We start from the raw sequence: 144179 nt of genomic DNA on the forward strand, positions 1-144179 counted from the left end.
AAAAAACCAAGTTGAAATGACAAAACACTCATAAAATGAGATAAGGGTAGTTTGGGGTTTTGAAATATTAAAACATGCATATTATAGGTGCATTAGAATCTTTTATGAAGTTAGCTGCTAAAATGTTGATAGTGGGGACATAAAGGTAGGAGTTTTGTTGCAAGACAAGGCTTGGGGGCTAAGTGTCACTATCCCCTAGTACAGGGGTGGTTGCCTATCATTTATGCTTCCATTTTTTCAGTCATTTTTGGTAAAAGAATGAAAGGGCTATTTATAGAAGGCAACTTTTACTTTGGGGTAGTGAAACTGAACCCCCAAACTTCAATTTTTTTTTTTTCGTATCCATAGGGGTCGTTATTCTTTTTAAGTGAAGAGTGCAACATCACATCAATAACCTCAACTAATCGTTCAATTCTTTTCTTACTGATAATAGTAAGATTCAAAACCGTACCACTGTTGAGATAATTCATCCAATGCACCAAGTGGCTTACTCCTCAGTTGGTTTTCATGTGAGTGTCATATGCTAACATGAATATTTAAACATTTAGAAGAGTCCAGACTGCCCTTGTATCATTTTATGAACCTATTTTGTAAAAATCTGATATAATACAAACAAAAAGATAAAGGAAAAAAGGAAATTACAGAAAAATACAAGAATTCCATAAAAATGTGAAGAAAAAATAAGGAAATAAACAAAAGACAAAACAAAGAAATTGCAGAAAATACATCAAAGAAAAAGATAGCATAAAAGGAAACAAGAAAATACATAAAAAACACACATAATGCAATAAAAAATAAAAAAGAAATTGAGAAAAAATATAACATATAGAAAAATGAAAATTTGCATTAAAAAATTACTAAAGATATAAACACACAAAAGAATACAAAACTTTGAATGGGCATTTTCATTGATTTATTTTTACCATCAAGCCGATTAACAGGGTGGGTCTTTGTCATAAAAATAGTACTAGGAGGCATTTTGACAAGGTTTGTGTACATAAATGAAAGGCGACTTTCAATCTAAACCTCCATTCATGTCCTTCCAATCAAGGGTGTATTATTGCTCTACAAATGTTTTACTTTTTGCTTTTGGTACTAATGGGAACTTTCTCCTTAGCTTTGTTTGAATTCTAACAAGTCTTAAAAGGAAAGGACAGGCCGGGTGGCCCCAAATGCTACCAACCCTTTTCAAAGTCTGCATCTCACTTTGAAGACAAGGTGTGGTACTGAACTTTGTGGTTGGGGAAAAGGATGAAGCTCTTATAATGCAAGAACTTGGAGTTATGTTTATGTGCATCGAAATTGCCTTGCAGCTAACTCTAAGATGTGAGCAAGCAGAGTGAAGAATTGAAGCCTTTAGGCCATGTTTGGTTTGAAGGAAAAGGTAGGGAAAGGAAGGGAAAGACAGGGAACCTATACAAACCTGTGCAAAGAGATGTTCCCTTCCTTTAACCAAACATAGCCTTAATTAACTGTGCAAAGAGATGTTCCTTTGTTGTTTCACTTGTACTAATACAAATGTATGAGAGTGCAAATGGAAAAAAATAATGCAAATATTGGTTTTCTGTTACTAGGGATTTTAGTTTTATTTGCTCATGGCTTTATTTCATCTTGTCTGCAGTGCAAATAAACAAATTAAAGTGAATATTGAAACAAACAAATCAAAATCTGCAATCAAATCATGTGTGCCCCATATGTTCACAGTGCAAATGAAATAGCACTGCAAACAAACCAAGCCTTGATATTAGGGCTATGTTTGGTTTGAAGGAAAAAGTAGGGAAAGGAAGGAAAAGGTAGGGAAACCTTTACATACTTTTTCCTTCAAACCAAACACAGCCTAGAAGAACGCTAATCTTACAAGCCAATGGATTGTGTAGCCAGTACACAGCTCCTAAATGAGACACATGGTTTCTCCTACTCAACAACATCAAGGGTCATTACATTTTCTCTTGCTGGACAGAACAGGTGTCTCATTCCACCTTGGTACTATGATGGTAACTCAACTAAACTGAGCTTTATCCATTAATGGGGTTGGTTAGATGCATCCTTGTTCAGCCATTCTGCTATATTCAGTGCCCTATCAATTGTTAACATATGATAGCAGAGTTATATATATTTGTCTTCGATTGCTGCAAATATAACTGCAAGTCTGCAATTCATGCCTTCAAATCTTCATTCATTTTTTCAGCCTGAGGAGGATGAATTCAGCTATGTTGCCCTATCAGCCCTCTTGATTGTTCATGCATTGAATCTTTCTGGGACTCTGGGTCACTACTTCAGTTGGTTAAGAAACCCAGCTCTCCACTTCATTGTAGGGAAATTGGTCTAAGCAATCTGGCTATTTAGACCCCACAATTAAGATAGAAAATTATATCAAATCCATGCATCTTCCATCTATTCTTTTGCTTAAGTGGTCATCCACTGACTACTGAGAGAGTTACCTAGAGATGAGTTGTCATGAGAATCAGACTTCTTCTGACACGTCTCAGGCATCGATTTGCTATAAATTGTCGCGGCATAGAGAGCAACTTGGCAAGCTTGTGAAATCCCTCCAGCAATTCCCAATGCTGTCATGCCTCAGATTCTTAACTCATCTCAATCCATTTGCTAGGTCACTCATCTATCAAACCTGTTTCTGGGAGATCTCTATCTGATATTATGGTAGTGACAAATACTAAGAGCAATGTAGAGGCATGGGATTGTAGGTCCCAGTACTGGACAGTGCACATGGCCAGAGCTTCTCCACAGGAGATGAGCTTTATCAGATGTAACTGTAACCACATGTTGTGAGACTTTTTGCTTTTCTCTTGATAATTCTTTACAGGGAAATGGCTAGCTTTCTCAGCATTATAGTGCAATAGATAAAGAGAGTGGTTTTTGGTTCACTTCATGCACATATAGAAGCAACTCTTTTCCCTGGACTACTTCCAAGTATTTAGGTCCTGTCCCTCTATTTCACTTTATTTAGAATCGTTACCATTAATTACATTTCCCTGATGCTAGGAAAGTGGATATAATATATCATACACTGAAAATTTAGGAGTGTGCAAACATATCAACAAATTGATGAATATTTTAATGGAGAGGATAAGGGAAAGGACATGATCATGATACAATTTGTAAACAAAAAACAGGGGAAAATGAAATGTAAAAATATGAGCATATTGGGAATGAAAATGTTGCGGAATTGTGCTCTGCAGCCAGTTGCAATGCCATATTTCCCTTTTTTTTTGGTGATCTGAGATCATTTAGAAGAAAAGAGAAAGAAATGGGATCAAGAGAACAACCCAATAGTGATCACTGAAGTAAATTAGAGAATTATGTTAAATATTCATCAATTTATTTGATTATTGTTTTCTTTTTGTGGGTAGGTTCATTACATGGACAAAAGAATAGTATTCTTAAAGGGGTAACTGAGGTGGCAAATTATAAACCATTACGGATTACCACTTTTATTTTCTTTTTTTTTTTTTTTCTTTTTGGCTAAATGAACCACTGGATCCAAAAAGGATAGGAATAAATTGAAATTATGAAATTGAGATGATTCCTTCCTTTCCTCTTCTAAACACCCAAAAGAATTAATTATATGTGAGTTAATGGAGAATGCAAATAAATGTATTCATATTTTATTTGAAATATGTTGTATGCTACTATGCTGTATTTCTTCAAATATTTAACTAAAAAAAAGCAAATAGCATGGATATAAAAAGTGTATATTTCGAATATTTTCTCTATGAACTGGAATTACAGTTCTCTCTCTTTCTCTACAGGATGTGGATAAGAGAACAACCTTCCTTGAAAATGTGAAAAGGAAGACGGAAATAACATTAGTATTAGTTTGTCTTGTTTTCTAACTTAATTCAGCAAAATTCTAAAAAAGGAAGGAGGGTGGAAGAGAGAGGGAGAGGGGGGGGGGGAGTACAGGTGGCTCTCGTTATTTTCGTTTATTCTGTTGTCAATAAATGATGAACAAGTACTGAATGAGATGCTAAGAATAAACCATCAAAGCTCAGATCAAGCCGAAGAAGCTCAGCAAACTGATTACTACTATTAACAGATCTTAAGCGATTATTCTTTCTCTCTCTCTCTCTCTTTCTCTAACAAAGAAGAGAAAAGGCAGAACAGAGGAAAACTGAGAAGGAAGTAAGAGGAAGAGTTGAGAGGAAATGGCTCAAAATCACTCGGAAAATGGCATCGATGGTGATGATGAGAGAGAAGAGGAAGAAGACGAGCACGAAGAAGAAGCTGAGGATGAAGACGAGGAAGAAGAAGAGCCCAGGCTAAAGTATCAGAGAATGGGAGGGAGTATCCCTTCGCTTCTTTCCAATGATGCCGCCTCCTGTATTGCTGTCTCCGAGCGTATGATCGCTCTTGGCACCCACGACGGTTTCGTTCGCATTCTTGATTTCTTGGGCAATCAGGTAGGTAATTTACCTCTCTCCCCCCCCGCTCTCTGCTATCCAATTCAATTATGTATTTATTTCGATTTCAGAGCTTATATTATTCTTTTTCTAAATCAACCTGGCCGCTTAATTCAGAAAAGTGATTAAAAAACCTCATCTGGGTATTGAAATTGTCAACTTTTTCTGACCACAATCTAGTTGAGTTAAATGTTGTTTTTTATTGGGTTTATATAAGTTAAGGGTAATTTTTGGCTCTAATATTAATAAAAATAACATATTTAATAAATTTGTAAAATTAATATCGAACAAAGTTACTGTTCATCTTCTTCCCAGACCGCCCATCGCCGCCTCCGATACGCCTCCGGCACGTCTCCGACTATCGTCTCCGCCTCCGGCTGTCGTCTCCAACGATCAAGAAAGCCACTTCTCTCTCTCTACCCATTTTTTCTCCTCCTTCCTCACCTACTTTCGACCAGCCCTGTTCACCACCTTCTTCGAGAACACCGAACTTCCAACGGCAGTACTATCCCAGCATTCTCACACAACTCCGGCGTATATCTGATATCTCAACCATCGCTCGATTTCATTTTCTTCCTGTATCATTTCTCCTCTTCACCCCACCGTTCAAGGCTTTTTGTAAACAATCCACGAAAGCTTTGTTCCCGGTCCTCATCACTGGTTAACCCGAAAGCTCTGTTCTCGGTCCTCATCACCGGTTAACCAGAAACATTAGCAAATACGGAAATCTGACCTTTCCATCCTCCCTTTCCATTTCGAAGGAGATTTACAGTTAAGGGGATCATCCTTTCCCATCAAACTTTCGATCGCAAACCGTTTCGTTACCGTTGATTGAGAAACAGTTCGGAGCTGAGCTAACTGAAATCTCCAGTGTACATCGTCCTCAGTCAGGCCAAAATCTGCCCAGGTAAGTCCTGCTTGCGTCATTTTCTTTTTTTTTTTTATATATATTTCCGTTTCTTCTCCTAGTTTCTTGCCATGGAGTAATAGTCATTGGGCTGGCTCTCAGAGCCAGTGAAGAAGCTCCCTGCCGAACCAGCTTCAGTCAAGTTTCTAACACACCCACCTCTACCGCATTTCACATACTTAATCTATGGTTAACTAGTTATTTATCTTCTTTTAGTTGTGCTTATCTTTTGCGATTCTGAATTAATATATTTGTTAGAAGTTTCTTAGAAAGAATCAATCAGTTCTCTGCAACTTTTTTTTATCTGTTTTTGTTTTCCCTTCCGATGATGCTTTTGCTTGCCCATGGTGCGTTAGTTTTCTTTCTTTTTTTTTTTTTCTTCTGTTCAAGGCTTAAACTCTGTTCAGAATAAGAAGTCTGTGAAGTTTCAAATCCTGATGTATCATTCCCTTTCAATCAGTAGTTCTATCGATCTGTTATTCGTTAGGTTTGCTTTACTTAAAATTGATACTGGCATGGAATTTACTCTGATTTCAAGAGTTATATTTCCTGTTCTGTAAGTTAGATTTAATGGTCGTCTGGTTGGATCTTTTGAGACTGAGATGGGAAGCATGAAGTCTATTTAGTTGTTGGATGTCACTGAATTATGATCTCGGAGGCGATTGTTGGTGTGATACTCCCGATTCCCGTTGCTCGTTTCATCTGCCTCCACCCACCTCTGGCAACGTTGCTGGTGAACAGATTGCAAGAAGAAGAAGAACAGTGATTTTATCCTTAATTGATATTATTTTTAAAAAGTTCATCTATTTTTTATTTTTTTTTTAAATATTACTTTTATTGATATTAGGGCCCAAAAGTTGCCCTTATATGCTATTATCCCTTTTTTATTCCACAGTAATATTATAGTTGGCTCTGAACGTTGAAAGGATTTATGGGCATTGACTTGGATTCCAGTAATAATTATTTTAAAACTTGTTAGGAAGTTATGTGCATTGGATTATCAGTTTTATTGACATAGTATGTAGTGTAGTGAATTGCCACCATTGATTAGGCAATAGAGAAGCTTATTGCTTGAAAATGTAATGTTTAGGAGTATAGAGTAGAGCAAGGACATGAGACATATGACAAGAACCTTGCTAAATGGTTATAGTTGTAGTCAAAATCGTCATTGCCCATGAAGGTGCAGTGCTCAGTTGAAAAGAAATTGGCTAATAAAGCAGAGGAAAAGGAGAGCATATTGCTTAAGAAGTTTTATGGAGCATTTAAACAGATTGTCCTATGTTCATGTCCTAAAATCTGAAACTGTTGAATGTGAACTTCAGGGTATAGAAAGGTAGATAACCTAAATCAGATTTGCATCAAATGAAACTGAAACTTTCTAATCATTATGAGAAGTAAAGCCACATTTCACCTTGAGAGGTGATGCTGATGTTTTTAATGCTTTATGAATATCAATGCCAATTCTATGGACGGTGATGCACTGGAGTCACAAAGAGCATAAAAGTTTCACTTGGTAAGGTGGGATAAGGTATGCAGGATGAAGGAGAGAGGGGGTTGGGGGTTTTGAAGAGTGAGATCTTTTAATAAGGCATTACTTGGGAAGTGGCTTTGGAGGTTTAGGCAGGTGAAGGAGAGACATTCACTTTGGAGAGTGGTGGTGGGGAAGTATGGGCTGGTGTGGTTTGGGTGGGAATCAAGGGAGGCTAGTTCATCTTATGGGGTTAGTGTTTGGAAGGGAATTATGAGGTTCAGTAAGGATTTCAAGATTCTAATCAAGTTCTTATTGTGGGTGGTGTTAGGATAAGGTTATGGGAAGATGATTGGTAAGCTGAATGAGTTGTGTCCAAGGCTGTATAGATTGTCTGAGCACGAGATAACTATCAGTAAATGCTATGAGAGGCATGGGGAGCAGATGGTTTGGTGCCCAAAGTTTAGGAGACCTTTGCTTGATCTGGAGTTTGGAGAATGTATTGCTTTGCTGGAGAAGATGGAGAAAATTAAGGTTTCAGACCAATCAATGGGTGACCTGTAATGGGAAGAATCTTCTAATGGGAAAATTTCTGTTAAATCCTTCTAGTTAGATCTATGTTGGAATCAATTTGGAGTCTGACCAGGTTAGAGGAATTTGGGGCAATCCTGTTCCCCCGAGAGTGGAGGCTTTGGCTTGGTTTATTGCCATGAACAGTGTTTTAACTGCTGACCATAGAGCAGAGGTTTCGTGATGGTTAGTATTTGTTATTTATGCAAAGAGCAAGAGGAGTCTGTTAGCCATTTGTTTATTCTGTGTAAAGTGGCTGGTTTGATATGGAAATTGTTCTCAGCTTTATTTGGGGTGAGATATATTCATCCCAGTTCTCCTTCAGAAATTTTCTCTTCTTGGCCAAAAACCAGAGGTAGCAAGTGCATCCCATTTTCTGTTTGCTGGTGCATTTGGAAGGAAAGAAATAGAAGATGTTTTGAAGGCAAGAGCTGGAGTGTGAGAAAATTAGTAGCAGTCATGGTAAAGTTTCTTTTGTTGATGTATCTTGTTTGTTTGTTTTGTCTGTGGGTGTTTCCTTAACACCCTAGCTGGATTGTACATTTTTTCTTTTAATGAAAAATTTTCATTTATTATCAAAAAAAGGGTTGTCTGATGGAAGAGAGAGTGCAGGGGGATGAGACAGTAAATTTTTTAAGTTGACAAATGCCTTTACATATAAACAAGTAATGAGAGGTAATTGAGGGTGATAGATGTTTCAGTTGTTTAAGTCTGGGGACTTGAACCCCTGAGCTGGGACTAAATCTTACCCTCGTTGTTACTAACTATTAACCAGTAAACCACCTATATTATTTTGGCTAATTTTGGAACAATGCATTGCATAAAGGGAACGCCTTGGATGTCCAGGTAAAGGTCATAGTTATGGCTTCAAATTGTCTGAAATCTGAACTTCTCTTTAGCACTTCAACGAAGTGAATGGCTAAGGGATTTTGATTCCACATGGAATGACATCATTTCTTTTTGGTTTTTCTTAGGATTTTGATACATATGTTCATTCTCATTATCCATCACTTTAATATTGCCAAAGATAGGATAGGATTGAATCTACTCCTTGAAATCTAAGTGATACTCTCTCTTTTTTCATTGTTTTAATTTTCCCATTCCACACTTATGTGGCTTCATTTTAGAAGATGAGTTTGAGTGTTGAAATGTTGGAGAAACCAGAATGAAATGATTTTTTTTCCCATGTTGTTCTGGGAGGCCCCATTACCAGCTTTATTAATGGTAAAAATCATCTGCTTGAGATTTGTAATTATTTCTGTGTTTTATTTGCACAGGTCAAGGAATTCCGTGCTCATACTGCTATGGTCAATGATCTAAGCTTTGACACAGAAGGTGAATATGTAGGAAGCTGCTCGGATGATGGATATGTTGTAATAAACAACCTTTTTACAGATGACCGGATGAAATTTGAGTATCTTCGTCCAATGAAGGCTATTTCTCTGGATCCTTATTATTCAAGAAAATCATCACAGAGGTTTGTTGCTGGTGGTTTAGCAGGTCATCTATACCTAAATACAAAGAAATGGATAGGCTACCGTGACCAGGTTTGTATTGCTAAAAGTTAGTTTCTGGAGGTAGATGAATACGACATTCTAAGTAATCTGTTAAAATATCTGATTCTGTAATGTGCCTCTTTTTGTAGGTTCTACACTCTGGTGAAGGCCCAATACATGCAGTGAAGTGGAGGACAACTCTTATTGCTTGGGCCAATGATGTCGGTGTGAAAATTTATGACACAGCCAATAATCAGAGAATCACTTTTATTGAGAGGCCACATGGAAGCCCACGTCCTGAGCTGTTGCTCCACCATTTAGTTTGGCAGGTGAGTGAAAGTTTTTCACATTTCGTATTTGCTAAAATCCTTGCTAATTGTATTTTAACATTATTTAGGATGATACTCTCTTGGTTATTGGCTGGGGAACATCAATAAAAATTGCTGCAATTAGGACAAATCAATATGCAGGAACCAATGGGATACAAAGGCATGGGCCAGTATCTCATATGAAGCATGTGGATATCATGGCATCTTTCCAAACTAGCTATTTTATTTCAGGAATTGCTCCCTATGGTGATGCTTTGGTCGTTCTAGCTTATATTCCTCAGAAAGATGATGGAGAGAAAAACTTTAGCAGCACAATTCCATCACGCCAGGTATTTTCTCCTTCATTTGTATTTTATGAATTATGATTGCAAATTTGTATTTCTGTTGTTTTATCTACTAACTAACAAACCTGTTTTCACAACCAGCCTCCATCCAACTTGCAACTTTCTTTGGAAAATGAAGATCCAACACATACTTTTTTTGGGAAATGAAGATCCCATGTTTGGATCTTGCCACTTCAATACCCAGAAAATATCTTAACTCCCCAAGGTCCTTAAATCTCATACTCTTGACATTTAGGTTCTTTGTGGAATTAATCTCACTCAAGTCATTCCCTGTGACCACAATGTCATCCACATATACCATTAGCATTGACACCAGTGATCCCCTTCTCTTCACAAATAAGGTATGATCCGATTAGGTTTGAGTATATCCAAAACGAGTCAATGCTCTCCTAAACCGGTCAAACCAAGCTCTGGGTGATTGCTTCAATCCATATAAAAGCTTCTTTAATTTACATAATTTTCCCTTGCCTACATCACCATAAAAACCATTTAGAATGTCCATGTACACCTTTTCCTACAAATCTCCATTGAGAAAAGTATTCTTCACATAAGTTGAAAAAGGGGCCAAGAATAGGTGGTTGCTAGAGACAAGAAAATCCAAATTGAACTCACTTTTGCCACCGGTGTAAAAGTCTCCAAGTATTCTTCACGTTAGTATCAAGAGGAACTGAAACATTAATGGAAGCAAAGGGCATGCCTGAGTCCGTGTTAGTCAAACCTAGAATCTCATATGAGCTAATGGAAAGTGATGTGGGTTCCTTTGCTAGGGAATCAACCCCCCCTGTGTTGTTGTATACGTTGAGATGTAAAAAATTGAGAAGTAGGATGTAATAGAGAATGCAAAGTAGGTGGAACAACTGGGTTAGATACTGGAGGTAAAGGAGCTGGAACAAGAGTACCTTAAAAGAAAGGTGTGGACTCAAAGAAAGTGATATACCAACTTCCTAACATCGGATCAAAACAACAATACCCTTTTTGATTTCTTGCATACCTAAGGAATATACACTTCTTTGCTTTAGGGTCCAATTTTGAGCGGTGAGGACCAAGGATATGGATAAAACATACACACCCAAAAACGTTCTAAGGAATATGAAACATCTCACCCTCAGGAAAAAGGAGGCTATTTGGTACAGTGTATCCAAGAACACAAGAGGGTACTTGATTAATCAAGAAGATTACTGCAAGAACTGCATCACCCCAAAAACAAACTGGAACTATGGAGTTCAACATAATTCTTCATGCTACTTCCACAATATGTTTGTTCTTTCTTTCTGCTACACCATGTTGTTGTGGAGTATACGAACAACTGCTTTGATGAATCACTTTGTGCTCTAATAAATAAGATGCCGGGTCTTTTTCAAAGTATCCCCTAGCATTATTTGACCTAAACACCTTGACCTACACTCCGAACTACGTAAGAACCATATGATGAAATTGTCATACCAAAGCGGGCACCTCATAATGAGATCTCATCAAGTATACCCATGAATATCTAGAATGGTCATCCACAAATAAGAGAAAATACCAATAACCATTCATAGAAGGAACATGATATGGTTCCCAAACATTAGTGTGAACAGTATAAAAAGTTGAAGAACTTTTTTTATTTGACTGAAAAGAATGTCTACAATGTTTTTTAAGTTGACATCCCTCACACTGGATTTTTAGGGTTTTCTCTTAAAACCCTAAAAAATGATAAAAAAGTGAATTTTTTATAGCCGCGCCTCTTAGATTAAACTAACCTTGCTGCTGGCCTCAAGAAAGAATAAAAGATTACCCAGAAAATTCTGAAAAACTGATCTTGATCCAAAAAACTCTGGAAATTCTGATCACCACCTTTAGTCTTGATAAAAAAACTGATCTTGATCTAAAAATCCTCTGGAAATTCTGATCGCCACCTTCAGTCTTGATAAAAAAAACTGTTCTTGGACTCTTTATCTTTCTTTGATTCTTCCTTATTATCAAGAACACAATCCAATCTTTGGACAGCTGCTACAACTTCTGATAACCTCCAAGAATCAGCCGAAAAAAGAAGGATCTTTCTAATCTTCCAGCCCTAGGCAATTCTCATGTGGTCGGCTGGATCAGACTAACATGAGAAGCCCTAGATCTTGCTCTGATACCAAGTAGTCGTACAAGAATACAACCAGTCTTAGTTTTGAACAGAAAATAAATAAGAATAAAAGGAGAAGAGGAGAAGAGAAGAGGAGAAGAGAGAAGGAGAGGGAGAACACGAAGGGAGATTTCTGAGAAAAAGAGAGATGGGTTATTATCAAAATAGCCACCCCACTCTTAAATTTATATTCATATTCTCATAATTGTAAAAGGATTGTAAAAATGGTTGAATTACCTTTATTGCTTACATGGCAAAATACTAAGATAAGACTAATATAAAACTGAAATAAACTACCAACTACTAACAACTGAAAACTAACATAACTAACTGCCTACTACTGTCACACGAACACAGCGGGGTCTACACCAGTGGGGTCCACATCAGTGTTCTCTACACTGAACAATTCAAATTTTTAGTCAAATTGCTCACAGATAAAAGATTAGCATGTAGTCTAGGAACTTACAGTATAGAAGGCAGGGTAATGGTATCAATTACTTTGACCAACCCCTTCATGGCAATGGAAACATGGGAACCATCATTTATAGAGACAATCTCTATTAGAGCATAGGTGGTATGAAGAAAAAAGTGTGAAAATGTTGGTCATATGTTCTGAGATTGTTGAATCTATAATCTAGGGAGGTCCCCCCTTACCTGTAGTGGAGACATAATTTGTAGTAGCATATGAACTACGTGTATGAGAATATGAAGTAGTAGACTAGTCTCGGAGCTAGTTGCACCTTGCTATCCACCCAATGAAGAATTGGAACCAACTATATCTCTTTGACTCAAATACTACCCATATCTTTGCATCTCAACCCTGACTACGACTACTACAACTAACTCTAAGGAGGCTGGCGTAAGAGTCCAGATGAGTCTCTAGTCACTGCCATATTAGCATTCCCCTTCTTATTTCTAAGTAGAACTGGTATGATATGTGGATAATGGCATAATGCTTCCAACAAGTGTCTTTGGTATGTTTAGGCTTCTTACAATAGTCATAGCCCAAATCCTTCTTGTCCTCCTTCTTACTTTCACTACCACCCTTATCTCCACTAGGCTTAGGTTTTACTGTGCTAACCATAGCCGGCTACTTAATGCTTAGATTCCTCAACATAACATTCCTCTTACTCTCTTCTCTAGGCACAAAAGCATATGCCTGAGAAAGAGTTACACTATTATGGGAAAGAACATGTTGTCGTGCAATGTCATATTCAGGATCAAGTCTTGCTAGGAACTCAAACACCTTGTTCTTCTCTACTAGCTTCTAGTAAGTAGCAACATCTTTAGTACTCTCCTATACCATAGTCTCCAAATGGTCTATCTCTTGCCACAAGGTTTTAAGAACTAAAAAAAAAGACTGCAATAGGTTTATCTCCTTGCCTTGTGCCAATCACTTGATTCCCTAACTAGTAAACCCTAGTAACATTCTCACTTCTGCAACTCTGTCCCAAATTTCCTTATCTGTGTTAGCCCATAAAAAATTCTTGCTTATATGGGGTGACATAGAATTACAAATCCAGGTCATCACCAAGTAATTCTCCTGCACCCACGGGGAAGAGTTGGTATTGGGTTTCTTCTCTTTACCAGTTACATACCCCAATTTTCCATGAGCACTAATAGCCATCTTAGCTAATTGTGACCACTCCAAATAATTTGTACCATCCAACTTAACTGTAGTGATGGTACCTGCCCCAAAAGGATCACTAGCACTTCCTACACCTAGTTCCATGTCACTAGTAGATTTGTGTTCTACTCTACTACCCTCCATAGTTCCCAGAACAGCCTAAAACCTCAATTGTAAAAAAGGAAACACCACTAGAAGCAGATCGATCCCCTTTGGAAACCTCAAGGAATGTCAAAAAACTTGAGCAGCACTTCTTAGGTCAAAAATAAAGAATCCTATTGCAATTAGGATTCTTCCTTCTTCTTCAGTTCATCCTGATTTCAATGATCAATCCAAGATCAGACACATATGGTTCTAGATCCACCAAAAAATCCAATAATTGGACCCTTTTTAATTCTTCGATTAGCTCTCTATCTCGCCATGCAGTCAGCTGATCTAGGGCTCCATGGGGCAATCCCAGAAGTCCTTAGTAAATGCTCTGATACCAAGTAGGAAAATCAGAAAATAAAAACAGATTTATAACAGCAATAAAAGAAAAGAAGAAGAAGAGTTTCTTGGAGAGAAGAGAAGAAGGGAGTGAGAAGAAGAGTTGGGAGAAGCCAATAATAGATCTGGCTGCCCCACTCATTAATTAGATGCTCATTGATTAAAAGGAAATACAATGACTAATATGCCCTTAATAGGGTGGCTTTTGTCAATAACATAAAGCATAGCTACCAAAACCTTAACGCATGTCTCAAGGAGGCATTTTTGATGCTTGTACCTTTTTATCAGAAGAAAAACAACCTTTTAAGAAGAAAGGACTGTTTAGAAAGTTGCAAAAATTCAAAAGAAAGTAACAGAAATCAGAGTTCAAGAGGAGAGAAGAAGAAGAAGGTGGCGACAACTTGGGTTCAGAGAGAGAGATTTTCTAACATAATCCCTTCTCTTACTCCCTTAATTCTGTTTCATTAAGTTAAACTTTAGTAATTTACAGAGAAGCCCCTAGTTGGGCAGAAAATTAAAAAGACATAACATAAGAAAGAATAAAGCCTAGATTAAGGCCCATTACAGCAAAGAACATAAAAGATAAAAAGGATAAATAGCCTATGGGCCATTTGGCCCATCTTCTCTACACTCCCCCTCAAGCTGAGCATAGATGTCAATCATGCCAAGCTTGCCAGTATCATGCTGAAGTTTAGCCTTGGGAATGCCCTTGGTGAGGAAATCAGCTAACTGTCCTTCAGAGGTGATGAAAGGTAGACACACTTCTCTAGAAGCCACTCTTTCTCGAATGAAGTGTCTATCAACTTCAATATGCTTAGTTCTGTCATGTTGCACTGGGTTGTGAGCTATTAGAATGCTCGAGTCAGGGGTATTTTGGTCATTCTGGTGTATCTTATTGAAAGTGAAAGGTCTATTGTATCTGAGTTTAAGTTATGTGTCCCATCTTCTATGAGGGACAAAATTGTCTTTCTTGTAACTAAAGTTTTATGAATAAAAGTCAAGTGGGTCGGCTAGGAGAGTGATTTTTGAACATCCTCTCTTCTAGTCTGGCCGAACACTCTTCTCCTCTCCTTCTTCTTCTTTCTCTTTTCTTTCTTCATTCTTCTTCTCTACTTTGACCTAGAATCAACTAGGGTTCATTCACATGGTATCAGAGCATTAAGGTCTCGTGTTTTTCTTGCTACTGTCTTCTTCCTGGGTTCGCCGCTAGCTTCACAGTAGGTTTCATCATCTTACAGCTGACCTGATTGAAGACTCGATAAAGGGCTGAAAAGAAGTTGCCGTTTTGAGGGCCTGGAGGTGAGAATGCCTCTGGCCGGTGCTGTGGTGGTCGTTGAAGTGGTATACTAGACCCTCTATTCAGTGTACGAAGAGGGCTGGACGTATACAGGTATGGACATTGCTGTCGTGTGTTCAGAAATGGACTGTGAATGCTGATTTTTTTTTTTTTTTTTTGTGCTTCAAAAGTTAGCTGTTGTGGTGCTGGGTGAAACTGATACACATATCAGTCATGCTTTTTTTTTGTTTTCTTGCTCGCATGTGTGCTGAAAGAAGAGTGGTAGACTGCTGATGTCCACGACAGTAGTGGTGTGGTGTTGATTGTGTTGTGGTGGCTGACATATCTATGATTCTAAATGCTAAAAGTGAACCCCTAGACCTTGTGTGTAATCAGTTCTGCAGTATGAAGAACAAGTGTTCGATGAAATGACTGAGTAATTTCAGTAGTGGTGTGTTGATGGTAAATGGTCCTGTAGTGTGCAGTCCAAGTGTTTGATGTGTTGACTGAATGATTTCAGCTTTAGATGTAGTGTGTAATGTGCAGTTGAAGAAAGTGAGTTGGTGGTATCATAAGTGAGATAAGTCTTGTGACGAGTGTGAGATTGTGGTGTAAATTCAAAGGTGAAATAATTGAGATGGCTTCAACTGTAGTTGGGAATGACATCAAAACAGGCATCATGCTTTCTTCAGATTATCTAAGTGTTCAAATGACATCCATCAAGTTGAATGGTGAGAACTATGTACCATGGGCAAAATCTGTGGAGGTGTTCTTGAAGGCCAAGAGGAAAGTAAAACATGTGAGGGAGGAGAAACCTTCCTCTGATTCTCCTGGGTTCAGTGATTGGGAACAAGATGATGCACAGATAATGACATGGCTTTGGAACAACATGGAACCAAAGATTAGTGTGAACTTCATGTTCCTAGATACAGCCAAAGAGATCTGGAATCATGCTAAAAAGTTGTACTCTGGACAAGACAACACAACTAGGGTATATCAGTTATACCAAGAGTACTTCAATTTGAAGCAAGGAAGTTAAAGCTTAGAAGAGTATTATGCAAGTTTGAGGAACATCCGCAATGAGCTAAACGTGTATCACCCTCTAACATCAAATGTCCAGATCCAATAACAACAACGTGAACAGCTTGATGTGACTAGGTTTCTTGTGGGCTTGAAGGCTGAGTATGAGCCTGTCAGAGCACAGATATTGGGGGGATCAGCTCTCCCCTCACTTGAAGAAGTTTTTGCCCGTCTTAAGAGGACATCCATTGAGCTGGTGGAACATTCTTCCTTCTCTGATAGATCTGGTTTGGTAGTGACTAAAGGGAGTGGCCGTGGAAGTAGAAGTGGTGGTGGCAGCAGTGGCCCTCTAAGCAACCGTGGTGGACACATGTTTAATCGGGCTAGTGGCCGGACTGGAGGCCGAGAGTCAGGGGGAGGCCGTGGAAAAGGAAGGGGTAATGCTTAGAGAAAATGTACACATTGTGGCTTAGAGGGGCACACAGTTAATTTCTGCTATGATTTGCGTGGTCCACCCAACACTTGGGCTAACCATGTTACATCTAAGAGTAGTAGCACAATTACTGAAAGCCAGCAAACTACCCCAACCCCCTCCACACCCACTTGTGCTTCCGGGCAGGAAATGGTGAGTGTACCACGGGCAATATATGAGCAGTTCCTTCAAATATCTCAGCAGAACACAGCTACACTTGCCCATTCAGGTATGACTTGTTTAGCTTCCAAAGTCTCACCCTGGATCATTGATTCTGGAGCCTCGGACCATATGTCTGGGACTCTTGATGTATTTTCTTCCCTTTCTCGCTCCTCCACATCTCAGACAGTTACACTTGCTAATGGTTCTACATCTCCTATTTGTGGTGTTGGTGATGTTGATCTCTTCTCATTATCTTTAGCATCTGTTTTATATGTTCCTAAGTTCCCTTTTAACCTTATGTCTGTTAGCAGATTAACCAAGTCCCTTAATTGTTCTGTAACCTTCTATCCTTTTTCTTGTGTGTTTCAGGATCTCAAGACGGGGAGGAAGATTGGTGGAGGGCATGAAGTAGGTGGTATGTATTACCTTGATGGTGGTAGCCCCCCAATGGCTTTTCAGTCGTCTCTTACTCCTCTTCAATGGCACTGCAGACTTGGTCATCCCTCTCTCAAGGCTTTGAAGCTGTTAGTTCCTTCCTTGAGTCATCTTTCATCATTAGATTGTGAGTCATGCCAGTTGGGAAAACATCATCGAGTCTCATTTAGTCCAAGAATTGATAGTCGTGTCTCAAGTCCTTTTGCTTTAGTTCATTCTGATGTATGGGGGTCCAGTTAAAGTGGTGTCATACAATGGGTTTAAGTATTTTGTTATCTTTGTTGATGACTTTTCAAGGATGACATGGATCTATCTTATGAAAGACCGTAGTGAATTGTTCTCTATTTTTTAGAAATTTCATGCTGAAATACGCACTCAATTCGGTGTTCATATGAAAATACTTCGCTCCGATAATGCCAAAGAATACATCTCCTCACCATTTCAGCAATACCTAGAACATCATGGAATAATTCATCAAACTTCTTGTGCCTACACCCTGCAACAAAACGGTGTAGCTGAACGAAAAAATAGACATCTTTTTGAAACTGCTCAGTCCTTGATGATCAATATGCATGTCCCAAAGCATTTTTGGAGTGGTGCTGTTCTTACATCCTGTTTTCTGATAAATCGGATGCCCATGTCAATCCTTGGAAGTCAATCCCCTTTCTCCGTGTTGTTTCCCACTTTGTCTCCCTTTCCTCTCACCCCAAGAGTCTTTGGCTGTGTTTGTTTTGTTCAACACTTGGGGCCTGGAGTAGACAAGGTAGATGCTTGAGCTACGAAGTGTATTTTTCTTGGCTACTCGAGGACTCAGAAAGGGTACAAGTTTTATAACCCTAAGTTTCATAAATCGTTTGTGTGCCCTGATGTCACCTTCTTTGAATCAGTTCCTTTTTTCTCAGATGCCGGGGTCTCTTCTTCTCCCTCTGTGTTTCCTCTTCCTGTTCCGGTTGTGGACCCCCTTCCCGTAGCTCCCATTCCTACTGCAGATGCACATCATATGCCTGTTACTATAGAGAAGCCTCCAATTACTCAAGTGTATACCCGCAAAAGTGCTTCGGCTCCTCCTCCACTTCAACACCTGTTGACAGATCTTGCTACTGCTCCTTCTCCCTCAGATCTTCATCTCCCTTTTGCTTTGCGGAAAGGTAAACGTACTTGTACTTCTCATCTTATTTCAGACTATGTTTCCATTGCTCACCTTTCTGCTTCTCATTGCAAGTTTATATCATTACTCTCATCGGTTCCCATTCCCAAGACTGTACAGGAAACCCTTACCTCCCCAGGGTGGCGGCAAGCCATGGAAGAAGAACTCTCTGCACTACAACATAATCATACGTGGGAACTCACCACCCTTCTTCCTTGTAAGCACACTGTTGGGTGTAAATGGGTCTATACAGTGAAGCATCTTCCTGATGGCAGTGCGGAACGATTGAAGGCACGGTTAGTAGCCAAGGGCTATTCTCAGTTATATGGTGTGGACTATATGGAGACATTCTCTCCTGTGGCTAAAATTGGTTCAGTTCGGGTGTTGATCTCGTTGGCTGCTATGTATGATTGGCCTCTCCTACAACTTGACATAAAAAATTCCTTCCTACATGGTGATCTTGTTGAGGAGGTGTATATGGAGCAACCACCAGGGTTTGTTGCTCAGGGGGAGGTTAGTAAGGTGTGCAGGCTCAAAAAGGCAATCTATGGACTGAAACAATCTCCTCGTGCATGGTTCGGCAGGTTTAGTGAAGTGGTGAAGGCCTTTGGGATGAAACAGCGTCAGGTTGATCATTCTGTGTTCAGCTATAACTCAAAAGATGGAAAAATCTTGCTAGTCGTGTATGTGGATGATATTGTCATAACTGGAAGTGACAACAATGAAATTGACAGGCTGAAAAAATTCTTACAGGATCACTTCAATACGAAAGATCTGGGGAAGCTAAAGTATTTCTTAGGAATAGAAGTTGCGAGGTCAAAATAGGGGATCAACCTATGTCAGAGGAAATATGTTCTTGATCTACTTGAAGAAACATGGTTGTTAGGTGCTAAACCAGCAGAGACTCCTATGGAACTCAATGCCAAGTTAAGTGTGGATGCAGGTGAAGAGTTTGATGATCCTGGAAGATACAGAAGGTTGGTGGGAAAGTTGAACTACTTAACCATTACCCGACCAGATATATCATTTGCTGTGAGTGTGCTGAGTCAATTTATGCAACATCCCCGGGTTCCTCACTGGGAAGCTATTCTGAGAATTGTTAGGTACCTAAAGGGTGCCCCAGGTCGTGGTTTGTTATACCAAAAGGGAGGAACTCTTGAGATAGTAGGGTACACAGATGCTGATTGGGCTGGCTCTATATCAGACAGGAGGTCAACCACAGGGTATTGTACCTTCTTGGGTGGCAATCTTGTAACTTGGAAGAGCAAGAAGCAAACAGTGGTGGCAAGAAGTAGTGCGGAAGCAGAGTACAGGGCTATGGCCCATACCACATGTGAACTAGTATGGCTGAAGAACCTACTACAGGAGATGGGTTTCTCAATTGACAAACCCATGAAACTATACTGTGATAACCAAGCTGCTGTTCACATCTCATCCAATCCCGTCTTCCATGAAATAACTAAACATATTGAGGTGGATTGTTACTTTTTGAGAGAGAAAGTGATAAGTGGGGTAATAACTACATCTCATGTGAGCTCAGGAAATCAGTGGGTAGATCTTTCACAAAAGGATTGTCTCGGGGAAGAATTGATTACATTTGTAACAAGCTGGGACTATATGATATATACTCTCCAGCTTGAGGGGGAGTGTTAGAATGCTCGAGTCAGGGGTATTTTGGTCATTCTGGTGTATCTTATTGAAAGTGAAAGGTCTATTGTATCTGAGTTTAAGTTATGTGTCCCATCTTCTATGAGGGACAAAATTGTCTTTCTTGTAACTCAAGTTTTATGAATAAAAGTCAAGTGGGTCGGCTAGGAGAGTGATTTTTGAACATCCTCTCTTCTAGTCTGGCCGAACACTCTTCTCCTCTCTTTCTTCTTCTTTCTCTTTTCTCTTTTCTTTCTTCTTTCTTCTTCTCTACTTTGACCTAGAATCAACTAGGGTTTATTCACATGATCAATGTTGATGGCGGCCTGATTATCACAGTATAACATCATTGGCTTATCATGCTCAATACCTAGTTCCTCCATCAAGGATCTAAGCCACAATAGTTCAGAAACTCCATGAGCCAATGCTCTGTATTATGCTTCGGCTGAAGATCGAGCAATAACTGATTGTTTCTTGCTTCTCCAAGAGACAATATTACCTGCCACCAAGCTACAATACCCAGAGGTAGATCTTCGGTCATCAATGTTTCCGGCCCAGTTAGCATTTGTGTAGGTTTCAAGTTTCTTATGGCCATGCTTAGCAAATAGAATTCTCTTTCCAGGGGAGCCCTTCAAATAACATAGAATACGCTCTGCTGCTGCCATGCGAGTATCCCTGGGAGCATGCATGAACTGACTGATGCAACTGACGGCATATGCAATGTCTGGCTGAGTCATGCATAGATAAAGAAGTTTTCCAAGTAGTCTCTGGAAGGCTCCCTTATCTTCTAACAATATTGCATCTAAAGCAGAGAGTTTATGGCTCATATCGATAAGAGTAACAATTGGTCTAGCACCCATCTTCCCTGTTTCAAAGAGCAAATCAAGAACATACTTTCTTTGAGAGATAAGGATCTCATCCTTGGATCTAGCAACTTCTATGCCAAGAAAGTATCTCAATTCCCCCAGATCTTTGATCTCAAACTCTGTATGAAGGAAAGATTTGAGATCATTAATCCTTGAGACATCATTACCAGTCACAACAATATCATCAACATACACAATCAGGTAAACGACCAAGGATCCTCTCTTCTTCACAAAGAGGGTATGATCAGACTGTGTTTGTACATTGCCAAAGCTAACAAGGGCAGCCCTAAACCTTTCAAACCATGCTCTAGGGGATTGTTTGAGTTCATAAAGAGATTTCTTCGGCCTACAGACCTTTCCTTTCATATCTGTTCCATACATTCCTGGAGGAAGAGACATATAGACCTCCTCATGTAACTCTCCATTCAGAAATGCATTCTTTACATCCAGTTGATAAAGTGGCCAATCTGAGTGTGGAACCAAAGATAGCAGAACTCTCACAGAAGTCATCTTGGCAACAGGGGCAAAGGTCTCCAGATAATCAATCCCATGTCTGTGTATAGCCTTTTGCAACCAGCCTAGCCTTGTACCTTTCAATGGTGCCATCAGCATGATATTTGATAGTAAAAACCCACTTACAGCCTACTGGATCCTTCCCTTCAGGCAAATCAACCACTTCCCAAGTGTCATTCTTGTGCAGGGCATCAATTTTTGTTCACATAGCATCCCTTCATTCTGGAATAGTAAGAGCTTCTGACACGGACCTAGGAATTGGGTTAGAAGCAACAGAACAAAGGTAGGCAAAATATGAAGGAGAGAGCAAAATATAAGAAAGGTGTTTGGAAATGCAATGTGCAGTACACTTCCTTTTTCTTTTCCTAATAGCAATGGGGATATCAAGGTCTGGGAAGGATGGCTCCAAAGGGGTTGTAACAGTACCTGTTGTCTCATCTGTAACTGGAAGTGCATGAGGCTCATGTGTTGGAGGGGAAGCAATCTGCTCATTTCTGGTTCTCTGCCGTTGGTACAACCTGGGATTAAAAAGAGGGCGAGGAGATAAAGGAGGAGGAATAGGAACACTGGAATGAGAGTGAAGTGACTGATCCTCCCTTGACTCATTTGAAGGAGGAAGAGACTCAGCAAAAGACTCAACTGGGACAGGAAGAGGAAGAGCAAACACCTGTGAGAAATCCTCCCCCTTTGGACAATGTCTCTTCAGAGAAGAACCATAAAAGGAAGAAAGCTCATCAAAGGTGACATCCATTGAGACATACCGAGTGCCAGTCTTTGGATCAAAACAACAGTAACCCTTCTGTGTGGGGGAATAACCAAGAAAGATACACTTGTGGGCTTTTGGTTCAAATTTATGTCTTTGGACATTTGGGATATGTACATAACAAGTGCGGCCAAAGACACGAAGAGGAATAGGAAAAAGATCCTTGTCCGGATGAAGAAGACTGAAGGGAGACTTAAACCCTAAAACCCTGGATGGCATACGGTTTATAAGGTAGGTAGTAGTGAGAACAACATCACCCCAAAATTTTGTAGGGACATGTGAGGCAAATAGAATACTTCTTGCAACTTCAACAATATGTCTAGTTTTTCTTTCAGCAACTCCATTCTGTTCTGGGGTCCTAACACAGGAGCTTTGATGAATAACCCCTAAATCAGTGAGATAGCAGGTCAGGATTTTCTCAAAATATTCTTTTGCATTGTCGGATCTGAAAATTTTAATTCTGGTATCAAACTGGGTTAGGACAAATTCATGGAATTGCCTCACAAGTCTGGGAACTTCATCACGGGACTTCATGAAAAATATCCAAGTGAATCGAGAAAATTCATCAATGAACAAGATAAAATATTTGTAGCCACCCATAGAAGGTAAGTGGTAAGGCCCCCACACATCAGAGTGCACGATATTAAAAGGAGAAGAAGATCTTTTATTACTCAGAGGATAACTGTTTGTACAATGTTTTGACAGTTCACAAGACTCACAATGAAGACTGGACAAACTAATTCCCTTAAACAGTTATGGGAATAAATGACTTAATGTAGAAAAATAAAGATGACCCAAACGAAAATGACATAACATGACTCGAATGATGAACTCTGTAGATGTAGACCCAAAAGCAGTTTTTCCAGGTTGTTCATGGCACTGTCCAGGAGTATCCAGCAGATATACTCCATTCGCCTCATGGACACTTCCAATCACCTTCTGAGACTCTAGATCCTGAAAAACACAGTAGGAAGGGAAGAAGGTTACACAACAGTTTAATGACTTAGTTAGGCTACTTACAGATACCAAGTTTGTATTTAGTTTGGGTACATGAAGAGCAGAAGGAAGAACCGAGGAGTCTGTAGCCTTGATGGTTCCCTTGCCGGAGATAGGGGCAAGAGAGCCATCGGCTTGGGTGATTTTGTTACATCCAAGAAGTAAATCATATGAAACAAACAAAGTAGAAAGGCTGGTCATATGATCAGAAGCACCAGAATCAATAATCCAAGGGATCCTACGATTACCTGAAATGGTTGCATGATTGGCAGAAGCCCGTATACCTGAATGAGCAAATGCAGAAGAGGTTGAATTTCCTGGAGGGTTGGAAGAAGAGGTCACACCCTCTAGATGACTGATCATCCTCCCAAACTTCTCTTATTCTGCCTTCATAGCTGTTAACTGCTCACTAACCGTCATCTCTTCAGTTTGGTATTTGTCACTATCTGGACCAACAACAACATTGGCACTCCCTGCCTTTATATTATCAGACTTCTTCTGAAACCGAAGTGGTAGGAGCTCAGGATGCAATTTCCAACACTTGTCTTTAGTGTGTTTTGGCTTTTTACAGTACTCATAGATAATCTCTTTCTTCCCTGAGCTACTTGGAGTCCCTACACCCCCTTGGGTTTCACTCCCATATTAGCAAAGTGATCATTTAGACCAGCCCCTTGGACCTGGACAAGTCTTCTGCTTTCTTCACTACTTACCAAGGCATATGCTTGAGACAGTGAGACACTATCCTTGGATAAAATATTTTGCTTTGTAATGTATTACTCTGGATTTAGCCCTGTCAAGAACTCAAACACCCTGTTTCTCTCAACTAGTTTTCTATAGGTCTTAGCATCCTTAGTGGTGTCCCAGGCTACAGCTTCTATCAAATCTATTTCTTGCCATAAAGACTTCAGTATTGAGAAGTATACAACTAATGGTTTCTCCCCCTGTCTCAAATTCTTCACATCACTTCTCAACTTGTAAACACTGGCCACATTTAATTTTTGGGAATATGTTTTAGCAACACTATCCCAAATTTCCTTTGCTGAATTCATCCACAAATAGTGCTGACTAATCAGTGGTTGCATTGAGTTCACAAGCCATCCAATACCAGTATAATTTTCTTGCATCCACTTTTCATATGATGGATCATCTTCCGGATGAGCCTTTTTGCTCCTAGAGATAAAACCCCATTTGCTTCTACTACAAATATGAATTTTTACTGATTGTGACCAAGCCAGGTAATTAGTTCCATCCAGCTTGACTGTGGTCACAGCCAGTAAAGAGTCTACAGAGGCTCCCGGAACTTGTTCGGATTCAGCAACATGCTCGTTTTCAAAGTCTGAGGAGTTCATCTTCTTAAATACTTCAAAAAATGACTTCAAACAACTTTGAATAACAACAAATGAAGACAGAACAAAAACTGTGTTGTGAGCCAACCTCTATGCAGCAGTACCAATAACCTGTGTCACACCCGGAAGCTGGGAGAAACAGAGAAAACTCAGCCGCTCCTTGTAGTTTTCACAGAACACCAATCCACTTGATTCGATCTTCAAGAAGAAGAATGAGAAGGTCTTCAGTCAATGAGCGCCCAGGTCAAACTCCCTGTGGGGCCCGCAATCAGATTTCTCCAGAAAATTAGGGTTTTGGGCAACACACTTGAATCTGCCAAGAGGACGGCAAAACCAGTCCCCTTCTCTCCAGAAACCACTAACAACTGGGCTGAAATAGGTTTCTTTAACCATTCATACGATTCAGTTCTCCATACACACTTTGTATGGGAAAAAAGGTGAAAAAAAAGGGAAAAGCGAGCCTGCTCTGATACCAAGAAGAAAAACAGCCTTTTGAGAAGAAAGGACTGTTTAGAAAGTTGCAAAAATTCAAAAGAAAGTAGCAGAAATCAGAGTTCAAGAGGAGAGAAGAAGAAGAAGGTGGCGGCAACTTTGGTTCAGAGAGAGAGATTTTCTAACATAATCCCTTCTCTTACTCCCTTAATTCTATTTCATTAAGTTAAACTTTAGTAATTTACAGAGAAGCCTCTAGTTGGGCAGAAAATTAAAAAGACATAACATAAGAAAGAATAAAGCCCAGATTAAGGCCCATTACAGCAAAGAACATAAAAGATAAAAAGGATAAATAGCCTATGGGCCATTCGGCCCATCTTCTCTACATTATCATGTCTAACTGTTTTGGGCAGGGAAATGCACAGAGACCTGAAGTACGTATAGTCACGTGGAGAAATGAAGAACTTGCAACAGATGCTCTATCTGTGAATGGCTTTGAGCACTATAAGGCAGAGGATTATTCCCTTGCTCATGCTCCTTTTTCAGGTGCAAACATTTTTGATTTTGTACCATCACTGAAGTGTTATGTTTTGATCCTTACGTGAATCCTGATTTCATTACTGAGAAGTCATTTTTATAACAGACCCAAAAAGTCCTAATGTTTATGCTTTTATAATGCAGGTAGCAGTGGTGCAGGTGGTCAGTGGGCTGCTGGAGATGAACCACTGTACTACATTGTTTCCCCAAAAGATGTAGTTATTGCAAAGCCTAGGTTAGTGTTTTATTTATTTCTTTCTTTACTTTTTCTGTAGGTTTTACCTAAATAGAACTTCAGCAATTGAACAAATATATGGCCTTAACATAGAATGGAGGAACATGATTTTTGCTGCTGATCCCATTTAGGTGGGATAGGGCAAGATCACAATAATGACAATGGATGAACAAAATGGTTGAAGTCAGCCAATTTGAAAAAGGGATGATATCCTTTTTCTTAAAGAAAGAGAAAAAAATATTAAAATAAAATAAAAAGTGATTACATCCTGTTTCATGTTGAGATCTAACTCAGCCAACCTCATGATTACATATATACCTATAAACTTACAAACAGAGTAGTTTACAATTATAATGGCACTCCATTACCCATTTCCATCATAGACCAAAAATCAGATCCAAAAGAGGATTGAGATGTATCTCTAAATTCAGGATGAGCGAGTAACCAATCCACTGTGATCAATCCAATATCAGACACAATCCTTTTGATGTCTCTAGGTTTGTCTTCAAAAGTTCTACTTCTTTCTCTCGAGACTGCAAATGGAATTGCACTCCAAATGTGACCTTCCTTCCTGAATAAACTTGTCATATTGCAAAAATGTATTTCAGGTTGGGCTGTCTCATTAAAAAGTGATGAAATCCTTGATTGCACTTATATGTTTGTTGATGTGTATGCATTCTTTGCTCTTTTATATCTAAACTTTTTAATTCTGTGCCATTGCAGGATTTTGAGCCTGCACTGACATGGCAGATATAGACTGTGCATGCTATGGGGGGACCCTTCTGGATTTGTCATGTGTAGTTTGTCCAATGCAGACTCAAATCTCTTCATTCTTTGATTTTTTCTGCACTAAATCATAACTCTTAGGTTTTTATTCTTTTTATTTTTACCAAAAAAGGGAATGATATAATGAAATGATTCCTTAACCACATGGTAGAGGATTGGTGGTCCCAACTATATGGGATTTTGGGAGGAGAGATTGGGGGATGGGGTGGGGGAGAGGGAGTATCCATGGACAAAGTACATTGACCTTTTGGTCCCAGACATCTGGGGTCTTCAGAGGGGTGAACTGGATATTGGCATGTTTTTTTCAGACTGAAACTTATGTATGCAGTCTGTGCTTTTACCATTTTCTGACCTTTTGATCCACGTATAAGAAACTTCCCTTCCCCTTGTCAACCATTTAAACTCTTTAATGACAGGTCAATGTTGCCACATCATTTTTGCTGTTATTGTGAAGCTAACTGATTGCCACTTTGGGGTCTCCCTCAATCACTAGTTTTCTGATATTCATAGACTTTGTCATTTTCATTCCTTGCAGAATAGCCAGTAGTTCTGCCCTCAATGAGTTCCCTACTCCAATTGGTCCTGAGAACATTGCTCTGATTCTCCAATTATCATCCCTAAATACCTTTTTTTTGAGAGAGAGAAAGTAAAATGTAGAATTTCATTAATCCAGAAACCAGGTACAACTAATGGCTGTATATTGGAGTATATAAAAAGGCCACTATACCACCCACCCTATACAGATATCCCCTTTTTACAAAAAGATTATCAAAATCATAAAAAAGAGATGTGGTTTCTTCTTCTGAAAAGTTTATGAACTGCCAGCCAAGAATGTAACTTTCCCACTATCTTATGCACTACTGAATCTATTGAGCTTCTTTTACTATGGAAGATCCTCTCATTCCTTTCTTGCCACCCACCAGCACAATTGTCCCTAAATACCTCTCAGTCACTAGTTTTATTTTAGGCGGATGAGTTTAAGAGTGTTTGCATTAGGGTCAATCACACTGACCTTATTGCCCCTTGTTTTTAGGTTTATATGTTATTGATTAAGATTTTTTTATATATTTTAAGATTTTAATTATAGAAAAAGAATTCCAACCAATCAGAGAGCCAATGACATTTTAACCACTCCCTCAAAGTAATATCCTTATTTATGATATAGATATTTCTGCCACAGCCTCACAACCCCAGATATTTATGTTATGTTGAGGGATATTGTGGCTGATCCAGACCATCTATTAGATTGGAGAACTACAAAATTGGTCATATGTTCAACCCCAATCCATATCAGCCCTATAACCAACCTTTGAGTTTTTTCTGATCAATAATGCCATCCTTTCTTTTATTTTTTATAATACACAATTTGTCCATTAAACAAAATCTATTTTAAGCACATGGAAAGATATTTTTGGGTTTATTTTTTTTTCCATGAATAAAGAGTGATGATAGACTGGCAGTTTTGTGTAAAAATGGTCTATTATCACAAGGGAATGGATTCCGCCATTCAATCAATTCAAGCTAAACTTTGATGGGTCTAATCTTGGCAATTTGGTCATATCAGGTATTGGAGGAGTTTATAGAGAAAACTATGCGGGCATTGATTGCCTTATTTTCAGGACCTATTGGCATTGGGGACTCCGCAATAGTTTAGTGGATGGCAGTTTTGTATGGCAGAAGGATGGATTTTGGAAATTTAGTAGCAGAGGTGATTCAAGGACAGTAGTTGGCTGGATTCTAAACTCAGTGTATCTGGATCAATCTAGTCTTGATTGTAGAATTTGGATAGATTCATCTTCAGGTTGCTTTTCTTGTTCCTCATTTTTCAATGCCCTTTTGCAATCTACTAGCTTGCCTTTCTTTTCCTGTTAAAGAAGTTTGGTGTGCTCTTGTACCTCAAAAAATTAGGGATTTTTGTTAGGAAGTGGTTCTCTAAAGAATTAATACTTTGGATGTGCTTCAAAGAAAGAGATGGTGTGCTCTTGTACCCACATGTCTGTAGCCTGTGCTTGAATAGTGGTGAGATGGTGAATCATCCATTAATCCCCTACCCCTTTTTTATTCATATTTGGGATTGGTTCTCTTCTCTCTTTGATTGCATGTGGATTCCTCCCTCGAGCATGGTGGACCTTTTTGACTCTAGCTTCTTCCAACAACCAAAGAAGAGGGGAAGAGTGATGTGGAGGACAATGAGAGCAGCCATTATTTGGGTGATTTGGGAAGAAAGGAATAACAAGATCTTCCAAGGGCAAGAAAAATCAAAAGATGCACTGATTGAAGGGATTACCATCAAGGTCATACATTGTTGAGAACTTTGGATCTCTTCAAGGTTTTTATGTTGACGGTTTGTTTAGAGGTTGGAGTGCAGTAGCAGATTCCTCCTCATTTTCTCCTACCATTCAAGAGATTTGGTCCCCTTCTTTACAGCATAGGGTGAAATTGAACTTTGATGGTAGCTCTGTAGGTAACTCTGACCCCTTTAGAGTAGGAGGTGTTTTTAGAGATGTGGAAGGAAGAATCTTGGCCCTTTTCTCTGGCCCAATTGGGATGGGTGACTCACCTAGAGAAGAAGTATTGGTGCTACTTAAAGGGCTCAGATTGGCTAAACAGCTGGGATCTTGGAGATAACTCAGGAAGGGGATTCAAAGTTGGTCATAGAATGGATGAAAACAAACAGATTGGGCATTTGGTCTTGTAGATAACCTGTAAGGGAATTAATGAACCTAACAAGGGATCTTGGAGCATAATTTAAATGGACTAGGAGGTCAGCAAATGGTTTGGTTGATGCTTTAGCAAACAAGGAGTTAATAGGGAGACTTTGTTTTGGGCATGTTTATAAGTTGTTTGTGATATGAGGGGTCACCTTACTTTTGGAGGTGACTGTTGTAATTTTCTTCTTTAAAGTTAATGAAATTTACTGTTTCCTATCAAAAAAAAAAAAGGAAAAAGAAACAGAGGACAATAGTTGGTTGGTAACAAGATAGAAGTCAAGGAACATAAGGAACATGGTAGTAGGGCTGTTATTGGACTGGGTTTTGGTTCAATTTGACCCGATCCAATATGAGTCCATTACTAGCAACCTGGATCCAATCCGATATGAACCCAAAGAGTACAAGAGGCTTCAGGCAAGGAGATTCCCTATCTCCTCTGCTATTTCTCATAGTCATGGAAGGTTTTGAAGTGTAGAACAGTGGGCTTAAAACTGCATTACTCCAGTATGCCGATGATAACACTGTTTTTTTTTTGGTGATGCATCATCAGTGCAATTGTTCAATTTGAAGAATCTGCTGGTTTGGTTTGAAGTGATCTCAGGATTGAAGACCAACCTAGCCCAAAGTGAGATAATGGCAGTACGGGAGGTAGAAAATCTTCCCAAGTTAGCAGAAGTTTCTTGGCTGCAACATGGGTTCATTACCCTTGAACTACTTGCGTATCCCCTTGGGAGCTAAATATAACTCCAAAGCTATATGGAATTTGGTTTTTGAAAATATAGAAAGAAAGCTTGCAACCTGGAAATCAAGATGCCTGTCTAAGGAAGGTAAGTTGACATTAATTAAAAGTGTGTTGGCCAGTATTTCAGCTACTTTCAACCTTTATCAAGTGGTGGATTGGGTGTAAGGAAGGTCAAAGGGTTCAACATGGCTTTATTAGGAGCATGGTTCTGGCGTTTCAATTCAGAACCTAATGGGCTACGGAGAAGATTAATTATAGAAAAGTATGGTTCTCATGAAAATGGCTGGAACACAAACACCCCCATGCAGCCTTATGGATGCAGTGTTTGGAGAGGGATTTATAAGGTATTTCCTTTTTATGAAAGGTATCAGATACAAGCTTGGAAATGAAAACAGTCTCAAGTTCTGGATGAACCCATGGGGCAGAGATAGACCTCTATGTGAATTGTTCCCTGAACTCTACATGTTGGCTAGTAACAAAAAAATGCACTGGTGGTAGATTCTTATGTGTTGGAAGGTGACTGGATTAGACCTGGGAATTCAGAAGGGATTTTAATGATTAGGAACTTCACCAGGTTTCAGAATTATTGGCTTGGATACAGCAGCTATTTCCTATTTTCCCAGTAAAGCCATCTGGAGGTCTGCTGCCCCCTCAAATGTCAAGTTCTTCACATGGATAGTAGCTTGGGAGATATCTCTAACCAAACAGATGTTATTAAGGGGTTTAATGTACCAGATCCCCTTTGTTCCTTGTGCAGGAAGGAGGAAGAGCCTTCCATTCACATGTTTCTCCAGGATGTTTTTCTTCAAGGCCATATTATACCAAGGATGCATGCCAGGATCTGTTCAGGCTGTCATAGGGGTGGGAGGTTGCTGAAATGGGCAGGAAAAGAAGATATTTTTGGTCAACCATTCCTTTAGAAGTCTTGTGGATGGTGTGGCTGGAAAGAAATTCTAAGAGTTTTTAATCAGAAGAGCAACATGGAAAGAGTGGTAAATGGCATAATTGAGGCTCTTAGGAAATGGCTGTCAACCTCAGTTTATTTCAAGGAGAATGATTTCCTCTTCTTTTTTGGCTGTCAACTATTTTGAGGATACTTGAATACTTGTGGTTGTACAGGATCTCATTGTACAGACACTTATTATTTTCCTATGCTATTAATACAATCTTACGTTCTTCAAAATAAAAGTTTGGATAAGACTAGGATGATGATGCATGATGGTGATTTATAGTAAATAATGACTTACTATTTTTAGTAATTCCTGGTTTCTTATGTTTTGTTTTAGTAGAATTAGAAAGTTGTAGAAGTGTCCTATTTTGAAAAGAAAGTTCCTTTTTCTTTTTATGAACAGAGGAGTTAGGCTCCACGAACAAATCAAAAGTTGTTTTTTTAGGTATATAAAAGAGTGTTAATAGGTCTTATAGAGGACAACCTATTCTATTTTATTGTTTTTTCCCTACTAAGAACTGAATAAAAAGATTTTTTGTTTTGTTTTGTTTTGTTTCTACCATAGCAAGCAGCTATAGTGGAAGTTATTCTTGCTCCCTCTTCTATTTTCTCTTCTTTATGTGCTTGTTGATACTTGATACTTCTAAGTGAAGTCTACTCCATGTTGGGAGTTTTCTGCCTTACATGCTAAAAGTGGTTATACTATTCCTTTGTTATCAACCAGCTTCTCGATCAGGTCCATTAGAAAAGTTTGCTAGTAGGGGTACAACTTGGATTGGCCTGAACTAGCATTTTACACTGCTTCCAGCTCAGGCCTTTGGGCTGGGCCCATTCAAATTTTGTCAAAGGCCCACCCATGTTGCACCCTTACTTGCTAGACCAACCCACCCATTTCTACCACATGGAGAATTCTTGGTCAAATTGGTGAAAAAAAAAGAATTCTTGGCCAATTTAGACCTTTCTTCAGTTAGGGACATTTGGACATTTTATCACTCCTACAGTGCCTAAGCCCTATGAACCTCGTATTTTTCCTGAGTGATAAATGATAAGAATGATCTAAGTTTTTAATTCTAACTTTTAGTTTAGAAAATGCCCAAAAGAAGGAAGATTAAATATATGATGGATATGTCCTATGAGAACCTTTATTTGCTCATTGTTTCTGCACTAATTTCCTCAACCGTGACTAGTTTGGTATTCTGGTTTTTACTGAAGGTGGTGTTATTTAATAATGTTAAGATCTTGTTGTTGCTTTTATATCTGTGGAATCATTTATCCTGAAATATGCAAATGGTGCCTGACTTTGAAACCTCATGTATTATGTAAATATGTTTTATCATTAGGGATGCTGAAGACCATATTACTTGGCTTCTTCAACATGGATGTCATGAGAAAGCATTAGCTGCAGTTGAAGCAGGAAAGGGCCGAACAGAGCTTCTTGATGAGGTGTCTTGAATTCTTTTGTTCTGTTTAGTTCTTGTTACATTCTGAACTTGCAATAACATTCTTCTTTATATATTTTTCCACTTATATCATTTTATTGGATAAAAACTTTTTTATTTAAAAGGCAAGAACAGGAAACTCCACTTACATGCATACTTTGATACAGTGAAATAAAAAATTCTGCATATCTAACTTATTGTGTTTTGATTTTGTTGAAGTATAAAGGGAACCCATCCAAAAATCCCCATATCTAATTGACAATAAAATGATTATTTTTATTAAATTTATTTAAGTACTGGTTGAATGCTTAAAATACTTATTTATCACAAAGAATTTGGTCTTATTTGATTTGGGCACATCCAATTTTGATTAACTGGACATCTCCCTACCAAACAGGAAAAAAAGTGCGTTTTTTCATGTTAATCTTTATCATTATAAATATTTCACCAAAAAATATCATTATAAATATGTGAATCTTTTGTCTTTTTATAGGGTTATGTCAGTTTACCAAAAACTGGATGTGCCCAAATCAGGCCCCATTTATGGTAACAGGTAATCATCTTATGTTGTCTTGCACAGAACCAGGAGGAATTATTGTTACTTAAGTACTTAGAAATGTTTTGTCTTTCATCTCAATTATTATCTGTCCTTGTTCCACATATAGGTGTGGCAAAACAATTAGGAAAGGATGAGGAGCTTTCTATTGGCTGGATGGAAAGACCCGTTTAAGTTTCAATTAGTAAATTGGAACAAAGTTTGCTCCCTAAAAAGATCCAGTGGTCTAGGTGTGAGGAGATTAAAAAGGTAAACATAGCACTTTTAGGGAAATGGTTCTGGAGATTCAATAAAGCTTGTGGAGGAAAGTTACTACAGGCAAATATGGGTTGAATAATTGAGGATGGGATCCAGGGATAGCCCTTAACCTGATGGAGCATGCAGTTTGAAATGGCATTTGTAGAGATGATGGGCCGAATGGGCCTTAGTTTCTTTATGTTTCTTAGGTTATGTGATGATGGGCTGAATTGGCCTTAGTTTCTTTTTCTCTTTAAGTTATGTTTATGACTGATGTTTGTTAGTAGTGGGCCTATTTTCCTTCTTGTATTATTGTCTTTAGTGCTGGCTGTCCTACTAAGGGTAACCATGTTATTGTCCTCATCTTTACAATTAGAGAATAAAAGATATTGTTGGGGGGCTGAAGAGAGGATTGAACTACTCTCTCTTCTCCTTCCCTTTCTTCCATCTTCTTCCTCCATCATTTCTCTATCCTCCATATCCTTCAATCTTCTTCTTCTCTTTTGTTTTTCTTTTCTTTTATTTCAGATTATTGCAGGTGGGATTTTCAACTTGGTATCAGTGCGGAGGTCCTACCTTCTCTTCTCTTCTCCTTAATCCCATACATAGGTCGTATAGAGAGTTGATTTGTTAATTGATAGAAAGTGTTCAATCCAGTTAGAGGAGGTTTTTAGAGAGATTGCAGTGCTGGTTTGAGGCCCAAGGCAAGTTCTTGGAGAGTTGAGGGGGGGGGGGATAAATATAAATTGACCCATAGGGGGGGGGGGGGCATTGGGTTAAGGAGTGGGGGTGGAGGGAAAATTAAATGGAAAACTGTATTACTAGTAGGGGGGTTTCTGGACCATAGGGGGGCCATGTCTCCCCTGGGTTCCCTGGCTCCTGTAAAGGAACTCCTTGATGTACCATATTACTGTAGTTCTTATTGTATTGTATCTCTTCCTTATTCATGGAAGCAGAGGATTCTCCCTTGGCAATAAAGGTATCAAACACTTACCCCTTAGATGCCTGATAAGCTTGTGGCTGATTCTTCTTCATGGGACCCTTGGGTGGATGAATTGGGCAGTCTGGAATTATATGTCCGTGTTGTTTGCAATAGGTGCAAAAATTCTTCTTTTTTCAATGAGAAACTATATGCCCATATCCCTTACATTCATAGCATTGAGTTTTAAAAGGGTCTTTTCCACTAGATTTCTTATTCCCTCGTGCAAGAAAAACAGTATCAGTCCCTAAATCAAGATGTTTCCCTTCTATTTTTGCAGCAGGTAGGAGTCTAGTTTCTTCCCTCAACAACTCTTCCATCATAGAATCTAAGTCTGGAAGAGTTCCTCTACTCAAAATACTTGACCCGATTATTTCATACTCAGGTCTTAGCCTCATGAGAAACTGGTTCACTTTTCTATTTTAAAATGCTTCTGCAAATACTTGACACACTCAACGGGATCAAAAGGTTCAGTATGAACTAGTTCATATTCAGCCCAGAGATCAATATATCCTGCATAGTATTCTTTTATCTTTTTGGACTGATGATAAACCTTTTTCAAATAGGAATACATCTCATAGGCAGTCCTCAGTCTTCTCATGGGAACATTAATGTGAGGCACAATGGAGCTCAAAATCGAGGAGACTAACTTTCCGTTGTCTAGCTTCCATTGTGTATAGGCTTTGCTATCAGCTTCATTAGGTTTACATACAGTCCCATTCAAGTAACCTTCAAATCCCTTTCCTACAACATAGAAATCGAAAAGGAACTTCCACATATTGTAGTTAGTTTCATCAAATTTTACAGGGAGAAAGTCAATCTTTTCAGCCATCATAAATGAGCAAAATCAACCCAGGGAAAAGGATAGCAGCACTGATGTTTGCAATGTTAATCAGTGCACTTAAATCAGCAATGAACAAGGCAGTGAATTACTTCAGCCAAACACAGTATTTCTCAAAAACAAAAAAAATAATATCAGGGCTGAAGCATGAAATACAGACAACACCAATCCAGAGCAACTTCAGCAAGAAACTTTATAGAGGAATCAAAATCCTCCAATAAACAACCCAGAACAACACAAAATTAGGGCAACACAAACTAGGGTTCCAAGGACTGATAACCAAGAGAAGAAAATACCCTAGGGCAGCACAAAACTAGGGTTTCAAGGACTGATAATAGTCGATTAAGACAATAGTGAGATACACCAACCTGAAATGAGAATTTTTCCAGATCAACTTGAAGAGAGGACCTTATGTTTGTTGAAGTTCCTCAGTCTGAAGCATAAGAAACCAGAAAAAAAGTTCAAAACTGCTGCTGTTGAAGGAGAAAGAAGCTAGACTTTTGATATTTCTTAGTCTGCTACTGTTCAAAACTGAACTATAAGAAGCCAGGTTGCTGCCGCCCTGGAGGAACCAGTTCACAGTAGGAGAAAGAAGGCTTCTGCCACTCAAGAGAGAAGGTCAGAACTCCCTCAAGACTTTTCTGATCCCACAGATTTTCTGAGTGAGAAAAAAAAAAGATCTGGGAACAGCCCTAACATTGGACAGAAACCTCCACAGAGAACTAGGATTGGAGTTGAAGAGCACAGCCCTAACAGTAGTTGGAACACCCAGAAAACAGTACCCCTGATATGGCCAATGAGAAAGCAAAGAAAGAACAGGAATTACAGAGCAACCTGCTCTGATACCATGTCAACAAACCCAGAGAAGAATACAGAATTCTGGGGTGAAGAAAATGGAAGATACGACCCTGCCCCAAGGGTCCTTTATATAGATAATGAAATTAAAGAATTTATAGAGAGGCCCTTGTAGGGCAACAGATATTAGAGAATTTACAGAGAGGCCCTTGTAGGGCTGAAGAGAAAATAATGAAATAAGAAATGCAATACAATAAGAGCTACAGTAATATGGTACATCAGGGAGTTTCTTCACAGCTCCGCTCCTGGATTATAGGGTATAGAGACAGTTTGAAAGTGGCGCTTGGGGATAGAACCGAAGATTTTTGGTAATCATTGAGATCGATCCAAGTTGGTTTGGTTTTTGTGGCTTCTGGTAGGAGTGGCTAGACTTCCTCCCATTTTGTTGGGTCTGGTGAAAACCCTGATTTGGCTATTTGAAGAGCAGTTCTGGACTTAAGACATTAAGTCTTGACTAATAATACCCTATTTTCATTTTTATTTGTCTTCGTTTGGTCAATGTAGCTAACTGAAGGTGAGATGCAACTCTCCATAGATTCCGGATTTGGTCTGGAAGGGTTTGTGGAGACTCTATTAGGGGAAGTAATATTAGTAAAGTTGGACGGAACTAATTTCTTGGCTTGGTCTCAGTTTATAAAGATTCATATTTGTTAGAGTTAGCCGAATAAGGGTAGATTAGTCAACTCACCTTTGTTAAGTTATGTGCTTATGTGGCAGTCTTATTAGAGACTCTTTGTTTAGTCTTTGTACAATTAGAGCCTAATCACTATTAAGAGGTCGACAGATAGGGTTTAGTTTATCAGGTTCGACAGTTCTTTCATCTTCTTCTTCTTCTCTTCTTCTTCTCCTTACTGGTTCGGACTACTGTAGCATCAGTCGAAACATGGTATCAGAGCGGGGTTCGTGACCTGCTTCAGTTCGTGCTTCAGTTCTCTCCTTTTCTTTTCTGGGCTGTCAATGGAGAAAACTGGTTCGTCCTAGGCCTGAAACATCTCAGCTCTTCTTTCTCTCTGGTGCGCAGAACCTCCTTCCTTAAGAAAACGACTTCAGCAGTGAATGGTTGGCTGAAGCTCTCAAAAGAAGGTTGGTTATTGTTTTGAAATGGTAAAACTGATCTTATCATTCCATTGCCAACCGGCATATTTATACAGTAAGCTGCTGCAATAAATAGAAAACATCTTCCTAAATCAATCCCTATAATTAAGGGACTAACTATTTTAATCCCCATATTTAAGGGATTATACTCTTCCACAATCCTAGGAATACATATTCACACATTCCTATTTTTACACAATTACCAAATATAGATGCTAACTACCAAATATGCATCTACACCAGTAACCCATGTTTTCCAACAGTTATCTCTTCTCTTTGTGCTGTTGGTATTTCTGAGTTGAAAATCTTCAAGAACCTGCAAGGACTGATCAGAACCTAGAGAACTAGGTTGGTTGTTGTCCTGGTTCTTGGAAAAAATTCCAAGAACAGGCTGTGTTTACAGTGACAGAATGGTGTAAGGGCTGCTGCAGGTGGCCAAATGGTGTAGGGGATACTGTAGGTGGCCGAATGGTGCAAGGTGTAATGCAGTGGCACTAGTTGAGTTCTCTTTGGTCTTGTAGTGCCCTCTTAAAAGTGTTAGACAGGTCTGTACCATGTGTGACAGCTATGGCTGTGTGGTGGTGCTTGTGATGCACAATCTCTTGAGTAGTTGTAAGAGGGCTTGCATGTGGTTAGTAAGTGCTGAATTAATGTCGGTGTGGTTCGTGGTTTTGTGAAATCAGTAGTGGTGTGGACAAGAACAAAGGCTTGTGTATCTATCATTGTGTTTAGGGGCTGCTGTAGGTTCTGGAACATCAAATTCCTGACAGCAGCATTTAGTTGGTGACTGGGAATTCAGATTAGAGGCAGCATTGAAAGAGTATCATGGCAGCAATGGGAGATGGCTGTAGTGATCAGAAACCTAGTGTGGTGGTTTCCTTTGACTATCTAGGTGTACAAATGACCTCAATTAAACTGAATGGTGAGAACTATGTTCCATGGGTCAAGTTAGTGGAAGTTTTTATCAAGACAAAGAGGAAAGTGAAGCATGTGAAAGAAGATAAACCACCGGCTGACTCTCCAGGGTTTGATGATTGGGAACAGGAAGATGCTCAAATCATGACATGGCTATGGAATAGTATGGAACCCAAAATAAGTGCCAACTTCATGTTCTTAGATACGGCTAAGGACATATGGGAACATGCCAAGAAGCTGTATTCTGGGCAAGATAATACTACAAGGGTATATCAGCTCTATCAGGAGTACTTTGATCTGCAACAAGGAAATAAAACCCTAGAAGAGTACTATGCCAGTATGAGGAACCTCAGAAATGAACTCAATGTCTATCATCCTCTCACTCTAGATGTTAAGGTTCAGCAACAACAGAGGGAACAACTAGATGCCACAAGGTTCTTAGTGGGGTTGAAATCAGAGTATGAACCAGTTAGGGCCCAAATATTGGGGGGCTCTACCCTTCCTACACTTGAGGAAGTGTTTGCACAGCTTCGTAGGATTTCTTTGGGACAGACAGAGAATCCCACACAGTCTGATAGATTAGCATTTGTGACAGCCAGAGGAGGTGGACGTGTTACAAAAGGGGGAGGACATGCCTCCCGAGGAGGTCGTGGTGGTTCCATATTTGGCCGTGGTGGTGGTCGTGACTCAGGGGGAGGCCGTGGCAAAGGAAAAAGCAACTCTACAAGGAAGTGTACCCACTGTGGTAGGGAAGGACATTCGGTAAATTTCTGTTATGATCTCCATGGCCCTCCCTCTACATGGGCCAATCATGTTGTAGCTGGTGGGGTTGACGTCAGTGATAATTAATAGGCAGACCTAACTCCTTCCACATCTACATATGTTTCTGGGAGGGAGATGGTGAGTGTACCGTGTGATGAGTATGAGCGGTTCCTTCAGTCTACTCCACAGCACACTACTGCTACTCTTGCCCACTCAGGTATAGCTTGCCTGTCATCTAAAACCTCTCCCTGGATTATTGACTCTGGAGCCTCTGATCACATGACCAGGACTCCAGGTGTTTTCTCTTCTCTCTCTGAAACTTCCACATCTCAAACTATTACTCTTGCCAATGGTTCCTCCTCTCCCATCTGTGGTGTTGGCAATGTTGACATGGCTTCTCTTTCTTTATCATCTGTTCTATATGTCCCTAAGTTTCCATTCAATCTTATGTCTGTTAGTAAATTAACCAAGACTCTTAACTGTTCTGTTACTTTTTTCCCTTCCTCTTGTGTTTTTTAGGATCTCAAGACGGGGAAGAAGATTGGTGGGGGGCATGAAGCTGGTGGATTGTATTATCTTGACGGTGGTGGATCGTCAGTTGCACTTCAGACTTCACTCACTTCTCTACAGTGGCATTGTCGATTGGGACATCCTTCTCTCAAGGCACTCAAGATACTAGTTCCGTCTTTGAGTCATTTGGTGGTGTTACAGTGTGAGTCGTGTCAGTTTGGGAAACATCGTCGTGTTTCCTTCAGTCCTAGAGTTGAAAGTCGTATGTTGAGTCCTTTTGCTTTGGTTCATTAAGATGTTTGGGGCCCGATCAAAATAGTTTTATAATGGTTACAAGTATTTTGTCACTTTTATTGATGATTGTTCAAGGATGACATGAATTTACTTAATGAAAGAAAGAAATGAATTATTTTCCATTTTTCAAAAATTCCATGCTGAAATACGTACACAATTTGGTGTTCCAATCAAAGTTCTTCGTTCAGATAATGGTCGGGAATACTTTCTTACTTCGTTTCAACAGTATTTAGAACAGTATGGCATCATTCATCAAATCTCATGTGCATCCACTCCTCAACAAAATGGGGTGGCTGAATGAAAGAACCGTCAATTCCTTGAAACTGCTCGGTCCATTCTTCATCATATGAGTGTTCCTAAACGGTTTTGGAGTGATGCTGCACTTACAGCGTGTTTCCTCATTAATCGGATGCCCTCCTTCATTCTTCATGGTCGGTCTCCCTTCTCTATCTTGTTCCCTACTTTGTCTCCATTTCTATTAACACCTCGTATCTTTGGCTGTGTGTGCTTTGTTCACAATCTAAGTCCTGGAATAGCCAAGCTAGATGCACGCTCCATTAAATGTGTCTTTCTTGGCTACTCTCGGACTCAAAAAGGGTACAAGTGTTATAATCCCATTACTCGGAAGTGCTATGTTTGTCCTGATGTCACATTTTTTGAGTCTGTCCCCTTCTTCTCGGGAACTGAAGCATCTTCGTCTCCACCTTTACTTCCACTTCCTCTTCCGGTCAGTGATCCCGTTCCGGGTGTTCCTGTTGGAGTTGACTCGTCACCTCATCCAGTGCAGATCCCTACTGAACGACCACCGATTCGGCAAGTGTATACATGTCGAACGACACCGGCCCCTCTTCCAGCTTCTACCTTGTCCGCGGATCCTGTCGTTGCTCTTGTTGCTGAACCCTCAGATCTTGATCTACCCATTGGCTTATGGAAAGGTAAACGTAGTTCTACTCTCCATCCCATTTTCAATTTTGTTTCAGTATCTCGTCTTTCCGCCTCACATCGCCAGTTTGTTTCACTATTGTCATCTATTTCCATACCTAACAATGTCCAAGAGGCTCTTAGTTCACCTGGGTGGAGGCAGGCAATGGAGGAGGAACTCTGCTCTTCAGCATACTCACACGTGGGAGCTCACTACTCTTCCACCTGGTAAGCATGTTGTGGGTTGTAAATGGGTGTATACTGCTAAATACTTGCTAGATGGTAGTGTGGAGCATCTAAAGGCCCGACTTGTTGCTAAAGGTTATTCACAGTTGTATGGAGTGGATTATATGGAGACCTTCTCTCCAGTGGCTAAGATTGGCTCTGTCCGTGTGTTAATTTCCCTAGCAGTTATGTATGATTGGCCCCTATTTCAAATTGACATAAAAAATGCCTTCCTTCATGGTGACCTTATGGAGGAGGTATATATGGAGCAACCACCTAGGTTTGTTGCTCAGGGGGAGGATGGTAAGGTGTGCAGACTGAAAAAGACAATTTATGGGTTGAAACGATCGCCTCGTGCTTGGTTCGGGAAGTTTAGTGAAGTGGTGAAGAATTTTGGAATGAAACAATGCCAGGTTGATCACTCAGTGTTCAACTATGACTCAGAAGTCAGAAAGATTTTATTAGTAGTCTATGTGGATGATATTGTCATAACTGGCAGTGACAAATTGGGGATCGACAAACTAAAGGTCTTTCTGCAAAATCATTTTCAAACAAAAGACCTTGGGACATTGAAGTATTTCTTGGGTATAGAAGTTGAAAGATCAAGACAAGGTGTAAACCTGTGCCAAAGAAAATATGTTCTCGATCTTCTGGACGAAACAGGACTGTTAGGTGCAAAACCGACTGAGACTCCTATGGAACCAAATGTTAAGTTGAGCAGTGATACATGGGAAATATTTGATGATCCTGGAAGGTATAGACGACTAGTGGGGAAGTTGAACTATATGACTATCACGAGACCAGACATCTCCTTTGCAATCAGTGTGGTGAGCCAATTTATGCAGAACCCTCGTATATCTCACTGGGATGCAGTTCTTAGAATTGTAAGATATCTGAAGGGAGCTCTGGGCCGTGGGCTATTGTATAAACCAGGAGGAAAACTTGAAGTAGTTGGGTACACAGATGCAGATTGAGCAGGCTCTGTGTCTGATAGAAGATCTACTACAGGTTACTGCACTTTTCTTGGAGGAAATCTTGTGACGTGGAAGAGTAAAAAGCAAACGATTGTGGCTAGAAGAAGTGCTGAAGCCGAGTACAGAGCCATGGCACACACTACATGTGAATTAGTATGGTTGAGGAATCTCCAAGAAATCGGGTTCCACATGGATAAACCTATGAAATTGTACTGTGACAATCAAGCTGCGCTCCATATCTCATCCAACCCTGTTTTTCATGAGAGAACAAAGCACATAGAGATTGATTGCCACTTTGTGAGGGAGATGGTCCTTACTGGAGAGATAAACACAGAACATGTAGGCTCAGGTGATCAGTGGGTAGATTTGCTTACAAAAGCCTTAAGCTCAGGGAGAGTGAACTATATATGTAACAAGATGGGATTATATGACATATATTCTCCAGCTTGAGGGGGAGTGTTAGAGTTATCCGAATAAGGGTAGATTAGTCAACTCACCTTTGTTAAGTTATGTGCTTATGTGGCAGTCTTATTAGAGACTCTTTGTCCCATACTTAAGTGGGGGCAGTTTAATCTTTGTACAATTAATTAGAACCTAATCACTATTTAGAGGTCGACTGATAGGGTTTAGTCTATCAGGTTCGACAGTTCTTTCATCTTCTTCTTCTTCTTTTCTTCTTCTTCTTCTCCTTACTGGTTCGGACTACTGTAGCAACAGTCGAAACAATATTTATAGTAGAGGGAAATGGGAGTACATTACTGGGACCAAGGAGAAACCTTCGAAGGATGACCCTACCTATGAGAGGTGGATGCAAGAGAACTACACCGTAGTAGGCTGGTTAGTGAATTTCATGCAACCTCATATCAATCAACATTACTTGCAAAGGAGGTGTGGGATAGTGTTACAAAGGCCTATTCCTAGAAGTTGAATGTTGCTAAGGCCTACAAGCTGAAGAATGATGTCAATAATTTAAGATAGAGGGAGAAATCTTTAGTCTTCTATCAGTGCCTTGCTGCTCTAGCAAATTGGGAGCAAATTTAGGTGCCGGTAACGTTTGCCTCTCCTCTATAAAAGCTGCGGTAGACCCCACTTCCTTAGGTAAGGGGGGAGGTTGAGTAAGCTTTTCCTGAACTAAGTCTTTTAAATCCGAGTCGCTGTCTTCCAAAAAAAGCAGCTTGGTATGTAGGCTCTCATTATCGCTAAGGGGCTTGGCTTTTTTCAGTTCTACGCTTCCAATACTTGAAGAGCCTTCAAACTCTGAATCTGAGTTGCTTCCTTCCTTCATCTCACAGTCCTCAAATGCATCCGTATGAATAGGTTGTTCTACAATGCTTTGCAAGCTCACAACTTTCACATTTCAAATTGGACATCTGGATAGATCCAAACAAACTAGGAAACAAACTTTTCAAAGACCTAAAAGATAATTGACCCAACTGATTATGCCAAAGCATAACTTGACCAACAGACTGAGAAACAAAAGACCTCCTAACTTCACTATCTTTCCCATGTGAGCTCCCTCAAAGCAGATAGATTCCATTCATCTCACGGCCAATGCTAATCACCTTCCTTGTCTCCAAATCCTAAAAAACACATCGATCAGGGAAAAATGTTACTGAACAATTTTGGGTTTTAGTAATGCTACTAACTGAAAGCAAATTAGTTCTAAGTTTAGGAACATGTAAAACTGAATACAAAGAAATGGCATTAGACAACTTGATGTCTCCCTTTCCAGAAATGGGAACAAGAGAGCCATCAGCAATAGACACTTTGTCTCTGCCATAGGATAAGTGATAGGTAGTAAACAATGAGGACAAGCCAGCCATATGATCAGATGCACTTGAATCTATCACCCAATAGGGTTCAGTGTTACCTGGGGTTGAAGCATGATAAGTTGCGGTCCGTGTACCTGAATGAGCAAAAACTGAAGTGGGAGGAGCAGATGTTGTGACTGACGGCTGAGATAATGGTGCTGAATTACCAACTTCACTCCCCAACTGAGTCAGATCATCCTGAACAGCAACTAAGGTGTCTAGGGATGTGGCTCTTGTTCCCAATGAGGTTGCACAATTAGTAGTAATAGCCACATTGGCATTTCCCTTTTTGTTTCTGAGTTTTGCTGGAACTAGATGTGGATGTAACTTCCAAAATGTGTCTTTAGTATGTTTAGGCTTCTTGCAATGTTCACATACTAGGCCCCTCTTATCTTCCTTCTTCATATCCCTCTCCTTATCACCCCCAAACTTTGGTTTAACTGTTGCCAAGGCTGATGCTGCAACATAACCTTTCTCTACTCTCTTCACTGTGCACTAAGGAGTAGGCTTGTGATAAGGTCACACTTTCTCTTGTGAGAAGTTGTTGTCTCACAATATCATATTCAGAATTCAGACTGGCTAGGAATTCAAATACCCTATTAGTTTCAACTTGCTTTCTGTAAGTCTGTGCATCCTTTTGACTTTCCCACTCAATTGTTTCTAGGTGGTCAATTTCATGACATAAGGATTTCAAGGTTGAGAAGTAAACTGAGACTGGTTTCTCTCCTTGCTTAAGATTATTAACTTCACATTTCAGCTCATAAGCCCTAGCAACATTAAGGGGTTGGGAGTAGGTCTCTTTCATGATGTCCCAAATTTTCTTAGCTGTTTTTGCCCACAAGTAGTTTCGTATGATGTGTGGCTGCATGGAGTTGCACAGCCATGTCATAACCAAATAGTTCTTCTGAACCCATGGGTCCTCCTTAGTTGGTTCCTTCACATCCCCCAACAAATAATTCAATTTCCCTCTACCTCCAATGGCCATCGTGGCTGATTGGGCCCACTCCAAGTAATTTGATTCGTCAAACTTGACAGTGGTAATCTGAAAATTGTTCTCAGGCATCCTACCAGAACCACCAGCCCCCAAAAAACCTTTCCCTTGATTTTTAAACTCCATCGTTGCCAGCCCTTCTCAAGTTATGGGTCAAAAAACCCTTTTTAGAACTGAAATAGGTGAAATTATACCCGGAGTTTGCTTGACAGCTGACCTAGAAGGTTCGGCCACCACCCAGAAAAGATGAATCAGATTTTTTAGTTTTCTAGAAAGCAAAAAACTCACTCTTGAATGCTGAAACTGATCTAATTATTGCCCTAGAATTGGCAACAATCATAAACTTTAGGGTTTCAATCCTAGAACTGATCGTAGGTCAAGAAAGAAACCCTAAAATCTCAGGAGAGAACTAAAGATCTTCTAGCCGCACCTCCCAGATTGATAAAAAGAATGTCTTTTAAGGTTCGATCTCAAGAAAAGATGTCATCTTACTCAGAAAGGTCTAGCCACCACCTTCAAACCAAGGTCTGAACCCTAAAAATGAGATTTCTTCCCTTCTTCTGATTCTTCCTGATTGCTGAACACTCTCCAAGGCCCTACAAACCTTTGGGCATCAATTGCACACTGCTAGCAATCTCCAAGAACCAGCCGATGAACATATCTCAGCTGAAACTTCCAACCCTAGGAGGTTTTCATGTAGTCGGCCTGATTAGACTAGCATAAAAACTCCTAGGTTGGCTCTGATACCAAGTAGTCGAATAGGACTGCAATCAGTCCTAGGTACAATGTGAAATAAACAAAGAAAAATTTGAGAAAGAAAGAAGAAGACGAAGAGAAGAACTCAAAGAGAAGAATTCAGAGAAGAGAGTGTTGACAATCTTGTCACCCCACTCTACAATTTATATTAATACTCAAGTAAAAGGTGAAAGGGCTGAATTACCCTTACTGCTTACATGGCAAAAGAAATAAAAAAAACTAATAAAACTACCAACTGAAACTGCTAACTGAAACTAACTATAATCATAAACTAACGAACACAGTGGGGACTGCATTACTGTTCTCTACATGCACAATCCTAGGACAACTCACTTTGAAGCTGCAGAGAGGATCCTTAGATACCTCAAGAATTTTCCAGGAGCTGGTTTGCTGTTCCAGAAACATGGACATTTGAAGGTGGAAGTGTATACTGATGCTGATTGGGCCAGGGCAGTCGATGACTGAAAGTCTATTAATGGGTATTGTACCTTTGTAGGAGCAAACTTGGTCACCTGGAGAAGTAAGAAGCAAAGTGTGGTGGCTAGATCTAGTGCTGAAGCAGAATACAGAGCTGTCTCATGGAGTTTCTGAAATCATGTGGGTAAGAAACCTGCTAGGTGAACTGGGTTTTGCAGTTAACAACCCTATGCCACTCTATTGCGACAATAAAGCTGCTATCAACATTGCTGCTAATCCAATCCTCCATGATAGGACGAAACACATTGAAGTGGACAAGCATTTTATTAGAGAAAAACTTGTGAATGGAGAAGTGTGCACTCCATATGTTAGCTCAAAAGAACAACTTGCGGACATCTTCACCAAGGGTCTTCATCATGTGTGGCATAATGGTTTGTGTGACAAGTTGGGCATGATTGACATCTATGCTCCAACTTGAGGGGGAGTGTTGAAATATTTTACTTTATTTCTTGTTTATTATTTTTGTCTTGTTTGGGTCTGTTTGGGCTATTTAAAGTCTTTTTTTATTGCTGTTGTTGTACTTTATTTACAACAAGGGCACAAGGGTCTTTTTCCCTTTCTTTTTAGTCACCCTAAAATCATTAATATAATTTGGCGCCGCCAGAACTATTCTAGTGTTGCCAATCTCTCTTCTTCTCTTCTACCTTCTCCCTCTTATTTCCAGTCGATTCTATACTGTCAGGAGAGATATTTCCTTGGAATCAAAGTTGCTAGGTCTAATGATGGCATTTTCATTTGCCAATGGAAGTAGGTGTTAGATCTTCTCATGGAGACTAGGAAAATTGGTGCCAAACCTGCCTCTACACCTATTAATGCTAACCATAAACTCTTAGCTAATAATGGTGAGCTTTTGGCAGACCAGGGAGTGTTCTCGAGACTTTTGGGGAAGTTGTTTTACCTTTGCATGACACGGCCAAATATCTCATATCTTGTTAGTGTGATTAGTCAATTAATGCATGCCCCTAGAGGCACACATATGGCTGCTACAGAATGGGTTTTGTGTTACTTGAAGGGGACTCCGGAAAAGGGTGTCCTCTGCTCTAAGCATGGACACATGAAGATAGAAGCCTACACAAATGCTGACTGGGATGGTCGTATTGATGGTAAGATATCTACATTTGGTTATTATGCCTTGATTGTGAGGAACATTGTCTCCTAGAGAAGTAAGAAATAGTCAGTAGTAGCTAGATCTTCAGCTGAGGCAAAGTACAGGGCAATGGCACATGGTGTTTTAGAGTTGTTATGGCTCAGGTCACTTCTGGAGGAGATGGGTATTTCACATGATAAACCCTTAATGCTTTACTATGATAATCAGGTTGCGATCAACATAGCTCACAACCTGGTTCAGCATGATAGGACAAAGCATATTGAAGTTGACTGCATTTTATAAGAGAAAGGGTAGTTTTAAGAGATGTTTGCCTTCCTTTCATTGCTTCAGAGCTATAGTTAGCAGATGTTTTGACCAAGGTTGTTCTCAAGGCCAAGATATAGCACTGTGTAAGCAAGCTGGGCATGATTGACATCTATGCTCAGCTTGAGTGGGAGTGTAGAGATGATGGGCCGAATGGGCCTTAGTTTCTTTTTCCCTCTAAGTTATGTTTATGACTGATGTTTGTTAGTAATGGGCCTATTTTTCCCTATTTTATTATTGTCTTTAGTGCTGGCCGCCCTACTAAGGGTAACCATGTAATTGTCCTCATCTTTACAATTAAAGAATAAAAGATATTGTTGGGGGGGCTGAAGAGAGGATTGAACTATTCTCTCTTCTCCTTCCCTTTCTTCCTTCTTCTTCCTCCATCTCCTTCAATCTTCTTCTTCTCTCTTGTTTTTCTTCTCTTTTATTTCAGATTATTGCAGGTGGGATTTTCAACTGCATTCAAAAAGCATCTGCTGAAATTCATGGTGTCAAATACAAATTTGGCAAAGGGAATAGGGTGCAGTTCTGAACAGACAGATGGTGTGGAGATTCATCATTACAGGATCTTTTCCCATCTCTATATGAAATAGCTTTAGACAAGGAAGCTCTGGTTGAGGAATGTTGTGAACAGAATCAAAATAGTGATTTGGAGTCTCTGCATCTGAAGAAACTTAAATGATTGGGCAATCCACATCAGCCAAACTTACAGATGAAAGAAAATGGGCTTGGGAATAGTCAGGTCAGTTCTCTGTACATTCTTTCTAGAAAATGATAACCCAATGCCAGGAAAACCATTTCCCTTGGTCCAAAATTTGGACGAACTATATACCATCAAAAGTGGCTTTTCTTGTTTGGACAGCTTGTTAAAGTCTAGTCGACAGGGGTAGTTCTCTAGAGGAAAAGCTGAAAAAGACGTCTAGACGAGGTCAGAACAAAACATGTGGCTCTGATACCATATTAACTTTAGGAAACAGTTAATAAAGTAGAATAAGGAAGAAAAATACAGTAGAAAGGTTTGGTTGATGGTGAGAGTAAAAGGAGAAAAGATGTGAAAAAGGGTTTTCATGAGAGAGAATCAAACAGTTCTCTCTTTCTGTCAACCCAAGTAATCTTCAGATTCTAATAATGTGACGAAAATTAGAATAATGCCCTCAGTAAGTTATTTGAATAGATAGACTAAAAGCAAAGGAAAAATAAGGACAAAAATACCCCTGTTGACTAGACTTTAACACAGCTGCTTTAGGAAGATGTTTTACAGTTGACACCTTAAAGAGAAGAGGTATGGTCTTAAATAGTAACACTGTTACAGATGCATATTATGTGGAGAATGTGCAGAATCCTCAAACTGCCTATTCATTCACTGTAATTTTTCCTATCAAGTATGACTGCTGGCCCTGTCCCATTTTGGTGTTAAGGGTTGCTTTCCAAAATCTCTACTGGGCCTTTTTTCAAGGGTGGAGACTGCAAGGTCTAAGCAGGAAAGGAAAGGTTTTGTGGAGCATATTACCAGCTTCTGTCAGCTAGGTGGTGTGGATTGTGGAAGGAGAGAAAGCTATGAATCTTTGAAAACATAAAAAAGAAAAAAAAGATTTGACAGTGGTGAAGAGGAATTTTAAAGGCCTTCTGTGCTCATGGCTTAGCATTCAGAATCCATTCCAAGGAATACAATTTAACAATTTTTTTTACAACAATCTCTTTATATTTGATGTATTTACGATAGTTTTTCTTTTGTACATTCCCAATGTACAGCTTCTCAATGTACATGGGCTGATGTAATTTTTTGGCTCTTTAATACAATACTTAAAAAAAAGTACCTGACTCAAAAACATCTTCTCATCCTTTCTGTGATGCTGACAAAGTTTATTGGTATATTTTACACTTGAGGCCACAAATAAGTAAATGTTGTACATGCCTTTGTGGGAAATAATGTTCACAGGTTAAAATTTTGATTGTGTTCACCAGGTAACATGGGGTCCATCAGGAATTGCAAGGGTTTACAGTGATTGTTTAGTAGTTTTAGCATTGCCAGGTTTGGTTGGCAAGAGCCAAGCTCTTCACATTGATACAGATTTCAGGTTATCATTGTCTATGGGATATCAAAACGATTATCATTGAGTGACACTCATATCATAGATTGTGATAAGATGGATAAAGTAAAGAATAGATCCAGTAGCTCCTGGAGATTGCTACTAGATTAGAGGGGCAAGGTCCTTGGCATCTACTGTGAATCCTTTGTTCCATGGCTTCCTAGATCAGATAATTCTCCAGTTGACATGCTTTCAAGAGAGAATGTTATGAGAAGTGATCTGTTGGGAGTGTTGATTCCTTACCAAGTTGAGGGTATTTGTGTCTTTTGCACAGGAAATTTAGGTCACCAGCTAGTCCTCGATTATATTTTTCGTTCTGAGCATGGCTATAATGTTATTAGATTTTTTGTCACTTGCACTTACAGCAACAGGATCTGATGAGCATCTGCTCAGGGAAAAAGATGACTTCCACTTTCCAGAACAAAATTTTCCTGTATTCTATATTAATGCAAATTCTACCTGCTATATGTTTAAGTATGTTTTACAATTAATTGATTACAGTTTTTATTGTTAATTGAATCTTGATGTCCTGATACTGAAAGATATAGATGCTCATTTTCTTGAACAAAAATCTTCTTTTTGATCTTTTGTAAAGTTCCAATTATATGAAAAAACATTGGGTGCTCGTGAACTTCAACTTACATGCTGTTGCAACTTTTTGTACGGAAAATTTCAATGGTTTGCCTGCAAATGTGGTGAATTCTTTCTTTTGTAGGTTCAGTTATCTCTGTGATATCGTCATATTTTGACTCTTGCACAGAATTAATTTGTTTTCTTATCCATGATATGTTCAGGTGGGATCAAGCTACCTGGATCATTTGATTTTGGAAAGGAAATATGCTGAAGCTGCATCTTTGTGTCCCAAGTTGTTGCGTGGATCTGTTGCTGCATGGGAGAGGTAAAATGCACTGTCCTGAAATCCAGAATGGATGTGACTCACTGATCTGCTCACAGAAAGATATGTGAAAAAATAAATATATTTTGAAGTAAAAAGAATAAAAGATTAATAGCTTATGTTTTAAACATATTTTGTGTTACTACATGCCTAAAACAAATATTATTCAGTACAAATCCTTATGAAGTCTTTTGCCAAGTCAATGTTTTGGAGAACCACTCATTTCAAAACTCAGCTTTGGGATTGGGTTCTGGATCAATGACCTGAATGTCTGGTTCTGAGGCTAGAAAACTTGTAAAGAGGATAACTTTTATGATATTCTGCACATTTCTTGTTAATTACTGATTTCTTTCTTACAGGTGGGTTTTCCACTTTGCTCATCTCCGCCAGCTTCCTGTGTTGGTCCCATACATTCCAACTGAAAACCCAAGATTGCGTGATACTGCTTATGAGGTCTGTAAACTGCTTATGAATCTGTAATTAAGTTAAGAATGCCAGCCAATCTGGCTGTCTTCTATTGTTCACACTGATATGCCAATGGGGAAGATCCCACTCTGCGAGTATTAATTTTTAATCTTCAGGTAGCTCTTGTAGCTCTGGCAACGAATCCATCTTTCCACAATGACCTCTTGGCAACTATTAAGTCTTGGCCGCCAGTGATATATTCTGCATCAACTGTGATTTCATCAATTGAACCTAAGCTTAAAACTTCATCTATGACTGAGACACTTGAAGAGGTGAGGTTTTATCAAATATAACATATTTTTTAATTTCTTTCTGTCTGTATGATTTCTCTCATAATGATATTTCCTTTTGATGTCAGGCATTGGCAGAACTTTATGTAATCAATGCACAATACGAGAAGGCTCTTGCATTATATGCTGATGTAAGTGCTGCAAGTACACATGAAAACATGTACATGTAACATGCCTACACTCAAGTGACACAAGAATGCAGTCATGAAATTGTGGCATATGTTTTGTCCTTGGGCTTAGGTTTGGTTTTTGTATTTTGTTTTCACTTTTCAGCTTATGAAGCCTGATATATTTGACTTCATCGACAAGCATAACTTGCATGATGCCATTTACGACAAGGTATGATAAATTCTTATCAGTTGAAAATTTTTGTAATAATATCATTTTAGTAGTTTTTAAAGAAAATAAGAATTTACTGATTTTTTTTTCATTTAAAGAGCCAGCATCTTGTCTCAGTTTGAAATGAACTGTATCCAACAATATGCTTTTGTTAGATATGGAAGGCGAGACTCATTTTTTCTGGTTTGATTACATATGCTACATCTTTACATGTTTAAGTTTATGCTATTATGGTTGTCTGCTTTGCAGGTTGTCCAACTGATGGTACTGGATTGTAAACGTGCAGTCTCCTTACTGATCCAACATAGGGACTTGGTTCCTCCGGCTGAAGTGGTTTCACAACTTTTAGATTCCTGTAATAAGTGCAACTCCAGACATTTCTTGTACTTGTATCTCCATTCACTGTTTGAAGTTAATCCACATGCTGGAAAGGACTTCCATGATATGCAGGTATGTGCAAAAACTGAATCCTGATCATTTTTCAAACTGAGACCATTTACTTTTTTTTTTTTATGGATTTCCATTACTTTGACTTATTGGCCTTTAAATAAATGTATAGGATCCACTTTAGCTTTTGAATTTTGATTATATTTTGTGAATTTTCTAGATTTCACTTTGATATCAAGCAGTTTTGAGAATTTAAACGAAGCCCTGTTCAAATTTCCTTAGCATTTTGATGAAAACCTTGAAACTTCATTATCCCATTGTGATCTTGAACAAGACTGGACTTGATGTTAGCATCAAAACTTAGAATATTGTTTCAATTCATCATCATCATCATCATCATCATCTATGCCTTGTACCAATTATATCGGGTCAACTACATCAATCATGTTTTGCCATTTTGTTCCGTTCAGTGTCATATCCATTGTTAAATTTTGCGTGCTTAAATCATTTATTGTTACTTCCACCCAAGTCTTTTTCAGTCTGTCCCTAGCTCTTGTGGTCCCTTCAACTTGTAACAGGTCACTTTTCCTAACAGGTGCTGTAGATTTTTTTTGATAATTACAGAAAAGGGAATTTTACGAAAAGAAACCACAAATTACATCCTGGTGTAGAGATTACACCACAAAACATTACAAAGATCTTTCCAGATTACATTCTTGAATCTCAATTGCTCTCCAAAAGAGGACCCTATATCTGACAAGGATAATTGAGCAAGTTGATTTTGTAATTTTAATTATTAATTTCTCCTCTTTTAAAAATGTCTTATGTTAAGAAGGATGAATCTATAATATTAGCAAAAATGGGGTTTGTTGACAGATGTTGTCGTACACATGTTTAGTACCGCAAGGGTACTTTTGTAATTTCTTCATACTTTATGTTGTACGACCAGCCTAGTATAAATAATAACATACTGCACACGCCTGCAGTGTTCTTTTGGGCTCTCAGTCCTCTTGCCTCTCCTCTCTTTTTCTCCTCTCTTTTCTCTTCTCTTCTCTTACTCAACATGGTATCAGAGCAAGTCGTCCAGGCTTGAAGGGTGATGTCAAGCTAATCTGATTTGTTCATCCTCCAATGTCGAGCAGTCAGTCTCTTCATCTCCCAGCCGTATCCATCTGCTGTTCGACCCTAAGCAAGAAGATGCCTGCCTGACTTTTCATCTTCCAGTGCAGAAAGGAGTTCTGGTTATAGAGAGTTTTCTATTTGATGTTCAAAGAAGTCTGCCAACATTGACTGTTCGGCTGTAGAGAGGCTATCATCTGATGTTCGTAGGGAAAGTTCTGGTTTATAGAGAGGCTATCATCTGATGTTCAAGAAGGTATTATCTACTATTCATCTACTGTTCGGGTGCCCTGGTATTCAACTGAAGTTTTTTTTTGTGTTTCTTTGCACCCATTGATGGACTGTTGATGCCCTAATATTCGACTGTGGTGTTCCTTTTTCTGTTACTTCTGTTCAGCTACCCTGTTGATGGACTGAAGTAGCTCTTTCTTTTTACTTTGATCTCATTGACTGTTCGGCTGCCCTGAAGTTGGCACTGTACCAGGTCTGCCGATTAGGTGTGTGGTGAACTTCACCTTGTATCTTCCATTCTGTTGAGAGGTCATATGATCTCTGTAAAACTGTAGGTCATACAGACCTGTTTATGTATTGCAACTGCAGTGTTTGTCTTTTGGATTCCTATAAAACTGTAGGTCATACAGACCTGTTTACGTACTGCAACAGCAGTGTTTGTTCTTGGATCCCTGTGAAACCGTAGGTCATAAGGACCTGTTTGTGTGCTGCAGTAGCAGTCTTTTTAGTGGACTGAAGGTCAGGAGGTGCCTGGTGCCTTCTGTAACAGCTCTGTGAGGCAGTGCTCCTTCTTTGGGTGCTGTTTTTTAAACCTGAAATCATGAGTGGTGAAGATTCAGCCACATCTGGAGTTTCTTCAATGCTGAATGGAATGAGTGGGGGTGGTGACTGTTAAAATAATTTAGTTGTTGATGTTAGGGTCTGTTTGGCTAGTTAAAGTGTTTTTTTTTATTTCGTTTTTTCACATTTGTTATGTCTGTTATTGTACTCAGGGGCACAAGGGTCTTTTCCCTTGTTATTTCTGCCGCCCTATATATATTATAATAAAGGTTGGCGCCGCGAGCACTGTTACATTGTAAATCCCTTCTCTTCTCTTCTCTCTTCTCTCTTCTTCTCTTCTCTTCTCTTCTCTTCCTCTTATTTCTGGCCGGCCATACTGTCAAGATGGTATCAGAGCGGGAATACTGACTACAGAGAGCAGATCGAACAACCTTTACTGAGAGAACAGATCGAACAGACTTGCTGAACCTGGGCGGAACAGAGATCTGAATCTGGACTGAGGAAAACTGCTCAACAACTGGTACAGTTCTTCCGTTTTCTCTTCTTTACCCTCCTTGGTCGTGTACCAAGTGAAAACCAAATGAATCTGGGCTGCTAAATGCTGTCGGATCTGTATACCTCTGTTTTTTTTGGATTGTGTGATCCTGTTCATGTGTTAAGACGACTGTAGGTCAAGGATGACCTGTCATCTCAATAATTTGACTTGATTATAAGTGATAAGGATCTCTCCTGCTGATTAATGGCTTTAGACATTCTGGAAGGCTGGTAGGTTGGGACTGTTAAAACCGTACAGGTCTGAAATCTGCCGAATATTGCCTCTGTTTTGTCCTGAATTTGGTACTGTTTGTGCTCAGCCTGTTTTTAAACCCAAGTGTGTGGGTGTGGACTGAGTGGAGCATTGTTTTGTGGAGTAAGGAGGGGTCCTAAGTCCGGTGTTTGGGACTGATTATCTGTTTTGACCATGTCGTCTGAGAATTCTGCTACTTCAGAGATTTCAGGGAGCCACAATGGAGTGAGTGGGGGAATGGATATGAGTTTTCCCATGGCTGTTATTCCCTTTGATGGTCTGAACTACCTTGAGTGGTCTAGGGGAATAAAACTCTACATTACTGCTAGGGGGAAAATAGGATACATCAATGGGAGAGTGAAGGAACCGAAGTATGGAAGTGCTGAATATGATAGGTGGAACCAAGAGAATAGTATGGTGATGTCTTGGCTCTTGGTTTCCATGCTGCCACAAGTATGGAAGACTTTTATGTGGGCTGAAACTGCTTGTGAGATATGGGAACAAGCGAAGTCCACCTATTTAGAGCAGAGACACTATGCTAAGATATATCAACTGCAAGCTGAATCCTCTACTAGCAAGCAAGGGGAGAGGAGTCTCTCGATGTACTATTCTGATTTGACATCGATATGGAAAGAACTTGATCACTATCAGAATGTGAATTGGAAGTGTGATGAAGATGCAAAGGCATATAAGTCACTTGTATCTCAGCAACGAGTTTTTGCTTTCTTCCTAGGGCTGAATCCTTCGTATGAGTCCATCAGGGTGCAGATCTTGGGTAGTAAAGACTTGCCATCAGTTCAGGAGGTGTATGCCTTGGTGCAGTTAGAAGAGAGTAGAAGAAGTGTGATGAATGGTGTAGAAGGGGAGTCAGTTGCCCTAGCTGTCCGGGGAAATTCAGATACAAATGTCGGAGGTGGTTTTAAAAAGGGTGACTCTCAGAAAAAGACAGATGATAAGAGCAAACTTTGGTGCACTCACTGCCAGAAGACACGACACATGAGAGATACATGTTAGGATCTCCATGGAAAACTTAAATGGGCACATGATTTGGGTAAGAAGCCAACACCTGATCGGGGCAAGAAACCAGGCCAACAGAATCAGAAAAGGTATAACTCAGCTAATATGGCGTCGATAGAGACTAGTCCTTTGGTAACTCAGGAGAGGCATCCCAGTTTTGACCCCAAGGAAGATATTATCAACTCCTTTCGTGAACATTTGGAATTGTATGGTAGGACTCTCCGCCAGATGGATTCTGGTTCTACTCTCTCTACCTCGTTTGCGTCTACATCAGGTAATGCTGCCACAGCCTTCCATGTGTCATCTTATACCACTGATTCTCCCTGGATAATTGACTCCGGAGTCTCAAACCACATGACCGGTAAGTCAAATTTGTTTCAGACATATAACCTTCTCACTGGGAGAGATAAGGTAAGACTAGCTGATGGTTCTTTGTCTACCATAGCTGGCCGAGGTACCATACCTCTCCCACTTGGCCTTACCCTTCCTAATATACTGCATGTTCTGAAATTACCTATTAATTTGCTGTCCATTAGTAGTCTAACTCACTCCTTGAATTGCTCAGTCACTTTTTTTCCGTCTTCATGTGTGTTTTAGGATTTGGCCTCGGGGAAGACGATTGGTAGAGGAAGCATGGTGGATGGTCTCTACGTGTTGGAGAATAATGCTGGTCTTGTGGCTACAGAGTCCATGAGTTCGTCAAGTGAGAGTCAAGCCTATTTATGGCATAGTCGTCTAGGTCACCTTTCTTTTGAGTCATTAAAGTTATGTTTCCAAAGTTGTTTGAGTCCTTGTCAGTGAGTCAGTTACAGTGTCAGACTTGTTAATTGAGTAAGCATTGTAGAAGTTCTTTACCTTTGCGAAATAAAAGATCTGAATTCCATTTTCATATTGTTTATTCTGATGTTTGGGGCCCTGTTACTCTACCTACTGAGGCTGGCTATAAGTACTTCATTACCTTGATTGATGATTATTCTAGATACACTTGGGTTTACCCTATGCGATCTCGAGATGAAGTGCCAAAAATTGTGAAAGATTTTCAACGCATGGTGTTCACTGAGTTTCAAACGGAAATCCATATCTTCCAGTTGGACAATGCGAAGGAATATTTCCATAGTGATCTCACAGAGTTTTTTGCTTCGAGTGGGTCACTTTAGCGAAGCTCTTGTGCCAGGACACCCCAAGAAAATGGTGTGACTGAACGGAAGAACCGCCACCTTCTTGAAGTAGCTCGTGGCTTATTAATTCATATGAATGTGCCAAAACGGTTTTGGATGGATGCAGTCTTGTGTGCTACATATATCATCAATCGCATGCCCTCTCGACTACTAGAGTATAAGGCCCCACATCAGCTTTTGTTCCCTACAGTCCCGTTGTCCACCATTCCGATGCGTGTTTTTGGGTGTCGTGGCTTTGTCCATAACCTGTCCCCTACTCGCGGTAAGCTTGATCCTCGGGCTATTCCTTGTGTTTTTCTTGGTTACCCTTTATCTCAAAAGGGGTATCGCTGCTATGATCCCACCTCTCGCAAGTACTATGTCTCCATTGATGTATCATTCTTTGAGAATCAACCTTTTTTCTCGGTTTCTCCTCAGGGGGAGAGTAGGGTTGAGGAGAAACAGGCGACTCAAACTCAACTACCTCCTTTACCCGATCCTCCTCCATTCCGGGTTTTTCATCGTCGCCATAAAAGCCAGCAGAGTTCAAGAGCTGTGGAACCTGACACTATGCAACCAACATCATCGGATTCACCCGAGGCAGATCCGTCTCATCAGCCAGGTACACTTGCTCCTGTTGATATGTCTGTTCCTCTAAATGTTGATTCACCTGTCATCAATGATCTTAATATTTCTATTGCTACGAGAAAGGGTGTTAGGTCTTGTACCACTAATCATCCTATCTCTAATTTTGTGTCCTATGATCATGTTTCACCTTCATACCGTGCCTTCCTCTCTTCTGTGGACGGTGTCCTTGTTCCTAAGAATGTGGTAGAAGCTTTGTCTAAACCTGAATGGACAGATGCAATGCAGGAAGAAATTGATGCGTTACACAAAAATGGCACTTGGGAGTTGGTAGACCTTCCTGAAGGGAAGGAACCAGTGGGTTGCAAGTGGGTGTTCACAGTGAAACACAAGGCTGATGGAACTGTTGAAAGGTACAAGGCTAGACTGGTAGCAAGAGGCTTTACACAGGTATATGGAGTGGACTATGCAGAGACTTTTGCTCCAGTAGCCAAGATGAACTCTATCAGGATTCTTCTTTCATTGGCAGCAAATCTTGACTGGGAACTTCACCAATTGGACATCAAAAATGCTTTCTTGAATGGTGACTTGGAAGAGGAAGTGTACATGACCCAACCCCCAGGGTTCTGTGCCAAAGGCAGTGAACAAAAGGTGTGCAGGTTAAAAAAATCTTTATATGGGTTGAAACAATCACCTTGGGCTTGGTTTAGTAAGTTCCATTTAGCAGTTCAACAGATGGGGTTCAAACAATGCCAGTCAGATCATACTCTATTTGTGAAAAGAGGTGAAGGTAAAATTGCAGCTCTTATTGTGTATGTGGATGACATAGTGATCGCAGGAGATTGGAAGGCTGAAATATAGAGACTAAAAAAATTCTTAGCCACTCAATTTGAGGTGAAAGATCTAGGCCCCTTACGTTCTTCCTTGGAATTGAAGTTGCCCGCTCTCACAAGGGCATCTTTATTTCCCAACGGAAATATGTACTAGATTTACTAGAAGATACAGGCAAGTTGGGGGTAAAACCAATTGATTCACCAATTGAATCTAATCATCATCTGGGAGACAGTCAGGGAGAGTTTTTGAAAGATGTGAAGAAGTTCCAGAGACTCATGGGGAGACTTTTGTATTTGTCTATGACCAGGCCTGATATTGCCTATGCAGTGGGTGTCCTTAGTCAATTCATGCACAACCCTAGGACAACTGACTTTGAAGCTGCAGAGAGGATCTTGAGATACCTCAAGAAGTTTCCCGGAGCTGGTTTGTTGTTCCAGAAACATGGTCACTTAAAGGTGGAAGTATATACTGATGCAGATTGGGCAGGAGCAGTCAATGACCGAAAGTCTACCAGTGGGTATTGTGCCTTTGTAGGAGGAAACCTGGTCACATGGAGAAGTAAAAAACAAAGTGTGGTGGCTAGATCTAGTGCTGAAGCAGAGTATAGAGCGATGGCTCATGGGGTTGCTGAAATCATGTGGATAAGAAATCTGTTAGGTGAATTGGGTTTCGCAGTGAGGAATCCTATGTCACTCTACTATGACAATAAAGCTGCCATCAATATTGCTGCTAATCCAGTCCTGCATGATAGGACGAAACACATTGAAGTGGACAAGCATTTTATCAGAGAGAAACTTGAAAATGGAGAAGTGTGTACACCATATGTCAGCTCAGAAGAACAACTTGTAGATATCTTCACCAAAGGTCTTCATCATGTGCGGCACAAAGATTTGTGTGACAAGTTGGGCATGATTGACATCTATGCTCCAACTTGAGGGGGAGTGTTAAAATAATTTAGTTGTTTGTGTTAGGGTTTGTTTGGCTAGTTAAAGTGTTTTTTTTATTTCGTTTTTTCACTTCTGTTATGTCTGTTGTTGTACTCAGGGGCACAAGGGTCTTTTCCCTTGTTATTTCTGTCGCCCTATATATATTATAATAAAGGCTGGCGCTGCCAACATTGTTACATTGCAAATCCCTTCTCTTCTCTTCTCTCTTCTTCTTCTCTTCTCTTCTCTTCCTCTTATTTCTAGCCAGCCACACTGTCAAGAGTGACCTATCCTTTCCTATGGCTGTTGTCCCTCTTGATGGTCTAAATTACCTAGAGTGGTCAAGAGGGATCAAGTTATACATCATTGCAAGGGGGAAGATAGGCTATATTAATGGGAAAATTAAAGAACCACACTCTGGGAGTGCTGAATATGATAGACGGAATCAGGAGAACAATATGGTTATGTCTTGGCTCTTGGTCTCCATGCAACCTCAAATAAGGAAGAATTTCATGTGGGCTGAAATTGCAAATGAGATCTGGGAACAAGTAAAATCTACATATTCAGAACTGCGACACTATGCCAAGATCTATCAACTGCAGGCATAATCGTCTACTTGTAGACAGGGGGAGAGGTGTTTATCAGTATATTACTCTGACTTGACTTCTGTCTGGAAGGAGTTGGACCATTACCAGAATGTGGATTGGAAGTGTGACGAGGATGCAAAACTGTACAAGAAACTTGTCTCCCAACAAAGAGTGTTTGCTTTCTTACATGGTCTGAATCCTATGTATGAATCTATCAGAGTACAAATTCTCAGTTCTAAGGATCTTCCATCAGTTTAGGAAGTTTATACTCTTGTACAATCTGAAGAGAGCAGAAGGAATTTGATGAACAACCCTGGTGGGGATGCAGTTGTGTTGGCAGCAAAAGGGGGTGTCTCTACTAGTGTGGGATCTTCTTCCAGGAAAGGAGATCTCCAGAAAAAAACAGAAGATAAGGACAAATTGTGGTGCACTCATTGCCAGAAACCCTGACACACCAAAGATACCTGTTGGGATCTTCATGGGAAACCAAAATGGGCTCAAGATCTGAATAAGAAGCAAGGTTCAGATGTGAATAAAAGGTCCGGACAGCAAGGTACAAAGAAATACAACATGGCCAACATGGCTACTCAGGAATATAAGCCCTCCATCCCTACTGTGACTCAGACACATCTCTTTGGATCTGACCTGAGGGAGGATATTATGAATTCCTTCTGTGACCATTTAGAGCTCTATGGTAGAGCAATTCGTCAGATGGATGCTCCTCCCTCAACCTCTCTTGCATCTACGTCAGGTAACTCTGCCACAGCTTTCCATGTTGCTTCTCACACCCTTGACTCTCCATGGATCATTGACTCTGGAGCGTCAAAACACATGACTGGTACGTCCTCTTACTTTCAAACCTATCACCTTCTTTCTGGAAGAGACAAGGTGAGACTAGCTGATGGATCATACACTTCCATAGCTGGTCAAGGAACCATCTCTCTTCCCCTTGCCTTACCCTCTCTGATGTCCTACATGTTCCAAAATTTCCCATTAATTTGTTCTCTGTTAGTAGTGTTACTAATTCCTTAAACTGCTCAGTGACTTTTTTCTCTTCTCATTGTGTGATTCAGGATCTAGCCTCAGGGATGACGATTGGTAGGGGACGTATGGTTGATGGACTTTACATGCTGGAGAATAAGGCTGGTCTTCATGTTACAGAGTCTATGAGTGAGTCCTGTAAGAGTCAAGTTTATTTATCGCATTGTCGCCTTGGTCATTTGTTTTGAATCTTTAAAAGTTGTATTTCCAGAACTGTTTAAGTCAATGTCCATTTCAGATTTCTCTTGTCAAACGTGGTAGTTAAGTAAACATTGTAGAACTCATTTTCTTCAAAAAAATAGTAAATCTGAATTTCCTTTTCACATTGTTCATTCTGATGTATGGGGCTCTGTTACTTTACCATCTGAGAGTGGCTACAAGTATTTCATTACCCTCATTGATGATTATTCTAGATATACTTGGGTATATCCTATGCGAACCAGGGAGGAAGTACCAAAAATTATCCAAGATTTTCAGCGGATGGTCTTCACTCAATTTCAGACTAAAATCCAAAATTTTCAGTCAGACAATGCGAAAGAGTTTTTTCATAGTGATCTCACGGAGTTCTTTGCTTCACGTAGTTCACTTCACCATAGCTCTTGTGCCCGAACACCACAACAAAATGGTGTGGCTGAACGGAAGAACCGACATCTCCTTGAAGTGGCTCGGGGTTTACTACTCCATATGAATGTCCCCAAACGTTTTTGGCTTGAGGCTGTTCTTTGTTCTACCTACCTCATTAACCGTATGCCCTCTCGTTGGTTAGAGTACAAAGCCCCACACCAGCTTCTCTTTCCTAAGGCCCCCCTTCTTCCCATTCCTCCTTGTGTATTTGGTTGTCGGTGCTTTGTCCAAAATCTGTCTCCCACCTGTGGGAAATTGGATTCTCGTGCTATTCCTTGCATATTCCTTGGTTACTCCTTCACTCAAAAGGGATATAGTTGTTTTGATCCTGTTTCTCAGAAATTCTATGTCTCCATGGATGTTTCTCCTCAGGGGGAGTGTAGGCATGAGGAGAAACTGGTTCAGCTCCCTTCTCTTCCTGGTCCTCCGCCTTTTTGTGTCTTCTTTCGTCGTCGCAAAGGCCAACCAAATTCAAGAGCTGTGGAGAATCTAGAAGCTGTACCTCCAGTGCCATCAAACTCCTCAGGGGAAGATCATACCCACTCAGGTAACTTGGCTCCCAATGATGTTCATGATTCTATTGAAATTGATACCTCTGCTGCTAATGACCTTGACCTTCCTATTGCTCACAGGAAAGGTGTTAGATTGTGCACCACTAAACATCCCATTTCCAACTTTGTTTCCTATGAGAACATTTCACCCTCATTTCGTGCTTTCCTTACCTCTATTGGCAGTGTCCCTATCCCCAAGAATGTGGCAGAAGCTCTTTCAGTACCTGAATGGACAAATGCCATGAAGGAAGAAATTAATGCCCTTCATAAAAATAGCACATGGGAACTTGTAGATCTTCCTAAGGGAAAGGATCTAGTTGGATGTAAATGGGTGTTCACTGTCAAGCATAGGGCTGATGGAACGGTGGAGAGGTATAAAGCTCGCTTAGTAGCAAAGGGGTTTACTCAAGTGTACGGAGTTGATTATACAGAAACTTTTGCCCCTGTTGCCAAGATGAACTCCATTAGAGTTCTTTTCTCTCTTGCTGCTAATCTGAATTAGGATCTACATCAGCTTGATATCAAGAATGCATTCTTGAATGGTGACCTTGAAGAGGAAGTTTACATGATTCAACTCCCTGGCTTTCTGGCTCAAGGCAATGAACAGAAAGTGTGCAAGTTGAAGAAGTCTTTATACGGGCTGAAACAATCACCAAGAGCTTGGTTCAGCAGATTCCATGTTGCGGTTCAGCAGAGAGGATACAAGCAATGTCAATCAGATCACACACTGTTTGTGAAAAGAGGAGAAGGTAAAATGGTTGCTTTGATAGTATACGTGGATGACATAATTGTTACTGGTGACTGGAAGGATGAAATCCCGAGGTTGAAGGGTTTCCTTGCTACTCAGTTTGAAGTAAAGGATCTAGGACCTCCCAGATACTTCCTTGGAATTGAAGTTGCCCGATCAAAAAGGGGTATCTTCATTTCCCAAAGGAAATATATCCTAGATTTACTTCAGGACATTGGAAAGATGGGAGTGAAGCCAGTTGACTCTCTCATTGACCCCAACCATAAATTAGGTGACAGCCAAGGTGAACCTCTCAAGGATGTGAAACATTTTCAGAGGCTTGTAGGGAGATTGTTATATCTTTCTATGACTCGTCCAGACATTGCTTATGTTGTTGGTGTCCTCAGTCAGTTCATGCATGCACCTAGGTCCACTCACCTTGAAGCAGCAGAAAGAATCATCCGATATCTAAAAAAGTTTCTTGGTGCTAGCTCTTTATTTCAAAGGCACGGGCATTTGAAAGTTGAAGTTTATACAGATGTAGATTGGGCTGGATTTCAAAGTGACAGAAAGTCTACTAGTGGCTACTGCACCTTTGTAGGAGGGAACCTTGTTACATGGAGGAGTAAAAAGCAAAATGTTGTGGCTAGATCCAGTGCTGAAGCTGAATATCGTGCAATGGCTCACGGAGTAGCTGAAGGTATGTGGATAAAGAATCTGTTGTGTGAGTTGGGTTTCCCAGTGGACAATCCTATGACTCTATTCTGTGATAGCAAAGCAGCTATAAAAATTACTGCTAACCCAGTGCTACATGATAGAACAAAACACATCGAAGCTGACAAGCATTTTATCAGAGAGAAGGTCATCACAGGCGAAGTATGTACTCCCTATGTCAGCTCTGAGAACCAGCTTGCAGACATCTTTACAAAAGGGCTACACCATTCCAGACATCATAATCTCTGTGACAAGTTGGGCATGATTGATATCTATGCTCCAACTTGAGGGGGAGTGTTGACAGATGTTGTTGTACACATGTTTAGTACCGCAAGGGTACTTTTGTAATTTCTTCATACTTTATGTTGTACGACCAGCCTAGTATAAATAATAACATACTGCACACACCTGCAGTGTTCTTTTGGGCTCTCAGTCCTCTCCTCTCCTCTCTTTCTCTCCTCTTTTTTCTCTTCTCTTCTCTTGCTCAATAGGGTTCTCAAAGCACTAGCTAGCAAGCAAAGCGAGTGTGTTAACGATATTCATCCCTCTATGAATTAGAAGATTAATTGTTGGAAATATCCAAAGATGCAGCCCACATGAAAAAGTGACCTAGTCAGAACCTTGTCTTTCCAGATCCAAGCCCAACTGATTGGGAGAGAGCTGGAAGATAGCAGATGAACATCACTAACTCTTACTGCTTGTGTGTGGTGATGGAGGAATCAACAAGTCATATTCTTATTCACTGTGATTTTGCAGCCGAAGTTTGTCCATACTTCTACAGTAATTTAATAAAATCTTGGTTGCTCCCGCCAATATTCAGAACCTCTTAGCTGCTTGGAAGATCGCAACCTAAGTAAGGAAGGTGCTACCCCTTTAAAGTTATTGCCTTTTTCTATATGTTGGTCATTTTGGAAGGAGTGAAATAGTAGATTTTTTGAGGCTAGGTGCCTGTCAATCTAGGAAATCTTGGGTAAGATTGAAAGGTTACTGGTGCATTGGACTGGGGTTTACCATTGTTTTGATGGGCTGAATTTTGCTCAGTTTGGTTCTAGCTGGTCTTCTATTTTTTGGCATTGTCTAGAGTCTTATGAAGTTCTATTGTTTTTAAATACTATAATAAATAATTTTGGAGTTAATGACTAATTTTTCACATTATAGTTGAGTTGCTCAAAGCCTGCAGTGAGAATGGGCTGAATGGGCCTTAGTGTCTTTATTTCTTTGAAGTTATGTTTTAAGTTTATGTTCTTTCAGTTATGGGCCTCTTTTTTTTTATGTTTTATTACTTCTTTAGTGCTGGCTGCCCCATTAAGGGCATCCAGGGAATTGTACTCAGTTTAGAATTAAGAGAATAGAAGACATCTTGGGGGGGGCTAGAGAGAAAGGAACAAACTCTTCTCTTCTCTTCTCTCTTCCCTTCTCTTCTTCTTCTTCTTCCACAAACCTCTGCTGAAACCTTTCTTTCTTCTTCCTTTTCTTTTTCTATATTTTCTAAATTATTGCAGGTGTGTTTCACAACTTGGTATCCGAGCATGTTCTCACCTTTAACATCTTTTTCTGTTCTTAGCCCATACACAGTGTATGGAGAACTGATTGATTGATCAATCAGCAGCTTATGTAGCCCAGTTAGGAGGGTTTTTGGAGAGCTTTTGTGGAGATTTTCATCCTTAGTTGAAGCCCAAGGCAAGTTCTTGGAGATTTTTTTCCCGAAAACCTAGATAATTGGAGAAATCTTGTTACTGGTCCTAGAGACATTTTGAAGTTGGTGCTTGGGGATCAAAGGGAAGCTCTCTGATTTCTATTAAGGGTGGTTCAGGTTGGACAAAGTTCTAGAACCTATGGTAGGAGCAGTTGAAGTTTCTCTCCTTCTTCCATCCTACCTAGTCTTGTGAAACCCCGGTTTTGGGTTGTTGAAGAGTTGTTCTTTGCTTGTAATAAAAAATCTATCTTAGTAAAACCCTACTTTGATTTTCATTTGCATTTGTTCACTTAATGGAGCAAACTGGAGGAGAAACCAAATATCCCACAGATTTCGAATTTGGACATGGGGGGCTCGTGGAGACTCTGTTTTAGCTTGGTCTTAGTCAATTAAAATACATGTGTGTAGTAGAGGGAAATGGGGTTACATTACTAGGAGCAAGAAGAAACCGGTGGAGGATGACCCTACCTATGAAAGGTGGATGCAAGAAAACTACATAGTAGTGGGTTGGTTAGTGAATTCTATGAAACCACATATTAGTTAGCATTACTTGTGGATGGAAACTTCAAAGGAAGAGTGGGATAGATTGATGATGATCTATTCCCAAAAGTTGAATATTGCTCGGGCCTACAAATTGAAGAATGATGTGAATAATCTAAGATAGGGGGAAGTCCTTAGCCGTCTACTTCATGTTGAAATCTCTTTGGTAGGAGATTTATTTGATGGAGACTGCTTTTGGGTTGTACAAAGGATGCAGAAACACATAGGAAGTTGGTAGAGAGAAATTGGGTCTTTGAGTTCCTCATCGGACTCAACCTAGAGTATGATATTGTGAGGCAGAATGTTTTGGCAAAGGATGAGGTGACTTTGTCTCAAGCTTATGCTATGGTGAGTAGTGAGGAGAGCAGAAGACAGGTTCAGTTTGTAGAGCTGTAGGTTGATCACTATGCTAATGCTGGGAGGAAGTCGAATCGACACTAGGAAGAAAGTTGTTATATGTGAATACTAAAAGAAGTCTAAACATACTAAAGACACCTGTTGGAAGCTGCACCTAGAGTTCATTCCTTCCATACTCAAGAATGGTAACAATGGAAAGAGGATTGAGAATGGAAATGGTGGGAATGCAAGTGTAGTCACCTCCTCACAGAATGAATAGGGGAAGAGTGGTGAGAAATCAATGGGAGAGCAACTTGCAGTTGACAGGGATAAGTATAACAAGTATGGCCAAATAATCAATCATCCGGAGTCAACTACTACTACAACATCTACTTCTTCATAGACAATTCCTTCCTCTACGTATGCACACTTAGGTATTCGTGCCATTGCAAATCATGCTACTATTTCATGTACTCATAAAATCCTTGGATAATTGATTTTGGTGCCTTTGACCATATGACAAGTATTTCACATTTATTTACCTGTTACCAACTCCTTTTTGGTTGGGACAAGATAACCTTTGTTGATGGCTCCCTTGCCCCTATCATGGGAAAGGTAGACATTAACACCTCACATGCCTTAACCTTATCATTTGTTCTTCATGTACCTAAACTTAATAACAATTTTCTTTCAATTAGTAATTTAAATACATCCCTGAATTGTAGTGTGACCTTTTCCCCTTAATATTGTATTTTTTAGGACATGAAATCTCGGAAGGTGATTACTAGTGGTCATGAGGCGAATGGGATCTATCTATTAGACATGCCTAAGTAGAGCCAAGTACAACCTCAGAGAACTGCATTTGTTTCAGAGTCTACTAGTTGTACTATGTTATGTCATAGTAATTTGAGTAATTTGTCTTTCTCTTTATCGAGTCAGTTGTTTCCAGAACTATTTAAAGGAATAAGTCTGTTGAGTTTACATTGTGTCTTGTGAGTTTTCAAAGCATTTTAAGAATACTTATCCTTCAAGTAATAAAAGGTCAACTATTCCTTTTAATATTGTTCACTTTGATGTGTGGAGGCCTTACCATTTACCTTGTGTGGGTGGTTATAGATATTTCATCCTTTTTATTGATGACTTTTGACATTATACCTAGATTTACCATATGCACTCTTGTGCTAAGGTGTCTAAACTTGTGCAATGGTTCCATGAAAATATACCCACTCAGTTTGATACCTGCATCAAAATATTCCAATTAGACAATGCTAAGGAATATTTTGAGAAGGACCTTACCTCCTACCTTGAGAAATTTGGGGTTGTTCATCAGAGTTCCTGTGCCCGTACTCCACAACAAAATGGAGTAGTGGAGAGGAAAAATAGACATATTGTGGAAGTTGCAGGGAGTATTATTTTTGCTACCCATGTTCTTATGAAGTTTTTGGTTGAAGTAGTTTTAACAACCACTTTACTTATTAACCGTATGCCTTCTGGAATCTTGGGGGTTAAAGTCTCCTTTTGGAGTCCTCTTTCTTGGTGTTGAGGTTTTCTCCATTCCTCAGCGTGTCTTTGGTTGCACTTTCTATGTCTACATTCCCAGTTCCAAGAGACATAAGTTTGAACCCAAGGTTGAAAGTGTATCTTCCTTGGTTATGCCTCCACATAGAAAGGGTATTGTTGTTTTGATTCCATTAGTGACACCCGGTTTGTTTCCATGGATGTCACCTTTTTAGAGTTGGTCCCTTTTTATTGTCATCCAAAATTGAATTGTTTGATCTCTAAATCAGGGCCCTTTTTGGTTTAGTTCCTAGTCCATTTTTGAAAACAATGATCCAAAGGTTTTAAATTGGATGAGGATTTTATAAGAGGATGGTACACAAATTAGGGGTGCAACTTGGGCGAGCCCAGCTCGAGCCCGAACTGGCCCAACCCGGAATTTTACACAGGTTGGGCTTGGATTTTTGGTCCTCAGGCTAGGCTCGGGCCCAAGAAGTTGGGCTTTTTTATTTTTCGGGCCGGGCTCAGGCCTAGCCCTTAGGTAGCCCGAACCTGGCCCAATTATATACATTTATACATATATGTGTATATATGTAAATGTTGCATACATATTTACATATATATACATACATATTTGTATATATAACATTTGTATAGATATTTTGCATACATATTTACATGATACATAAATATATGCATATATATTTGCATCAATATATTTATATATGCATAATTTTAGAGTGGGTTCATTGACCAACCCGAGCAAGGCCTAGGCCCAAGCCCAACCCGAGTGCATCAAATTACAAGGCGGGTTGGAAAAATCGGGCTTGACCTCGGGCTCGGTTCTTAAGCCCAAATTTTAGGGCCGAGCCTGGGTTGATCATAAACCCGGCCCAATCCACCTAACTTGCACCCCTAACACAAATGCATATTCTTTTACAACAAGAGCTAATGTTTGTAGGGTATGGGCACAAATTAGGAATCTGGGAATGCATATTCCACCTGCCAACATCATAAAGTTGAATATTGATAGTTGTAGCTTTGGGAACCTGGGAATGTTAGGCTTCAGAGGAGCATGTAGAGAAAGTAATAGGCACAAATTGACTATTCACTCCAGATTGGCAGGAGAGGACAAAACAACAAGGCAGAAAAGAATGAATTGGGAGCTCTCTTCGCTACAACAACTTCTTGGTGGAAGGTGACTCCAAATTGTTGATAGGGTGGTTTCAAAATAGCAGTGTAGGACCTTGACAATATTGCCACCTAATCATGGAAGTTAAACAATTCATTGATATCTTAAGCACAACTTTCATTGGATTAAAGATCAGCTAATGAGATAGCTAATATAGTAGCCAAAAAAGGAGTACAAAGAGCTTAGCTGTTTTGGGGAATATCTCATGGGGGATAGACTGTAAATGTAAAATAAGAAAACAATGGGGTAGGTAGTAGGGAATGGCCTTACTACCCATTGAGTGCAAGTAGGTACATTCATTTTCCTCACAATTAAGTTATATATGTACTGCTCAGCTAATGTGGCTCTCACTTAAGTGAGGGCACAATGGTAATCCTTGTATATCTTAGAAGAGTATAAATAAAAGAAGGGCCGACTAGAGAGATTTGATTTTTCTCTCTAGTTCGGCTGTGACCTTTTCTCCTTCTTTTCCTTCTCTTTCTTCTTCTCCTTCTCTCTCTCTTTTCCTTCACTTTCTTCAGATCTGAACATATACGAACATCTAATTTGAGTTTTATCAACTTTTTATACTTCTACTATTCCTATTGTTTTCTCTTTTTAAAACTTTTGATGTTTTGACTTTCATAACGAAATTTCAAATGCTCACCTTGTCATTTTTGTCGCCTATCTTGGCACATTATTGCCTAGGTGGGTGCTTTGTTGCTATAAGTCAAGGCATTTCGGTGAGACACCCAGTCAATGATGCCCAGTTGCCTAGACAACACCTATGTGACTCCTTGACAACTATGCACTAATTGTCGAGGACATTGAATTAAAACTTGTGGCTGCTTATAATGCAACCAAAGACTGTTTAGTATCGGTAGGATTAAACAAGAAAATTTCAAGAAACAATAAGGCTGGGGGATTACCTGGACAGCATATTAATATTATTTGTAGTTCCAAGAGTCTTTATTAAATGTAATAGCAGGGTAACGCTACTAAAGACTATCAAACGTTGAGAGTTTGTTTGGAATCTCCAAAGAATGAACTTGACAAATATTTATGGAGAAAAAAATGAATATTATTCAAAAGAAACTTGGGCATCCTAATAAGACAACTTCAAGGAAAAAACTCCTAATGATCTTCAGTCCCACCAGCACCAAATTTCATCAAGATGAACTTATTTGGATGTAGTTTGGGTAATTCTAGGATGTCAGGTATTGGCAGTTTGCTTAGAGGAAGGTATGATAACATTTGAGCTTTATTCTTGGTCCCATTGGCATAGAGAACTCTATTCTAGCAAACTGATGGTGGTTTTGCAAGGATTGAGGATTTTAAGACTTTCACATTACAACAATCTAGTGGTGGTATTGGTATGGGACCCTAAGGTGATAGTGAGATGGTTTCAGTTTCAGAAACATAGGGCAGGGTCTTGGATATATAACTGATGTAATATGGAAGCAAAAAGAGAAATGAAAGACGAGCTTAGATAGCAACCTGTATAATGCACTGTTGGCCTAAAAAGGAGCACTGTGTGACCAATCAAACCTTGGTTGATTTAACTGAAATTTGTGAAAGTAGAGTACACTTGTTGTGCTCAAATACTGTAGATTTTCAGCTCAATCTGACATGTAGAAGTGTCCCAACTAAAGGCTTCCAGATAACCAAGTTTGGGGTTTTGCCGATCATGGTAAAAAAGTCAACCTATTGACCAGTGGAAACTGGTTGTGTTACTTATAATAATAGTCTTTGTGCCAAATTTGGTCCATGTTGGTTTAATTATTAGAGTTATGTTCAATCTTATAGAAATCTACTGTAACTTTTGGACTTAATATTTATAGTAATTCCTCTAATTGCTATTTAGAGCAACTTTCATAATTACTATTTAAAATATTAAAGTAAAATCATTACTTACTATTTTTAGTAAATTTTGGTTTCTTCTATTAAGTTTTAGTAGAATTAGAGGGTTATAAAGTGTCCTAGTTTGACAAAGTAGTTTCTATTTTATTTTGGAAGTTTGGATTCAAATTAGAATCCGAGTACAAGTTGGAATTTGCTTATTTTTGGGTCTATAATTAAGTGTTAGCAGGTTTCTGTGGAGAACATTCTATTCTATCATATACTATTTTATTCTATTGCTTCTTTCTTTTTTCTTCTATGAATTGAATAAAGAGTTCTTATTCTGTTTCTACCATAGTCAACAGCTACAGTAGAAGTTATACTTGCCTCCTCTTCTATTTTCTCTTCTTTATTTGTTTGTTAATATTTGTTGCTGAAGCCTATTGCTACATGTTAGGAGTTCTCAGCTTTAATGAGGCATGAAATAAGGAAGTTAAATGATTATTGGAGGACCAGAGGGCAACCTTTATTTGGACACATAGATCAGACAATGCCCAATGGTATGGCTATATGCTAGAAGACAAGGAAGAAAACAGGAAAGCATTTTCTTTTTTGGGGATCAGTTAAGGGAAAAAATGTAATTTCTGAAACAAAAGATCTATTTAGGGTTAGGTAGCAATTCTAGCCCAATGTAACAGGATCAAGGCACATTATACAAATCTTACTTTCATTCATTGAGCAATAAGTTCACCAGTTTCAATAAAAAAACTCCTAAATGATATGCTAATTTGGAATTGAGGACTTGTAATAAAAAGTAAGTAAATACTTCTTGATCCAATTTTTTATCACTAATGTGAGGATGCATGTACCTTTTATGTGGAGACATCTTTAAAGAATAATTGACTACTAGCAGATGCCTTTAAATAGGTGTTTCTGGATATCTGAGAATGGGCTGATTTTGCCTGCATCAGTGGAGTTCTCTACTTTCATATAGCTGGTTCCCTTGATAGGATACTTAGCTTATTCGTAATAATTTACCTGTTTACATAGTAACTCAGTTCTACCTGTATTGTCCATTGACTGTATATCATTCATCTTATAATGACAGGTAGAACTCTATGCAGAATATGATCTGAAGATGCTGCTTCCTTTTCTTCGTAGTAGTCAGCACTATACGCTAGAGAAGGTTTGCATTATGACCATAGGATTCCTTTTTAACCTTTTATTGTTATCAAACAATGTTATAAAACAGTAATATCTTGATAATTTACCATTAGGCATATGATATTTGCATCAAAGAAGGTCTTCTGAGAGAGCAGGTTTTTATCCTTGGAAGAATGGGAAATTCAAAACAAGCCCTTTCTGTTATCATTAACGAATTAGAGGACATAGAAGAGGTAATATACCAATATTCTCTGCATTCATTTTGAAAGAGTTTCTCCTTATGTGAGAGAGTTCACTTTCATTTCTTTTGTATTGTTATCTTGTTTATAGTACATTTTGAATGTCAGAATTAATGGGCAAAGCTTTGTGAATGTTTACAGGCAATAGAGTTTGTGACAATGCAGAACGATGATGAGCTTTGGGAAGAACTAATTAAACAGTGTCTTAATAAGCCTGAAATGGTAAACTGAAGTCTTAATTAGTATATTGAAGCATGAAAATGGACACATTGAAAGATTAATACATTGAGGCATTTTTTCTTGGGGGTCTACTCATGAATGCATCCAAAACTATGCAGGTGGGTGTTTTGTTGGAGCACACTGTTGGTAACCTTGATCCGATTTATATTGTGAATATGGTGCCTAATGGTTTAAGGATACCACGGTTAGTTTATCATTTCTTTTCTGCTTGTACCATGATTTGTACATAGAAACTTGTCACTTTTATTTCATGTTCCTTGTTTATTCACAGTTAAAACCTGTTTTTTTCGGCATTCATAGTTAAAATCTTGGTAGCTCAATCAAATAGCTTTGCATAGTTATTTCCTTATATTGATGAAATCTGGGCTTGGCCTTCAGATGTAGTTAGATGTCTTGTTCTATTGTTTTTATCATCACCAGCTCTTGTGACTTCCCATTATTGCTAGGCATTAGATTGGGACATGCAACTGGTTGGCATAATTTCATAGTCAGGCTAGTTCCTCATGTTTTGTCTGTCTAGAAACAAAGATCCCTCCTCTATTCTGGTCATGCCCATCATCTATCATATCATTATCAGGGAATCTCTGTCAATGCAAATCAATGATAAGACTTAAGAGCTAAGCCTTCATTTGTACCTCAAGTGCCAACCGGTCTTGAGTGTGTAAGAATAAAATCATTGTTCTGGTATCTGAACACCAATCCCGGATCAAAATCTGGGGAATTAGCCATTAGGAGCTACTTTCTCATGGATTGAAGATTTGTCAATTGCTTGGTTGATGCTCTACTCTAGCCAGGCAAGAAAAGGAAGATTGGAGCAGTGGAGGCTAATCTAATATTGTAGGGGTGCTTGGCACATATACAAACTGAATGCTATTCTTTACTACAATTAATAAAATCACTGCTTAGTTACTAATAAAAAAAGATACTCTAATCACTGATCAACTATGATTTCCTAGGGATTTCCCATCAAATTTTAGGCTTTCTAGCTTGATAGAGTTCACAGGGAGGGAGGGCCCAAGGAATAACTGTTTGCGTTCATGATGATATTCCTCTTTTTTTCAATTTTGGTCAATAGTGAGATGATGGGTTTCATTAAATACAAATCTATGAAAGGTTTACATTGGGACAACAAGGTAAGCTCCAACTCTAATGTAGAATACCATACAAAATACAAAGATATAGTAGAAATCTGCTGAATTAAAAAATATGAAAGAAAAGTAGTTTCTTGAAGAGAGAAGGAGAAGAAGAGAAGAAGAAAGTTGAAAAGAAAAGAGAGCAAAAATGATCTGGCCGCCCCCTTCACTTATTATTTATACTAAAAGTAATAGAGCAGTACAAAGACAACTATGCCCTTATAGGGCGACAAAACATAAAACAGGACTCAAAGACATAATAAAATTTGGACTCACATAACTATACGATCAAACTGAAGTCAGATGGTTCCCTTGATCGATATAAGGCCCGGTTAGTTGCCCAAGGATACAGTCAGGAATATGGGATTGATTATGAAGAAACATTTGCCCCGGTTGCTAAGATCACCACAATTTGGACTCTTATGGCCATATTTGTTGTTCATTCCTGGACTATTTGCCAAGTAGATGTGAAGAATGCTTTTCTTCATGGTGAACTGAAGAAGACAGTCTACATGAAACCTCCGCCTGGATATTGCAGTGATCCTTCACGTGTCTGTCGCCTAAAGAAGTCTCTATATGGTTTGAAGCAAGCACCTAAGGCTTGGTTTGAGCGCTTCCGGGATGTTGTTGCAGTTGGGTATAATTAGAGTTCCTCTGACTACTCTCTCTTTGTTAAGAGAAGACCCCAGGGTATCACTATCCTCCTATTGTATGTTGATGACATGCTTCTAACTGGGGATGATCATGATGACATTTGTGAGCTAAAGTCCTTACTTCATAACTCATTTCACATGAAGGACCTGGGTCCTCTTACTTCTTGGGTTTGGAGGTCCATCGTAGCAGTCGAGGGTATTTGATTTGTCAACAAAAATACGCCTCTGATCTCGTCAAATTAGTTGGAATTACTGATGAGAAACATGTTGATACCCCCTGGAGCTGAATGTTAAACTATCTAAATCCGAAGGCCTCATCCTTCCTGATGCTACTTTGTACTGTTAGCTTGTTGGTTCTCTGATCTATCTATGACCAGGCCTGATATTTCACATGTTGTTCAGGTCATCAGTCAGTTTGTCTCTACCCCGCGGCAGCCTCATATGACTGTTGTTCGCCGCATCATCCGTTATGTTAGAGACACAACCTCTCAAGGACTGTTTTTCTCTTCCTCATCATCCATATAGTTGAGGGTTTATGTTGATGCCAATTGGGCTGGTTGTCCTGACACTCGTCGATCCATTACTGGGTGGTGCGTCTTCATGGGTGACTCTCTCATCTCCTGGAAGTGCAAGAAACAACAAACTGTCTCTAAGTCTTCTACTGAAGCCGAGTATAGAGCTATGTCTTCTGCATGTAGCGAGATTGTTTGTCTGAAATCTCTTTTCATGGATCTTGGTACTCCTCTTCCTACTCTTATCCCTCTGTATGCCGACAACACCAGTGCTATCAAGATTGCATCTAATCCTGTCTTTCATGAGAGGACTAAACATATCGAGGTGGATTCACTTTATTAGAGACCTTGTTGCAGGTTCTATATCTCTTCCTCATGTAGCCTCTCACATGTAGATTGCCGACATCTTCACCAAGGCCATGAGTAAAAGTCGACACCTTGTTCTTGTGGGCAAACTGATGCTGATGTCTATGCATTAGTTTGAGGGGGAGTGTGAAGATATACCTTGATGTACATTATTAGAATAGTCCTTGTTGTACAGTATTGTATTCTTATTATTTTATTTGTTCTTTTTACTTTCAGCCCTGTAAGGGCATTCTTGTAACTGTACATATCTTTTATCTCTTTAATATAAAAGAGACTCTTTGGGGTGGGGGTTGACTATTCTTGACACCCTTAATTCTGTTTTCTCCTTGCTCTCAATTCAGTTCACAAAAAACAAGGGATGGGAAGGGGAAATTTATTTTGGGCTTTGTTGTAAACTTGTAATTGACTTCTGTCTTACGGAGAGTTAAGAGTGTTTACCTCTCCCTATGTACCTTATTGTATCTTTTTTATAATAGTGTTTTAAAAGGCGTGGGAGGCGTACGCCTGGAGGCGTGCCTCCAGGAGAGGCGCTCCCGAAACACCTTGAGGCGTATGCCAGAGGCGCTGACACCTCTGAGGCGTACGCATCTTGCGCTTTTTTCATGAGGCGTGCTAGAGGCGTACACCTCATGCGCCTCATGCATATCTGATATAAAAGGACAAAAAAAAAGAAAAAAAAAGGAAAGGAAAGGGAAGGAAAAGAAAGGGAAGGGAAAGAAAAAGAAAGAGAAGAAAAAAGAGAAAAGGAAAGAAAAGGAGAGGAAAGGGAAGGCAAGAAAAGATAAGGGGAAAGAAAGTGGTTTGCCCCTTGCCCCTTTCAACTAATGTTATGCATCTTTATTCTTCTTAATATAAAATATTTTTATTAAAAATAAAGAGAAAATGAGATCCCCCCTTCCTCTTCATCCTCCTCCTAAGCCCCTCTTAAGGAGACTTACGCCTCCTTGTGTTCGGGAGGCTTACACCTCTTGCGTTCTAAACTACACCTCACTCCTCTAGGTAGTGGAACACCTCGCGTCACGCCTCCGTGTTTTAAAACATTGTTTTATAATTTAATGAATTTACCAGCTATTGATCAAAAAACAAAAAAATTCCAACCCTAAATCAAAGGTTGAAGATGGAGGCTAAAGAGCTTTCTTTCCCAATTACTTTTGACGTGGAGATTTCTCTTGATAGTTAGTTGTTTCGAACAGTTTTAGATCAACAACTGAAGCATGAAGGTAGAAGGGAAGGTAAGATAAGAGAGGCAACTTTGGTCTCTGGTTTTCGATTGAAAAAGCTTGAAAAGATTTACCAAAGATATTTCCAATCCATAATATCTTCTGCCGTGGAAGAACTAGCGGTTTTCCCATCAATTTCTTTGAGTGCAATCTGAGATTTACCAGAGATTTGGGTCTTTCCTTGAGCATAATCTGAGAGTAATCTAGCGTCTCAGCAGTAATATTCAGTATCGTAGGCTACCTGTAACTCTGTAAGTATATTCTGTGTTTTTCTAAAGTTTCTGTTATTTTTTCTACAATTTCTGGTTATCTTTTCTGTATTTTCTATTGTTTTTCCGTGATTTTTATGTTTTTTTAATTGTAATTTCTACTATTCATCATTTTTTGTGTATTTTATAATTTCTGTTATATTTTCCTGCAGTTGTTATATATTTGTAATATTTTTGTGATTTTTCTGCTATAATTTTCTGTAATTTATGCTTTTTTTTGCATTTCCTGTGTTTTTATAATTTTTGTATTTTTCTACAATTTTTATCATTTATCATTTTCTTTGTTCTTGACTTTTTTCTATAATTTTTTGTTATATTTTCTTGTACCATTTTTGCATTTCCTTTGTTTTTTTCTATAATTTATACAATTTTCTGTGTTTTAATGAATTTTAAAACAAATGGGTTTGGGTGGGTTGCGGTGAACCCAACCCATTTACTTTTCTCTAAATGGGTCATTAACAGGTTGGTGGGTTAAATAGGTTGGGTTGAATTTCAACCCAAACCCAACCCACCCAATTGCCACCCCTACAGATGACAAAGAACAGAAAGGAGGTATTGTGTCTATTGGTGTGTGTAGATTGGATTTTGTATGTGGTTCTCCATGGCCTAGGATACTGCAGTCCAGTACCAAAACCCCTTCTTTCGATCCAGAAATTGAAAGATCACTTACAGCTGCACCTGTCCTGTCTGAGGCCCTCAACCTCTTCCCACCTTGCTGTCCCTTTCCTTTCCAATCAAGATCCCATGATTTGGCCTGATTAGCTTCAGTATTGCTAGAAGTGTTAGGTGGCAGAATTATTTGATTTTATTTAATTAAGGGTAGTCTTGTAGTTTGCTCATACACTTAATAATAAAACAAGTGGGCGGCAGTTGAGTTTGAGAGAAGTTAGAACAGAGATTTCTCTCTTGCCAAACCCTACTTTTCTTCTTCTCTATCTTCTCTTTTTCTCAGTCTTTTTCTATTTTGTCTGGTTGTACAATCAGTTTAAGGTTGATTACAAGAATTACCATTCTCCAATTCCATGGCAATGTCAGGTCCTTCCATCAGTTTCCTCTTGATTTCAACTTTCATTAGAGACAATTCCCTTGTCCGTTTCTTAGAAGTCTCAATTTATAATATGTGTAATGTACAGGGAATGCCTGTATGAAGCTTTCTTACGTGTTTCTTGTGTGATAATTTTTCATTATTTTCTTATTATCCTTGGCACTAATCACTGTGTTCTCTCATTTTTCTCTTGCAGGCTTCGAGATCGCTTAGTTAAAATCATTACGGATTATAGAACTGAAACTTCTCTTAGACATGGATGCAATGATATCCTTAAGGTACTCCTTTACTTTGTATGCAATTGTAGAATTAGTTTGGTATAGGAAAAATAAAAAATGAAAGTACAAAATATCAAATAAGTCTTCTCCTTGGAGACGAATCTTGAACTGAGTTTTGTGTTTTCAAATTGACAGGCAGACTGTGTGAACCTCTTGGTCAAGTACTATAAGGAAGCACAGCGTGGAGTATACTTGGGTAGTGCAGAAGAAGAAACTCAAGCAAAGAGGGATGGCCATAGAGCTACTGAGGTAACTGGGAAGCCAGCAGGTATGAGATTGATGGAATTGAAGTCAAAAGCAAGGGGTGGTGGAAGGTGTTGCATGTGCTTTGATCCCTTCTCTATACAAAATGTCTCAGTCATAGTATTCTTTTGCTGTCATGCCTATCATCTCACTTGTCTCATGGACTCCACAAATTCTGTTAGTCATAAAAGTGGGACCCATTCCACTTCCCAGGAGCCTGTATCAAATTATGATGATGATGATGACGATGATGATGAGGATGATGATAGTAACCAGTCTGGTGCATCTCGAGTGCGTTGTATTTTATGTACTACAGCTGCTGGATGAGTTTGTGTATGTATGTGTGGTGTGGGTGTTGATGGGAGGGTTGTGGGTGTATTTTTGTGTTTTTTTTCTGTCTTAATGGTTTCTGCCTCAATTGGTTTTATTATTTGCGTTCAATTTTGTTCAAGTCTTTTGCCATTTATTGGAAATTATTGCCTAAACTGGACACAGATTTGAAGTCGCAAATTTTGGGCCTCCATATTTGGGGGATGTAAAGGGAGTCTTGTACAGAGTACAAACAGAATGTGGATAAAGCCTTTCTGGTTTCCTTTCTAATCGCCTCTTATGTGAGTTGTGAGTTGCAGACCTGCAGCATCCTTAAGGAGTGACAATGGGAGTCTCACCAGCTACTTGTCAGTTTTTTTTTCTTGGTCTCAACTACTCTCTTTTGGGTGATACCAATTTGTATGCTGTCCTGCCCTCTGTTTGCTCTTGCCTGTGAATTGGTATTTATCAACTCACACATGGAAAAGAAATTTTTTTCTTTTTTTTTTAATACAATGTGAACATTGGGCAAATAGATCTGTCCTGTAAATATCTTGTTCAGCACTTCAGCCACTGTCCCAAAGTGTTTAATGGATTGAGCAATTAGCATATTAGGCTCAGTTTGGAAGGGGAACAAATACAAATATGTAGAGTGCAAAACCTTGTATTTATATTATTCTGTATGCATTTGTACTGTATAAATACAAATATGTAGAGTGCAAAATCTTACAGTTTGTATTATTTTGTATGTATTTATACTGTACATATTTGTATTTGTACTTCTTCCAAACTGAGCCTTAATGTCAAGTGTATCTTGGCCCTCTTGGGCCATCATTCACTGATTGAAAAGTTAGGGTTTAGGCTACTAGCGTATATATGGGGCCATCATGCATTAAGCTTTTAGTGCTATAAATTCCAAAGAAAATAGTTAAAGCTTAAATGGATAATCTCCAATTTAGGTCTTAATGGAGTCAGATGGGATCTTTGCATAGGATGTCAACTGAACACACCCTAGGCTGAAGCACGTCTGATTTGAACTCTGATCCGTCAGTACATTGGACTCCATTAAAAGAAGCCATTAGATGGTTGAAGTACCACTGTTTGGTTCAACTATTCAACCATCCAGCTGTGCGGTTGTGTGGTCACTTGTTCAGGGTTCAAATGATTTCGTGCATTTTAGGTTCAACTCGGGGTTGATATATTGTATTGATTTTCCTGCATTTTACGTGCATCCAGGAGACAAAAGAAGGATAACAAGAAAAGAGTTCTTGACAGTAAGATTGGATCTAATAATCAAGATTAAACTGCCAATCTGAAAGAACCAAAGTGAATACTTTTCACTTGACATGAAGTTTATATGCTCCATAATTAATTGGTTAAACAGCCTCCAGTTCAGCAATCAAGTGCAGATTCACAAAGGCAAATAGCCTTTTTGGGTGATGTGGCCAAATATGATTGAGGGGCCGTTTGATAACAACTGAAGATGCTGAACTTAAAAGCTTATTATTTTATCTTTTGAATAAGTTTTTAAGGTTGTGGATTCCTTAATGGCTAAAACAAAGTTGGATTCCTTAATGAATTTTTTAAGCTTATCGATTGTGTTTTAGCTAGAACTGTCAATGGATCAGATCTGGTTCGGGACAGGGTGTACCAATTCTTAACTGATTGTTAATTGGTTCCATTTGATAGATCTAGAACTGTCCCAATTATTAATCTGGACAATCGGGTTCTACCCCATTAGACCCAATTATACCTTTGATAATAACTTAAAAGCTTAATTTTTTTTTAATATAACCTTCTAAAAGTAAAATAACTAACTGTTTATATGTTGATAAAACAAGTGTTTTTAACCAAAGTTATCTTATATACTATATACTAATGAAATTTACCCTTTTGGAGAGATTGACCTTGGCCTACAAAATTAAACAGCTCACCGAATAGGTTCCACAGCATATAATGATTTTTTAACAACTAAAGCTTCAAAATGATGAATGAGACCTTTAATGCCTATAAAATTTAAAAAGATAATAAAAAATATAACATATCAACCATATAGATACACACCAATACCCACTTGAAGCTATCAGGCATATCAATATTTTAATCCTTGGTTGTAATCAATAATTTTCCTCTTTTTTATTGGTATTTCAAATTTGGAAAAATCTATAATACCAGAAAAACATGATACTGGAAAAGCTTAACCACAACCCTTTGAATTTTGATGACAACCCAACTGATTGGTAACGATGTCAATTGATTGGTTGTAGGTTTTTCCGGTATCGATCTTCCCAGTATCATAGTTGAACCCTTCAAATTTTATTTCGTTTTTCGCTTTTCAGGGTGGCTTCCTCTTCCGTGTGATAAGCTGCTTAGATCCCTGGTGTATATTATTTCAGAATGCTTCTTCAAGTATATGGGGAATGCTAAATTGCTAATAAAACTCAATTGGCTTTGCCCAACTGAATAACTGAGAGAAAAGGGCAATAGCAGGAACTTTAATTGGCCAAAGTGGGTTTATTACATTGTCCTTTTCCCAGAAGTAGCCACTTTGAGTTTCCTTAGCATTCCTCTATTCTTAAAGAATCTGCTCGAGGCAACAAGAAACAAGTGTCATACCCAAACACTATGATGCTTAAGTAGTCAACGTCTAAACATTCATATGGTGGAATGGTAAATACAAATACTCTTATTATGATCCTTGATTTACAATTTTACATGCCATAATTTTATTTACCTTTGCCAATTACTCATCATCGTCCTCGTAAGCTTCTAGAAACCGCCTGATTGTAAGACGCTCCTTTGTTGTAAGATTAGCATCATCACTGGCCAATAGCTTCCTCAGTTCTGAACTATAACTGTTTGGATCACTGCTAACCTGTGGGAACGAAAGATAACATATGATAAACCTTGTATGGAACAGACAGTTAATTGGACTTAAGATTAAAAAGTCAGTTGGGGGCGGGAGGTGGTATTAAAAACCAAAGCGTGGAACAGACGCCATCTCTCAATGACTATTTGAAGAGAGAAAACTTAGACTGGTATTGATTGAACTAAAGACTGTAGAGAGATGAATCTTACTTCGATATAATTGTTGACATGGCCATCCTTGTTGGGGAGTGTTACAATCTCATACTCGTTGCATGCCCATTCGCCATCTACAATGTATTTGTACTCGTAGTATCCTTCCTGTGAGAGAGGAATCTTAGTAACGATTCTTTTTTTTCTCCAGTTTTGAAATATTAGCATGGGCTTACCCTCTTGAAGAACCAATCTCAACCACTACATCCTATGGCTTAAGTACCCCAATGTTATGAAGGCCAGATCGAGTTTTGAGTTTTGACTTGTGAGTAATAAAATTAAACCTTATACCCACTTCTGAAGTTTGTTTGACATTGCTTGCTTCACTTCAATAAAAGAAAATTACCTTGAAGTGTCCACCCAAGGCTGAGTACCATATTAGTTACTAAAACAACAATATGGGCTAGGAGTCACCATAAGCACATGGAGTACCATATTAGTTACTAAAACAACAATATGGACTAGGAGTCACCATAAGCACATGGGGATGTCCATATCTGATGCTGAGGGAATTGGCTTTACAAGTGTAGCTTATTAGCTCTAGATGCTTCATGTTTCCAAAACTTTCAGTTACCTCTAGTTAGATCATTTATCACTCTAGCTAGATCATTTATCTTCATATTAAAATAACAGAACTGGAAAAAAATTGAAGTTAAACTCTGAGAAAAGGATCTTCCAATAACCAAAAAAAAGGTTAAAAAAAAAGATAAGATTCAAAAATTAAGACGAGGAACACTTTCATAATGATAAAGAAGTATGAAATGTCTGGAGCTGAAACTATGTGGTTAGATCAATAAAACAAAACATAAATGAAGATTCAAATATTTTAAACAACATTAAATTTATACTTACTGGCAATTCCCGCTCAAGAATCCACAATCCTTTTTCCTCGTCATGTTTCAGAGGTATTCTCTACAAATATTTCAAAACATGGAAGTGACCAAATCAATCAAGAAGGAATCATGGGATAAAATGTATAGAGATGCAAAATGGAAGTTATAAATCAAACTAATGTCACCTAAATCCATCACTGACATTGCTTTGGACAGAAGGAAACTCAAGTTCCAAAACCGAATGATATAGAAACTCTAGAAAGGCCAAGAAGTGACATTTATCATGTTAAACATTTAAGAAAGCTAGACAGTCTCATATATTGTTACATTGTATGCAACTCACGTTGTAATAGCACAATGGGCTCAAGTAGTAGTTAATGTTTCTATTTCTGTTCAATTAGGTAATGTTTCAGATATAACAGCAGAACTCCATTCTTTAGCAAGAAAGAGAATGGATTAAACCCCTCATTCTCAGTCATTAAATTAAACCTTTCTTATTTATTTGTGTTCTTTAATTACCATTATGCATCAGAGCATTCATTGTTGTGAAAGATCATTACCACCAAGCTTTGATTTCATTCAGGCTGATTCCAACTGTATATGGTACAGAAGAAGGCATTCAGTTGCCATATTACCATGTTCTCAGTTCAAAATTTCCAAAATTCCCAAAACAAGGAAGTCTGGTCTTTTTTTTTTTGATCAATAACAACATTTCACAACTTAATCACAAAAGTAATTACAGAGAGGAAGACAAACTTTCTTATCTTCCAAAAGGAGCTTAACACTCTCAAGAAGTCTGGTCTCATCATTGAAATAGCCCAAGGGCAGAGATAATTAGGATTTTTTCTGCATATTTATGATTCAATGCAATGCTAGAGTTCTCAACCACATCAAATTTTTTCAGGCCTATGCACAATTTCACTGGTCCACTCTTGCTACTCTGCTTAAAGATGTAAGGTTTACCACATAGTTTTTCCTTAATGGGATAATTAATTGTAATGTGTAATCCTTCTCTCTCTCTCTCTCTCTCTATATATATATATATATATATATCTATCTTCTTCTTCTATCTATATGTATGTATGTATGTATGTAGTTGATCAAGACTACCATCAGTCTTGAATTCAAAAGAAAAAGAATGAAGAAATTTCAGAAGAGAAGAAGGAAAGAAGAAGAGAAGAGAAGAAGCACACAAAGAGATTTTTGAAAGGAGAGAGGGTTGGTCTTGACATCAGCCAACCCACTCTTAATATTTATATATGTTGACTAATTGTAAAAGGGCTAAATTGCCCTTATTGTTTACATGGCAAATAAACTAATAATAAAGCTGAAATAACAAACTGAAATAACTACCAACTAACACTGACATAACTAACAGAAATATGCTGCCATACGAACACAGTGGGGACCACATCAGTGGGGTCTACATCAGTGTTCTCTACACTCCCCCTCAAGTTGGGAATAGATATTTGTCATTCCCAACTTGCATAGGTCTGCCTCTAACTTCTTCCTTGGAACAACCTTGGTGAGAAGATCTGCGAGTTGCATGCTGGAGGTGATATACGGGAGACACATTTCTTGAGATGAAACCCTTTCTCTGACAAAATGTCGGTCTACTTCAATATGCTTAGTTCTGTCATGCTATACCAGATTATGATCTATATTAATAGCAGCCTAATTATCACAATACAACATTAAGGGCTTCTCATAAGCAATACCCAACTCCTCAAATAATGACTTCAGCCATAGGATTTCAGCCACACCATTAGCCATAGATCTATATTCAGCTTCAGCACTAGAACAAGAAACAACACTTTGTTTCTTACTCCTCCAGGAGATAAGGTTACCTCCTACAAAAGCACAATATCTAGAGGTAGACCTTCTATCATCAACACTCCCAGCCCAATCAGCATCTGTATAAACCTCTATCTTCATGTGATCATTATTCTTGAATAATATACCTCTACCTGGACACCTCTTCAAGTATGCTAATATCCTCTCAACTACAAGGAGGTGAGTAGTTCTAGGAGAGTGCATATATTGATTGACAACGCTGACTGCATAATTGATGTCCGGTCATGTGAGACAAAGATAGAGGAGTTTTCCAACTAACCGTTGGAACATAGCTCTATCTTCAAGAGGCTCTCCACCTTCTACACTGATCTTGTGGTTCTGTTCAATAGGTGTGTCAGCAGGCTTAACACCCAATTTTCCAGTTTCTTCCAACAAGTCAAGAACATACTTTCTTTGAGAAACAAAAATCCCATGTTTAGATCTAGCTACCTCAATACCCAAGAAGAGTCCACATATATAGCAAGCAAACCAAGCTATCAAACCAAGGAAGTAAAGTCAAGGAAGAGTCCACTCTCTTAATGAACAATGTATGGTCTGACTGGGCCTGTACATAGCCAAATTTTTCAAGGGCTTGTCTGAATCTATCAAACCAAGCTTTGGGGGACTGCTTTAGTCCATACAAGGCTTTAATCAACCGACAAACCTTCTTTCTTGTCGTTGCATCATAAAATCCAATAGGTAATTGCATGTAGACTTCTTCCTATAAGTCTTCATTGAGGAAGGCATTTTTAACATCCATCTAGAACAAGGGCCAAGAGTAACTAGCTGCAAGGGATAACAAAACTCTAATAGTGGTCATCTTTGCTACTGAAGCAAAAGTCTCCAAGTAGCCTATACCATAAGTCTGAGTAAATCCCTTTGCAACTAACCGGGCCTTATACCTTTCAATGGAACCATCAACATTATGTTTCACAGTAAATACCCATCTACATCCAACCGGTTTCTTCCATTTAGGCTGGTCAACTAGCTCCCAAGTATTATTACTCAGAAGAGCATCCATTTCAACCTTCATTGCATCTTTCCACTCAGGAACTGACAAGGCTTCTTGCATTGTTCTAGGGATAGGAATATCAACAATGGATGTGAGAAATGACACGTAAGAGGGGGACAGGCGATCATAGGACATGAACTGGGAAATGCAGTGAGTTGTGGATGTGGTGCAATGCCGTTTGCCTTTATGGACTGCAATGGGGAGGTCAAGGTCATCCAAAGGTGGTAAGGGTGCAATAGTGGAAGGTATCTCAGTGGGACCTAGATCTGATAAAGGAACTGTGGTACCTGAATTTGGATCCGCAAAAGGAACTGGGGCTGGCTTGGACTGCTGATGACCGAAATCAACCTGCCTCCACCGCTTGTGATAGACTCTCAAATCCTGACACCTCTGACAACCCTCCCCATCACATCCCTCATCACTCAATGGAACAGGTAAAGGAACTTCTGATGAGTTAACCCCACTCTCACTACTCTCCCCTTGAGGAGAAACCCTAAGATAATAGGGTACCTCCTCAAAGAAAGTAACATCCATCGAGACAAATCTCCTCCCAGAAGTAGGTTCATAGCAGCAATAACCCTTTTGAGTTTATGCATAACTGAGAAAAATACATTTGGAGGCCTTAGGATCAAATTTGGAACGATGAGGTCCAAGAATTTGAACAAAGCAAGTGCAACCAAAGGTTTTAAGGGGAACAATAAACAATTCTTTATCAGGGTATAGAAGGAAAAATGAAGGCTTCATGTCAAGAACCCGTGAAGGAACCTGATTAATGAGATACACCGCTGTAAGAATAGCATCTCCCCAGAAATGAATAGGCACATTGGAGTTAAACATAATGCTTCTAGCCACCTCCAATATGTGCCTATTCTTCCTCTTAGCAACCCCATTTTGTTGTGGTGTATAAGGACAAGTAATCTGGTGAATAATCCCATGATTAAGCAAATAAGAGGCTAATGAGTTGGTAAAGTATTATTTCGCATTATCAGATCTGAAGATTTTGATTTTGACCCCAAACTGGGTTAAAATCATCTGATGAAAGATCTAAGTCAAAGCAGGAACCTCATCTCGAGAACGCATAAGGTAAACCCAAGAAAAACGGGTATAGTCATCAACAAACAACAAAAAATATCTACATCCCCCCATAGTAGTGATGTGATATGGGCCCCAAACATTGGTATGCACAATATCAAAAGAATTACTACTTTTATTACTCAATGAATAAGATGTTCTACAATGCTTTGCAAGCTCACAACTCTCACATCTCAAATTGGACATCTGAACAGATCAAACAAATTTGGAAACAAACTCTTCAAAGACTGAAAGGACAAATGACCCAATTGATCATGCCAAAGCAAAACCTGACTAACAAACTGATAAACAAAAGACTTCCTATCTTCACTATCTTCCCATTGAGAACTCTCTCCAAGCAGATAGATCCCATTCGTCTCACGGCCAGTCCCAATCACCTTCCTTGTCTCCAAGTCCTAAAAAACACATCGGTCAGGGAAAAAAGTTACTGAACAATTCTGATGTTTTGTAATGCTACTGACTGAAAGCAAGTTAGTATTAAGCTTAGGAACATGCAGAACTGAAAATAAGGAAATGGTATTAGACAATTTGATGTCTCCCTTACCAGAAATGGGAACAAGGGAATCATCAACAATGGACACTTTATCTTTGCCAGAAGATAAGTGATAGGTAGTGAACAGTGATGGAAAGCCAGTCATATAGTCAGATGCACCTGAGTCTATTACCCAACAATGTTCAGTGTTACCTAGATCTTGAAAGCTGAACCACTGTAGTTGAAGTAGCAGAGAAGAGGAGAAGAAGAAGAGATGCTGAAAAATGTCGAACTATCCTAGCCCGACCAGTTCTTTATTTATAGATGAATATAGTACAAGGTACAAGAAATTACTGGGATGCCCCTGATTAGTGATGGGACACCCAGATGACTTAAATCATTAAACAGGATTAGGCCCATTAACATAAGCCCAGTTACAAGATAAGTTAAACATAAGAATGGGCTAATAAGAACTCTTATCAGCCGAACATCACTCTAACATTCTAACACTCCCCCTCAAGCTAAGCATAGATATCAATCATGTTTAGCTTGCCAAGTATGTCCCTGAACTTCGTTGATGCCAGCCCTTTAGTTAATACATCTGCAATCTGCATCTCTGATGGAGTATAAGGCACACAGAGTTCTCCTGAAATAATTCTCTCTCTGACAAAGTGTCGATCAATTTCAATATGTTTTGTCCTGTCATGCTGCATAGGATTGTTGGCAATGTTGATAGCAGCTTTATTATCACAATACAGCTTGAGAGGACCCTCTGTCTTGATACCAAGCTCATTAAGGAGAGTCCTGAGCCATAAGAGTTCAGCAACCCCGTGTGCCATAGCCCGGTATTCTGCTTCTGCACTTGATCTAGCCACAACATTCTGCTTCTTACTACGCCATGTGACTAGGTTTCCTCCCAAGAATGTACAGTAACCTGAGGTTGATTTTCTGTCTCCAACAGACCCAGCCCAATCAGCATCAGTGTAGGCTTCAATTTCAAGTCTGCTGTTTTTTCTGAATAAAATTCCTTTCTCTGGGCAAGTCTTCAAGTATCTGAGGATTCTTTCCACTGCTCTCATATGAGGGGTCTTTGGTGAGTGCATGAATTGACTGACAACATGCACTGCATAGGCAATGTCTGGCCGAGTAAGGGATAAGTATATCAGTTTTCCTACCAACTTTTGGTACCTTTCCTTATCACAGAATTCTTCACCCATTGATTCTTGTAATCCATGGCTTGGTTCTATTGGAGTGTCTGCTGGCCTACACCCCATCATGCCTGTTTCCTCTAGGAGATCTAGCACATACTTTCTTTGACATATGTAGATTCCTTCTCTTGATCTAGCAACTTCAATTCCAAGAAAGTATCTCAGATTTCCCAGGTCTTTGATCTCAAACTCTGAAGCTAAGAACTCCTTCAGCCTCTTCATCTCTCTCACATCATTTCCAGTAATCACCATATCATCCACATACACAATGAGTGCTGTAAGTTTGTCATCCTGTCTCCTTGTAAACAATGTATGATCTGCACTGCTCTGAGTGTACCCTACTTTCTTCATGGCCAAACAAAGTCTCTCAAACCATGCCCGGGGAGATTGCTTCAAACCATATAATGCTTTCCTTAGTTTACATACCTTCTTTCCAACATCATATCCAGGTGGGGGTTCCATGAATACCTCTTCATGAAGATCACCATTTAGGAAGGCATTCTTCACATCCAGCTGATGAAGTTCCCAAGAGAATTTTGCTGCTAGTGACAGTAGAACCCTGATTGTGTTGAGCTTTGCTACTGGGGCAAAGGTTTCCTTGTAGTCAATTCCTTCCTTTTGTGTAAACCCCTTTGCCACGAGTCTGGCCTTGTACCTCTCAACTGACCCATCTTCCCTGTGCTTTACTGTGAATACCCACTTGCACCCAACAGTGCCTTTCCCTTCTGGTAGGTCCACCAATTCCCATGTCCTTGCTTTCATTAGGGCTTTCATCTCCTCATTCATGGCTTCTTTCCACCTTGGATCAGATGCCGCCTCTGAATACCTGGAAGGGACACATACAGAGGAAAGAGCAGACACAAAGGAATGATAGGCAGGGGATAAGTGTGAGTAAAAAACATAATCGGCTATGGGATGCCGAGTGGTACAAGAACGAACAGGTTTACGGAGAGCAATAGGAAGATCCAAATCTGAATTGAGTGAATCAGAATTACCTTGGATTGCAGAGACAGATTGATCTGAGTTCAACTGGTTACAATCATGAGGTTGAGGGGCCTTCTTCCTTCTACTGTATGTAAGTATCTCTTTCTCTTGTTTACTGGAACCTTCAGAAGTATCAGCCAAATCTGGAGAAGCAACTGGCACAGTGGAAGTTTCACTAGGTTGACCCGGAATGTTATAGCTAGTAGTAGTGGAAGGTGCTGAAATGGGAACAAAAAGGAAGGGAGAATGAGAATCCTCTTCCAACCCACTACTCTCCCCCTGAAGAGGATTCTGAGAAGACTCGAAATAGGGTTGAAACTCAAAAAAGACTACATCCCTGGTGACATATTTTTTCTTGGAGACAGGATCATAACACTTATACCCCTTCTGCGTAGGAGAGTACCCCAAAAATATTCCCTTTGTAGCCTTAGGATCCAGCTTGGTCTTCTTTGGATCTTTCACATGTATGAAGCATGTACAACCAAAAACCCGCGGGGGAAGAGGAAATTCTGGAAGAGTGGGACACAAAACAGAGAAAGGGGTCTTCATACCCAGTACCTTAGATGGCATCCGATTTATCAGGTATGATGTAGTGAGAATAGCTTGAGACCAATATTGCTTGGGCACATTGTGCTGGAAAAGAAGGGCTCGAGCTGTCTCCAATAGATGTCTGTTCTTGCGCTCAGCGACCCCATTTTGCTGAGGGGTGTAAGCACACGATGATTGATGTAACATGCCTGCATCTTCCATGAATGAGTTCAGGGATCTTTCAAAGTATTCAGCTGCATTGTCTGAACGGAATTGCTTGATCTTTTTAACAAATTGTGTTTCAACCATCTTGCAAAACATCATAGTTATCCGGGGAACTTCTTCACGTCCTTTCAATAGATAAATCCAAGTGCACCGAGAATAATGGTCAATAAAACTGATGAAGTAACGGAAGCCATCAATGGAAACAATGGGTGAAGGACCCCAAACATCAGAATGAACCAAGTCAAAAGGGGCTTGAATTTCATTACTAGAAATTGGATACATTGATCTACATTGTTTTGACATTTGACACACATCACAAATTAAACTTTGACTCGAAATGCCCTTACATAATTCGGGAAACAACATTGCTAAGGAAGAAAAGGACAAATGACCTAGCCTAGCATGCCACAAGTGCAGCCTAGCTATTGACTCCACACTCTCCGGACTAGTAGTAGAAGCTTGCATGGCTGAGCTGACATCTTCATCAAAGTAGTAGAGGCCCCCATACTCATGACCACTCCCAATCGTTCTCCTCGTCAATCTGTCCTGGAAGACACAATGAGAAGGAAAGAAAGTTATACTGCAGTTCAAGTTTTTTGTAAGCTTTGAAACAGACAACGGATTTGAGGTAAGACTAGGAACATGTAGGACTGATTTAAGAGAGAGATCCTTGCTTAGGTCAACCACCCCCTTTCTAGAGATGGTGGAGAGGGACCCATCAGCTACTCTCATCTTATCCTGGCCAGACAACAAATGATATGTGGAGAATAAGGAGGACATATGTGTCATATGGTCAGTGGCTCCGGAATCAATCACCCAAGAGGTAGAATTAATGGAACTAGATGCACTAAATGCAGAGGCTGTACCTGATTTGGCAAGAGAGGTGGAAGCTAAAGAATTGTTCTTCAGACGGGCTAATGCCCGACTGAGAATCTCTACCTCACTAGCTGTGAAGCCCAAAGTACTTGGTCCAGAGGAGTCGGCAGCCTGCCTTGCGGTGGAAGATGACACTGTCTGAATACTCTGTGAGTTGTCACTACTGTTGTTGGTGGCAAGATTCCCACTTGCTGTGTGGCCCTTCTGTTGCCTTTTGTCCTTTCTCAGAGCAGCTGGCTTCAGATGAGGGTACAGGACCCAACATTTCTCCTTTGTGTGTTTCTCACCACCACAATGTGTACACTTGAGGGACTTCTTGTCTGAAAATCTATTCCCCTTAGTGGAGACTAAGGCTGAATGCTCTCTAGGTTGTTCTGTTGACTGTGTCTGGGAGTCAACTTGCATCTCCTTTCTCCTTACTTCTTCATTCCTCACCAGGTAGTAGACATGGTGAAGCTCAGGTAATTCATCTCTCCCTAGAATCTGTGACCTTATACCTTCATATACAGGGTCAAGACCCGCTAGAAACTTGAAGGCTCTGCCCTCCTCAATCTGCTTATCATGCCTCCCCTTATCATTAGCATTTTTCCAATCCAAAATCAAATGGTGGTCAAGCTCTTCCCAGAGGCCTTCCAGTGTTGCAAGGTAGGTTGCCACGGACATGTCTCCTTGCCTTAGGGCTGCAATGTCTTGGTTCAGCCTGTAGATTCTAGCATTGTTCTTTTTCTGGCCATATGTCTTAGATACTTTCTCCCAAATTTTAGCAGCTGTGGGGAAGTGATGAACAGTTCTGGCCACCCTAGGAGTCATAGAGGCCAGCAACCAAGACATGACTGTGGCATTTTCCTTACGCCACACGGTGTATTCAGGACTGCCAATTTCTGGTTGTTTCTTGTCTCCATCCAAATAGCCAGTGAGGTCACGAGAGGTAATAAACAGTCTTGCTGAGACAGACCACTCTCTAAAGTTATATTCATCCAATAGCACACTTGTAATCTGCAAGCTATGCAGATTAGGGTTCTCCAGGTTTGAAGACCTTATAAGAGGTCTGTTATCTTTAGAAGAAACTTCACTGGATAGTGATGACATCCTGACTTCGGTCAAGGAGTTGTTTACAGTACTGTTGGTGGTTCTGGTTAGGGCTGGCCGAAGTAGTCACAGAGTTCACAGTGCTGATAGCACACAGGATAGGCTTCACTTGGACTAAACCAGTTCGGGTACAGCAGCAAGAAAAAAATTCTGTAACTGAACCAGTTCACAGAGCTGGAGTAGGGCTGGTAACCGACCTGGAAATGATCAGTAACTGAAGTCGCCACAGTCTTGTAAAGGTTTTTTCTGAACCAGTTCTGATGCAGGTTCTGTTACAGCAGCTAAAAGTGTTCTGGGCTAGTAACCGACCTGTGCTATGTAGACTCCACTTTGCACTTCGAGTACTGCTACTGTAAAGGGAGTTTCCCTCCTTACAGACAACACTAGGACTGCTGAAATCAGTCCTCAACTAGGTCTGTCCTATACAGACCTCTTCTTAGCAGCCGAATAGCTGCTAACTACTAGAAACTAGTAGGACTCCAGCTTCAGGGTCTTACCTCCCTTGCGCCCTACAACCAAGGGAAACCCTAGGTCGAACCTTGTGTTGTTCTCCTGCAACCCTAGGGTTTCACAGCAGCAACCCAGATAAAAAAAAAGGTGAACTACAGCAAGAAAGATGAGATGGCGTCAGCAGTAACCAGGAAAGTGCTCAATGCTCTGATACCATGAAAGCTGAACCACTGTAGTTGAAGTAGCAGAGAAGAGGAGAAGAAGAAGAGATGCTGAAAAATGTCGAACTATCCTAGCCAGTCGACCAGTTCTTTATTTATAGATGAATATAGTATAAGGTACAAGAAATTACTGGGATGCCCCTGATTAGTGATGGGACACCCAGATGACTTAAATCATTAAATAGGATTAGGCCCATTAACATAAGCCCAGTTACAAGATAAGTTAAACATAAGAATGGGCTAATAAGAACTCTTATCAGCCGAACATCACTCTAACATTCTAACAGATCTGAAGCATGATAAGTTGAGGCCCATGTACCTGAATGAGCAAAGGCTAATGTGGGAGGAGCTGATAGGGGTTGAGATGATTGAGCTGAATTCCTAACTTCCTTTTCCAACTGAGTCAGGGCAGCCCGAACAGCAGCTAGGGTGTCTAGAGGCATGCCTTTTGTGCCCGATGAGGATGCACCATCAGTATTAACAGCCGTATTAGCATTACCCCTTTTGTTCCTGAGTTTTGCTGGAACTAGATGAGGGTGCAGCTTCCAACATGTGTCTTTAGTATGCTTAGGTTTCTTGCAATGTTCACACACTAGATCCTACTTATCTTCCTTCTTTATATCCCTCTCAGTATCACCCCCAAACTTAGGTTTAATTGCTGCCAAGGCTGGTGGGAAGGGCTGATGCTGCATAACCTTTCTCCTAGTCTCTTCACTATGCACTAAGGAGTAGGCTTGAGGTAAGGTCACACTGTCCCTTGTTAGTAGTTGTTGTCTCACAATATCATAGTCAGGATTCAGACCAGCTAGGAATTCAAAAACCCTATTAGTTCCAACTTGCTTTCTATAAGCCTGTGCATCATTCTGAATTTCCCACTCAAGTGTTTCTAGGTGGTCGATTTCATGCCACAGAGATTACAAGGTAGAGAAGTAAACCGAGACTGGTTTCTCTCCTTGCTTAAGGTTGTTAACCTCACACTTCAATTCATAAGCCCTAGCAACATTAAGGGATTGGGAGTAAGTTTCTTTCATGACATCCTAGATTTCCTTGGCTGTTTTTTCCCACAAATAATTTCGACTGATATGTGGCTGCATAGAGTTGCACAGCCATGTCATAACCAAATAGTTCTCCTGAACCCATTTGGTATAAGTTTGGTCCTCCTTAGTTGGTTCTTTCACATCTCCCAACAAGTAGCTGAGCTTTCCTCTACCCCCAATGGCCATCATGGCCGATTGAGCCCATTCTAAGTAGTTTGATCCATCAAACTTCACAGTTGTAATCTGAAAGGCATTCTCAGACATGTTACCAAAATTGCTAGTCCCAAAAACACCTTTCCCCTGATTCTTGAACTCCATTCTTGGTCAAGAATTAATAAAAAAGACTTTTTAAATATCTGCAATAGAAAAACAACACCCAAACAACTGATAACAGCCAGCCTAGGTCTTCCAAAGAACAAAGAAAACAGAATTTTGTATGAAACCAGTTCAAAATCTGATCTGAAACCAACAATAGTTCTGAATTTTAGGGTTTTCTCTCAAAACCCTAAAGGAAAAGCACAGATTTTCCAGCCGCACCTCTCATAATAGATCAAGATGATTTTTTTCAAAGTTATTCTCAAGGAAAAAACTTACTTTATGAAAGAAAATCTTTGGCCACCACCTTCTGTTTGATGCAAAACCCTAATCTTGAGGATCCGAAGCCTTTTCTGATTCTTCCTAACTACTGGAACTCTCCCAGCCTTCTACAATCTTCTTAGTAGCAGCCGCACACTACTAGTAACCTCCAAGAATCAGCCGATCCTCCTTTGTTGAAAAACTTCTAAACCTAGGAGATTCTCATGTAGTCAATCTAATTAGACTAACACAAGAGCTCCTAGGTTGGCTCTGATACCAAGTAGTCGATCAAGACTACGATCAGTCTTGAATTCAAAAGAAAAAGAATGAAGAAATTTCAGAAGAGAAGAAGAGAAGGAGAGAAGAGAAGAAGCACACGAAGAGATTTTTGAAAGGAAAGAGGGTTGGTCTTGATATCAGCCGACCCACTCTTAATATTTATATATGTTGACTAATTGTAAAAGGGCTGAATTGCCCTAATTGCTTACATGGCAAATAAACTAATAATGAAGCTGAAATAACAAGCTGAAATAACTACCAACTAACACTGACAAAACTAACAGAAATATGCTGCCATACGAACACAGTGGGGTCCACATCAGTGTTCTCTACAGTAACGTGTAATCTCTCTCTCTCTATACATACATATGTATGTAAATAGGAATTAACATCTCAACATCTTAAAATAGGAATGGCTCTTTTGAGGGAGAGGAAACGACATATTACTCAAGTATGAGATGTTTCAATAAATTGGATTGTAAACTTGTGCTTACATATTAGTTGCAGGAAGCTTATCCATAGCTGGGGTTTTGAATTTTGAGAAAAACAAATACAAGAGTTAAATACCATTCACAATACAAACAAGTACAGAACATAATTTTTGGTGTAATTTCAAAATGTTACCTGCCCCCATCCAATATCAAGTCCTGATATTTCCACCAAGGAGCAGTCATTATCTTCCCATGTCAAAGTGACAAGATGCTTGGAAAAGCCTGTGAGCTAAAAATAACAACATAGCTAAGTCTAAATATCCTAGAAAAAATATTTTTTCACACAAGTGGGGTGAGAGCTCACAATGTCAGCCGTTGAACTCCTAATGGCATCCAATTTTGGGCAGCATGAACGTTTACTCTGCAAGAAAAGAAATGCTGAACAAATTCAGGGACATGAAGATCAAAGATTTATTAAGAAAATAAATCCCCTTACCAACATGGTTCCTCCAACAGCCAATAACCAATATTTTGGGTTGAGAAAATTTATAGTTTATACAATCTTATAAGGAAAAGGTAATTTCAAAAGCTATATTTATTTGTAGCATTACAAGGCCTGTTCCTGACGGGATTATGTGAGTTAAACTTTGCTATGAGTAAATAAATATGTTATCTTCCATATATGTAATTATGCAAGTGACAATCAATTTGAAGAGATAGGTAAGTTTTCTGTCAAATCCCTTTATGTGAACACAGAAACCTCTTTCCCCTGGGATAGGTAAGTTTTCTGTCAAATCCCTTTATCTGGCATATCCCATCCAAGATCAACTTCTTTATGTGGTCTGATGTGAAGAGGAAATGCCTTTTGGAGGTTAAATTAGAGAGGAGGGGGATGTTGCTGGATTCTATGGACTGTGTTATGTGTGATCAGGAGGCAGAGTCAATTGATCATCTTCTTGTGAATTGCAAAGTAGTTAGTCTCTTATATAACCATTTCTGTGGGCTGCTGAATGTTACCTGGTGTCAGCCAAGGAGTTTGTTTGAGCTCATGCAGTCCTGGAAGTTGCCAGGTTTAAATCAGAAGGGAAAACTACTGTGGAGCACAGTACCCCATGCAGTATGTTGGGTGCTATGGAAAGAGAGGAAATAGAAGGATTTTTTGAGGGGAAGAGTAGGAATAGATAAGGTGGTCTGGCAGGCAATGGCATCTCTTCATTCCTGGTTATCAGCCAATGATCTCTTCGCAGAATTCCACACAATCAGTTTTTTTATCACAATAATCTATTTGGATAGTCAAATAAGTTCACAGAAGGACCTGGCTTTTCTAGCAATTTTTTTATGGTTTTGGAAAGCTCATTTTTTGAGGACTTCACTGAGATCTGATGTATAGTTTCTGGCTGTACATGTTGCATATATGACACACTGTAATCTGAGCTTTACAGTATACTGATAATACAAATATTACCTTATCATTTCTCAAAAAATCTTTTAGAATCAATAAGCTCTTTTCTAAAACCATGCTCTCACTTATGATGCAAGCAAGGTTCTAAATATCAATGCAGGCTGATACGCCAGTTGGGGTGTATTGGCCTGTATTGTGCTGCACTTTATTTTTTTTAGTTTTTTTTTTTTTTTCAAATTGGTTCAGGGGGGTCAGTTTAAGGCCTGTCTACTCCCTGAACCAGGCCAGGTCCTGAAACACCTGTAATAGGGGCGTATTGGGGGATTGCTGATACAATACATATTGGCCAATACGACCTGATATGTTGCAATTTTTTGATCCTTGGATGCAAGCACCGTAAAAGGTACATTTAGTAACTTGGGTGGTCTATATAACAGACTGAGCTCAGTTTACTTTCTTCCCACTCAATGCAGGATACTAGGACTATCAGCCTCCCCCAAGTTAACTACTGCAACTTCTAAATTAAAAACTGAAATAGTTCTAAACAGAAAAACTATTTAATTAACATATGAGTAATACCATTGCAATGCATGCATACAGAAATTACAGATATTTACTTTGTAGTGTGTCATTTATACATGTCTGTATTGTGACTTTTTAATGTTATTTCAGGGATATTAGCAGGTGATCCACAAAATACAGTGCACCTCTGTGACAAGCTGACACAGTTTTGAGGGGCCATTGGCAAATTGCTTGGCAATATGCCAAATTTGAGTTCATGCTTTTTGGCAATATGAGGGGCCATTGCTTGGTGGAATGGTAGAATTGGGGTTTGAGTCTGCGAGCAGACACTTTATGTATTACCCACCCCTCCCAAGACCACAATATGCACTCAACAAAATTTTCAACAAGAACAAGAAACACATTAAGTTCGTAGTATATCACCATAACTGCGGGAGGAATTGAGAGTTACCAGTAGAAAACTGTGAGCTTCACTCAGCTTGTAACCTTGAACCCAATACATGTATGCCAACTGCATTTTATAAAACCTTTCAATATATTACTGTTAAGAATTCCAATTGTTATCGTATAAAACAAAAATAAATTGATGAAAGACCACAGAAAACAAAGAAAGAGAATCACAAAAGGGGCCAATGAGAAATTAAATCTGTAATTTAAAAGATCAGATAACCAAGATGTTTCTCATTCTTGCAAAGAAGAAACTGTGAAAGAGAGCCACAAGGTATACCTTCTATGACTTTTGCCAGATGTTCAAGTTTTCAAATAGTTTGATGATTGGATCATAAAATCTAACACCACAGATAAGCTTTGTTTTCCCCTCGTGACCACAAAGGGTTTAACAATTTTAGGTGAGTTTCCCAAAAGTTTTTTTTTGGGTTTAAGATCAATAGAGTCTCAATCCTAAGATCTGGAGTTTGGGTCTTAGGCCCGGGTCCATCACAACCAAAAGTCAAAGCTTGAATTGGCTAGCCCAAGCTCAATCTTAAATCTAGAACAACTTGGAATGCAAAAAGGAGCCATTTCTTGGCATGCAATGGTAAAATCCAAGGCACTTTGTGCAAATATACCAAAGGTTAGGTCTGTGTCCAGTCCACACCTCCCAAAACCCAAGATAGTTAGGACCTTAATTTCATAAAAAGATCCATCTCTATGCATGGTAGGGGTGATAATTTCCAGCCCAGGCCCACATTAGGACCAAAACTTTTAGAGACTGGTTGAAACTAAAGTACTGGAAATGGCACTGAACAGAACAGAATGGCAAAACATGATTCATGTATCCAACCCCATATGGTTCGAACAAGGCTTACATGATGATGTTAATGGTTAACATGATTGAAAAAATATGATAAAAAAGAAGAGACCCAAGAAGTCCAAAAGATAGGACTGGAGGGGACGATACAAATATACAATAGTAACGGACAGGCTTACTCTTAAAACAAGTTTTAGGAATAACTCTTTAAAATATGTTAGAGTCGGCAGCCATAAGGATAGTTTGGTCTTTTGACATGTAATTAGAGTTGAGTTGTATATTTTGTCTTTGTTTTAAGTTGTGTCCCATACTTAAGAGGGACATAATTGTCTTTTTACATCAAGATACATAACCTATAAATAAGAGGGGAGTCGGCTGAGAGAGTGTGTTCTTTTTCTCTGGTCAAAGTCTCTATTTTTCTTCTCTCTTCTTTTTCTTCTTCTCCTTCTCTCTTTATTTCTTATTTCAGACCTAGAACTGAACCAGTGCTAACCGAACCATTAACAAAATAAAAGTTTATCTTATGACTTAAAAAAAGTTTTAGGAATAAAATGCATCACATTTCCTTCAGAAAAGAGCTTACATACTCATTGTAACTCTTACCGCAACAGCAGGAGCCCTTCCCATCCCAGCAGTACAATGTATGTAAGTCACACCACCATTGCGATTTATGGCCTTGTATAATTTGCTTACCACAGCTGGAAGCCTCATCCGCAAATCAAAGGCATCAAAATCCCTGTTTCATTTCAAATGATATTGGTTTATTGAATGAAGCATAGAAAGCAAACAAACTGTAAGGAATGAATCGGAGATTAATGCAAATGCAAATGTAAAGAAGATTAACGTAAATAAATTGAAGATAAATCAGTATTAATAAAGATATATATCTTTTAGAAATACAAAAAAAAAAAAAACTGAGATCTATTGATGGGAGTTATCAAAACGGTTACCATGTCAGCAAAACTTACCGTATTCGAGCACGCAAGTGCTCAATATCACCACACTTTTTTGCATATTCTTGGATGGCACCAATATCAACCCCAAAATATCTAATAATACTGGTAAAGGAAACAATCAAATGTATGGCCTTCAAAAGACAAACATGTTATAGCTGCCTTGTCTGAAATAGTATTCCAGGTAATTTGAGAGCAAAAGAGGCAATAATTTCTTCTTTCCAAAACAATTTTGGGATACTCAAGGTCTGGATCTTGTTGTAAGCAAAATATAGTTTTAACTCCAATGTTGCGAAGCTTGTCAACATCTTCAGGAGTCTGCGTATGAGAGAACTTGAAGTTAGATGATAAATATAGAATGGATAAACATTATTAAATTTAAAAGCAGATACATGGATTACCTGTAGACATGACCCTACAATCAAGTCTGGATGGATAAAGTCGTAGTTCATTCCCAGTTCATGTCTATAGGTTAACACTGTATTTAAAACATTTAGAAACAAATAGTCAGTGGGGCCTCAGAACAATATAGAAGAAAAACCAAGAAAATATGATTTTGGGCATTGTTCATAGTTCGGTTGTAATGGACATGAAGCAGGTGACAAATGAATTAGCACTGATTGAATGAGGACAATCTGGGACATTGTTGGGAGGCATTTAGCCGTGATTGTTAGTGTTGTATTCTATACATGCCATCAATATAGACTCCTGAAGATGAACGCACAAACATCACATATAAGGAAAATTTCCTGTAGGTTATCTCCCACCTACAAACCAATCCATAGGATGGTTATTGAACTTACCGGCACCCATAGCTTGGGTCATGTTATTACTATATATATCAGATTTCTCTTCTTGTTCTTCAGCTCCACTCATCTCAGTACTGGACATTGGACCAGCAAATGCCTGAAGAGAACAATGTTAATCATCTTTTCACATATACATGTTCAAAATAGTCTCATTTAGTATCAATGGCATCGCAACTGACATATTGGAATTAAAGGTTCATTTAGATTGGATTGTTGATCTGCTTACCTGATGACCCTGTTAAAACCATTTATAGGCATATTCAAGGACAATATGGTTTAGTTGAGACTTGAGAAAACTCAAATTATATTCTCTATTGGATGCTGACCTTTTAATTTTCCCACCATAGAACCGGTTATTTATCATTTGGAAGTAACAAATCTGAAATAAGCAATTATTATGGTCTTGCTATGCATGTAAAATTAAGGATCTCTCATTTCTTCCAGTTTCATTACAGTAGGTTGTTCAAAGGACTTGATTTGTATGTACAATTTACTGTCTTCCGTTTTGTCTTGGATTGAACAACAGCAACAATGACGATAAAGGGAAGAGTAATTAGCCATTTCCCTTCAACTTCTATGTTTTAACAGTGCAAAACTCGACTCAAATTAGAAAGCATATTGGGTTGAGTCTTAAATGAATATAGAGACTCGATCAGTCTTATACTTTTTTCGGTAGGACAAGGAAAAAAGCCAAATAATTGAATATGACTAGAACATGTATTAATAAGAAAAGACATAAAATCTTGAAAATTAATATAAATCATGACAAAGTGAGGAATTAGGAAAAAAAATACAAGATATACATTCAGAATATATCTATGCACCATGATAAAAAAACAGAACATAAAGTAAAACAGAGTTTCTAGGCATTTAAAAACAATTAAACTAGTTACATAGGCTTGATAATTGAACCTTCAAATAACATACAAGTACCTTCAGAGTGTTAATTTGGGGAGGATTAGTTTTATTCACCAGGTTCTGCATTCAGTGAAGAAAGCTAATAACCATCAAGCCACAATTAAGAATTTAACATTCGTAGACAGTCATGTACAATGAGTATACCAGTAGATTAACCAAGCTTATATGCTTTCTTTCATGGCTTCTAAAACCATTTAAAGGCATAGAAGAGGATCTGAAATCAAAGAAAGATTCCCATTTAAAAGGAAACTCAATCCAACGAAGAGATAAAATCGAGAACATATGAAAAAAATTATCAATTAACCTCGGAAGATTCTGAAGGCAATTCATTTCAATCGAATGCAAAAAAAAAAATTGGAAAATAGAATAGAAAAGAAAAAAGAATGAAAATCTCAGGCTGATGCTGCAGATGAGATATAAGCAGAGTATACCAGCAGAGTCCTGATATTTCTCTCCCTTTTATATCTACGAGGTTAAAAAAGGCATTCGTCTTTCGCAAGAATCTCGAAAATGCCACCCGCTTTTCAGAAGAAAATCGGTTTTTTGTGCCATTCTCTTCACCCAACCGAACTCCTCGTGTCCTTCCTTTGGGGGCCCGGCTAGTTAATAAAAATTAGGGTAAATGACAAGGACCCCCTGTATTATGGGGTCAGTGATAAAGACTCTCCTGAACTTTAGCCGTTAAATAAAAACCTCCTTCTTCTATTAACATTCCGTCAATTAACTTTAAAAAATTTTTGTCTGACTGTTTTAAAATTTTTAAATACCCAAATTACCCTTTTCTTTAATTTATGAAATCATTTAACTTTTTATATACTTTGAACCATTCATCTTTCCTCCCTTTCCTCACAGACTTCTCCATTTGATAGTAAGACTAATTTCTAGGTAAGCTAGACCACAAGATATTCATCAAAAGAAGCATCGCCCCAGAGACCCTGAGAGCCCAAAATGACTACTCGAAAGCCAAAAACATGGTTTTTCGTTGAAGCAGATGACCCATAGACAGTCAAGAAAATGGGCTGACCCTCCCAAACTCCAGATGAAGATGCTCACCTAATAACCAATTCTGGTGATCAAACGTGTGTTTTTGCGGGATGTTACCACAGCCCAGAGGCTTTTTGTGTTTGGAGGTGAATTTCCATCAAGGCACACAGCTGATGTACTAATAACGTGTGTATAAAGATCATGTCGATGAATTCTGATTTGAAGATTTGTGAATGACATCAAAACAAAAAATGCAAATGTACAAATAACAAAGCTTATAACAAGTAGCAAATCTCCAACATTAAGCATTCCAGATTGTCTAGGCCCATTATTCGGTACAAACTACAAAGTTAATGAAAACTCATAAACTTTTCTCTGCTAGCTTATCTATTCTAGACTCTCAAAACCAACAAATCCATTAATATATTTGAATAAATTCCTTTGGACCAACCCAATTCACTAAAAATAACAAGTTAATTTTGGAATCTGTCCAAATTTTATAAAGAATAAAAAAAGGAAAATCATGACGATTTTGATCAGAAATGCAATTCACAAGCAAATAAAACCTGGTAGCAAGTATTTTGTCCCCAACAGTGGAACATCCCAGTTCCACCGTCCCAACCTTTTGCAAACTTCAACCCATATGGCTGCTAAAGTTCTACCTCATACTCCGTGTACTGTTCTTCTGCTTCTCCAACTTCACCTCCGTCATCTGCTTTCGATGGTTCAGATTTAGCAACGAAAATTGATGGTTTTCTCAACTGGGTATTGTAAATACAGACTAGAGAGTCCAAGAATGAGTAGTTCAAAAAAATAATAACTGCAAGGAAAGGTGAGGCAAGGATTTTGCTTGGAGGGAGTTGTTCTTGGCAGTGGTGGAAAGGAACAGAGAGATGGATAGTTTCTTGGAGCTATAGACATGATCAACGCACTGTAGGTGGAATTCAAGGTTGGAGAGTTTTAAGAGAAAATGGCCAAAAAAAAGAAAATAGAGAAAATTTAATGAAGTAATTTGGTAATTTAATGTTTTCCATTATCTGACTTAACAGTCGAGAGGAGTATTTGTCCCAATATAAAAAGTTTAGTGGGTCTTTGTGGCAAAAAAAAAAAATACAGGGGTTTTTGTCACTGACCCCATAATATAAAGGGTTCTTTGTAATTTACCCTAAATTTACTCTCCCCTAGGTTGCCTAGCTTATTTATTAGTGAATGGTATTTATCAAATTTATAGGCAAAGAATATGCTCTCTAATGAGGATTTAGACTTGGAGAAAGCACATAATGGGAGGTGACAGCTGACAGACCAGCCAAAACATTGCCAAGTGTCTTCATCTCAAGGAATCTGGACCCACCATTAGTGTTTTATATCAGCTATATCAGAAAAAAGATCAGCATGATCCAGATCCGCCACTGTGGGTTTTGTCACTTTGTGTGAGGCTGAAACTGGACTGGTTCTGTGCTAGGCCTGGATAAGGTTAGCCCAAGCTCGGGATGGTCTGGATGTTCCTGAACTGAAACGCAGTCTTTATCTAACCCAAGTTCAACGGTTGAGTATGGATTTATGTGTTTATGAATCCTAAGTTCAGGCTAGGTCAAGCAAGTACCTGATCCTGAGCCATTTTTATCCAAACCTTGGACCTTAAATTTGGGCTGGGGCCGTTGGGCCAAATCTTAGGCCCTATTTGATTCATGGGAATAGGGGTTTTGAATTGGAATTGAAATTGAAATGGGCTATTCCGATTCTAACTATTTGGTTGGGTAGAGTGAAATTTTTTTTTCTATTCCTGATGGAATGGCATTTCCCCATTTGAGGGAATGGTTATTCCCTATCCCTCCCTCCCTTAGCAATGAAATCTCATTCCTGTTGATTCTAATTTCCATTTTCATTCCTCTATGAATCAAACAGATTATAGGAATAGGCCATTCTAATTCTGATATAGGAATAGGCCATTCCAATTCTGATTCCAACTGTGAACCAAACAGACCCTTAGATTGGATAAAATCTTGGGCTTAGGGCCGTGCGAATTGAGCTTAGGGCCTTTTGCCAAGTTCATGATTCTTCGTTCTGGGTATGGATGTTCTGAAGTGGTCAGGTAAAGAAGGTGAGCTGATGCAGTTGAGATTCAGGCCCAAATTGCTCATCCAGATGATTGAACCGTTCAGTCTAGAACCAGTCAAAGCACTGGTTCTGTTTCAGCCTTGAATTGTTATTTCCCTAAAAACCATTGAATTGGTCAATGATTCCTTGATTCGGGTGATCGAATCATCAACCCATTAGACCCGAAAAATGTTTTTAAACCATTTTTTTATTTTTTTAAAACATCACGAATTGACTGAATGGTTGAACTGCTAACCCTTAAAACATTTGTTCAAAAGTGGCGAGGTGAGATTTCAGTATAGAACAGACTCGACACTCATTTTCCTTCTTTTGTGTCAGAAAATGCTTACATATTTGGGAGAATGACGGTTCAGCCCAAGGTCAGAAATTCATAGCCACAAAAGTACAATTGGGGTAGGTATCAGCTTGGAATTGATGCCAATTCATGGGCGGGCATTGATGCATAAAGTGGGGGTAATTGACTTTTAAAAATAGTGTAAACTGCAGTGGAAATCAAAATTCTACAATGAACCTGTCCGTACTTCTCTGTATATATTTTTTATTTATTTTCTGCATGTATAATAATTTTTATTTGGAAAATAACAAAAATATGTGAAATTTTCAACAATAGGGAGGGCATTTATGAAGGTGACTTCACTTAGGAAAGGAACAAGGCTAAGAAAGCATCCAAAAAAAATCCAAACAGAATATCTCCTTGAATAATAGAGGCATGTTTTGTCATCACTCAATTAGTTAATTAAGTATTCCTTGGCCGTCAATTAAAATCCAAATAAAAAAATCAGAGTTGAGGCTGGGCCATTTCCAAACGCAGAGACAGCCCAGCCCATTAGGAATGAATGCGTACTAATTAATGGTTGCGATTTATGCTGTTTCATAAAAACTGAATTGGCTGAGCTGAATTACTTGGTGTTTTAGTGGATAAAGCAATTAAAAATAACATATTTGAGGGTATAGAGGTATAGTAATTAACCCAATTTCAGATTTAACTATTAAGGATTCACAACCTCCTTACTAACTTATTTAGTAGAACCCATTAAGGAGAAAGCAATAGGTCATTCAGCTCAACCACTTTATCCTCTTATTTTGGTAAAAACCACTTCATTTATTAGGGCTCAGTTTGGAAAGAGTACAAATACAAATGTGTAGAGTGTAAAACCTTGTATTTTATATTATTTTATATTCTACAAATGTATATTTGTACTCTTTCTAAACTGAACCTAGATAACAGATTTGCATAAGGGGTGTATAATTACTATAAATAGATTTAGTGCCCGTTTGGGAGGGCTTTCGTGCAGTGACTTCTTATGTTGCCAGGTAGGCCCCACACAGAAAGTCATGAAACCATGTTTGATGAAAAAACCGAAAAGCCAAAAGCACGCTTACATGGGCTGAGAAATCAACTTCCCAGTGAAGCTATATTTAGTTGCTTCTTCGATTCAGCCAACACGACACTCAATCCCTCCCAAACAGGCTCTTATTCAACTTCAGTTTAGCCATCAGGGAGTTCATTATCATTACCTCGTTAGGAACTTATTTATTTAATAAAAAGACAAAGTAATAAGCTATTCAGTTCGGCTACATTAGTTATTATCAAACAGCCCCTTAATCTTTTCTTAGTTTAATTACATCACGTTACAGGGGAGTCAGGGGTAGAGATAAGCTTTGAAGTAATTCACAATTTGCATCAGGGGTGCAAATCAGGTACTTCAACTGAAGAATTTATACAGCTCAAGCCTGGGCCCTCGACTTGGCTCATTCTAATTTTATCAAACACTCAACCTGAGCCCGTCTGAGTTGCATCTAGGGGTGTCAATTGGACTGGATTTGGTTCAATCCGATCCAGTCCAATGTGAACCCATTACAAATGAACCATGTTCAATCTAATTCAATGAATATTTTGGACTGGTTCAATTCATTGTCTGGACTGTTTAATCTGTTCAAATTTATTTTAAATTAGATTAATTCTAATCCAAACCTGATCCATTGACACTTATATTCTCATCTTCTATCAATGAGTCAGACATTGGCTCAACCCAACCCAATCCAATATAAATTCATTATGGATGAATCAAGTCCAATCCAATCCAATAAGTACTTTGGACCATTAAGTTTGGACTGGTCCAATTCAATATGTCTCGTTGGTCCATCTAATCTGTCCAAATTAATTTTAATTTGGATGAATCTGATCTAAAACCGGTCTATTGACACCCCTAACCCTGGGATCCATTCAATGGCTTCTATTTAGGCCATCATGGTGACGTACCTAGCCTTTCCTAGTTCTCCCTCTTTCAGTAGAAGTGCAATTTTAGGAGGGTTCTAGTTGGGCTTTTGTTAAAATTTCAATGTGCCCGGTCCAAAGCAACATAAAATGATAATTCGGGTCAATCCAAATTGCACATAGTTTGGGCTTCTCATTCTTGTTTTCAACATAAAATGTTATGGACCTACTTTAGTGCAATACTTGCCATGAAAATTCAAGGCAAAAAGGTTGCTTGATTGGTCACTGAGGCTTCTTCCCTACAGGTTGCTGTCACACAGAATAGTGTGGCAAACCAGAGACTGTTTATTGGATAGGGGCCCTTTGAATTGGATGAAGGCGACAAATATGGTTTTGAGATGTAATTTAGGAATTAATTTTATCTTCTGTCGAATTGCTTTCTTGTTTCCATACATAGTGTATATTAGTTTATTGGGTAATCCTGAAGATATTGGACCTATTGGCATCTACAAATGTGGTATTTTGGTTGAATTGTATGGAAATGTTCAAATTTAACGACATTTATTTAATCACCAAATTAACCTCCATATTTGGCTCATCTAGGTCAGTAGATCCGTAGTCCAAAACTACTACGTCAGTAGATCCATATACCCTTGCCCCAATTATACGGGGTTGGCTATATGAGTCTTATTTTGCCATTTTGTTTTATTTAGTGCCATATTCTTTGTTAAGTTTTGGGCCTTTATATCATTACAATCAAAGTTCATTTGATTCGTGGGAATAAGGGCTTGAAATCGTGTTGGGCAGAATCATAATTTCATTCCCATTACTGTTGGAATGCCATTCTTCCATTTGAGGGAATGGTCATTCTCTCTCCTTTCCTTTGGAATGAGATTTTAATCTGACTCTGATTCCCATCTGAACCAAACAAGTTATGGGAATAGATCATTCTGATTTCGATTTTGATGCGGCATGATCTGGGCACTCCTAACTGGCTGCTGACTGGCTCCTAACTGGCAACGGATGACACCTGAGAAGAAGAAGGTGAAGGATTTCTGGGGGATTTGCTCGGCGGGAATACTCCAAAGCTTAAGTTAGAACGCTGGGGGAGAAAGTAAAGAGTGTAAAGAGGCTAAGAGTGTAGGTTGCGCTAGATCACTGGGTTCTCAAGATTAGCTCGAGAGCAAGTAAATTTCAGATAGGATCTCAGATGTTCGAGAGAGCCCTTCCCTTCAACTAGGGAGCTCTTATATAGGCGTTCTTGTCAAATCGGAAGTAACCGCCACTGGGCTTCTGTCGCAGCCGTTACCTGCCAGGGCTGCGCAGGTGACCGTTGCAGGGTACTACCCAACTAGATGGGTGACATGTCCCGGGAGGGCAGGCACGCCACCATCTGTCAAGAGACGTGGGTACAGTCTATCGAATGGGCAGGGACTGCACCGTCAGTCAGGAGACGTGGCGCAGTCTGACGGGTACGGTCTTGTCAGATAAAAGCTTCCTGAGAGCATCGTGTCGCTTAGCCGCAAGCTACCTTGTAGCGAGCTACCCTGTCGCGCAGCGAGCTATCTTGTCGCGAGCTCCCAAGGGTACTTCGAGGTGACCCTCACTGGGATTGTCTTTGGGGCAGTCTTTCTGCCTAAGTGTTGGAGCGAGTTGGTTACCCTAGCTCGCGAGTTGGGATAATTTTGGAGTATTCCCTTTTAGTAGCTCGGGGGACCTTGAGCTCCCCCTATAGCGAGCTATGACGTAGCGAGCTGCCCTGCAGGCTTGTTACTTAGTCGCAGTCAGGCTGCGGTGCTGAGCTGTTGCTCGCACTAAGTCAGGTCTATGTGTCATTGTCTCAAGGGGTCGGGTCAAATCATCCTCCATCAATTGCCCCCCACTCCTCAGGCTAATTATGCCACTTTAGCGTGAGGTGTTCATGAAGTGTGACAGGTGGATTTGACCGAAGTTCAAACTTGATTGACTACTCGCATAAATGCATGCACAGAAGTCAGGGGATTTCTGACGTTTTGAATGCCGGGAAACGCGCCGAAGCGGCTCTTAACTCTGGATGTCGTGCAACCGTCATTACCTTAATCATGGGAGACGTGCAGCCAGTCACATTTCGGTTTCAGAAGACGTGCGGTCAGCTTGACTGCGAACCATCAGATCTGTCTCAATCTGGGCCGTTGATCTAGGGGCACAGTGGCTATAAATAGGAGGGCCCCCAAGCCTCATTTTCTTTCACGCTAACTTGTTGTCTTCAGATTCTGAGGTCGCGCATCCATCTAGTCTGCCCGAGCTCTTCTGTTCACACCGTTTCATCTTTCTGGTGAGTCTTATTCTTTCTGTCAATCATGTTTGGGTATCCGTACCATGTTTATCCCCGGAACGGTGACCAGGACGACGACGCCCCCTCGAGCTCAGGGGGAGCTTGGGAGTAGGCTTCGAAGGCTCGGGTGGGCTCCGGCGATGTGGCTTCTACTTCTCGGGGCAGAGAGCCCGACACCTTTGGTCCCTCCTCTAAGACAATGGGGAGGCTTAGATCTCTAGTCCGCCATTTTCACCTTCCTGGGGACCTCATCTACGGTCTCCCCTCTAGTAACTTTCCCTGGGAGCATGGTCCCAATGATATAGTAATTTTCCAGGAACAACTCAAGGTTGGTCTGCGTCTTCCCCTGCACCCCCTAATAGTGGAGGTGTTGAATCATTTTAACGTCACCATTGACCAGCTCCATCCCAACGCCATCTGGAATGTAGTTGGGACCATTGACCAGCTCCATCCCAGGTCGTTTGCTGCTCTTGCCGCCTCTCACTGTATGGTGGTAAGTGGTCCTTCCTCTTTTCTTCTCATTATTTTCTTTCTTTTGTGATTTTTTGACCTTAGTCCCTTGTTTGGCAGGTGAACTCTGCCATCCATGCCATGGCCCTCTAGACCAACATCCACTCTGGCGACGCTCGTAATCAGAGGGTCCTCGTTCAGAAGCTCCAGGGCGAGCTTGACCAGGCCTGAGGTGAGCTCCTTCAGACTCGCAAGGGGAGCGAGGCCCAGGAGCTGCTCGCCCGTGACCAGGAAGCATAGATCGCCAGGCTTTCTGAGGAGAGCGCGCGCTATAGGGAGGAGTCGTCGAGGGTGGCGGCGGAGAGAGAGCTCATTTGCCAGCAGGTTTAGGACTTGGAGTCTTCACTTCTGGACCAAACTTGAAACTTCGACACCATGGTGGAGGCCGAGCGGGCTAAGGCAATCTGGGGCTTCAAGGACTCCCAGGAATATCACGACCTCCAAGTGGAGTATGGCTCAAGCTCATACCCTCCGGATTCAATGCCGCTGGTTGGTTCGAAAGAAGTTCTCTGGGCTCAACCTCGATGGCATCACAATGAAGGGCCTGGCTCCCGAGACGGCGGACCAGGTAGAGGAAGAGGAGCCTGACTCCCCGGAGGACGAGGACGAGGACGAGGACGAGGTGGAGGAGGTGGACCCTTGAGGCTGGCGGCTCAGTTTTTCCGTTTTTCTGACTGACTTTTGGTGGTTCCCGGGTGCTAGAACCCAGTTTTCAAAAATCTTCTTCTTGGGCAGTTGTATCCCTTTTTACTTCTTGTTGAACTTTCCCGAGCATTTTAGCTCGGTTTTTATTTATGCGTTAGTAATGAAATTTTTTCTTTTTCTACTAAGTATGGCGTGCTCTTTTTATTTTTTTCCAAAGCGATCTCATCACTCGAGCTACTAGGGCTACATACTCAAAATAGGATTTCTCGGTAATTGTTACCCCGAGCTATCCCTTAGTGTTTTGAGGAATTTTTATAGTATACTGTGAAGCAGTTACCGTGTATGCCCGAACTGTATGTTTGTAGGTTGTACCTTATCTGGTTCAGACCTGAGCTACTTACGCCTCTGATACTTCAAACTTTGCCTTCACTGGCGAAGCGGCTAAGTCTTTCATCGTGCCGAGGTCTTGGTTAGCTCGGTATTTTAGCCCTTTGGCTGAGGGGGTGACTTATTGTCTGCCCTTGGAGTTTGTCCATGCCATGGAGGCAACTGGGTCTCATTGTGCCGAGGTCGTGTTAGCTCGGCATTTTGGCCCTTAGGCTCTGAGAGTGACACACGGTCTACTCAATAGTTCGCCCATGCCATAGAGGCGACTGGGTCTCATTGCGCCGAGGTCGTGTTAGCTCGGCATTTTGGCTCTTAGGCTCTGAGAGTGACGCATGGTCTACTCAGTAGTTACAGGTAATACTGCCTTAAGTTGACAATATTCTATGCTCGAGGTACTTGTTTCCCTTCAAGGGTTTTGAGCTCGTATGTTCCTTCCCCGAGCACCCGTTTCACTCGGTAGGGTCCTTCCCAATTCAGTCCGAGCTTGCCAACGTCGGGCTCAGGTACCATAACATTACGAAGGACCAGGTCGCTGACGCGGAGGTTCCGCTTCTTGACCATGGCGTTATAGTACCGAGCTACTCTTTGTTGGTAAGCTGCGGTCCTGATATATGCGAGGTCCCTTACCTTGTCGAGTAGGTCGAGCTTGGTACGTAGCTCGTCTTCATTTGCCTTGTCGTCATATGCTTCCAGTCGTAGCGAGGGAACCTTGATCTCAGCTGGGATGACTGCCTTGGTGCCGTAGGTGAGGTTGAAGGGAGTCTCTCCTGTGGCGGTCTTCTCTGTGGTTCGGTAAGCCCACAGAACATTAGGTAGCTCATCTACCCATAGTCCTTTAGCTCAGTCTAACCGTGCCTTCAGCCCGCGGAGGATAGCTCTGTTCATGACCTCTGCTTGACCGTTTGCTTGAGGGTGTGCGACCGAAGTGAAGTTCTGTCGGATCCCCATGTCTTGGCACCAGTTCTGGAATTTGATGTCCTCGAATTGCTTACCGTTATCAGAAATCAATACCCGAGGTAACCCGAAGCGGCACACTATGTTCTTCCAGAAGAAGTTCTGGACGTTTCAGGCTGTGATCGTTACAAGAGGTTTAGCTTCTACCCACTTGGTGAAATAATCCACTGCTACCACTAGAAACTTCCTCTGGCATGTCGCTGGTGGAAACGATGCAAGTATATCGATGCCCCATTGTGCGAAAGGCCACGGGATGGTGAGATACTTGAGATCGGCAGCGGGCTGATGGTGAATATTGGCATGCTTCTGGCACTTGTCACACTTACTGACAGGGCCAGTAGTATCCCTGTCGTAGTGCTTTTTGGGCAAAGGCCCTGCCCCCGAGTGTCCGTCGCACAGGCCCTCATGAGTGTCATGGAGTACGAGCTCGGCTTCGGAAGGTCGCAAGTAGCGTAGGTAGGGGAGCGTATAGGATCTTCGATACAGTCGTTCGTTTATCATGACGTATTTGGCCTCCTGACGCTCTACCCTTCTGGCGGCATTGCGATCTGCAGGGAGGGTCCCGTGTAGCAGGAAGCTCGCGAGCGGGTCAATCCAGCTCGACTCTGCTTGAACGATAGGAGCGACCTCCTCTGCCCCCCCGAGAATGCTAGGCCAAGGCAGGTTCTCTATGTACACGGTTTTCATGGTGTTATCACTGCTGGCTAATCGGAATTGGGCATCGACCTCAACGTTCTTCGACCTCGGGACTTGCTTGATGAAGTGTGACTGGAAGTTGAGCAGAGCCTCTCTTACTTTTGCTAAGTAAGCAATCATAGTCGGTTCGCGAGCTTCGTATTCGCCTATGACCTGATGGACCACGAGCTGGGAATCACTGTAGATGATGATATGCTTGGCTTTCACTTCTTTGGCTAGAGCTAGCCCGGCCATCAATGCTTCGTACTCCGCTTCATTGTTGGATGCCGTGAACTCGAAGCGTACTGCGTACTCCAGTTTTGTGCCACTTGGGCTGTGCAGAACTATTCTGGCTCCGCTGCCCTGTTGGTTTGAGGAGCCATCTACGTGAAGGATCCAGAGCTCCTCATCCTAGTTCGCGCTGGGCCTAACTAGGAGAGATGTCGCACTGGCTGCTACCTCACGATGCTCGGACTCAACCGGCCTGGGAGCTCCGGGCTCGCCCGAACTGGGGGCCTTGTGCTCAACCGGCCTGGGGACTTCGGAGCTGAAAGTGCATTCCGCGACAAAGTCTGCTAAGGCTTAGGCCTTAATAGCAGTTCGTGGCTTGTATTGGAGGTCATACTTGTTGAGCTCAACGGCTCACTTCGTCAGCCGACCAGAGACCTCGGGCTTGACTAGGACTTGCCTCAGAGGTTTGTTGGTGAGGACGATAACAGTATGAGATTGAAAGTACAGACAGAGCTTTCGGGCTGCAATAACCAGTGCATAGGCCAAATTTTCTATCTTCGGATATCTTGTCTCTGCTCCCTACAACACTTTACTAACATAGTAGATAGGTTGTTGGACCCGATCTACTTCTTTTATTAGTACCGAGCTGACTACTTCGTCACTTGCCGAGAGGTACAGCTCCAAAACATCGCCCTCTTCGGGCCGGGTTAAGACCGGTATGCTAGTGAGGTAGTTTTTGAGCTCATCAAACGTGAGTTGGCAATCTTGGGTCCATTCAAACCCTTTGCTTTTAATTGCTTTAAAGAAAGGTAGGCAGCGATCTGCCGATTTGGACATGAAGCGGCTATTCGGCCATTCAGCCTCTGAACCTCTTTCACTTTTCGAGGTGGTCTTATATCTAGGATGACCTTTATTTTGTCCGGGTTGGCTTCAATGCCACGCCGGTTAACAATGTATTCCAGAAATTTATCCGAGGTGACACCAAAGACACACTTATTCGGGTTTAGCTTCATATTGAATCTACGCAGGATTTCAAAAACTAAATTCAAGTCTTGTATTAAGTCACATGAAAACTGGGTTTTGACGACCATGTCGTCTACATAACATTCTACCTTTTGGCCAATCAATGACTCAAGCAATTTATTTACAAGTCTTTGAAAGGTCGCCCTAGCATGTTTTAGCCCAAAGGGCATGACCTTGTAGCAGTACAGGCCAAGCTCGGTTATGAAGGTAGTCTTTTCTTTATTTGCCGGGTCCATCCTGATCTGGTTGTAGCTCGAATAGGCATCTAGAAAGCTCAGCAACTCGTGCCCCGAGGTCGCATCCACCAGACGGTCGATCCTAGGGAGTGGGAAGCAGTCCTTTGGGCAAGCTCGGTTCAGGTCAGCGTAGTCGACGCACATGCGCCATTTACCGTTAGCCTTTTTCACCAGAATGGGGTTGGCCACCCAACTTGGGTAATGGACTTCCCTGATGAAATCGGCTACAAGGAGCATCCCGACCTCCTCGTCGACTGCCCTCCATCGCTCTGGGGCTAGGTTGCGTTTCTTCTGTCTAACGGGCCTAACTACAGGATCAATATTAAGCTTATGAGTTATGATGCTAGGGTCCTTGCCGGGCATTTTTGTCGCAGACCATGCAAAAACATCTAAATTTTCAAGTAAAAAGCGTACGAGTTTAGATCGCAGAGGCTCTTCAATGGAAGCACCGATCTAAAGAGTTCGGGTTGGGTCCTCCGTTGACGTTGGGATGGAGACGGTCTCTTTCGTGGGCGCAGCTCGCTCCTCGCTCTGCTCCGTAGGTCGCTCCAGCTCGAGGTCGTCGTCGACCTTGGCTTTCCCTTTGAGGGCGGTGACGTTGCACTTGCGAGACTCAAGCTGGTCACCTCGCGCTATCCCGATTCCGAAGTCCATAGGGAACTTCATGGCCAAGTAGTAAGTGGACACCATAGCCTGTAAGGCATGGGTAATCGGCCGACCTACTATGGCGTTATATGGGGAGGGGGTAGCGACCACTAAGAAATTGTGGTTGAGCCTCACTATGCTAGTTCAAGTGTCGACCTCCACGGGTACTATAGTCCTTCCCAAGGGCCTGACTTCCTCTCCGTTGAAGCCTACCAGGGGAGTGTTCGCGGGCTTTAGGTCGCTCTCCTGGAGCTGCAGTTGGTCGAAGGTTGCTTTGAAGAGGATGTCCACTGAGTTGCCTGAGTCGATGAGGACGCGCCTGACTTCGAAGTCGTTGATCTTCAGCTTTATGACGAGCACGTCATCATGGGGGTAATGGACCCCGCGCGCGTCGTCTCCTGTGAAGAAGATGGGATCTTCCATCCTTGGCCACTTTGGGGGGTTCTGCTCTTCCCTGGCGGCTTCGCGAGCTGATGCGCGAGCTGTGACTGAGGTGCAGCCTGCCACAATCGAGCCTCCAACTATGATGTGGATGGTCCCCCGAACTAGTCTCTCTTCGTGGGGCTGCTTCTGCGGCTGTTCCGCTTTCCTGCTGGACTCAGGAGCATCTCTACTCTGCTCCCCTTGCCGACCTGCTTTATTATTATTATTATTATTTTGTACAAAATTTCTCAGATATCCGTGACGGATGAGTTCTTCTATCTCGTCGCAGAGATTTTTACAACTTTCGGTGCTATGACCATGATCTTTATGAAATCTACAGTACATATTTTTATTTCTAACATTAGGGTCCACCTTTAGCTGAGGTGGCCACTTCATGTACGGGGCGTCCTTGATCACCATGAGGATCTCGGCCCGCTTTGTGTTGAGGGGTGTGTAGTCCCTCTCTACTGCTGCTGGGGCTCGGAAAGGCTGGTTTGGCTTTGCTCCCTAAGCTTGGTCCTTCTTATTCCTACTGTCGCTCTGAGCTGGGGGCTCTGGTTCACTCTTCCTTTTCTCAAGGGTCTACATGCCCTTCTGGTTGATTTCCTCCTTCGTCCCTATGAACCGATCCACGAGCTTAAGGAACTCGGTCACAGTCTTGGGTTGATTGACGACTACGTGCCACTTGAACTTTTTGTGGGTGATACCTCGCTTGGCTGCGGTGAGACGAACTACGGGGTCCAGGTCGGGATTTGTAAACAAGCATCGTTGAACCGCTTGATGTAACTCCGAATGGATTCCCCTTCCTTTTGAACTATGCCGAGGGGGCTTTCCTGAGTTCTCGGGCACCTTTTGCTGGTGACGAAGTGGGAGGTGAAAACTTGCACGAACTGCGCCCAGCTTCTTAACGAACCAGGCGCGAGGTTACGGTACCATGTGCGGGCCACTCCTTTGAAGGTGGTGGGAAAGGCCACGCACATGCAGGATTCACTGGCCCCTGCTAGGTGCATCTGGGACTGGAAGGCGTCCACATGATCATTTGGATCGAAGGATCCGTCATATTTGTCCAGTGGAGGGAGCTTGAAGTCCTTTGGCATGGGGACAGCAAGGAGTTCTGGAGATAATGGGGAAGAAACTGAGAAGAGAGGGGTAGCTTTCGCTTCACTTGAGCATACCTCCTCTTTTCCTTTGAGCTCGGGAGAGACTCGGGTAGCAGTTCGGCATGCTCGCCGGCGTCTTCGCTGTTGCTTTGCTGGCTCAGCGTTGGTGCTTGATGCTTCAGTGTCGCCGAGCTCGACGGGCTCAGACTGCTGGTGGTGGCTCTGAACTGAAGGGCCCTGCCTATAGTCTACGTCCAGGACCTCGAACGGGTTCTCTGAGAGCGGGAGCTCGAACCGCGAAGGTCGGGGTGTCACGGGCTTGGTTGGCTGGGAGGCCCCTGACCTACCCATAGGCTATGAAGCGGGGGTGGCTGGCCTCTCCTTCTGGCTATGGGAAGAAGCTTGGCTCTTGGCGGGATCCTGGGCCTGGGAGGCCTCTCCCCGGCGAGGTCGTTCACTCTGGCAGGAGGTCTTGGTCTGCTTCGTGGCCGGATGCCGAGGGGGAAGCGACGGCTGGGCCTGAGGCAAAGAGGGAAATTGTTGCTGATACTGGTATTGGGAAACCTGGTGCAACACTTGTTGTTGATAGAGTTGGAATTGTTGAAATTGTCGCATTTGAGCTTGCATGGCTTGCATGCACTGCATTAAGTCCTCCAACTGGTTCGGGTTGGCCGCTAGGGGCACAACCGAGGGTTCAACAAAGGTTGCTCCAACTGTAGAAGGGAGTGGAGCGACCACGGGTGCCACTGTGAGAGACACGTTCAAACTGGGAACTCCGTCCACGGAGAGGGGGACGGTGAACTACCCGATACAGACAGTAGAAAGTTGGGGATGCTCCTCAGAAGCGTTCTGGCTGGCACCAGGTCCGACGTTGCTGGAGGAAGCCATGAATGCTGAGTTTTCAGAAAAGGAAACTGTAAAAGCTTAGAGGAAGGCTTCTTGAAGCGTTTCCCACAGACGGCGCCAAATGATGCGGCACGATCCGGGCACTCCTAACTGGCTGCTGACTGGCTCCTATCTGGCAACAGACGGCACCTGAGAAGAAGAAGGTGAAGGATTCCCGGGGGATTTGCCCGGCGGGAATACTCCGAAGCTTAAGTTAGAACGCTGGGGGAGAAAGTAAAGAGTGTAAAGAGGCTAAGAGTGTAGGTCACGCTAGATCATTGAGTTCTCAAGATTAGCTCGAGAGCAAGTAAATTTTAGATAGGATCTTAGATGTTCGAGAGAGCCCTTCCCTTCAACTAGGGAGCTCTTATATAGGCATTCTTGTCAAATCGGGCGTAACCGCCACTGGGCTTCTGTCGCAGCCGTTACCTACTAGGGCTGCACAGGTGACCGTTGCAGGGTACTACCCAACTGGATGGGTGACACGTCCCGAGAGGACAGACATGCCACCATCTATTGAGAGATGTGGGTACAGTCTGTCGAATGGGCAGAGACTGCGCCGTCAGTCCGGAGACATGGCGTAGTTTGACGGGTATGGTCTTGTCAGATAGAAGCTTCCTGAGAGCATCGCGTCGCTTAGCTGCGAGCTACCCTATCGCGTAGCAAGCTATCTTGTCGCGAGCTACTTTGTAGCGAGCTCCCAGGGGTACTTCGAGGTGACCCTCACTGGGATTGTCTTTGGGCCAGTCTTTTTGCCTAAGTGTTGGAGCGAGCTGGTTACCCTAGCTCACGAGTTGGGATAGTCTTGGAGTATTCCCTTTTAGTAGCTCGAGGACCTCGAGCTCGCATTGTAGCAAGCTCCCCCTATAGCGAGCTATGACGTAGTGAGCTGTCCTGCAGGCTTGTTACTTAGTTGTAGTCAGGCTGCGGTGCTGAGCTGTTGCTCGCGCTGAGTCAAGTCCACGTGTCATTGTCTCAAGGGGTCGGGTCAAATCATATTCCATCAGATTCCGATTGTGAACCAAATGGTCACATAACTGCAGTCTCTCCATGGTAGATTAGTGGACCTCGCATGCACCCTGCTTTGTGAGTTCAGATCTGTGCCCCACAAGGGGGTGTCCCACAGCACATCCCCGCCATGTAATGGGAACATCGCCCGATGATGACATCATCAAGACTGGTACTATCATCGGGAGATGTTCCCAATGCACAGCAGGGATGTGCTGTGGAACACTGTGGGGCGCCCCCTTGTGGGGCGCAGATGTGAATTCCTGCTTTGTTTCCAATCCCTTAAGCTATGTTTGGTTTGAAAGAAAAGGTAGAGAAAGGTAGGGAAACTATACAAAGTACCTACCTTTCCCTTCCTTTCTCTACGTTTTCTTTCAAACCAAGCACAGTCTTAATTCTCAGGTATTACTGTTCTGTTGTCATATCCAAATACAACTTTAGTTGGACCTCGAGTTGAGAAGGGTGGGACCGGGTCATGACTCATCATGTATGTTGGGCTGCATAATACTTTGACATCCCTCTCTAAAGTATTCATTTGTTGTCAAAAGTAGGGGTGAGCAAATGGGTAAGTTCTACTTAGAACCAAATGGAAACGACATTGAATCGGCCTTAAACCGACCCTACCCAATTTGTTACAGGGTAGGGTTCCGGTTCCAAATTATCGGTACCCGATCCCTACCCAGGTCGGTTCTAGGGTCTAGGGGTTTACCCTACCATGACTCAATGAATTGGCCCTGGTAGAACCGAACTTGCCTTAAAATAAACTCCAAAATATTTTTTAAGAATGTGAAAATTTGAACCCAAGCACTCATTGTTAGAAAATCTATGGTCTCACTTGACCATTAAGTTACTTAAATAATTTGATCATTTGTTTCCATTTTAATATTTGAATGTGTATAATAAATAATGTAAAAGGTAATATTTACAAAAATTAAATTATAATATGACAAATTTTGAACCATATGTTAATGTATTATAATAATTTATATATTAAGTTACTCAATTTAATCAATAAACATAATATCTGTTTTAAATTATATATTATAATTATTGAAAATCAACTTTTTATAGTACATGTTTCATTTTTTTAAGAGAGAGAGAGTAAACAAAGAACAGGTTCCATGGGAAGACCCTGAAACCAACCACGGAACCACCAAGACCAGAATTGGCCCTAGAACTGATCTTCACCGGGTAGGTTCAGTTCCAAAAACCTAAAACCAACCCTTACAGGATAGGTTTCAGGTTCCATGAAACCGAAACCGATTCATGCTCACCCCTTGTCAAAAGGATATAAAGATTCGATGATGAATTTATAAGTTTTCATATATTTCTTCCACCCTAGCTGATCCTATATAGTTGGATAAGGTATATAGTTGGGATAAGGCATGGATGATGAGGATGATATTTCTTCCACTCTAAACTCTGTGAATCTGTTTCATTATTATAGCATATTTGGACACCATGTGGTACTGTGGTTGGATGATCATGCCCATCTGGCACTTATGCATGACCCGTCTGGGGTTGGACAGTTGGACCACTTCATGGCAAAATAACCGGGTCTAGGCCGAGTTAGATTCCACAGCTTTAGGATTTTCTTGACATAAGATTTACCTACTTGTATGTAAATCAACCTATCAACTGGCAAAAAGTCGACCCAACCCATAAACCAGAGTCAACCCCAAAAAGCGGGTTACATTCTCCCATTTAGCAACTTGAAATAGAAGGCAACATGACCCGACCCAAAAAGAATTAAGGTTGGGGTTGGATTGGGGCAATTCTTTTCAAATCAGCATGGATTACTTGGACGGATAAATTTGTATTTTTGGTAAAAGTTGTTATTGACTTATCAAAGAGAAATTGACCTGGTGGTTGAACCATTGATCCATCTGACTCACAGATCAATTTCTGACCTGAATAATTAGGGTTAGGATCTAACATTTGTCAGACCTTACCGAAATGACCAAAAGGTGCATTGACCCAACCTGACCTATTTGCCGGGTCAATGTCCAAAGCGGGGTTTCATAAGATTACTATTTAGCATGTCATATGGCCTGTGCTATCTAATGGATGTCATGTGTGGTGTGGCCGGGAGGATCAAAGGAGAGACCAAGTTCTGGTTTCACAAGAGATTGCATCAAATATCTTTTGCATTCAACAAAATTCTAGCTTTATTTAGTAATTCCTATTATCGTATTGGAAGGGGTAGACTGGTATGATCTTTTGATACGCCATGACCAAATGTTGGTTCCAGCTATCTATCGTATTGGAAGGGGTAGACTGGTATGATCTTAATCTTTGGCATTTTTTCTCACAAGGTCGTTATAATTGAAAAATAATGCATGTAATTGTCTCTTTCTAAATGATCAATTTGTTCTGATGAGTCAGACTGGGGGTTTGTCAACATCTAATCTGTTTTATTATAAAAAACTGTTGACTTAGTCAACAGTCCAGTAACTTTGGACGGTTGAGCTGTTGATCAGTATGATCCATTCAACAGGTTTCAGTTTTGTGTATTAATTTTATTTTATTTTTTTTAATTTTTATAATGACGGTATCATGAATTGGCTTATTTTCCTATATTGCCAAACTGTTTATCCATTGACCAAAGGCTCAGTATATTTGCCGTGTAAACTTCATTTGCATTGATGTAAATGTACGGGAGCAAAAATAAGCAGAGTAAAGCAGAGTAATGCAGTGTAAATTTCATTTACTTTTTCTTCAGATTTGACTTTTTTATTTGTTTGTGAGAATGAAGGTAGACAATGTGCTACCTACTTTATATGAGAAAGAATTGAGGTATATGATACAAATTTTCCATAAAGACTCAGTTTGAAAAGAGTATAAATACAAATATATAGAGTGTAAAACTTCTAATTTGTATTGTTTTGTATGCATTTGTATTGTACTCCTTTCAAATTGAGTCTAAATTTTTCAAAAACAAAATTTGCATTGCTAATAAATTTAAATGAGACAAAAATTACAATTTTTTATATCAGATAAAAATGCAAACTATGTTTGCTAACAAATGAATACAAAACTGAACCAAATGCAAAATTAAAAAAAAAAAAGCAATTCAACCTCTGGGTTGGGTTTCAAAGCGTAAATGAAAACAGCAATGAAATCATTGGATTTTAGGTGGGGTGGGCTGTGAACAGTGTCTTGATTAATTTAAAAATAGTTGGCCTGAGTGCTGTTTATAAGATCTCAAACAAAAAGCCAGCTTTCCTTTCCAATGTATTCAGTCACATTTCTGTATTTGTTTTTTTAACCGACAAGTAGACCTACCCATCTTGCAATGTATCTGATGGAGAATGATTTGACCCGACCTATTGAGATGATGACACGTGGATCTGACTCAGCACGAGCAATAGCTCAGCAGCCTGGCTTGACTATGACCAAGTAACAAGCTTGTAGGACAGCTCGCTACGTCATAGCTCTCTATAGGGGGAGCTCGCTACGGCGCGAACTCCAGATTCCCCGAGCTACTAAGAAGGAAATACTCCAAGATTATTTCAGCTCGCGAGCTAGGGAAACCAACTCGCTCCAGCACCTGGGCAGAACTGCCCCAAGGACCAACCTTGCTGAGGGTCACCTCGAAGTACTCCTAAGAGCTTGCTACAAAGTAGCTCGCAGCAAGGATAGCCCGCTACGAAGTAACTTGCGACTGTGATTCGACGCTCTCAAGAAGCTTCCATCTGACAAGATCGTACTCGTCAGACTGCGCCACGTCTCTCGACTGATGGCGCAGTCTCTCACCGATTGACAGTCTGCCCCACGTCTCTCAACAGATGGTGATGTCAACCAATCCAAGTGGCACATAAGGAGTTCAAGTGGCACATAGTTGTCAACCAATCCAAAACCGTAACCGAGTTCCTTAAGCTCGCGAATCGGTTTTTTGGGACTAAGGAGGAGATCAACTAGAAGGGCGAACAGGCCCCAGAAAAAAGAAAGAGGGAGCCAGAACCCCCGTCTCAGGGTGACACCAAGAAGAAGAAGGCCATAGCTCAGGGGGCGAGGCCAGTTCAGCCCTCCCGAGCCCCAACAGCAGAAAGGGACTACACGCCCCTCAACACAAAACGAGCTGAGATCCTCATGGAGATCAAGGACGCTCCGTACGTGAAGTGGCTACCTCGGCTGAAGGCCGACCCTAGCACCCGGAATAAAAGTTTGTATTGTAGTTTTCATAAAGATCACGGTCATAGTACCGAGAGTTGTCAAAACCTCCGCGATGAGATAGAAGAGCTCATCCGTCGCGGATATTTATGAAATTTCGTACAAAATAATAACAATAATAATAATAATAATAATAATAATAATAATAATAATAATAATAATAATAATAATAATAATAATAATAATAATAAGGAAGGTCGACAAGGGGAGCAAAGTAGAGACACTCCCGAGTCCAGCAGGCAAGCGGAACCACCGCAGAAGCAGCCCCCCGAGGAGAGACCAGTTCGGGGAATCGTCCATGTTATAGTCGAAAGCTCGATCGTGGCGGGCTACACCTCAGTAGCAGCTCGCGTGTCAGCTCGCGAGACCGGCAGGGAAGGGCATAACCCTCCGAAGCGGCCAAGGACAGAAGACCCCATATTCTTCACAGAGGACGATGCACGCAAGGTCCATTACCCCCATGACGACGTGCTCATCATAAAAGTGAAGATCAATGACTTCGAAGCCAAGCAAGTCCTCGTCGATTCGGGCAGCTCGGCGGACATCCTCTTCAAAGCGGCCTACGACAAACTTCAGCTTCAGGAGAGCGACTTAAAGCCCATGAAGACTCCCCTGGTGGGCTTCAGCGGAGAGGAAGTTCGGCCCCTAGAAAGGGTGACAGTACCTGTGGAAGTCGGCACCTGGTCTAGCACTGTGAGGCTCAACCACGATTTCTTGGTGGTCGCGACCCCCTCCCCGTACAACGCTTTAGTAGGTCGGCCGATTACCCATGCTTTACGGGCTGTGGTGTCCTCCTACTACTTGGCCATGAAGTTCCCCACGGACTTTGGCATCGGGGTAGCATGAGGCGACCAACTTGAGTCTCGCAAATGCTACATCGCCGCCCTCAAAGCCAAGGTGGCTGACAACCTTGAGCTGGAGTGAGCTACGGAGCAGAGCGAGGAGCGAGGAGCGAGTTGCGCCTACGGAGGAGACCGTCTCTATCCCAACCTCGGTAGAGGACCCTGTCCAAACACTTCAAATCGATGCTTCCATCGAGGAACCCTGCGATCCGAACTGGTACGCTTTTTACTTAAGAATTTAGATGTTTTTGCTTGGTCCGTGGCGGAAATGCCCGGCATAGACCCCAACATCATAACTCATAAGCTTAATACTGATTCTGTAGTTAGGCCCGTTAGACAGAAGAAACGCAACCTAGCCCCAGAGCGGTGGAGGGCAGTCGACGAGGAGGTTGGAAAGCTCCTTGCAGCCAATTTTATTAGGGAAGTCTATTACCCGAGCTGGGTGGCCAACCCCGTTTTGGTAAAAAAGGCTAATGGTAAATGGCGCATGTGCGTTGACTACACCGACTTGAACCGAGCTTGCCCAAAGGACTGCTTCTCACTGCCCATAATTGACCACCTAGTGGATGCAACCTCGGGGCATGAGTTACTGAGCTTTCTAGATGCCTACTCAGGCTACAATCAGATCAGGATGGACCCAGCCGATGAAGAAAAAACTGCCTTCATAACTCAGCTCGCCCTGTACTGTTACAAGGTCATGCCCTTCAGATTAAAAAATGCCGGGGCGACCTTCCAAAGACTTGTTTGAGCCATTGATTGGCCAAAAAGTGGAATGTTATGTAGAAGACATGGTCGTCAAAACCCAACATTCTTGTGACTTAATACAAGACTTGAAGTTAGTTTTTGAAATTCTGCGTAAATTCAATATGAAGCTGAACCCGAATAAGTGTGTCTTTGGAGTCACCTCGAGTAAATTTCTGGGGTACATCGTGAACCGGCACGGCATTGAGGCCAACCCAGACAAAATAAAGGCCATCTTAGACATGTAACCACCCCGGAAAATGAAGGAGGTTCAGAGGCTGAATGGTCGAATAGCCGCCCTGAGCCGCTTCATGTCCAAGTCAGTAGATCACTACCTGCCTTTCTTTCTGGCAATTAAAAGCAAAGGGTTCGAATGGACCCAAGACTGTCAGCTCGCGTTCGACGAGCTCAAAAACTACCTCGCTAGTATACCGGTCCTAACCCGGCCCGAAGAAGGCGATGTTTTAGAGCTGTACCTCTCGGCCAGCGACGAAGTGGTCAGCTCGGTACTAATAAAAGAAGTAGATTAGGTCCAGCGGCCTATCTACTATGTTAGTAAAGTGCTGCAGGGAGCAGAGACCAAATACCTGGAGATAGAAAAACCGGCCTACGCACTGGTTATCGCAGCCCGAAAGCTCCGCCCGTACTTCCAAGCTCACACTGTTATCGTCCTCACCAACAAACCTCTGAGGCAAGTCTTACTCAAGCCCGAGGTCTCTGGCCGACTAACGAAGTGGTCTGTTGAGCTCATCGAGTACAATCTCTAATATAAGTCACGGACTGCTATCAAAGCCCAAGCCTTAGCAGATTTCATTGTAGAATGCACTTTCAGCTCCGAAGTCCCCAGGTCGGTTGAGCACGAGGCCCCCAGATCGGGCGAGCTCGAAGCTCCCAGGCCGGTCGAGTCTGAGCACTGTGAGGTTGTAGCTAGTGTGGCATCTCTCCTATTTAGGTCAAGCGCGAACTGGGATGAGGAGCCCTGGATCCTTTACGTAGATGGCTCCTCGAACTAGCAGGGCAGCGGAGCCGAAATAGTCCTGCACGGCCCAAGTGGCACAAAGTTAAAGTACACATTGCGCTTCAAGTTCGTGGCATCCAACAATGAAGTGGAGTACGAAAAGTTGATAGCTGGGCAAGCTCTAGCCAAAGAAATGAAAGCCAAGCACATTATCATCTGCAGCGACTCCCAGCTCGTGGTCAATCAGGTCACAGGAGAATACTAAGCTCGCGAACTGACTATGATTGCTTACTTAGCTAAAGTACAGGAGGCCCTACTCAACTTCTAGTCATACTTCATCAGGCAAATCCTAAGGTCGGAGAATGCTGAGGCCGACGCCCTGTCCCGGTTAGCCAGCACCAGTGATAATACCATGAGAACCGTGTACATAGAGAACTTTCGTCGGCCTAGCATTCTCGGGGTGGCGGAGGAGGTCGCTCCCATCGTTCAAGCAGAGCCGAGCTGGATTGACCCGCTCGCGAGCTTCTTGCTACATGGGACCCTCCCTGCAGATTGGAACGCTGCCACAAGGGTAGAGCGTCAGGCGGCCAAATACGTCATGATAGACGAACGGCTGCATCAAAGATCCTACACGCTCCCCTACCTACGCTGCTTGCGACCTACCGAAGCCGAGCTCGTACTCTGCGACACTCATGAAGGTCTGTGCGGCAGACATTTGGGGGGCAGGGTCCTCGCCCAAAAAGCACTACGACAGGGATATTACTGTCCAACGATGAAAGCAGACACCATTGAGCTCGTCAGAAAATGTGACAAGTGCCAGAAGCACGCCAACATCCACCATCAGCCCGCTGCCGACCTCAAGTACCTCACCAGCCCGTGGCCTTTTACACAGTGGGGTATCGACATACTTGGGCCATTTCCACCAGCGACAGGCCAGAGGAAGTTCTTAGTGGTAGCAGTGGATTATTTCACCAAGTGGGTAGAAGCCGAACCTATCGTAACAATCACAACCTGAAACGTCCATAACTTCTTTTGGAAGAACATAGTGTGCCGCTTCGGGTTACCTCGGGTATAAATTTCTGGTAATGGCAAGCAGTTCGAGGACATCAAATTCTAGAACTGGTGCCAAGACATGGGGATCCGACAGAACTTCACGTCAGTCACACATCCTCAAGCAAACGGTCAAGCAGAGGTCACGAATAGAGTTATTCTTCTCGGACTCAAAGCGCACCTAGACCGAGCTAAAGGACTGTGGACAGACGAGTTACCCAGCATTCTATGGGCTTACCGCACCACAGAGAAGACCGCCATAGGAGAAACTCCCTTCAACCTTACCTACGGCACCAAAGTAGTCATCCCAGCTGAGATTGAGGCTCCCTCGCTACGACTGGAAGCGTACAACAACAAGGCAAATGAAGACGAGCTACGTACCAACCTCGACCTACTCGACGAAGTAAGGGACCTTGCATATATTAGGACCGCAACTTATCAACAAAGAGTAGCTTGGTACTATAATGCCAGGGTCAAGAAGCGGAACCTCCGCGTTGGCAACTTGGTCATTCGAAAAATTATGGTACCTGAGCCCGGCATTGGTAAGCTCGGACCGAATTGAGAAGGACCTTACCAACTGAAACAAGTTCTCGGGGAAGGAACGTACGAGCTTGAAACCCTTGAAGGGAAACAAGTACCTCGGGCATGGAATATTGTCAACTTAAGGCAAAATTACCTATAACTACTAAGTAGACCATGAGTCACTCCCAGAGCTTAAGGGCCAAAACGCCGAGCTAACACGACCTCAGCGCAATAAGACCCAGTCGCCTCTATGGCATGGGTGAACTATTGAGTAGACCACGAGTCACTCCCGGAGCCTAAGGGCCAAAATGCCAAGCTAACACGACCTCGGCGCAACAAGACCCAATCGCCTCCACGGTATGGGCAAACTTCAAAGGCAGACTATGTCACCCTCAGCCTAAGGGCTAAAATGCCGAGCTAACAAAGACCACGGACCATGGCTCGTCTCGGCACATCAGTTAAACCAAAGTATAGGCAACAAACGTGTAGTTCGAGCATACATGGTGACCACTCCGCGGTATACTATAGAGATGCCTTAAACATAACTGCCGAAAGGTCATATTTTGGGTATGTAGCCTTAACAGCTCGAAGTGATGAGATCTCTTTAGAGAAAATAAAAAGAGCACACCATACTTGGAAGAAGAAAGGAAATTTCATTACTGTTTCAAAAAAAAAACCGAGCAAAACAGCTCGAGAAAGTTTAGTAGCAGGAAAAAAGGGCACAACCGCCCAACAATGATCTTTTCAAGACTGGGTTTATGGCACCCGGGAGCCACCAGAAATCAGAAGCAGAAAACCAATGCCGCCAGCCTCAAGGGTCCACCTCCTCCACCTCGTCCTCGTCCTCCGGGGAGTCAGGCTCTTCCTCTTCCGCCTGGTCCGCCATCTCGGGAGACAGGCCCTTCATAGTAATGCCATCAAGGTTGAGCCCAAAAAATTTCTTTCGGACTAACCAGCGGCAGAGCTTGAATCCAGAGCGGTACGAGCTCGAGCCATACTTCACTTGGAGGTCATAATATTCCTGGGAGTCCTTGAAGTCCTAGACTGCCTTCTCTCGCTCAGCCTCCACCATGTTGTCGAAGTTCCGATTTCGATCTAGAAGAGTGGACTCCATGTCCCGGACCTGTTGGCGAAGGAGCTCTCTCTCTGCTGCCACCCTCAATGATTCCTCCCTGTAGCGCGCACTCTCTTCAGAAAGCCTGGCAATCTGCTTCTCCTGGACTCAGACGAGCAGCTCTTGGGACTCACTCCCCTTGCGAGTGTGAAGGAGCACGCCCTGAGTCCGGTCGAACTCGCCTTGGAGCTTCTGAACGTTGACCTTCTGGTTATGAGCATCGCAAGAGTGGACGTGTGTCTGGAGGGCCATGGCGTGTATGGCGGTGTTCACCTGCCAACAAGAGACCAGAGTCAAAGGACAGCAAAAGGAAGTGAAAGATGAAGGAGAAGAGAAGGACCACTTACCACCATATAGTGAGAGGCGGCGAGCACGACAAGATCCCCAGGTTCCATCGCCCCCCACTTAGCGACCTCTTCATTGCAGATCGCTCTCCGGCTCCTCCGACGAGCCACGACGAAGTCATTCACGCCCTCCCAGTTCCCCACTGGGAACCGTGGGTAGGGAAACGACTGAGAAGGACCTGGAGGGACCACCCCTTGCTGGGAGCTCGCCCTCCTCAAGGCTGGCTCCGCCAGCACCTCCTGCGGATGGGGGCGGCGGAAAGGTGAAGCCTAGCTCAGCAGACCCGAACTCGGTACCCCCAGAGGGGGGATTCTGCTCGGGGCGCGACCTCTTCACTTTGCGCCTTTGGTTGCTCGAAAGGAGGCGACGTGAATCAATTCCAGACAAGATGGCTGCCAAAACAGAAACCACAAGATATCAGTTCGGTAAAGAACATAGTACATGTATACACGCAATATTACTACAAGACACTACGTGACCTAAAAGGACAACCTACCCGGACTCAGGCCGGCCTGCAAGAGCTTCTCCTCAGTCAAGTAGTTTGAACAGAGGAAGCTTACCGATGCCCAGGACAACATCGTTTTCCACGTTTCGGGGTCCAGCTCGGCCCCGCGGTCCTGGATGGCGCCCCTCCAAGAAGTGGGGAAGGGCCACCCCTCGGGGTTACGGACCACGAAATAATCCCGCTTCTAGGCGGGAATCTTATTCGGTAGCTCATGTAAGAGCTTATAGTCGCGGCGGGGAGAGGGGTAGTAGAAGCGCCTCTCCGGTGGAACCCCAGGAGTGGCATTTTTTATACAAAGAATGGAGGCAAAGATGTCAAGGTCCAAAGGAAGGCAGTACTCATAACACAAAGATATAGTCCCGACCATATTCCGAATAGCGTTGGGATGGAGCTGATCGATGGTGACGTTAAAATGGTTTAGCACCTCCACTATTAAGGGGTGCAAAGGGAGGCATAGGCCAGGCTCGAGCTGTTCTTGGAAGATAACTATGTCATTGGGACCATGCTCCCAAGGGATGTTGCCAGTGGGGAGGCTGTAGACCAGGTCCCCAGGAAGTAGAGACCTGAGTCTCTCTGCCGTCATGGAGGAAGGGCCGAAGGTGTCAGGCTCCCTCCCCCGGGAAGTAGATGCTACATCACCAGAGGTCTCCCGAGCCTCCGGGACCTGCTCCCAAGCTCCCCCCGAGCTCGAGGGAGCATCGTCATCCTAGTTATCGCCCCGATGGTAGGTGTGGTATGGGTATCCAGACATGGTTGGTAGTGATTGGGACTCACCGGAGAAGACGAAGCGGAGTAAGCTGAGAAACTCGGGTAGACTAGACGAATGCGCGACCTCAGAATCCGAAGGTAGCAAAATGGCATAGAAGGGAATGAGGCTCAGGGGGTCCTCCTATTTATAGCCACTATACCCCCGATTCAACGGCCCAGATCGAAGCAGATCTGATGGCTCGCAGTCAAACTGACCGCACACCTTCTGAAATCGAAATGTGACTGGCTGCACGTATCCCATGATTGGGGTAGTGACGGCTGCACGACATCCGGAGTTACGAGCCGCTTCAACATGTTTTCGGTATTTGAAAAGTCAAAAAATCCCCTGATTCCCGTGCAGGCATTTAATGTGTGAGCAGTCAATCAAGTTTGATTTTCGGTCAAATCAATCCGTCACACTCCATGAACTCCTCGCACTAAGGAAACACTCTTAGCTCGAGGAGTGGGGGGCAATTGATGGAGGATGATTTGACCCGACTTATTGAGATGATGACACGTGGACCTGACTCAGCACGAGCAATAGCTCAGCAGCCTGGCTTGACCGCGGCCAAGTAACAAGCCTGTAGGACAGCTCGCTACGTCATAGCTCTCTATAGGGGGAGCTCGCTACGACGCGAACTCCAGATCCCCCGAGCTACTAAGAAGGGAATATTCCAAGATTATTTCAGCTCGCGAGCTAGGGAAACCAGTTCGCTCCAACGCCTAGGCAGAACTGCCCCAAGGACCAACCTTGTTGAGGGTCACCTCGAAGTACTCCTAAGAGCTTGCTACAAAGTAGCTCGCGGCAAGGATAGCCCGCTACGAAGTAACTTGCGACTGTGATGCGACACTCTCAGGAAGCTTCCATCTGACAAGACCGTACTCATCAAACTGCACCACGTCTCTCGACTGACGGCGCAGTCCCTGACTGATTAACAGTCTGCCCCGCGTCTCTCAACAGATGGTGGCGTGCCTGTCCCTTCGGAGACGTGTCACTCAGCCGAGCAGGCAGTACATTGTAACGATCACCTGCGCATCCCTGGCAGGTAACGGCTGCAACAGGAGCCCAATGGTGGTTATGCCTGATTTGACAAGAATGCCCCTATAAAAGCCCTTAAAGCGGAGAGACAGAGTCTCTCTGGGAATTAGATTTGAACTTGCACTCTTACTTGCTCACGAGCTAATCTTGAGACGTAGTGATCTAGCGCGACCTACACTCTTAGCCTTTTGTATTCTCTCTTCTTCCTCCTCAGCGTTCTAACTTAAGCTTCAGAGTATTTCCGCCGGGCAAATCCCCGGGAATCCTTCTTCTTCATCTTCTCATATGCCGTTCGTTGCCAACAAGGAGCCAATCAGCAGCCAGCTAGGAGTGCCCGGATCGTGCCGCATCAGTATCAAGTCAATAGCTTGTTCCACAATTTTTGTAACCAGGAGATTTTGTTCATCAATCTGGATCCTCTAATTCATCAGCTCTACTTTAGATTGGTCTCAAGACTGGACTAGTTAGACCAAAAGGGGTTGGTTCAGCTCAATGCGTCCATCCACTGGTCCGACCATTGTACAAATTAAATGGTCGTTCCCTCTTTTTATCAATTAACCAAGATGGATTGACAAGGAAGTAGTCTTGTTCAAGTTGGTCCAACCATCCGGTCCAGTTTGATATTTTAAACCGTAGACTTTATAGATCAATTTGGGTCTTTTATGCAAGAGGACGGTTGAATATATATTTAATTCGAGAAATTGCTTAAATCTATCTTTGTGTTTTTTTTGACAAATGCTTTAACCTTTCCTATACTCTTGCCCCTCCAAATTTTTTCTTCGACATTTCAGAGAAATTATGCATGTAGATTATTTGATATGGACAAAAACTTTATTTTTATATTTAATTTATTAATGCAACATAAAGTGTTTTTTTACCAATTTGTGTATCATTAGAGTTCAAATCACTTGCTAATAAAATATGCGGTGTTGAATGAAGTTGGTAGGATGTTGGAACTTGTTTTGTTGGTAGATCCCAACTCGTGTCATTATTATTGACTTCAATTTCAAGTCTATTGGTAGGGATGAGTGGATGACAACAAAATGGCCCATGAGTCAGCTAAAAAGGGCATAATAGGCCATTAATTCAAACTTGATTTCGTCTTCTGACTGGTTGTAAAGGCTTTTGCCTTTTGAAGCTGGATCTCATGACTGCTTTTCTCAGTAAGTTTGATGAATTTTTTTTTTCCTTTGTTGCTGAGTTAAAATCAGCTCCCCACAAAACTGCCCTCCACAATGTTTCACAGTACATCTTCGTGGTGTATTGAAAACATCTCCCGGGTGATGATATGATCATTCTGAATATTATCATTGGAAGATGTTATTAACACAGAGCGGATATATGCTGTGAGACGTTGTGGGGGGCTGATTTGGTCTCTCTTGTATTTAACACGTGCATACTTATGTTGTATCTATTAGACCCGATCCCCTGTTATTAGAGGTGCAACTTGGTTGGGTTTTTGTCAAAATTTGAATGAATCCAGCCAAAAACCTTAGACTAGAACAGTGTAAAATATTAACTCGGGCCAATCTAAGTTGCACCCCTAGTTATTATCTTTTTGCATGTACCACTTTACATTCGTTTATATCAATGAAATAAATACCTTTTGCCTCTCCAAGTTTATAAAGTTCCTAAATCCCCACTTGCCTATGTTGTTTAGAAAGCCAAGTCTGCAAACTGCACTGAATATGTAAAAGACTCTTTTTTTGGGGGTAATTTGATCAAGGGAAAATCTACGATGCCCGAAAGACATAATTCCGAAAAGACTTTGAACAATTACAACCCTTGTGAATTTTGGTGAAACCCCACCTAATTGGTTCATACTTTTATGATATCGATTGTTTGGTTGTAAGTTTTTTCGGTATCATACCTTTTTAGTACCATAGTAGGACCCTAATTTGATCAATATGCACTCTAATATTGTCAACCATGATAAAGTCATAATTTTTAAGTGTTTAAAAGTATCATGCATGGTTTTCAAAACTAGATCGGACCAGATAACCGGGAACCGGTCAGGTGACCGGTTTCATTTTTTTTTTCTAAAATTGGATTTTTACAAAAAGAAACGTTGATTTGGTCAGCAAACTGTTGACCCGAACAGTTGAATTGTTCAAACCATTCAACAGTTTTGATAGTTATTTTATTTTATTTTTAATTTTTTGTCATAACAAGTTGATCGTTCAACCCAGAAACCGGACCCCTGAGTCCCTGACCAGTTTGTTGTTCAGGTTGGTTTTAAAAACTTTGGTATCACATTATCATTTCTTAGCATAAAAATAGGGGGAAGAGATACGCTGTAAGCACTATCTAACCAACTACAAGTGAACATGTTAGTGTTCTATGCATGGTTTTCAAAACCAAACCGGTCAGGGGTCCGATTATCGGTTTGAACGGTCCGACCGTTCGACCCGAATGACTGGCCCATTCTGACCAAAAAAATTTTAAAAATTTAAAAATGGTCAAAACCGTTCGAACGGTTAACTGGTCGGTTCAGCGGTTTGTTGACCAAAATCAATGGTTTTGGGGAAAAAAGCACATTTGGGGAAAAACGGAATCAATAAGGTGACCGGTTCTCGATTTTTCCGGTTTAACCGTCCGATCCGGTCCAGTTTTAAAAACCGTGGTTCTATGCACATGGAACCCATACAATGATGCATTCAGTCATGATTGATTATATAGCTTGGTTCACACATTTCTCTTCACTAACAATTCGATGCACGAAAGAATACAAATATAAATATATACAGTGCAAATACATACAAAATACAACATTTTACACTCTACGTATTTGTATTTGTACTTATTTTAAATATCCTATTGTGCATTTCAATTAAACCATTCCATTGCATCCTCTCCACCTTACATTTCCTTTGTTTGTTTTATTTTGTTTTAAAAGTAATCAAAATACATAAAATTGAAAAACAATGATGATTATCTAAATCCAAATTCTCCTATTCAGATTTTTTATGGGCATTCATTATTAAAATTTAATATTTACAGATGGCACCTAACCTACATCCAAAAAGTGCTGTTGTACCTGAAAACTTTTGGCTGCTTGGAAGCTTATTACAAATAACATGTTAATATGTTACCATGGGTGAGGGGTGAAATAAAATTTGCAACCAATATTCATTTCACTAAAAAGACAAACAGGAAGCTGTGTGAAGTGAGGTCCCAAACAATCAAAACTCTTCCACAAAGGGAAAAGTATATATATATATATATAGGTCCCGTTGCAATTCGGGCACTTCTAGCTGGCAGCTGATTGGCTCTTCGCTGGCGACAGACGGTACCTGAGAAGAAAATGGTGAAGGATTCCCGGGAGACTTGCCCGGTGGAAATACTCTGATGCTTAAGTTAGAACGCTAGAGAGAACAATAAAGAGTGCAAAGGAGGCTAAGAGTGTAGGTCGCGCTAGATCACTGATTTAGCTCGAGAGAAATTTTGAGTAAGTTCAAGATAAGATATCAAATATTCGAGAGAGAGTCATTTCCTTCAACTAGGGGGCTCTTATATCTGAGCATTCTTGTCAAATCGGGCATAACCGCCACTGGACCTTTGTTGCAGCCGTTATCTGCCAGGGCTGCGCAGGTAACCATTGCAGTGTACTATCCAATCGGATGAGTGACACGTCCCGGAAGGACAGACACGCCACCACCTGTCAAGAGACATGGGCGCAGACTTGTCGGGATGGCAGGGACTGCGCCATCTTGTCAAATAGAAGCTTCCTGAAAACATCGCGTCGCTTAGTAGCGAGCTACCCTGCCGCGAGCTACCCTGTCGCGAGCTACCCTGCCGCGAGCTACCCTCCCGCGAGCTACCTTGTAGCGAGCTCCTGAGGGTATTGCGAGGTGATTCCTCCTGAAGTGGCCCCTTAGGCAGTTTTTCTACCTAAGTATTGGAGTGAGCTGATTACCCTAGCTCACGAGCTGGGATAGACTTGTCTCAGAATATTCCCTTTCAGTACATCGGGGGTCCTATAGCTCGCGCTATAGCGGGCTCCCCCTGTAGCGAGCTATGACATAGCGAGCTGTCCTGTGGACTCGTTACTTAGTCGCGATCAGGCTATGATGCTGAGTTGTTACTTGTGATAAGTCATGTCCATGTGTCACTGTCTCAAGGGGTCGGGTCAAATCATCCTCCATCAATTGCCCCCAACTCCTCGGGCTAAGAGTGTTACCTTAGCATGAGGAGTTCATGAAGTGTGACGGGTGGATTTAACCGAAGTTCAAACTTGATTGACTGCTCAAATTAAATGTGCGTGTGGACGTCAGGGGATTTCTGACTTTTCGAATGCCGAGAAACGCACCAAAGCGGCTCTTAACTACAGAGGTCATGCAACCGTCATTACCTCAATCATGGGAGACGTGCGACCAGTCACATTTTAGTTTCAGAAGACGTGCGGTTAGCTTGACTGTCAGATATGTCTCAATCCTTCATGAAGTGTGACGGGTGGATTTAACCGAAGTTCAAACTTGATTGACTGCTCACATTAAATGTGCGTGCGGAAGTCAGGGGATTTCTGACTTTTTGAATGCCGAGAAACACACCAAAGCGGCTCTTAACTCCAGAGGTCGTGCAACCGTCATTACCTCAATCATGGGAGATGTGCGACCAGTCACATTTTAGTTTCAAAAGACGTGCGGTTAGCTTGACTGCTAGATATGTCTCAACCCGAGCCGTTAATTTGAGGGCACAGTGGCTATAAATAGGGGGGGCCCAGGCCTCACTTTTTTTTATGCTAACTTGCCTTGTCTTCGGATTGTGAGGTCGCGTCTCCATCTAGCTGCTCGAGCTCTTTTCCCGTTCACACCGTCTCTTCTTTTCTAGTGAGTCTTATCATCTTGTCAATATGTTTGGATATCCGTACCACGTCTATTCCCAGGATGATGCCCCCTCAAGCTCAAGGAGAGCTTGGGGGCAGACTCCGGAGGCTTGAGAGGCCTCCAGCAAGATGGCTTCCACTTCTCGGGGCAGGGAGCCCGACAGCTTCGATCCCTCCTCTATGTCAATAGAGAGACTTAGATCTTTAGTTCTTCACTTTAACCTTCCCGGAGACCTCATCTACAGTCTCCCTTCTGGTAATTTTCCCTGGGAGCATGGTCCCAACGAGATAGTGATATTTCAGGAACAGCTCTAATAGTGGAGGTTTTGAACCATTTCAACGTCACCATTGACCAGCTTCAACCCAACTCCATTTGAAATGTAGTTGGGACTATTTCCCTGTTTTATGAGTACTGTCTTCCCCTCAATCTTGATATTCTCTCCACCATCCTCTGCATCAAGAATGCTTCTCCCGGGGCGCCTCCAGAAAGACGTTCCTACTATTTTTCTCCCCGTCGCGGCTTTAAGCTCTTATACAAGCTGCCGATCAGGATCCCGGCCTGAAAGCGGGACTATTTTGTTGTTCGCAACCCCAAGGGGTGACCCTGGGATCCATTCAATGGCTTCTATTTAGGCCATCATGGTGACGTACCTAGCCTTTCCTAGTTCTCCCTCTTTCAATAGAAGTGCAATTTTAGGGGGGTTCTAGTTGGGCTTTTGTTAAAATTTCAATGTGCCCGGTCCAAAGCAACGTAAAATGATAATTCGGGCCAATCCAAATTGCACATGGTTTGGGCTTCTCATTCTTGTTTTCAACATAAAATGTTATGGACCTACTTTAGTGCAATACTTGCCATGAAAATTCAAGGCAAAAAGGTTGCTTGATTGGTCACTGAGGCTTCTTCCCTACAGGTTGCTGTCACACAGAACAGTGTGGCAAACCAGAGACTGTTTATTGGATAGGGGCCCTTTGAATTGGATGAAGGCGACAAATATGGTTTTGAGATGTAATTTAGGAATTAATTTTATCTTCTGTCGAATTGCTTTCTTGTTTCCATACATAGCGTATATTAGTTTTTTGGGTAATCCTGAAGATATTGGACCTATTGGCATTACAAATGTGATATTTTGGTTGAATTGTATGGAAATGTTCAAATTTAACGACATTTATTTAATCACCAAATTAACCTCCATATTTGGCTCATCTAGGTCAGTAGATCCGTAGTCCAAAACTACTACGTCAGTAGATCCATATACCCTTGCCCCAATTATACGGGGTTGGCTATATGAGTCTTATTTTGCCATTTTGTTTTATTTAGTGCCATATTCTTTGTTAAGTTTTGGGCCTTTATATCATTACAATCAAAGTTCATTTGATTCGTGGGAATAAGGGCTTGAAATCGTGTTGGGCAGAATCATAATTTCATTCCCATTACTGTTGGAATGCCATTCTTCCATTTGAGGGAATGGTCATTCCCTCTCCTTTCCCTTGGAATGACATTTCAATCTGACTCTGATTCCCATCTGAACCAAACAAGTTATGGGAATAGATCATTCTGATTTCGATTTTGATGCGGCATGATCTGGGTACTCCTAGCTGGCTGCTGACTGGCTCCTAACTGGCAACGGACGACACCTGAGAAGAAGAAGGTGAAGGATTCTTGGGGGATTTGCTCGGCGGGAATACTCCAAAGCTTAAGTTAGAATGCTGGGGGAGAAAGTAAAGAGTGTAAAGAGGCTAAGAGTGTAGGTTGCGCTAGATCACTGGGTTCTCAAGATTAGCTCGAGAGCAAGTAAATTTCAGATAGGATCTCAGATGTTCGAGAGAGCCCTTCCCTTCAACTAGGGAGCTCTTATATAGGCGTTCTTGTCAAATCGGGCGTAACCGCCACTGGGCTTCTATCGCAGCCGTTACCTGCCAGGGCTGCGCAGGTGACTGTTGCAGGGTACTACCCAACTAGATGGGTGACACGTCCCGGGAGGATAGGCACGCCACCATCTGTCGAGAGACGTGGGTACAGTCTGTCGAATGGGCAGGGACTGCGCCGTCAGTCAAGAGACGTGGCGCAGTCTGACGGGTACGGTCTTGTCAGATAAAAGCTTCCTGAGAGCATCGTGTCGCTTAGCCGCAAGCTACCTTGTAGCGAGCTACCCTGTCGCGCAGCGAGCTATCTTGTCGTGAGCTCCCAAGGGTACTTCGAGGTGACCCTCACTGGGATTGTCTTTGGGGCAGTCTTTCTGCCTAAGTGTTGGAGCGAGCTGGTTACCCTAGGTCGCGAGTTGGGATAGTTTTGGAGTATTCCCTTTTAGTAGCTCGGGGGACCTCGAGCTCCCCCTATAGCGAGCTATGACGTAGCGAGCTGCCCTGCAGGCTTGTTACTTAGTCGCAGTCAGGCTGCGGTGCTGATCTATTGCTTGCGCTGAGTCAGGTCTACGTGTCATTGTCTCAAGGGGTCGGGTCAAATCATCCTCCATCAATTGCCCTCCACTCCTCGGGCTAATTATGCCACCTTAGCGAGAGGAGTTCATGAAGTGTGACAGGTGGATTTGACCGAAGTTCAAACTTGATTGACTACTCGCATTAAATGCATGCACAGAAGTCAGGGGATTTCTGACGTTTTGAATGCCGGGAAACGCGCCGAAGCGGCTCTTAACTCTGGATGTCGTGCAACCGTCATTACCTTAATCATGGGAGACGTGCAGCCAGTCACATTTCGGTTTCAGAAGATGTGCGGTCAGCTTGACTGCGAACCATCAGATCTGTCTCAATCTGGGCCGTTGATCTAGGGGCACAGTGGCTATAAATAGGAGGGCCCCCAAGCCTCATTTTCTTTCACGCTAACTTGCTGTCTTCGGATTCTGAGGTCGCGCATCCATTTAGTCTGCCCGAGCTGTTCTGTTCACACCGTTTCATCTTTCCGGTGAGTCTTATTCTTTCTGTCAATCATGTTTTGGTATCCGTACCATGTTTATCCCCGGGACGGTGACAAGGACGACGACGCCCCCTCGAGCTCAGGGGGAGCTTGGGAGCAGGCTTCGGAGGCTCGGGAGGCCTCCGGCGATGTGGCTTCTACTTCTCGGGGCAGAGAGCCCGACACCTTTGGTCCCTCCTCTATGACAATGGGGAGGCTCAGATCTCTAATCTGCCATTTTCACCTTCCTAGGGACCTCATCTACGGTCTCCCCTCTAGTAACTTTCCCTGGGAGCATGGTCCCAATGATATAGTAATTTTCCAGGAACAACTCAAGGTTGGTCTGCGTCTTCCCCTGCATCCCCTAATAGTGGAGGTGTTGAATCATTTTAACGTCACCATTGACCAGCTCCATCCCAACGCCATCCGGAATGTAGTTGGGACCATTTCCCTGTGCTATGAGTATTGCCTCCCCCTTGATCTCGATATCTTTTCTTCCATTCTCTATATTAAGAATGCCACTCCTGGAGCACCTCTGGAAAGGCGTTCTTATTACTTTTCTCCTCGCCACGGATTTAAGCTTCTGCACGACCTGCCGAACAGGGTTCTCGCCTGGAAGCGGGACTATTTTGTGGTCCGTAACCCCGAGGGGTGGCCCTTCCCAACTTCTTGGAGGGGCGCCATCGAGGACCCCGGGGCTGAGTTGGACTCTGAAACTCAGAAAACGCTATTGTCCTGGGTAGCTGTAGGCCTTCTCTGTTCAGATTACTTGACCGAGGAGAAGCTCGTGTAGGCTAGCTTGAGTCCGGGTAGGTTGCCTTTTAGGTCGTGTAGTGCCTTGTAAAAATATATCATGTGTATACATATATTTTCTTTTTTACTGGACTAATACCTTGTGGTTTTTTGGCAACCATCATGTCTAGTGTTGACGCGCGCCGCCTTCTTTCCAGCAACCAGAAGCGTAAGGCAAAGAGGTCGCGTCCTGACCGAACTCCTACTTCTAGGGGTACTGAGTTCGAGTCTGTTGAGCCAGACTTTGTTTCTCCACCGCCTGAAGTTCCACCAGCCCCATCAGAAGGAGGCGCCGGAGAAGGTGGCCTCGAGGAGGGCGAGCTCCCGAGGCGAGGGGTGATTCCTCCTAGTCCTTCCCACCCATTCCCCTACCCGCAGTTCTCAGTGGGGGACTGGGAGCGTGTCAATGACTACCTCGTGGCTGGGCGGAAGAGCCGAAGGGTGATCTGCCACGAGGAGGTCGCTAAGTGGGAGGAGATGGAGCCCAGGTCGTTCGCTGCTCTTGCCGCCTCTCACTGTATGGTGGTAAGTGGTCCTTCCTCTTTTCTTCTCATTATTTCCTTTCTTTTGTTATTTTCTAACCTTAGTCCCTTGTTTGGCAGGTGAACTCTGCCATCCACACCATGGCCCTCCAGACCAACATCCACTCTGGTGACGCTCGTAATCCGAGGGTCCTCATTCAGAAGCTCCAGGGCGAGCTTGACCAGGCCTGTGGTGAGCTCCTTCAGACTCGCAAGGGGAGCGAGGCCTAGGAGCTGCTCGCCCGTGACCAGGAAGCACAGATCGCCAGGCTTTCTGAGGAGAGCACGCGCTACAGGGAGGAGTCATCGAGGGTGGCGGCGGAGAGAGAGCTCATTTGCCAGCAGGTTTGGGACTTGGAGTCTTCACTTTTGGACCAAACTCGAAACTTCGACACCATGGTGGAGGCCGAGCGTTTTAAGGCAATCTGGGGCTTCAAGGACTCCCAGGAATATCACGACCTCCAAGTGGAGTATGGCTCAAGCTCATACCGCTCCGGATTCAATGCCGCTGGTTGGTTCGAAAGAAGTTCTCTGGGCTCAACCTCGATGGCATCACAATGAACGGCCTGGCTCCCGAGACGGCGGACCAGGCAGAGGAAGAGGAGCCTGACTCCCCGGAGGACGAGGACGAGGACGAGGTGGAGGAGGTGGACCCTTGAGGCTGGCGGCTCTATTTTTCCGTTTTTCTAACTGACTTTTGGTGGTTCCTAGTGCTAGAACCCAGTTTTCAAAAATCTTCTTCTTGGGCAGTTGTGCCCCTTTTTACTTCTTGTTAAACTTTCCCGAGCTTTTTTAGCTCGGTTTTTTTTTATGCGTTAGTAATGAAATTTTTTCTTTTTCTACTACGTATGGCATGCTCTTTTTATGTTTTTCCAAAGCGATCTCATCACTCGAGCTACTTGGGCTACATACTCAAAATAGGATTTCTCGGTAATTGTTACCCCGAGCTTTCCCTTAGTGTTTTGAGGAATTTTTATAGTATACTGCGAAGCAGTTACCGTGTATGCCCGAACTGTATGTTTGTAGGTTGTACCTTATCTGGTCCAACTGATGCATTGAGACGAGCTATGCTTCGTAGGGTTCAGACCTGAGCTGCTTACGCCTCTGATACTTCATACTTTGCCTTCGTTGGCGAAGCGGCTAAGTCTTTCATCGTGCCGAGGTCTTGGTTAGCTCGGTGTTTTATCCCTTAGGCTGAGGGGGTGACTTATAGTCTGCCCTTGGAGTTTGTCCATGCCATGGAGGCAACTGGGTCTCATTGTGCCGAGGTCGTGTTAGCTCGGCATTTTGGCCCTTAGGCTCTGAGAGTGACACACGGTCTACTCAATAGTTCGCCCATGCCATAGAGGCGACTGGGTCTCATTGCGCCGAGGTCGTGTTAGCTCAGCATTTTGGCTCTTAGGCTCTGAGAGTGACGCATGGTCTACTCAGTAGTTACAGGTAATACTGTCTTAAGTTTACAATATTCCATGCTCGAGGTACTTGTTTCCCTTCAAAGGTTTCGAGCTCGTAATTTCCTTCCCCGAGCACCCGTTTCACTCGGTAGGGTCCTTCCCAATTCGGTCCGAACTTGCCAACGTCGGGCTCAGGTACCATAACATTACGAAGGACCAGGTCGCTGACGCGGAGGTTCCGCTTCTTGACCATGGCGTTATAGTACCGAGCTACTCTTTGTTGGTAAGCTGCGGTCTTCATATATGCGAGGTCCCTTACCTTGTCGAGTAGGTCGAGCTTGGTACGTAGCTCGTCTTCATTTGCCTTGTCGTCATATGCTTCTAGTCATAGTGAGGGAACCTCGATCTCAGCTGGGATGACTGCCTCGGTGCCGGAGGTGAGGTTGAAGGGAGTCTCTTCTGTGGCGGTCTTCTCTGTGGTTCAGTAAGCCCACAGAACATTAGGTAGCTCATCTGCCCATAGTCCTTTAGCTCGGTCTAACCGTGCCTTCAGCCCGCGGAGGATAACTCTGTTCGTGACCTCTGCTTGACCGTTTGCTTGAGGGTGTGCGACCGAAGTGAAGTTCTGTCGGATCCCCATGTCTTGGCACCAGTTCTGGAATTCGATGTCCTCGAACTGTTTACCGTTATCAGAAATCAATACCCGAGGTAACCCGAAGCAGCACACTATGTTCTTCCAAAAGAAGTTCTGGAAGTTTCAGGCTGTGATCGTTACAAGAGGTTCAGCTTCTACCCACTTGGTGAAATAATCCACTGCTACCACTAGAAACTTCCTCTGGCCTGTCGCTGGTGGAAACGATGCAAGTATATCGATGCCCCATTGTGCGAAAGGCAATGGGATGGTGAGATACTTGAGATCGACAACGGGCTGATGGTGAATATTGGCATGCTTCTGGCACTTGTCACACTTTCTGACGAGCTCAATAGCGTCTGCCTTCATTGTTGGCCAGTAGTATCCCTGTCGTAGTGCTTTTTGGGCGAAGGCCCTGCCCCCGAGTGTCCGTCGCATAGGCCCTCATGAGTGTCGCGGAGTACGAGCTCGGCTTCGGAAGGTCGCAAGTAGCGTAGGTAGGGGAGCGTGTAGGATCTTCGATACAGTCGTTCGTCTATCAAGACGTATTTGGCCGCCTGACGCTCTACCCTTCTGGCGGCATTGCGATCTGCAGGGAGGGTCCCGTGTAGCAGGAAGCTCGCGAGCGGGTCAATCCAGCTTGACTCTGCTTGAACGATAGGAGCGACCTCCTCTGCCCCCCCGAGAATGCTAGGCCAAGGCAGGTTCTCTATGTACACGGTTCTCATGGTGTTATCACTGGTGCTGGCTAATCGAAACAGGGCATCGACCTCAGCGTTCTTCGACCTCGGGACTTGCCTGATGAAGTGTGACTGGAAGTTGAGCAGAGCCTCTCTTACTTTTGCTAAGTAAGCAATCATAGTCGGTTCGCGAGCTTCGTATTCGCCTGTGACCTGATTGACCACGAGCTGGGAATCACTGCAGATGATGATATGCTTGGCTTTCACTTCTTTGGCTAGAGCTAGCCTGGCCATCAATGCTTCGTACTCCGCTTCATTATTGGATGCCGTGAACTCGAAGCGTACTGCGTACTCCAGTTTTGTGCCACTTGGGCCGTGCAGAACTATTCCGGCTCTGCTGCCCTGTTGGTTCGAGGAGCCATCTACGTGAAGGATCCAGAGCTCCTCATCCTAGTTCGCGCTAGGCCTAACTAGGAGAGATGTCACACTGGCTGCTACCTCACGGTGCTCGGACTCAACCGGCCTGGGAGCTCCGGGCTCGCCGGAACTAGGGGCCTCGTGCTCAACTGGCCTGGGGACTTCGGAGCTGAAAGTGCATTCCGCGACGAAGTCTGCTAAGTCTTAGGCCTTAATAGCAGTTTGTGGCTTGTATTGGAGGTCGTACTCGTTGAGCTCAACGGCTCACTTCGTCAGCCGACCAGAGACCTCGGGCTTGACTAGGACTTGCCTCTGAGGTTTGTTGGTGAGGACAATAACAGTATGAGATTGAAAGTACAGACAGAGCTTTCGGGCTGCAATAACCAGTGCATAGACCAAATTTTCTATCTTCGGATATCTTGTCTCTGCTCCCTGCAACACTTTACTAACATAGTAGATAGGTCGTTGGACCCGATCTACTTCTTTTATTAGTACCGAGCTGACTACTTCGTCACTTGCCAAGAGGTACAGCTCTAAAACATCGCCCTCTTCGGGCCGAGTTAAGACCGGTATGCTAGCGAGGTAGTTTTTGAGCTCATCAAACGTGAGCTGGCAATCTTGGGTCCATTCAAACCCTTTGCTTTTAATTGCTTTAAAGAAAGGTAGGCAGCGATCTGCTGATTTGGACATGAAGTGGCTCAGAGCGGCTATTCGGCCATTCAGCCTCTGAACCTCCTTCACTTTTCGGGGTGGTCTTACATCTAGGATGACCTTTATTTTGTCTGGGTTGGCTTCAATGCCACGTCGGTTAACAATGTATTCCAGAAATTTATCCGAGGTGACACCAAAGACACACTTATTCAGGTTTAGCTTCATATTGAATCTACGCAGGATTTGAAAAACTAAATTCAAGTCTTGTATTAAGTTACATGAAAACTGGGTTTTGACGACCATGTCATCTACATAACATTCTACCTTTTGGCCAATCAATGACTCAAACAATTTATTTACAAGTCTTTGAAAGGTCGCCCTGGCATGTTTTAGCCCAAAGGGCATGACCTTGTAGCAGTACAGGCCAAGCTCGGTTATGAAGGCAGTCTTTTCTTCATTTGCCGGGTCCATCCTGATCTGGTTGTAGCTCGAATAGGCGTCCAGAAAGCTCAGCAACTCGTGCTCCGAGGTCGCAGCCACCAGACGGTCGATCCTAGGGAGTGGGAAGCAGTCCTTTGGGCAAGCTCGGTTCAGGTCAGTGTAGTCGACGCACATGCGCCATTTACCGTTAGCCTTTTTCACCAGAATGGGGTTGGCCACCCAACTTGGGTAATGGACTTCCCTGATGAAATCGGCTACAAGGAGCATCCCGACCTCCTCGTCGACTGTCCTCCATCGCTCTGGGGCTAGGTTGCGTTTCTTCTGTCTAACGGGCCTAACTACAGGATCAATATTAAGCTTATGAGTTATGATGCTAGGGTCCTTGCTGGGCATTTTTGCCGCAGACCATGCAAAAACATCTAAATTTTCAAGTAAAAAGCGTACCAGTTTAGATCGCAGAGGCTCTTCAATGGAAGCACCGATCTGAAGAGTTCGGGCTGGGTCCTCCGTTGAGGTTGGGATGGAGATGGTCTCTTCTGTGGGCGCAGCTCGCTCCTCGCTCTGCTCCGTAGGTCGCTCCAGCTCGAGGTCGTCGGCGACCTTGGCTTTCCCTTTGAGGGCGGCGATGTAGCACTTGCGAGACTCAAGCTGGTCACCTCGCGCTATCACGATTCCGAAGTCCATGGGGAACTTCATGGCCAAGTAGTAAGTGGACACCATAGCCTGTAAGGCATGGGTAATCAGTCGACCTACTATGGCATTATATGGGGAGGGGGTAGCGACCACTAAGAAATCGTGGTTGAGCCTCACTATGCTAGGCCAAGTGTCGACCTCCACGGGTACTGTAATCCTTCCCAAGGGCCTAACTTCCTCTCCGCTGAAGCCTACCAGGCGAGTGTTCGCAGGCTTTAGGTCGCTCTCCTGGAGCTGCAGTTGGTTGAAGGCTGCTTTGAAGAGGATGTCCGCTGAGCTGCCTGAGTCGATGAGGATGCGCCTGACTTCGAAGTCGTTGATCTTCAGCTTTATGACGAGCACGTCATCATGGGGGTAATGGACCCCGCGTGCGTCGTCTTCTGTGAAGAAGATGGGATCTTCCATCCTTGGCCACTTTGGGGGGTTCTGCTCTTCTCTGGCGGCTTCGCGAGCTGATGCGCGAGCTGCAACTGAGGTGTAGCCTGCCACAATCGAGCCTCCAACTATGATGTGGATGGTCCCCCGAGCTGGTCACTCTTCGGGGGGCTGCTTCTGCGGCTGTTCCGCTTTCCTGCTGGACTCACGAGCATGGGGGTAACTTCCTCTCCGCTTTCCTCCAACTATGCTGTTCCGCTTTCTCAGATATCCGCGACGGATGAGTTCTTCTATCTCGTCGCGGAGATTTTTACAACTTTCGGTGCTATGACCATGATCTTTATGAAATCTACAGTACAGATTTTTATTTCTAACATTAGGGTCTACCTTAAGCCGAGGTGGCCACTTCATGTACGGGGCGTCCTTGATCGCCATGAGGATCTCGGCCCGCTTTGTGTTGAGGGGTGTGTAGTCCCTCTCTACTGCTGCTGGAGCTCGGAAAGGCTGGTTTGGCTTTGCTCCCTGAGCTTGGTCCTTCTTATTCCTACTGTCGCTCTGAGCTGGGGGCTCTGGTTCACTCTTCCTTTTCTCAAGGGTCTGCATGCCCTTCTGGTTGATTTCCTCGTCCATCCCTATGAACCGATCCGCGAGCTTAAGGAACTCGGTCATGGTCTTGGGTTGATTGACGACTACGTGCCACTTGAACTCTTTGTGGGTGATACCTCGCTTGGCTGCGGTGAGACGAACTGCGGGGTCCAGGTCGGGATTTGTAAACAAGCATCGTTGAACCGCTTGATGTAACTCCGAATGGATTCCCCTTCCTTTTGAACTATGCCGAGGAGACTTTCCTGAGTTCTCGGGCACCTTTTGCTGGTGACGAAGTGGGAGGTGAAAACTTGCACGAACTGCGCCCAGCTTCTTATCGAACCAGGCCCGAGGTTACGGTACCATGTGCGGGCCACCCCTTTGAAGGTGGTGGGAAAGGCCACGCACATGCAGGATTCACTGGCCCCTGCTAGGTGCATCTGGGACTGGAAGGCGTCCACATGATCATTTGGATCGAAGGATCCGTCATATTTGTCCAGTGGAGGGAGCTTGAAGTCCTTTGGCATGGGGACAACAAGGAGTTCTGGAGATAATGGAGAAGAAACTGAGAGGAGAGGGGTAGCTTTCGCTTCACCTGAGCATACCTCCTCTTTTCCTTTGAGCTCGGGAGAGACTCGGGTAGCAGTTCGGCATGCTTGCTGGCGTCTTCGCTGTTGCTTTGCTGGCTCAGCGTTGGTGCTTGATGCTTCAGTGTTGCCGAGCTCGACGGGCTCAGACTGCTGGTGGTGGCTCTGAACCGAAGGGCCCTGCCTATAGTCTGCGGCCAAGACCTCGAACGGGTTCTCTGAGAGCGGGAGCTCGAATCGCGAAGGTCGGGGTGTCACGGGCTTGGTTGGCTGGGAGGCCCCCGACCTACCCACAGGCTATGAAGTGGGGGTGGCTGGCCTCTCCTTCTGGCTATGGGAAGAGGCTTGGCTCTTGGCGTGATCCTGGGCCTGGGAGGCCTCTCCCCGGCGAGGTCATTCACTCTGGCGGGAGGTCTTGGTCTGCTTCGTGGCCGGATGCCGAGGGGGAAGCGACGGCTGGGCCTGAGGCAAAGAGGGAAATTGTTGCTGATACTGGTATTGGGAAACCTGGTGCAGCACTTGTTGTTGATAGAGTTGGAATTGTTGAAATTGTCGCATTTGAGCTTGCATGGCTTGCATGCGCTGCATTAAGTCTTCCAACCGGTTCGGGTTGGCCGCTGGGGGCACAACCGAGGGTTCAACAAAGGTTGCTCCAACTGTAGAAGGGAGTGGAGCGACCGCG

General features: G+C 41.7%; 2 protein-coding genes across 7 annotated transcripts; one reads left to right on the plus strand and one right to left on the minus strand.

The window, feature by feature from the left end:
* The first annotated feature begins 3897 nt into the window (after nucleotides 1-3897).
* On the plus strand, nucleotides 3898-78094 carry LOC104586173 (vacuolar protein sorting-associated protein 41 homolog). Of its 5 annotated transcripts, none has more exons than XM_010243330.3 (20): nucleotides 4280-4421; nucleotides 4737-5328; nucleotides 8644-8913; nucleotides 9012-9191; nucleotides 9260-9520; nucleotides 25250-25382; nucleotides 25518-25608; nucleotides 32137-32239; nucleotides 49733-49836; nucleotides 50193-50286; nucleotides 50415-50570; nucleotides 50657-50719; nucleotides 50862-50927; nucleotides 51177-51377; nucleotides 70963-71040; nucleotides 71132-71251; nucleotides 71399-71479; nucleotides 71596-71681; nucleotides 76892-76973; nucleotides 77109-78094. In XM_010243330.3, the coding sequence occupies exons 3-20, from the start codon at nucleotides 8671-8673 to the stop codon at nucleotides 77541-77543; spliced, it is 2577 nt and encodes an 858-aa protein (XP_010241632.1). In that variant the 5' UTR covers nucleotides 4280-4421; nucleotides 4737-5328; nucleotides 8644-8670; the 3' UTR covers nucleotides 77544-78094. The 5 variants fall into 5 exon arrangements, with proteins under 5 accessions (XP_019056194.1, XP_010241633.1, XP_010241631.1 ...); XM_088898461.1 differs by having other exon boundaries at nucleotides 4302-4425; XM_019200649.2 differs by lacking the exon at nucleotides 4737-5328 and having other exon boundaries at nucleotides 3898-4421; nucleotides 25262-25382.
* A 2044-nt stretch (nucleotides 78095-80138) lies between these two features.
* On the minus strand, nucleotides 80139-100057 carry LOC104586172 (phosphoglucan phosphatase DSP4, amyloplastic-like). 2 transcript variants are annotated; one of them, XM_010243327.3, is made up of 14 exons: nucleotides 99907-100056; nucleotides 99747-99816; nucleotides 99618-99662; nucleotides 98679-98781; nucleotides 98277-98353; nucleotides 98117-98193; nucleotides 97891-97971; nucleotides 97526-97658; nucleotides 96125-96184; nucleotides 94114-94170; nucleotides 93943-94038; nucleotides 81456-81515; nucleotides 80604-80711; nucleotides 80139-80400 (listed from the first exon to the last, which is right to left on the minus strand). In XM_010243327.3, the coding sequence occupies exons 1-14, from the start codon at nucleotides 99930-99932 to the stop codon at nucleotides 80269-80271; spliced, it is 1125 nt and encodes a 374-aa protein (XP_010241629.1). In that variant the 5' UTR covers nucleotides 99933-100056; the 3' UTR covers nucleotides 80139-80268. The 2 variants fall into 2 exon arrangements, with proteins under 2 accessions (XP_010241629.1, XP_088754588.1); XM_088898462.1 differs by lacking the exons at nucleotides 80139-80400; nucleotides 80604-80711; nucleotides 81456-81515 and adding an exon at nucleotides 82438-85768 and having other exon boundaries at nucleotides 99907-100057.
* Nucleotides 100058-144179: the final 44122 nt, after the last annotated feature.

This window comes from Nelumbo nucifera, chromosome 2, assembly GCF_055504915.1.
Source record: "Nelumbo nucifera cultivar China Antique chromosome 2, China Antique-T2T, whole genome shotgun sequence".
Classification (NCBI taxonomy): Eukaryota; Viridiplantae; Streptophyta; class Magnoliopsida; order Proteales; family Nelumbonaceae; genus Nelumbo; species Nelumbo nucifera.

What these genes read in the sequence shown, in the direction of transcription:
- LOC104586173 (XM_010243329.3), top strand. Translation starts at nt 4,167, where the DNA reads ATGGCTCAAAATCACTCGGAAAATGGCATCGATGGTGATGATGAGAGA. An exon ending in TGCGTGATACTGCTTATGAG is followed by an intron (nt 50,287 to 50,414) that starts GTCTGTAAACTG and finishes TTTAATCTTCAG; the next exon opens with GTAGCTCTTGTAGCTCTGGC. An exon ending in GTCTTAATAAGCCTGAAATG is followed by an intron (nt 71,480 to 71,595) that starts GTAAACTGAAGT and finishes AAAACTATGCAG; the next exon opens with GTGGGTGTTTTGTTGGAGCA.
- LOC104586172 (XM_010243327.3), bottom strand. Translation starts at nt 99,932, where the DNA reads ATGAATTGCCTTCAGAATCTTCCGAG. An exon ending in TAAGCTTGGTTAATCTACTG is followed by an intron (nt 99,663 to 99,746) that starts GTATACTCATTG and finishes CACTGAATGCAG; the next exon opens with AACCTGGTGAATAAAACTAA. An exon ending in GACCCAAGCTATGGGTGCCG is followed by an intron (nt 98,354 to 98,678) that starts GTAAGTTCAATA and finishes TTTTAAATACAG; the next exon opens with TGTTAACCTATAGACATGAA.